The 144,179-nt window shown below is 40.3% G+C and overlaps 8 protein-coding genes and 4 pseudogenes across 8 annotated transcripts in view; 6 read left to right on the top strand and 6 right to left on the bottom strand.

Annotated features, from left to right (window-relative positions):
* Positions 1–759, top strand: part of LOC116910400 (olfactory receptor 3A1-like) — a 960-nt gene extending 201 nt beyond the window's left edge. The window contains exon 1 of the mRNA XM_032914240.1: positions 1–759. This exon is cut by the window's left edge and continues 201 nt beyond it. Within this exon, the coding sequence (XP_032770131.1) occupies positions 1–759 (759 nt within the window).
* Positions 760–6,045: 5,286 nt separating this feature from the next.
* On the top strand, positions 6,046–6,104 carry LOC116910644 (annotated as a pseudogene).
* Positions 6,105–9,223: 3,119 nt separating this feature from the next.
* LOC116910203 (olfactory receptor 3A1) lies at positions 9,224–10,171 on the top strand. Its single transcript, XM_032914066.1, has one exon. The coding sequence runs from the start codon at positions 9,224–9,226 to the stop codon at positions 10,169–10,171; it is 948 nt and encodes a 315-aa protein (XP_032769957.1).
* A 17,303-nt stretch (positions 10,172–27,474) lies between these two features.
* LOC116910212 (olfactory receptor 1P1-like) lies at positions 27,475–28,446 on the bottom strand. The gene has a single exon (XM_032914093.1). The coding sequence runs from the start codon at positions 28,444–28,446 to the stop codon at positions 27,475–27,477; it is 972 nt and encodes a 323-aa protein (XP_032769984.1).
* Positions 28,447–44,930: 16,484 nt separating this feature from the next.
* Positions 44,931–45,872, top strand: LOC116910394 (olfactory receptor 1A1-like). Its single transcript, XM_032914233.1, has one exon. The coding sequence runs from the start codon at positions 44,931–44,933 to the stop codon at positions 45,870–45,872; it is 942 nt and encodes a 313-aa protein (XP_032770124.1).
* A 9,332-nt stretch (positions 45,873–55,204) lies between these two features.
* Positions 55,205–56,143, bottom strand: LOC116910619 (olfactory receptor 1A1-like). The gene has a single exon (XM_032914568.1). It carries the CDS (start codon positions 56,141–56,143, stop codon positions 55,205–55,207), a length of 939 nt encoding a protein of 312 aa, XP_032770459.1.
* Positions 56,144–83,564: 27,421 nt separating this feature from the next.
* LOC116910455 lies at positions 83,565–84,500 on the bottom strand (annotated as a pseudogene).
* Positions 84,501–93,871: 9,371 nt separating this feature from the next.
* LOC116908993 (olfactory receptor 3A1-like) lies at positions 93,872–94,828 on the bottom strand. The gene has a single exon (XM_032912462.1). The coding sequence runs from the start codon at positions 94,817–94,819 to the stop codon at positions 93,872–93,874; it is 948 nt and encodes a 315-aa protein (XP_032768353.1). The 5' UTR covers positions 94,820–94,828.
* Positions 94,829–100,226: 5,398 nt separating this feature from the next.
* LOC116910392 lies at positions 100,227–105,524 on the bottom strand (annotated as a pseudogene).
* Positions 105,525–108,693: 3,169 nt separating this feature from the next.
* LOC116910391 lies at positions 108,694–112,373 on the bottom strand (annotated as a pseudogene).
* Positions 112,374–116,717: 4,344 nt separating this feature from the next.
* On the top strand, positions 116,718–117,653 carry LOC116908992 (putative olfactory receptor 3A4). The gene has a single exon (XM_032912461.1). The coding sequence runs from the start codon at positions 116,718–116,720 to the stop codon at positions 117,651–117,653; it is 936 nt and encodes a 311-aa protein (XP_032768352.1).
* An 11,018-nt stretch (positions 117,654–128,671) lies between these two features.
* Positions 128,672–129,619, top strand: LOC116908991 (olfactory receptor 139). The gene has a single exon (XM_032912460.1). The coding sequence runs from the start codon at positions 128,672–128,674 to the stop codon at positions 129,617–129,619; it is 948 nt and encodes a 315-aa protein (XP_032768351.1).
* The last annotated feature ends 14,560 nt before the right edge of the window (positions 129,620–144,179 follow it).

Raw genomic sequence — 144,179 nt, 5'->3', positions numbered from 1 at the left:
TTCTTCCTTGGGAATCTGTCTATACTGGATGTTGGCTGCATCAGTGTCACTGTCCCATCAATGTTGGGTCGTCTCTTGACCCACAAGCGTATAGTTCCATATGGAGCCTGCCTCACACAACTCTTCTTCTTTCATCAGCTGGCTGGAGTTGACTGCTTCCTGTTGACAGCCATGGCTTATGACCGCTTCCTGGCCATCTGCCGGCCCCTCACCTATAGCACTCGAATGAACCATACAGTGCAGAAGATCTTGGTGGCCACATCCTGGGCTTGTGCCTTCAGCAATGCACTGACCCACACGGTGGCCATATCCACACTTAATTTCTGTGGCCCCAATGTGATCAATCACTTTTACTGTGACCTTCCGCAGCTCTTCCAGCTGTCCTGCTCCAGTACCCAGCTCAATGAGCTGCTGCTCTTTGGTTTGGGTGTCCTTATGGCTGGTGCACCCGTGATTCTCATTGTTACCTCTTACATCCATGTGGCAGCTGCAGTTTTGAGAATCCAATCTTCTGAAGGCAGGAAGAAAGCCTTCTCCACATGTAGCTCTCACCTCACTGTGGTAGGCATCTTCTATGGGACAGGGGTCTTCAGCTACATGCGGCTGGGGTCAGTGGAGGCTTCAGACAAAGACAAAGGCATTGGCATCCTCAACACTGTCATCAGTCCCATGCTGAATCCGCTTATCTACAGCCTTAGAAACCCTGATGTGCAGGGTGCCCTGAGGAGGGTACTCACAGGAAAGCGAGACATGGCTTGAGGGTGAACAGTAGGGGAGCAAACACAGTATAAACTGGGTGTGCTGGTACACACATGTAATCCCAGCACTTGGAGGTGGAAGCAAGGAGGATAAGAAATTCAATCTTTGACAGCAACTCTGAGGCCAGCCTGGGCTGCATGAGGTTCTGTCTGAAGAAAAAAAACCCACAGTACATTCATTATTAAGATTTTTCCTTAGAGATTTGTTTTATTGTTCTTCAAGTATTTCTATAAGTCACAATAAGCACAAGTCCCAAGCTGAATGAAATAAAAATTGAGACATATATATTTTCTCTTACCCTTTACAAATTTTACATTATTTTATCAATATTAAATGAAACTGTTCTCCAAATATTTGGTAACAGTGTCTGTTATAAATAAATTCTTCTAATATTTAACTGCAAATAGTTAAAAATCATCATAATATTAAAAATTATTATCTTGAGATGCAGTTTTGGAGGTTCACCTATGTATGGTTATGTCATCAAATAGTTAATTTTCATGATATGGGTCAAATCGTGATTCTTTCACAACTCATCTATAGAATCCTGGACTCTACCACCCTAAGGTTCAGGAGTTGTGTTGTAGATGTATTTATCAGGGCTGTGAACCCAAAAATAAAGGGTTCTGTATTTTGACTAGTTGTATTTTTCTGTAATAGTCTCAGTCTGCTGCAAAGAAAAGCTTCCTCAATGAGGGGTGGTTACTTTTGTTCAGAATTCCATCATAATTTTTCAGCCATGACTGAAGAGTAGGTACAGAGCAAGAGTGAGGTTGAGACCTGTCCAAATTCCCAAAAGCTCATCCAGAGACCAGCAGGAGTAGGACTGCTTCCTCCCTGCTCTGTGCTTGCATGTCTCAGCTCACATAAGCATTACAACCCCCACCTCTGCTGACTTTGAGGTAGTCACATAGCCTAGTGGACAGGTTTCAGATTAAACTTCATCTCTCCTTATTAGGATGTGTCTAGCAGCACCTGGAATCCCTTTTCATGCAAATGAAGCATTCTCAGTACCCGGGCATAGACAATAATGCACAGTCACCCAGAAAATCCCTACCTGCTGGGAGCTTCCCTGGCCTAGAGCAGGTTGAAATCAGACAAACAGAGTCAGACTCAGGTGTGGCTTTAAAGATTTATGGTCTTTAGACATTTTAGCTCTCTAACTATACCGAATGTTGATGATAACTTCTAAAAAGTCCTAAAAACTTTCTTGCTAATTCTGAGTGTCAAAACCTGCTGGTTTAGGTGATTAAAACCTGTAGTCTAACAGCAAGAGATTAAGTAATGTAGCCTTTCCTCTACAGGAATTGCAGGGCTCTAACTTTCAGCCTGCTAGTTAAAGTTGCAGGAAGCAAAAATGACACTTTGAAAAGTGAATTTAGCATTTATTTCTAAGTTGTGAGAAATTTCCCATGCAAGCTCTCTAAGAAAAAAGGGGAAAGGGACCTCTAAGAAAAAGAGGATAAGACAGATCTAAGAAAAGCAGGATAGATTAAAGAGAACTAAGAGGAGGAGATAAGGAGAATAATGGTAAGAAAAGCGAGACAAGGAGAGAATAATGCTCTCTTCTCTTTATCCTCAGCATTTGTACACCTTTTGGAATACATGATCACATGGCAAAAAGTTCATCACAAGTTTACACATAAATTCAAGTCATAAATTGAATAAGAAGTTTACAACAGAGAATGTTTATATGCATAACTATTGGGAGTAACTATTTGGCTAAACATTCATCACTTGTCACAGCTCCACAGGTCCATGGAGTGTTAAAAACCAAAACTAAGTTATTAGTGAAGTTTTGTATAGATAAAACCTTTGTATAGATAAACCTTATCTTCTGTGCTAGAACCTATAATAAATTGTTAGTTTCCTTTTATGACCTTTGGTTAATGGTTTTACAATCTTTTGGAATGTGCTCTGAGTAGTAGAATGCCTGCTTACTCTCTCAGAAGCAACTAACTTGTGACACCAAAGACTGGCAGAGTTCTCATTGCAGTATTGACTATCAGTATTGTCCTAATAGCAGTCCCATTGTAAAAGAGTGTAATAAATACTGATATAATTTTAGGAATTCTTATAGGATCACCACTAAGAATTAAGAAGTCATTTATTTGTCTAAATAACATCACTACAAGATAGTACACCTTCGTTCTGCAGAGATCTGCTCAAAAGCATGGGCTAATACCTAGTCATTGTTACACATGTTTAATAATAACAGGAAAAAAGCATATTAATAGCAGGAATCTTTCTTAAAATGAAGTTCTCCTGGGCCTTGCCTATCAGAGCAAATCCATTGTGGATTTTTAATCTAAGTTGGACTATCTAAGGAAGATCACCTGCTAGTTATTAGCTTGTCCTATGTCAGTTCCTGACACCTACCCACTCCTCAAGGTTTATATAGCCCCTGTTCCCCCAAGTAAGGAGAGATGTTCCACTGAAAACTGTCTCTAGAGAAGGGTGTTTCTCCCACACTCACACCCACCAAAATTGTGCCTAACTCATCCTCCCTAGCTAAGTTTCATTCCTTTCAGTCTAATCTGGTGCACAGGGGTGCTTGGATTCATTGAGGGCAGAGGCAGACTCAGTGCAGAAATAATAGGAAAGGCATGGAGACTGGGATAGGTCCATCTAAGACTACAGGCTCTGAAAGCATGGTTGATATCATTTTTGACAGGTACAGAAAGCTTAGGCTGGAAGTAGGATCAGTCTGCAACCCTCCAAGGCCCTCATGCTTTCCACTCAAATATCCCAAGACTCCCAAAATAACTCCATCAGGTAGGGACCAAGTGCTCAAGCATATAATTCTGTAGGGAGTATTTCATGTTCAAAGCAGAATGAGATCCAATGACCAGCATATGACAAACCAAAGTTGAAAAGTCTAGCTCAGCATTGGCTTGTCATTGTATTATGACATTCCTATAACAATGTCGCAATAGTTTCCCCCCATTTTACTCAAGGTTTATTTAGGAAAGCATATTTACTTTCACAATTAATTTTATTGATGTTTTAGTTTCTGCTGTCACTGATAATGCTCACAATAGTATTTTCAGTTTTATATTTAGGAAACAAACTACTGAACAATGAAAAGCCTCTGTATTCATATAATAAATCCTTAAGCAAGAGCTTTGCCGACTGTTGTGATTTGAGAATAACTTCCATAAGCTCATATGCTGAGTGCTCAGTCCTTAGTTGGTTGAACTGTGTGGGAAAGATTAGATGGTCTAACTTTGCTGGAGGAATTATGTCATTAGGGGGCAGGCTTTGAAGTTTCAAAAGCCCACATTATTCCTGGTTAGTTCCCTCTTTCCTTGCCTCATGCTTGTGGATCAGATGTAAACTCTCAGCTACTGCTCTAGCACTATGACTGCCTACATGCTGCTATGCTCTTGGTCTTGACAATCATGGACTCTAACCCTTCATACTTGTAAAGCCCAAATTAAATGCTTTTTAAAATAACTTGCCTTGGTCTTGGTGTTTTTCCATGGTGATAGAAAAGTAGAGCCTACTACTGCCTGATTCCTAAACCAGTAGAAGTTCCAACTGCATTCTAAATTCTCATATCCACAAATAAGTTTACCTTTCACCCCTCACCAAAGAAGCTTCTCTTTGCAACAGACAGAGAGTATCACAGAAATCTATAACTGGTCAAAATACAGAGAACACAGACTTTAGGGTGCCAGTCTTCAACTGATACATTTACAGTATAACTTCTACATCTAAGGTTTGGGGAACATCGAGGAAGAGAATCAGAAAGACTGTGAGAACTAGAGGGCCAGGCTGTTTGCTGTGAGGTAGTGTCTTCTCCTGATGGCAAGGAGTTACACAAATGGAATCTTAACAATGTGGTTGCCTAAATAAGACCTATGTAATGAGAACACCAGGTGACATTTCAATATGGCTAAAGGAATTTCACCAGGCCCTAAACCAGACAAAGAGCTTCAGGCAATTAATGGCTGCTAAGAGAGGGAGAGAAATCAGTGTTCCCCAGGGATGAGCCCCTAATTGGTTTTCTAATCCTGTGGTCAGCTGTAAACACACACATATATAAGCAACACTGAATGGACTCAGTAGGTTGTAATTATATGTACATATAACAATAAAGAAGAAGTCAAGGATTTGAGAAGGAATGGGAAGGTACAAGGTGGGTTTAAGGAGGAAGAATTAGCAGTGGGAATGATGTAAATATAGTACTAATGAATTAAATTCTCAAAAATGTTAAATAAGATAAACATAAGAGCCAGTACTGTACACTAAAAATAGAACTAAAAGTACTCACTGTGAGGTCAACGAGACTCATAAAAAAAAAAAAAAAGATATGGAGAGGGATTCTATAGCATTGGTGTTGCAACTATGTTCCTTAAAATGGTACAAATGCATATTTAAACTCTAGTCCTCAGATTCCTGCGTGGCTATAAGAAAATCGCCGAATCACATTGAAACTCAATTTATTAATCTGTAAAATGGGAGAAATATAGGCACATCACAGAATCATTGGAAAGACTGATTAGAATTTAATCAACCCAATGAAAAGTTCTTGGTAAATGAAATAGAAAACATGTGATAAATGTTATTTACTGGGCTGGAGAGATGGCTCAGCAGTTAAGAGCACCGGACTGCTCTTCCAGAGGTCCTGAGTTCAATTCCCAGCAACCACATGGTGGCTCACAACCATCTGTAATGAGATCTGATGCCCTCTTCTGGTGTGTCTGAAGACAGCTACAGTGTACTTATATATAATAAATGAATAAATCTTTTAAAAAATGTTATTTACTATTACTAAGTTACTAAAAGTATTGGCCACCCCCAACAGGGAACTCTGGGTATTGTTAAATTTAATTCTCATAGAAAATTTAAGGAAGGAAATCATGTGCCTTTCACAGAGAAGAATGTGGAGGGCCAAAAAAAGGATTTCTTAGCACTTGCTTAGAAATGGAGGATGTGTTCCTCCACCCCACAGAGCAGGCACTACCTCTGGGGTTTGGGCGGATAATCAATTATCTGACAGAGTAAAGGGTGTGAAGGTCGGATTGCACAGCTGCTTAAGTTCCTTCTTTCATACTCTATGCTAAGGCTCCTGGTCTCAAAAGTCTGCCATGAACCCACAACAGGGAGCAACTTTGCCACCCCCCAAACCTCCTGTTTTTCCCAGCACAGTGCTTCCATGGCCTCTCCTAGGATCATCACATGAATCTCAAGACACAGTCCCTCTGGCCCTCACTAACAAGGCTCTAGGTGGGAACACATTTTATCCTTGAGGATTTACTATGGTTACAATGGGCCTCTTTTGTGCTCGCTTTGGCAGCACATATACTAAAATTGGAACGATACAGAGAAGATTAGCATAGACAATGAGCCTCTTCTGATTAGTCTCCTTTCTTGGGTTTCTCCTTCATTCCCAGATCCAAAGCAGCTTCTCTCCTCATCCAAAAGCTTAGAAACCAGCCTGCCTCAGTCCCCGAATTCTATTTATGGCAGGCATGTAAAGGAGCTACACTCTCAGCTGCAAGACCCTGTTCAGTCCTGGCTCCATCTATAAATCCCTGAGTGACTCGGGGACAGCAGACAGCCTTTTATGCCCCTGTGTGTTAAACCTTGTGTCCTATCTCCTCTGTGTGTCTGTAGACAATATGAAGGTGAGAACAAAGACATAGGAAAAATTCTGAATCTGTACTATGGTGTGAAGCTCCTCTGTCGTACCAGGGTAGTTTTTATTAGGGCTTGTGTTTTAACCTGACTCTGTCTGTTCCCAGCCCTCTTTTCATTTCTTGGGACTAATTTTGAGGTCCCAAGAGGCTGACATTATTATGGAAAGTCCCCAGGACAGAGATGACTCTGAGTCTGTTTTGTTTCTCTCTCTTATATAATATATATATATAGAGAGAGCCCCCTTTCGCTTTCACTGAAGCTGAATGAATTTGTCTGTTTCTTTGTGTTTCACATCCTTTCCCACTAAGCCACACTGGTCTCTGTGCCATCACCAGGTGAGTTTTCATGGTTCTTCCTCTACCCTTAAGTCACAAAAAAGGAACTTAGGCAGTTTCTCAGAGAGAGAACCTTCCTGACTTTACAGATATGTTGATTAGTGTCTCAACAGCAAAAAGATACCTGAGGTAAAAAGTCTTCCCCAAGTGAATGCAAGAGCAGATCAGCATCAGCGGTGGTCCTCACCACTGATGGTCCTCTCAAGATCCCATCAAGCACAAACATCCTGCATTGTGCTGTTAGTTGACTGTCCATACTTAGTCTCTTGTTGGTTGAAATCAAGGCAGCAGCTACCATTTCTGTGTCATGATATGACTGGGTTTTATTTGCTTTTATCTGACTGTAAAAGTGATTTGAAAGGTGTTTGTTGGCATGTAGCTTGCTAAAGGGTTGCTAGTGGGTTCACGATCTGTCTAGAGTCATCTCAACTACAAAGAAACCTGTGTTTCTCACTCAACTGGTATCATCTTTCATTCAAAGCTCTTCAAAGTCTAGCTCTTCCCAATTCACAGTGGTCCCATTAAAATTATCTTTTCATGGGGTTGGGGATTTAGCTCACTGGTAGAGCGCTTGCCTAGGAAGCACAAGGCCCTGGGTTCGATCCCCAGCTCCGAAAAAGAGAACCAAAAAAAAAAATTATCTTTTCATAATCCTTGTTAGCCACCAATGCTTTTTGTCTGTTAACAAAAATGCAGTCCTTTATTTATTTGTGAGGTGGTGCACAGACACAGTGGATCCATAAGTATAGATCCCAAAGAGAAATCAGATGTGGATTTTGCTCTTGAATTATACTGGAGCGATTACATCAACACTTAAATGATTTCTATAAGATAAGTGCCATGTAAAATATAACCAAAGTGCATAAGAAATATTGAAGACATAAGTATCACTTTGGAATGGGGAGGAACTTGTCAGGGTAGTGCTCTGGAAGCAGCATCATTCGTACCAAGTTGTGAAGATGTGGTCAGGAGACACTATAAGTGCATTCTATGCAGAGAAACTAATAGAAGCAATGATGAGGATACAGGAAATTAAGAAAGGCAGCTCTGGCTGTGACCCATTAGGGAGGTCATTGAACTTGAAGTACTTGCCTGCAACACAAGACATTGGAGTCCACATAGGTTCAACCATAAGGATTATGGGTGAATTTTGAGTCATGGAGTGGTTCAGAGAGTTTCAAGGAGAAGTTAAGAACGGCAAGGCCTCGAACCCTTGAGATTCTGGGATTAACTGCAGTGTTAGTAGTTAGGAGCAGGGACTCTGGAGGGTGAAACCTGCCTGTGCCTCTTCCTGATGTATGCTCATGTTTTTCTTGATGAGAAGCAAAGATTAAAATAGTAATTCCATGCTGATGTGAAGGAATTATTATCTTCTGCATGTGAAGTCCTTAGAGTAGTGGCTAGCCCAAGCAAGGTCCCCAGCTTGAGTGTTGTCAGAGAATGCCCCAAGAAATCTGTCCACATCCAAGGCCTTGGCTGTTGCAGAGAAAGAGAACACAGTTTCTCCTTCGGTCAGTTCATTGTGCTGTGGGACTCAGTAGGTTTCCATGGTCATCTCCAGATGCTAGCACCAAAGAGCATTTAAAAACGGTGTCAACTGTAGACAATGTGGAAAACTGAAACAAGCAAGGGAATAAACGCCACCTTTGTTAAAGCCACTGGCAAGATTGGAATCCCCCCACCCCTGTCTCTCTCTCCCTCTCTCTCACCCTCCCTCCCTTCATGCTTTCCTTCTCTCTCTCTCTCTCTCTCTCTCTCTCTCTCTCTCTCTCTCTCTCTGTGTGTGTGTGTATCATTCTCTTAATATTATACCATGAGTGTTTCACTTCCTTAGGAAAACAAAATAGTGAATTATTTTTCATTGTTTCCTGTTTATGTACACTGGTGGCATATAAGTAAATAAGGACTTCTTAAATCTTAACTCCTATTGCCTTGACAGCACTTTTTCTTCCAGGTAAACCATTTTTTTCCCCATTATACAACCTTTTCTTTATTTCTCAAGATTTACACTGTTAATGCTACAAAATTTATTTAAAAATTAAATATAAGGGTGACACCTACTCTGTTGTCATTCTCCAAGGATAATCAGAGGTTGTCTTCTAGAAAATCTTACTATGTCACAGTAGCCAAATACTGGGTGTTTTTCTTTAGCATGAAGAGTTGGATTGGCTTGTGAATTGTGTGAACATTAGATAATTGATCTGATACACCTTACAAACACATTAGTCACTCAATCACCCCCAGTTTCTTTAAGAGCTAAACTCAACATCAACAACATTATACTTTTGAAATGGTTTTTCTTATTTTTTGAGGTCATTACATAATTACATCATTTGGAGGGAGAGAAGGGAATGGATGGAGTGATATAAGTTTCCCTTTTAAGTATTCTAATTGTACATTTTACAGTAACTATGATTCAAATTTCCCCATCTCACTGAGAGGTCTGCTTGTTTTTCTCCTTGCATGCTTCTTTAAAGGAACCCATGCAGCAAGTTCCTAAAGCCAATGGAACCACTGTGGCTGAGTTCATCCTGCTGGGTTTGGTGGAGACACCAGAGCTGTGGCCAGTTGTCTTCATACTCTTCCTCTTGGCTTACATGACCACTGTTGGGGGCAACCTGAGCATCCTGGCAGCTGTCTTGGTGGAACCCAAACTGCACACGCCCATGTACTTCTTCCTGGGGAATCTGTCAGTGATGGATGTGGGGTGCATCAGTGTCACTATTCCCTCCATGTTGGTTCGGCTCTTGGCCCACAAGCTTACAGTTCCATATGGAGACTGCCTCACACAGCTCTTCTTTTTCCATCTGCTGGCTGGGGTTGACTGCTTCCTATTGACAGCCATGGCTTATGACCGCTTCCTGGCCATCTGCCGGCCCCTTACCTATAGCACCCGAATGAACCATTCAGTCCAGAGGATTTTGGTGGCCTCATCCTGGGCTTGTGCCTTCAGCAATGCACTGACTCACACTGTAGCCATATCCACACTTCACTTCTGTGGCCCCAATGTAATCAATCACTTCTACTGTGACCTTCCCCAGCTCTTCCAGCTCTCCTGCTCCAGTACCCAGATCAATGAACTGCTTCTTTTTGGAGTGGGTTTCATAATGGCAGGAACCCCCATGGCACTCATTTTCACCTCCTACATCCATGTGGCAGCTGCTGTTCTGCGAATTCGCTCTGCTGAAGGCAGGAAGAAAGCTTTCTCTACATGCAGCTCTCACCTCACTGTGGTGGCCATATTCTATGGCACAGGCATGTTTAACTACATGAGACTTGGTTCCACCAAACTTTCAGATAAGGATAAAGCTATTGGGATTTTCAACACTGTCATCAACCCTATGCTGAACCCACTTATCTACAGTCTCAGGAACCCTGATGTTCAGGCTGCCCTCTGGAGGGTACTCACAGGGAGATGGCCAGCAGCTTGAAGAGGCTGCAAGGTTTCACTCTACCTATTTCCTTTAAAACTAAAGCTGAGCATGGGATGCCGTGTATTGTCAAACAGTAGAACCATTTGTTCAGAACTCTTTCCATTTCAGAGCTTTATTTAAGGGATGATAATTATTGTTGCCCAAAGAGGGTATACATTGGTATAGATGATGGTGTGTGCCTAGGTTCTCCCAAGTCTGCCATTTGATGACTTCTACCCTTAGCTACTATATCTTCCCTTTAGTTGGAGTTTCCAGAGTGTCTCAGAAAGCATACCTTTTGGGAGTCTTCTTTATTCCTCAAGTTCAGATAGAGTTGGTCTATCTGTGAAACCTCTCCCTTGAGGGGAATAGATCATTTCTTTTATAAAAATCTTATAAGATTCAGAGGATATGGGAAGGAAGCTGCTCTGTGGTTTTGTATTCCCAATAATTCTAGAGGAGATGTAAATGTGTGCAGCTCACAGCCTTGACTGTAAACGTGAAAACTCCACTCAGATGTAAGGAACGGTATGATGGAAAAACAGCTTCCCTCAATTATCCATCTCACATTTCTAAATTTTAAAAATGTATTTGTGATATAAACATTTAAACATTTCAACCACCCTCAATAGTATTTACTCTGTAAATTTTCTCTCTTTACCGCTAAACCTCCAAGTTACAAATCTATGTATGAATGCCCATCACACTGTGATGGCTCATCTTGTCAGGGAGAGTGTGGCACTAGTCTAAAATGTTCTCAATCCTGTTTACTGTTTTCCAGCCATCTATCAAGTCATCACTTAGGTGCACATTCCTCCTTTAATGTATTTGTAGAACTAATCACTGTTTTTGATAGTGCTACTGTCTCATTGATATGTCTTCAATCCATCTAACACTCTCATCTCATCTGAACCTATGATGTAACTTCTCCAGGATATATGATGTGAGTGGGTAGACTGGAGGGATGCATTAAGATAGAGATGGAAAGAGGACACAAAAGAAGGTACTAGGTAGAAGATTTGTGGTAAAATGCAAATAAACAATGGGGACATAAGGAGACAATGAAATTGAGGATCAAGGCATTGAGAAGAAATAACAGAAGCCTTACAGAGGCTGACGTGGATTACAGGAATAGAATAGCAGATGAGAAATAATGCTAAATAGCTAAGACACCAAGAGGATGTTAAAAGATTTTAGAGGCATAAAATTTGTATGTCAGAGATGAGTGCTTTAGGTTTTCTTATTCTCTGTGGCCCAGCAATAATTAGTTTTTGATAGCCCTGAAGCCATTATTGTAGCCAATCTTTTCTCCTAAGAAAACAGTATCTCAAGTTCTGCCGATTGTGCTGGAATGCCTACAGACACATTTGCCATTTCTCTACCCAGAGAGGCACCTATAAGGTTAGGGAGAAGGTCTGCCAGATGAGGAAATACAGCAGCGATTAGGGAATGTACTGGGTATGTATGTGTTCAACAAAGATTGTCACTAACACCTGGGTCACACTCCTGTCTTTTGATTCCTGCCTACTAATGCTCTCAAAAGACAGAGGAAAGATGGACTTTTCTTAATCCTTTTATTAACCATGAGTCAATCTTCAGGATACAATGAACTTTCTACAAGGATCTGGGAAGCTTCAACTATTCTCATGCCATATCCTCTGCTGTTCACAATGTTCTTGACCTCAAGAAAATTCTTTTTCTACCCTTTCTTGATTTCTTCTTGGCAGGAGCCACAAAGCAATTGTCAAGGCTCTCTCACTCCGAACACCTAGCTCTGTTAGTCTAAATGTCTAGAAAGAGCGTCGTTGTGTTAGTTCAGGGAATGGCAGCTTCTTCTACCACCTTTTCTCACTACCAGCATTTAACACCACAACAAAACACAGTTTGTTTGGCTCCAAGATTCTTGAGCTGCAGGCCTTTCTTCTATCTGGCCATTGATGCCATGTTTCTAGGTTGACTTGCCTAGTGATTTGCCATGACACTGTCACTACAGTGATCCAGAGCAACTGGCATCACTATCACAAAGAATCTCTTTGGACATTGAGCCCACCTCTCTGTTTACCCAGAAAGATCATGGGGTTTCTTTAACAAATCGGGTGCCTCCTTTTCTTTTGAAATCTATGTCCTGTTTATTTTTATTTCAAACTAGAAATCTTTTCACAACTTAAATTTGTCATTAATCATAAAATTCATTGTGTTGTAAAAGCTCAAATTGTGCAGAAGTCACCACTGCCTTTCTACATTGGAGCCACAATGTGCTACACACACCCACTCACATACACATTCAAAACACTATGTAACTTTGCAAGAACCTTCCTTACAGTTCTCAAACCAACATACAAATCCATCTTATTCATTTGAAAATCTATCTTTAAAATACTCCACTTTATACATCAACTGTGATCTACTTCACCAACATGTTTATATTTTTTGTAATTGTTAATGGTTCTCAGATTAATATTTATCTGTGTATCTGTACATATGCAATTATGTCCACTGGTTAAATTCATACAAGTAATGTATACATGTGGGTGTATTTGTATGTGTGCTAAAGGTTATAGAAGGACAAATATAAATTTTGGTAAGTATTCAGTCTTTCTTTTTGCCAAAAGAAAAAAAAGCCAAAAAAACCATGTGCAGCATTCTACATCTTGATTGACTGTACCTTCTGCCTTTAACAATTAAATACAACATTTTGTTCTTCTCTAATTTGAAACCTTTATAAATGTGGCTCATTATCTATAAATAGACGAATGGATAGACAGGTAGGTAGATAGACAAAAAGATAGATATCAGAATCAATCAATCTATCTATCTATCTATCTATCTATCTATCTATCTATCTATCTACCTACCTATCTTTTCCTTTCAGCAAATTGTCTATGCTGGTGTAAGTGAGGACACAGTAAAGCAGCCACCAAACTGAGTGCTCAATGTTTAGGGGGAAGGTTTTTATTGTAGGTGAGAAAGAGATAACAGTCGGAGGCATCTGGAGGGAGTCTAGACAAGAGAGAAAAAGAATCGAACTGAACATGGCCAGGGCTAGAGAAGGGGTTCATGGAAAAATCATAAGGGTTATAAGCAGAACAAGTAGCTGAAGGAAGGGAAGCCTGTGAACCAGAGCAGTCTGGGAAGCCTGTGAACTGGCTTAGCTTTGGAGTATAGGGTAGAGGAGGAGGTGAGAAGGGCCAGGCTTCTAGGGAACGTCATGTGTAGAGACTAACATGGGCTTTGATGTGTAAGGGAAATGGCCCTGATGGCAGGCAGAAACCCATTTCACAGATGCCTGAGGTATGCTTCTTTCTTTCTGTTGTTCAATTTGGAGCTGAGCCAAGACTGTCATTTTGGGGTTGTCCACTCCTTTTTTGGGGAACTGGGGTTCCCTTTGGACTTGACATCAGATAGTTTTGGGATATAGTGGTTGCCCCTTTGGTTAGTTTGTTTACCTTCTTAATTTTACTTCCTTCATTATTAATTAAATGAAATTTATCTGGTAAGTAAACATTTCACATATTCCTTTGCTAGCATGCTTTAATACATATATATATATATATTGCATAAATGTTGCAATAATTGGAAGACCCTGTTTATATTTCAAGATGGTGCATTTGCCCTGTATCTGCACTCATAATCTGCAATTTCCTATCTGTTTTTAACTTTTAGAGCCCTCGATTTCTCTGCCCAGATTAAGTTTCCCATTTTCATGAATTTTATAGTCTTTGTGTTGTGACAACCTCATAATAAAAGGACTATTCCATTTAAACATTCTATCAACGTTGTGTCCATCAGTGGTACCCTGGTTTCCCTTCAAACCATATTTTTATTTTTATGTATTTAGTACATATTTTTGTGTGTTCTAACTTTTTTCTTTGTTGAATACAACTGTTCTATCACAATAAAATATAAACTTGGTCACACATGCATAAAAGACAACATACTGTGTAAGATGAGAGCTGTCGTCCCAGAGAGACTTTTCCTCAGAGATGTTTGCCTGATAACCTACACATACTAGGAAAAACTCTGTAGGAAGTCTACAACTCAGTGGTATCAGATGGAAACATTGTTCTTATTATTCTAACATGAAGTCAAAACAAGGGGTTTAGATAGGCAAAAGAAGCCAATAGATACTTCACAAAGAAAGATATAAAATACAGGATCGATATACAACACCATCAGTCATCAGAGGAAAGTGAACTAAAGCTACAAGGCCACTAATGCTGAGCTTCTTGAAGATTCTGGCCCCTTCAGCTTTTAGCCCATTTTTTCATTACAGAAATGTCCGCTGGAGCTTCCCAGGAAACTTAAGCAATGATGCAGCCGGTCCCACATAACCACTCTGCTCCCTGAGCCTTCAGGCTCCTTCCTGAGTGCTACTCCAATGTGTCGACCATCATCTGCCAGAGCTTCCACATACATCTCAGTGGTTCATTAGAACTAACTTCAAGCATCTTTGCAAGGAGATCTAGTTCTGAGGTTGGGCAAGTTTTCCCGTATCAGGTAAATCTCTCTGTCATCCCATCTAGCCTCAATCCTTGGTCAGAACTTGTACTTTCACTCCTCCAGGAACTAGAGGAATTCTCAAGTCCAGGAAAGATGCCTAAATACTAAGTTGATTTTCTACTGCTGCTGAAACACACCTCTATACACCGAATGCCTTAAAACCACAGAGATCTATTATTTCATGTTTCCAGATTCCAGAAGACTGAAATAAGCCCAATAGATTAATGCAAAAGTGTGTGACCATAATGCCCCAGGGCTACTGAGGAAAGGTCGAGGATACCTCAAACATGAAGAAGGCAGGAGTTGGTTACCCAACCCTTCCCAACCTGGTATCATAAAGCTGGCTCCCCCTAGACCAACCCCAGAAAGAAGTTATTATCCTGACAGTTTTCAGGGTTCAATCCTTGTTTGACATGATAAGGTTTCCCTTCCTACCCTATAGGTCCTGAGTATGTACATGAAGAATCTTCTAATGTGCTTACTCTGGCCAACAGGGATCCTTGCCTTGCCCCAGAGATCCTGGCTCCCACCTCCCAGGAGGCATAAATACCTCCCCTACCACAATAAACAAAACCAGTTCTTTGAAGCTGTAACTGAAGAGTTAAATTTCAAAAAGTCGGTCACAAACAAAGTCCTGACATGCCTGAGAGAATTTGAGATAGGGCTCACCAGCCCCCAAGGACACTGGCCATCTGGAGTCACCCCCTCCCCTTCCTTCACTCCCTAAAGATGAGTCATCCCCCTGCTGAGTAAAATAAGTCACCCTACCCACATTGCTGAGATGCTAGATTACACATATTCTTTGCTGATGTAACTCCGCACCAAAAGTAACTGTGCACCATTTGAATCAGCCAATTATGTATAACCGCGCGAAGTCCCCTGGCTTTCCCTATATAAACCCCTGCCTTAAGAGGCTCGAGGTCGGCTCCTCGATCTCCTGCGTGAGATACGTGTCGGCCCAAGATCTCGTTAATAAAGCTACCTCTTGTTTTTACATCAAGATCGGCTACTCGTGTTTCCTGGGGCACGCCATCCCGAGACTGGAGCGAGAGTATCCCCAAATTTGGGGTTCTTTCATTACCTGATGTGTTCATGGCCTGAGTACTCATTGCCAACTGAGATTCTGTACTGCACTCACCCACACCCAGCTAAGCTTTCCTCTTTCAGTCTAGTTAGGTGCACAAGGGGCCTGGCTACCCCAGGAAGAAGCCAACCTCGGGTGGCATAAAGGCATGAGCAGGGACGTTCTTCCTGGAGGCTCTATGAGAGAAACTATTCCAGGTCCGGAGTTCGTTTGGCTCCTGGCATCCTTTGACTTGTTGCACATCCTTCCAACCCTCACTTAATTTGACTTCCATCACATATCCCCTTGTCTTCTACAAGAATGGCTTTGGGCTTGTCAGGACTGGTTACTGCTGGACCACAGAGAATAGGAAACACACATTTTCTATTTCTGATGTATTGATTTTATCCCTCCTTAAATCATCAGCACATTGCCTTCCTATGACCACAACCTACCACTTCCAGAGCAATCAACCACTTTCAGATTCCAAGCCACCCTCCCAGTGGTCTGCTCTGATAAGGCCCCTGGGGGGAAACTACTACATTCTTGTGGACTCATTGGGGAGCTGAGACTGAAGAAGCCTTCCTTCTACTCCTCTTCCTTCCCAGAGTCTCCACTTGTACTCAGGTTCAAGTTAAGTCTGAAAGTGGGCTCCCCTCTGCTCAAAAGCCCTGGACTGACATCTGGGAAAGAAAACATCTTCTTGAGAAGTCCTATTCCATTCCCCAACTGTACTTCTTGTGTCCAGGGAGACCAATAAGGACATAGTCACATGCTCTGGGCCACAGTGACCCTATTGTTCAGTGGGACTTTCATTACCTGCCCTCACTCCTTGTGCATTAGGATGGGTCATGAGAAAACCTCAACAGCAGAGCATGTGAGACTCTATGACTGTGCTGAGATGTTTCCTTTTACGGAGTTCTCCTAATCCTTCTGCCTTTTATAGGAGGGTCAACTTCTGAGTCTCTAGGGAAGGGCACTGCTGTGACAAACGAGATACCCTCCTGGTTTTTCTTCACTTATATTCCAGTCTAGCAGCTCCTCTCTTGCTCTCTGGTTGGATAGCAGAGTCTGTGCGGCCACTCACCCTCTTCTGTGAAGCCTCACTGGTTTAATGTCCATTCCAGATAAGTATGCTTATAGATCCTTCCTTGGTTCTCATAAAATAGAGAAATGACTTTTGCCACCATCACCTCAAACATAGCATCATACTATGGTGTAACAATGCTCCTGGAAGGGCAAATTCACTTAAGGGAAGAGCCCAGACAGTGGCTTAGGGGCTCTAGCTCCTTTTCTGGTCCCATTTCCGCTGACCTCGTCTTTCTTATGAAGCCTATTCTCTGTGGTGTTTAAGAGTATGAGTGGATTGACTAAGAATAGTTCACTGTCCAGTCTGCCTCCTCTGAATCAGACACCGTAGAAGCTTCCCTGAATGAACTTTTCATCACTGAGAATAAGAAGGGAACTTCATCATTGGGAGTTCCAAGGAGGAGCTGCCATTGCTCAGAGGAGCTTCACAGTAGGGCTCCTAGTGGGGCTCCTGTGTATATTTCTATGGATCAAATGGTTTTAGTGTTAGCATTTTGTCTAAGCACTGCCCTACAGGTTCCTGACAACAACCAGGTGTGCCTGATTCACTATAAAAGGGGCTGTTTGCCCCCTCCCCTCTCTTTTGTTTTCTTGCCTTCTTGCTCTCACTCTGTCCTCTAGACCCTTCCCCATCTCTTCCCATTTTCCTCCCCCCCTCTCTTTCCACATGCTCATGGCCAGTCTCTACTCCTCTACTTTCTCTCTCAGCCTTTTTCTGTTTCTACAGAAAAACTACCCTCTCAGCTCCCCTCCCCTTGCCCTGAATAAACTCTATTCTATACTATACCATCATGTGGTTGGTCATTCAGGGGAAAGGCATGCCTCAGCATAGGCTTTTCCCCAACCCCTGACTACACATCCACTGAACATATTTTTCTCTTCTTTATTTTTATAAAACACAATACTTAGGAACATAAAAAGGTCTCTACAACAACCTGTACCAGGAACTTACCCTTTACTTCCCTTAAATCATGTAAACCCACAGAAATCGAGCTCAAGTTTTAGTCTATTCAGAATGTCTTCCAGGTCCTGCCTTGCTCACAGTATGTCTTCTCGTTCTTTAGAATCCAGTGAATGTTTCAACCACCAGTTTGTGTGTTTAAGAATTATAATGAGCTTTGCTGTTGACAAAATGAACCAAGCACATTCCTTGCTCAGCTGAGCGAGAAGGAACAAGCTCCAGGAAGTTGTCTGTTGTGGGCATTTAGGAGAGGGAGGCAGCAGAGGTGAACTGTTCAGAGGGATTCTGCTTTGAGTCAAGTCTTAGATTGTGTGCACATGTAGAGTTAGGGAAAGCCATTGGGGTCATCAAAAACAGTATGAACAAGAAGGTGGGAAATCTGGGGTCTTGACACAATGCTAAACTGAATCTGAGAGGACAGAAGAAAGCAAAACAAAAAAGAAAAAATGAACTCAGAGGAAACCGTAGCAGTTAGTTATTCTATAATTAAACATCTGCAAAGAACTTTGCTGGTCATCAGTTGTCAATTTGAAAATCATTCATCTTCCTTCATCAATATTAAGAAGATTGGAAGACATTTGTTTGTATCTCTTCCCAACTCCTTTGTCAACGGAATTTTAAGGCTGATTTGGAGATCATTGCATCCAATTTCCTACTCATATCCCATCTCCACTGCAAGCACATGCAGTAGAGCCTTCATTGGACGGCTGGTTGCAAAGATAGCCTTTCACTGGAGATGGGTCCAGTGTGATGCAAACTACCTTTTTGAAACTTCAGGACAGGTAGTCACTGCCCTCACTGTGAATCAAGGTAGAGAGACCTTTACAAAAGCTCTAGATGTCTTGGAAAGGATGGTGGTCTTCCCATTCTTCCTTAAAGATAAGGAGATAGCAAGAAAGAAGAGGTAACTGAAAGATTCATTCAGAGGAATCCTGAGATAGCAGTGATGTGGGACCTCTGAAAAACACGAAGGTGCAGGTCTCGTCTTCCATGTCTCTTGGCAGAGTTTAAACATCAGGCTTCTATTGAAGTTCCTACGTAATTTTCCTGTGAAACCAAGCTTGTGGTTTGCTTCAGTATAATTCCTATTTGTTTCCAAGTGCTTTTTGCCCTGCTCTACAGTCCGTGTTAAAGGGTGGCTGTGACCTGCTCTCAGTTTTGCATAGAGACTGAATACTCAGCCTGTCCATGGGGGCTTCCCATTCATCTCTGCCTCCTCTGCCTTTCAGATCTCAGTTAATACAAGAGAAGTCTGCACTCCAATCTGTGAGATCATTTTCCGTTCTGATAAACAAAGATTTTAACCATGTGTTTTTACCCAATTACAATGAGAAGTCACTGGGAGTATTTCAAGCTGGGGATGGTCTGAGAATTTGGGAAATAATATTCTATGAAAACCAAGTTTGAGCCAGCAAAACTGTCTTTATTCAGAAACTGATATATTAGGGAGAATGCTCGGTCCGGAATCCAAACCATGTCAGCAGTGGGCAAGACAGAGAAACCTTTTAAAGCAAAATACCACAAATTAGGTGGGTTAGAGGCAAGGGTTGGGGCAACCAGTTGGGTATATGCATGTTATATGTTTACATCTACAGCTGTTTTTCACATCTGGCATCTTAAGTGGGTCACTACCCATCAAGTATGACAGATGGCTTTCTGGATAACTTGGCCTGGATTGAGGCTAGCCAGTAATATTCTATATAGGAGCTGTTGGGTTCCAGTCCTGACTGGGTGCTAACTAACAAGGCATGGGGTGGGATGCTGTGGTCTAAGTTCACATGGGGTCAATCCCTTGTGGTGAGTTTGGCTTAGTGTTACTTATATTCTAATGTTAATTTGGGTCCCCCAAAACTTTGCACGAGAGTTTGTAGGACCCTTAGGACCTTGTCCCCAGTCAATTCTGATTGTTAAATAAAGATGTCAGCAGCCAATAGCTGGGGAGAAGAGAACATGAGGAAGGAGCAGGGAGGAGGAGGCCGCCATGCCTTGGAAGGTGTGAAGGAGAGAACTAAAGCCGCCATGGGGTAGAGAGGCAAGGGAGAGTACCCTGGGCTCTAGACCATGAGAACATTGCTCAGACTGCTGACTAATTGGAGTTAAGAGCAGCTAAGATGAAATGTAGAAATTAGTAAGTAGTAACTTGGAGATGTTGGTAGGAGGTAGAATTTAATAGCATGGAGGGTAGGCAGTTGCCCAGCTATTGAGCTGCTTAGGGTGTATTAAAATATAAAGGCTGTGTGTGTTTCATTCAGGAACATAAATGGTCTAAGATGGGAAGGAACACCACACGGGGATTTAAAAAAAATATTTAACAACAGAAACCATTTGTGGGAACTCTGCTGTTTCTTAGAATTTAGCTTAATTCAAAGTTGAGACTATATACAAGATGGAGTCTTTGAAGCTAAAGAGTCCCCAATAGAGATAAGCAAAATCAGGACACATCTCCCACCCAAATGTCAGGAAAGCTTTGGAAAACAATGGCTCTTATCTACTCTTAGTCAAACTTTCCTTGGGTGTGTTCTTCAAGTAGTCATTGTATTTCTGTTCACCCTTTCAACCTTTTATTGTTTTGTATATAAGTTAGAATTATTCCTATTTTTATTATATTTTCTTTCAACAAATGAAAATTAAATGATGGAATTAATGCAGGATAAAATGAATGAATAAATCCAGGGAATAAGAATTGTGTGACACAGCATTTCCTGGAGAGATGCAGCAAACATATGCACTTACCCTATATCTACTGATCCCAAAGAAAGAGCCATAGTAGGTCAAAGTAGATACCAAAAAGTGCAACTTGGTGAACCAATGAGTGAGTGGGGTTGCTTACAGGAATATGGGTGAGGGATTACTTACAGGAGCAGAAATGACTCACAGAGAGCTGTAGCACCAGAGTCCACCACAGCATGAGGGACCACTCTTAAAACTTGGGAACCTGAAGTATACTGCCCAGCCTGGAAGCAGGTCAACAGGTTGGTGTCCTTTCCAGGTGACTCAGTTGGGCTAAACCTCTTCGATGCTTGGCTGTTTCTTCTAGGGAGCTTATCTGGGCTCAGAATCTTCTTAGCAGCTTGGCTTCCCTTGTCAAGAGAGTCCTTTTTGCAGCTTTTGTTGCTTACTCTGGCAGGGAGGAGCCTAGTGTATCTGGTCAGTTTCAGGAACTTTCTGAAGCTATTTTATGTTGTTTTACCTTTCTTCTTAAGGAGTTTCCTTGCATGATGGAATATCTCTATCTTGGAGGAAACTGACACAGCAAGCATCACAACTAAATACGAAGGTGAGAGCCCATCAAATGATTCTTGCCAGAGACAGAACATGGGGCTGATCAAGCTTATAGTCTGAAAGGAGAAAAGCAGCCAAGACCCAGTCTATTCTCTGTTTTAGTCATCATATCCTCTCAGACATCAAAGAGAAGTTCCTGAGAATAGATTCTGGTGTGGCTGAAATGTGGACTGTAATTTATAGGCTCATGGGTTTGAACTTGTGCTCACATCTGTTTGTAGTCTGTCCTTACTTGGAGTATGAGACACAGAGCCCCATCAGACATAGTGGGGATTCACATTGCAAGCCTAGTGGAACTATGTTATAAACTTGCACAAAGAAGAAAACATCTCTTTCTGAACTCTGGCGAAGCCAGAATGAGTTTCTGACACCATGGAGCTGCTAAGGGCACAGAGAAGGCTGAGACCTGACATCAATCAGGAGCATCCCCCAGTATCAGCAGCTGGCCTCCATGCTCTATCTATTGCCTCCCTATGAGGTTCCGGAGAATTACTGCTCCCTCCAAATCTTGGGCTCTTTAACTTGGAAGTGCAATTAATCCCTTGGGACTCTCTGTAGGCCAGCAAAGCCCACTTAGTAAGTAAATGTCTTGTAGACTGTGGTTGAAGGGCTCTAGCAAGACTGAGGATGACAAATAGAACTCTGGCAGGCCTTGCCCTTCCCCTTTCCCTCCTCCTTGCTAAATCATAAATTACATTTCTAAAGCTAGCCACCAAAGTCCATTCCCTTACTTGATCACTTTCTTCTCCTGAGGATGACTACCAAGGCCCAGCTATCAAAGTATTGAAATCCACCAACCCAAAGCCCCTATTTGGCTACCTTAACATGTCCATTCAAAAGAAACCAACTCATCCTAATGCCAGGGTTTCTCCTTTACCCTTTATAAACTGCCATTTGCCTCTAGGCCACATTTGTCTTCTCTTTATCCAGAGGAAGTTCTTTGCCCCTTTGGGACAAATATCCCTTCCTCTTCTTCCTTGTTCTCTTTCTCTTCTTCCCCATTCACTATCTCCTGTGTTTGTCTCTTTTACCCTACCCTTTGTTCCTCTGAGTTAAATAAATCTCCTTTTGCTAAGGACTTAGTCTTGGTGTGTCTTGTGCCACTAACTGTCCTTTCATTGGGTCCAAGTCTCTTGTTAATGACCAGCTGTTCCTCTGTGAACTGTCCACACTGCACATTGAGCGGCTTCAGGCATGAATTACTCAGAGTCAGACCCACCTGGGGGCAAGAAGCCAGCCACCTAATGCAGTCTCAGTATTAGTCAGTGGCTGTTCCCTTGGCTCTAGGGGCAGTGGGAAGAAGGAAGGGTCTTCAATCTGTCTGAGGAAGGAAGTAGGTAATGGAAGGTGAATATGGTCAAAATACACAAAATACTTGAGTTGACACAGTGGTCCATTTACAGCCAATACTCAGAACAGTTGAGGATAGGATGGGTACACTGGCCAGAGAAAGGTACTGACAGCACCCACTAGTAAGAGCTGAGGTGCTTATGAGTTCCCCAACAATTCACTCTTAGCTTTGTGTCCTGGGGAAACTTCACTCTTGTTCCCATAGAGAAATGTACAATAAAAATATCATTTCAATATTGTATAAAAGTGGTGAAAAACTACAAAGTATTAAGACTTTTCTCCTTTCTAATAAATATATTAGGACAAATATATTTTTCTCTATATTTAAATAATACATATTATTTACATATAACATAACCAATAAATATATATAGAAATCTAAATCTCCCTCTTGTCCATGTTGTAGCTATGTCCTGTGAGTTTTATATGCTGTATTGCTCACTTTGTTCAATTCCATGCAGGTTTTACTGCATTGGTCACATGCATATGGTTTCATATGGGAGTTGTGAAGGAAGTTCTCCAGTGATTGGAGTACTCTTCCTGATCTTACTCTTACAGATTTCTAGTTTGCTTTTATCGTGGTCAAAGGGCACACTATGCAGCCCTCTAATTGTTCTATATTTGTTGAATGCTGTTTTAGGACTTAGGATTTGGTCTACCAAGCCAATCTGTGATCACTTCACAAATACAGTTTGCTTTGCCATGGTTGAATGGAGTGGCCATTGCAATTTTCTGTGCAGTTTTCTTTCCTTCTTATCTAGTTGTTCTAGCAATTTTTTCTTTTTATTAATTAATCTACTTTACATCCCCATTGAATTTTCCCTTCTCTCCTTTTCTTTCAGTCACTTCCTCCCATCCCCCATCCTGCAGTCCTCCCTTTCTTCCCAGAAAAGGGAAGGCCTCCCATGGATATCTAAGTGCCTGGGCATATCAAGTTGCAGTAGGACTAAGCTGCATCTTCTCCTACTGTCACTAGGCAAGGCAGATCAGTAGAGGAAAGGGATCCAAAGGTGGACAACATACTCCGATACAGTCTCTGTTCCTGCTGTTAGGAGTTCTACATGAAGACAGAGATGTACAACAGTTACATATGTCCCGTGTCATGTGTGCTCACTGTTTGGTAGTTCAGTCTCTGTGGACCCCTCTGGGTTCAGATTAGTTGATTCTGTAGGGTTTTGGTGGTATCTTTGACACCACCCTCATCCAGTTTGGCTCCCCATCAGTTTTGAAGCCTCCCAGTTATACTAGGCTTCTTCTGCAAGTATAACAAAATATCTCCCCCCTTATAATGGCACGGGTCTCAAGACTCTTGCCAATGTTTGGCTGTGTTTTAAATTCTCTGTAAACACTGTGAAAAGCAAGTCCAGGCAGGCCCGCCTGGACTAACAGACCATAAAGATAAAGGAATTCCATCCTGAGTTGGACTGGGCAGAAAGGCACCTCCCCAGCTTACTCAGATGTCCTTCAAACCCTGTTATCCTAAAAATCTTGTAGGCTCCTGTCTCACTGCAAATGAATAACAGAATATCATTATCAGTGTCAGGGGCAGGCTCCCTTATAATGGCACGGGTCTCAAGACGGACCAGTCATTGGTTGGCTATTCCCTCAATTTCTGCTTTATCTTTACCCTTGTACATTTGTAGGCAGGACACATTGTGGGTCTAAGATTTTGTGGGTAAGTTTATGTCTCAGTCCTGCTATTGGAAGTCTTTTCTGATTTCAGAAGATGCCTGTTTCAATTTCATATCCCCCGATGCTAGGAGTTTAGCTAGGGTCCCACTCATAAATTCCTGGGAGTTTCCATTATTCTAGGTTTTTAGTTATTCCAGAGATGCTCCTCTGATTCCAGTTCTCTCTTCCCGTATTCCCTCCCTCCTTTCTCCCCTGAATTGATCCTTCCTGATCCCCTCTCCACCTGCTGCCCCACCCAGTTATCTCCTTCCATTCACCCCTGATATCTATTTTATTTTCCCTTCTCAGTGAGATTCATGTATCCCCTGCCTCCTTGGGCCCTCCTTTTTACTTGACTTCTTTAGGACTGTGGATTGTATCATGGGTATCCTGTACTTTATGGATAATACCTAATTTTAAGTGAGTACATATCACGTTTGTCTTTCTGGGTTTAGTTTACCTCACTCAGGATGACCTTTTTCTGGTTCCCTGCATATGCCTACAGATTTCATGATGTCTTTGTTTTAAATACCTGAGTAAAATTCCATTATAAATATATCCCATTTTCTTTATCTTTCTTGAGGGACATGAAGGTTGTTTCTAGTTTCTGGCTATTGTAGCTGTATGTTTTGGATGCTTTATGGTGTTCTTGTATCTACCACCCTTCTGCACTGTAACTCCACCCTAATCCCTTCCAACTCCCCAACACTAGGTAGGAGAGAAAGAGGGTCAGAAGAGAATGGGAGTGTAGATCTCTTTAGACTACTTCCTGCTGATTAGGGGCACTGAGTTCCTAAGGGCAAATCCAATCTTTGTCATTGAGGTATCTCCACCCAGCAACCAGAATCCAGCAATCCAGTAATTCAGCAATCCAGTAATTCAGCAACCCAGTAATTCAGCAACCCAGTAATAGCAAAAGCAGCAAACACAGTGCCATGAAGCATCAGTAGCAGGGGGGACAGCAGCTGCTGGCTCTTTCTGGCCTTTGTGTACCTTCTTAAGAGTCCCACTATCTTCAGTTGTCAGAATCATGCCCCTGCCAGAGCACATGACAAATCATAGTCAGCTGCTGTGGATAATCCAGAACAGCCCCATACTTAACACCTGGGATTAAAACAAAAGCATAATCACATAATACTTCTGTGTTTTAAAAGAAACCAAAATTCTCACTGCAGGCTATGATGAATTGAGCTGCTATGTACGTTGCGCAAGGGTCCTGGTGGTATGGTGGAACATCTTTTGGGTATATGTCCAGGAATAGTAGAGCTGGGTCTTGAGGTAGAACTAGTCACAATTTTCTGAGAAACCACCAAATTAATTTCCAAAGTGGTTGACAAGTTTGCACTCCCACCAGAAATGTAAAAGTATTTCCCTTGCTCCTCATCCTTGCCAGCATGTGCTGTTGCTTGAATTTTTGATCTTGGACATTTTGATGGGCGTAAGATGGAATCCCAGAGTCGTTTTGATTTTCATTTCCCTGATGACTAAGGATGTTGAACATTTCTTTAAGTGCTTCCTGGCCATTATAGATTCCTGTGCTGAGGATTCTGTTTAGATCTCTAACCCATTTTTAATTGGGTTATTTGGCTTGTTGATATCCAGTTTCTTGATTTCTTTATATATTTTGGATATCAGCCCTCTGTCAGATGTAGGGCTGGATGGGCTGCTGTTTTGTTCTTTTGATGGTATTTTTCCCTTACAGAAGTTTTTTGGTTTCATGAGGTCACATTTATTAAGTGTTAATCTTAGTGCTTAAACTGTTGGTGTTCTATTCAGGAAGTTGTCTCCTGTGCCAATGTGTTCAAGGCTATTCCCTATTTTATTTTCTATTAGATTTGGTGTATCCAGTTATATGGTGAGGTCTTTGATCCACTTAAACTTGAGTTTTGCACAGGGTGATAGATACGGATATGTTTTCATTCTCCTACATACAGATATCCAGTTAGTCTATCACCATTTGTTGAAGATGCCTTCTTTTTTCCATTGAATAGTTTTGGCTTTGTTGAAAACCCATAGTTATGTGACTTTACTTCTGGGTGTTCAATTTTATTCTATTGATCCACTTATTTATTCTTATGCCAATAACATACCGTTTTTATTACTACTGCTTTGTAGTATAGCTTAAAATCAGAGATGGTGATACCTCTAATAGTTCTTTTATTGTACAGAATTTTTTTAGCTATCTTATTGTTGAGTATTGTTCTTTCAAGGTCTTTGAAGAATTATGATGGAATTTTGGAAGGACAGATGTCATACAGACCCTAAGAGAACACAAATGACAGCCCAGGTACTGAATCCTGCAAAACTCTCTACTAACATAGACGTAGAAACCAAGATATTCCATGACAAAACCAAATTTACACAATATCTTTCTACAAATCCAGCCCTACAAAGGATAATAAACGGTAAAGCCCAACATAAGGAGGCAAGCTACATCCTAGGAAAAGCAAGAAATCGTCTTGGCAACAAAACAAAGAGAAGAAAAGCACACAAACATAACCTCACATCCAAATATGAATATAACAGGAAGCAATAATCACTATTCCTTAATATCTCTCAACATCAATGGTCTCAACTCCCCAATAAAAAGACATCAATGACTTTTTGATGTTTACTATTCTTGCACATTTGGTTGAAGCCTACTTGATCAGGGGTGAGTGGCTGGTGGAGCACCCTCATAGAGGAAAAGAGGAGGGGGATGGGATGAGTGTTTTTGTAGAGGGGAAACTGGGAAAGGGGGGATATCATCTGAAATGTAAATGAGAAAAATGATTAGTAAAAAGTGGAGCAATGTGTTTGTAATAACAGAAAAACACAAGGTCACAAGAAGGCAAGAATCACTTTGGAAGAGAGGATGGAAAGAAACTGTAGTAGATTGTCAACATCATAGTATTCAATCAAAACTCTTTGTGTATGTAGGTAACATGAGTTTCAGTCAGTAGGGGATATGTACATGTGGTTCATGTATAAGTGTGTATACAATAGGTGAAGAAGTCATGAATTTCAGAGTAGAATGTGGGCAATCATTGGAGAAATTGGACGGGGAAGGGTAGATATGATCAAAATGCATTGTGGATGATATTCTTCAAAATCTTCATTTTCTTTTGGACAACAAAATGAGACTTCAAATCCAGAATAATTGTCCCCATAAAAACAATTGTTTTGTACTCTACCTATCATTGACTAAATCATCATTCTGGGGCATATGATTATAAAGTAAGTGAACAAAGAAGCCATTTATAACAAATCAAAGCCTAAAGAGACATTTTCATTTTCCTCAAATCTAAGAAATTTGAGATGAGGAGTCAGGGAATGGGCTGTGACAAAGCAAATGTGAGATTCAGAAGGAGACACTTGAGGTAGAAATTTCTGAAATATTCTCAGCAGAGCAGATTAAGGATCCCTTCACCTTCTCTGCAGAAGTCCCTGGGCCCAGGAGAAGGAGACTTTGCCCTTGAGAATTCTGACCAGTGCTCCCTTCATGTCTTTGTTTCTTAGGCTATAAATGAAGGGGTTCAGCAGGGGAGTCACCACTGTATACATGACAGCAGCTGCTGTGTCCTCTACCACTGAGTTAGAGGAAGAGGATGAGGGACACAGATAAGCCCTTATTACTGTCCCAAAGAACAGGGCCACCACAGAAAGGTGTGACCCACAGGTAGAAAAGGCCTTGCGCCTCCCCTGGGCAGAAGGGACCCTGAGGATAGCTGTAACAATGCGGATATAAGACACAAGAATGAGCAAAAAGGGGATTAAGATGACTGCACCCCCCAGGAAGAGAAGCACAAGCTCATTGATATGGGTTTCAGAGCATGCGATCTTCATCAGGGGTCCCAGGTCACAGAAGAAGTCTGGAATGACCTTCTTAGAGCAGAAGGAGAGCCGGAATATGAGAAAGGTGTGTGTCATGGCAACAAGGTTTGTAAGGGTCCAACAGGTTATCACCAAGAGTGAGCAGCGCTGGAAGCTCATGATCATCGTATAGTGGAGAGGGTGGCAAATGGCCACAAAGCGGTCATAGGCCATTGTGGCCAGGAGGAAGATGTCCATGTCTCCAAAAGTCAAGAAAAAATAGAGCTGGACCAGGCATCCTGCATAGGAGATGGTCCTGCTTTGGGTGTGGATGTTCACCAGGGCCTTGGGTACTGTGGTGGAGGTGAAAAGGATGTCAACACAGGACAGGCTGGCAAGGAAGAAGTACATGGGGGCGTGGAGTCGAACATCAGTACTAATTGCCAGGACAATGAGCAGATTCCCAGCTACAATGACCAGATACATCCACAGGAAGATCAGGAAGAGAATGTATTGTTGATGTGGCTTCTCTGACAGTCCCCAGAGGAGGAATTCAAAGGTGCTGGTCTGGTTCCCTCTTGCCATGAGCACAGAAGTCAATAAGGAATGTCCTGAGTTACCTTTCTGAGCTGATTCGCTCTAGATGAGTGCTCAGCAAAAGTTTCTCTGATCTCTAGAGAAATGACAGTGTTTGTATAGTAACCATCTTGTATATTCATTGGACATTTAATATAGTCTGCTGAAGATATTTCCAGAAAGTTCTGCAAGATGCAAATGATAACCACTGAAATAATCTTGCATACTTTTCTATATTTTTTTTGGCCAAAGTGACTCTACTTGTACTATAGTTTTATTTAGCTTTGCTCTGATAATCAAGGAAGATTTGTTTAGTCACTTTGATGTGTCTTATAGCTACTGAATGCCAACTGTTCCCTGGTTCAGTGCCAAACAACTAACATGGTAATAATGCTTAACCCTAACCCCAGACAGCTTTTTCCATCTCAAGAGATGGATATGACTACCTACATTGAAATCTTACATCATTTGGATTCAGTATGCCATAACTACACAAACTACTCTTGGATCCATGGGCAGTATCTGCTCTGGTCCATCAGTGTCACGAACATAATATTCTGAAGACAATAGCTTATGTTTCTGAGCTTTTTAGAACCCATGTTTCTAGTAGGCAAGAAAACTACTTAGTGAAGACCTAGGATATCTATACTATTCTTCAAAGCTTTAGTGAAATGGGAAAAAGATCAAAATTGCTGTTGTCTAGAATTGCAAAATCAGAGGGAAGCATTTTTGATTCTAGCTCATGGGAGATGGAGGTAGAAAGTTGAGCAATTAATAGCTAGCCTCCACTACATAGTGATTTTGAGTCCAGCTTGGGCTCCATGAGAGCTCATTTGAAAATGAAAAGAAAGAAAATGATAACAGAATAAATACATATATCGTATTTCATTTATATCAATGAGCACACTTTATTGATATTTCCAATTTCCTACTTAACTTACTAATCATATACTACATAAGACTACAGAGAAATAGGTTTCCTCTGTACTCCATTTACATGACCATATCTCCATCTGCACCTCAGTAGGCCAGTGCCATCCAAGTTATTACCCAAGCTCCAAACTACTGACTGCTGTTTCCCCAGCAACCCCAAGCTTAGTTCTGCCCTGACACCTTTGCATTTCATATTCTTTTCCACACGTCTAATCACAGCCTCAGACTCCTGCAGCCATCAGAAACCACTTGATGAGACTCCTACTCAACACCCTGCCCGCCACCCTCTGGACAAACCCAGCAATGGAGAGTTTCTCCCTTCCTTCTGCACTCCATTTCTTGGCTACAACTCCACCTATATCTTGAAAGCTGTTGCAGCCCAGGACAAACAGGTCCCTGCAACTACCAGGGACTACCAGCTCTACATGCATACCCAGAGGTCTGTTCTGACCCAGGACAAGTAGCAGCCTGAAGCCATCAGAATCTACCAGCTCTGCCTGCATCCTTGGAAGCCTGATACCACCAAGGACAACCAGCACTACCTGCAATTCCAGAGGCCTGTTGATATCAGGGACTACCAGCTCTACATGCAGCCCCAGATATCTACTCTCATCAGGTTCACAAAGTACCACTACTAAAAACAAAATAACAGGAATTAATAATCATTGGTCATTAACAACTCTCAACATCAATGGTCTTAATCCCCCACTGAAAGGATACAGGCTAACAGAGTGCTTGTGCAAGCAGGATCCATCATTCTGCTGCATGAAAGAAACATACCTTAGCAACAAAGATAGACATTACCTTAGAGTAAAGGGCTGGAAAAGTTTTCCAAATAAATGGACCCAACAAGCTGGAGTAGCCATTTTATTATCTAAGAAAATAGGTTCTTAACTAAAAGTAATCAAAAGAGATGGAGAAGGACACTTTATACTGACTAAAGGAAAAAAGATCCACCAAGATGACTTCTCAAATTTGAACATCTATGCACTTATATGCAAAGGCACCATATCCATATCCATAAAAGAAACATTATTAAAGATTAAATCCACACAGTAAACCACAAACAATAATAGAGGAAGACTTCAACAGCCCACTCTTACCAATGGACAAGTTATTGAGACAGAAACTAAACAGAGGAATAATAAAACTAGCAGAGGTTATGAATCGAACGGACCTAACAGATATCTACAGGTATCACCCAAACACAAAAGATTTTACTTTCTTCTAAACACCTCATGGAATCTTCTCCAAAATTTGACTGCATACTTGGTCACAAAGCAAGCCTCAACAGGTCCAAGATGATTGAAATATCCCATTGTAGCCTATCAGACCACCATGGATTAAAGCTGATCTTGAACAACAACAGAAACAACAGAAAGCCTACATACTCCTGGAAACTGAATAACTCTCTTCTCAATGATCACTGGGTCAGGGAATAAATAAATAAATAATATGTAAATAAATACTTTCTAGAATTTAATGAAAAAGAGGGCACAACATACCCAGACTTATGGCACACAGCAAAAGCAGTGCTAAGAGGAAAGCTCATAGCACGACTGCAAAGTTAGTCTCACAATGGTAACGATTCAACTTATGACCTCCCATAAACACTCAATTAAAATTAAACATCAACAGAACTTAAAGAAGACAGTAACAAATTTAGAAGTTAAAATGCCTCATTAACCTGGAAAAATAGTTAAACGACTTTACTAGATATCCTTGATAACAAAAAGGTATTTTAGAATTCTGAATTCCATAAAATATGCAATAGGTTATTGCCAAGCAGGACCACTGACTGTGTTAGAACACTGTCACTTCCTCCTTAATAACCACACATTGGTCCCAACCTCCCCGACAGCCCTCCCAGAACTCTCCCTCCACTTTACAGAATTTTATTCTTCATAAGTTTAACTATCATAGAGTACCCATAAATGTGTGCAATTATGTGCCACTATCTAAATTATTGAATGTTTAAAAATAATAAAAATTATGTCATATATCAGACTCTATGGAATATTATCAGTACAGCAAAGATGTAATGCCCCAAACACTTTCACAAGATACAATAAAACACAACACACAGCACCAAAGCAAACCAAAGGAAAGCAGGAACAAGGAAAAACATTTAAAGTCAAAATGAAGCTCAACATTAGAAAGCTAACAAAACCTTTTCTTATGTATATCCAACAGTTTGTCTGTGTGCAAAGAAATGAATTAGAACTTCTGTCTCATATCATTTACAAGATGAATTCAGAGTGGGCAAAGGACTAAAGTATTAGAGCTAAAACTGTGAAAGTCTTAGAAGAAAATATAAGCCTAAATTTTCAAATAAATCAATGGTTTCTTAGATATGACACCAAAATATATGCCACACAACAAAATGTCGGTAAAGAAAACACCATCAAATTAAATTATAATTAAATTAAAATTAAATTAAATTAATACATATAAAGTTAATTTAAATAATTAAACCATTTGTGCTTCAAAGAATTATCTCAAGAACTTAGAATGTGGAAGGGTTAGTTTTTTGAAACAGTCACATGTAGCCCAATCTGTTCTCAAATTCTCAACTTTGCTAAGAATGACCTAGAACTATTGATCCTTCTGCCTCCACCTCCTGGGTTCTGAGATGACAGGCAGGTGCCACTGTGTCCCATTCGAGGAATAGTGTTTAAAATTTTATTTAGAATATATAAGCAACAATTATAACTTGAAAGCAAGGACATAGTTAACAATGATGTATTTAAACATTTTCTAGCATATATTTTTATAAGCAACTTTACTGAAATAATATAAGATGTAGTTTTTCTTTGAGTCTATGCAATTGTTTCCTGGAAAGTATAGCTGTCTTTTTTTAGGCATAGAAAATATTTCATATATTTTATATTCTATATAGGAAATATTATCTATGTGTACAAATACCAAGCAAAAAGCAAAGAAAAAGGAGACTGAAAGAAACAAACACACAATGAGATGCCATTTCACACCGTCTAGGATACAGAGTCAATAAATCAGTAACATAAACTATATCAAGGATGAGAAGAAGGGAGGCCCTAGGACCCTGTTGGTGAAATGTGAAACAGTATGTCTAATTTGGAAAACAGTTTGACATTTCTCTAAAGGCTAATCAAATGGTTATCTACCTGGTCACACCTAAGAAGATGGAAAAGTTGTACAAAAATGTTCTTAACATTATTTATTATGCAGAAAAGCAGAAAACAACCCCAATGCATACCAATTGAAAGGAACCCATGGTGGAACAGCAGAGCTCCCTGACTCTGGAATGCTGCATCATGAGGACTCACAGTTCCAACAAGCTCCAGGGGATGCTGATGCTGGGTAGGGAGAGCATGGTACCCTCCTCAGTCAGATGTTACACACAAAATAAGTTGCTACAGACTAAAATCTGCAACAGGAATACTAACAACCATGTGCCATTCAAGATTCTGGACTAGACTCTATTTGGACCAATGGATCAAGAAGGAAAGTCTGCAGAATAACTAGAGAAATTTGAATATGGGCCAATGATAAACCAGAATAAAGAATTATTATTAATTAAACTGGGGTAAAGATGCTTTTGAGGAAGTATGTAAGATGCTTCTTTTTGATATACAGAATGAATTTTTAGGGGTTTAATACCAAAATAACTATAGTTTGTTTTAAAGTATTTCAACATATAATATGTGAACTATTACAACCTAATATGATAGTGGTAACATTAAATGGGTGCCGTAGAAATAGGCACATATTTTGTGATATACAAACTTAAGGTGTACTCCTCAAATTCAGATGATAAAGTCAAAGAAAATAAAATAACGAGAAAAAGGCCTACAGTTATAGCAACTGAAACCCCAAGAGGAAATCCAAGAATCTGAGAAACCTTGAAGGAAGAAACTAAGCAAAATTCTGGAACCTAAAGCGATTTCTACTAAGATGGATGATCCTGCGCTAATAAATACAAACAGTTTTCTAGATTCTACACAGAGGTTTAAAGGTTAAGAAGGTCCCTATGGTTATGTATCCTGGAATGTTTAGTGTTGATGACACTCATTCATCGAGCTCTATTCACACTAGCAAGCATCTCTCCAGAACTTTCTGAGATTCTGCCTGGAGTTCTTCATCTTGTTTGCATTGTTTGACCGTTCATTTCCATTTGGAAGCTGTTACTCAGAAAGCTTCTGTCTAATGCACGCAGAACTTTCCCAGAACCCCCAAATTTCTGATTTTGGCTTGGACCATATCAAGTTGACTCTTGCTCTCATTTTTAGGCAAAGCTAAAGGGGTGTCTCCTACATGGTAGGAATTCCCTCTGTAGATGATGTTCTAGCAGTGTGACATCCTCTCATGCCAATGTGTACGGTGAGCCACATTAGGATCTATGAAGGGAGATCATTCACTAGATGATAGAGAGATTAGAGGTACACATACAACTGGTTGGCCAATTCTGATAACCACACTAGAATTTTGTAAAAATTACAGGAGCAAAATGACAAGAACAAAATAATCTATAAAACATCTAAGAATAAATACAAGTAAAGCTTAAGATATAAATAAAGAAAACTATAAAATTTTATTTTAAGAAGGTGGGTTTCTTAATTTTTAAAAAGAAGGATAAATACCCCATATTCTAGAGTGAGAAAAATTATTCTCATAAAAATTCTAACCTCCTTCACATCAAAATATGATTATAATACAATTCCAGTGAAATCAGTAGTCTTAATTCTTAAGTCTCACTTCAAATAATGAGCTAATTCCTCTGCTCATTGGTAATTTACTTGATAATTCATGATACTCTCTATATCCTAAGATCATTTTGTTTTGTCCTTCTGATGCCTTTCTAAAAACTATTTCTTTTATCTTTTGAGATTATAATATAATTACATCTTTTCCCCCTTTGCTCCAAACTCTCCTACAAACCCCTCATTGTTCTTTTTTCGATTCATGGCCTCTTCCTTCATTAATTTTTGTCTCTCTCTCTCTCTCTCTCTCTCTCTCTGTCTCTCTCTCTCTCTCTCTCTCTCTCTCTCTCTCTCTCTCTCTCTCTCTCTCTCTCACACACACACACACACACACACACACGTCGACATTAACCTGTCTATTGTTGTTGTCCTTGTTCAATTCATGGATAAGCAGTCAAGCAGTCATTCTATTTCTTGTTCACAACTATGTACTCATCCAGACTGAAAACATAATACATATGATTGTAACATGCCCTGTTTGAGAGACACACAGCATATCACTGGAACGTAGAATATGAATGCAGCTAGAATAATACAACTCATCTGTGTACAAGAGAATGTGCTCTCAGTGTCAGCAGTAACAGACAAGGGCGGAAATAACAAAGAGGGACAAGCAAGTATCTGAACAGCTAAGGAGAGACATCAGGGTGCTGGGGATCTGGGAGAACAGCTCCTTCCTTGGATTAGGACAGAATATACTTCACTGAAAACCTGACTCTGCCAGACCTGAGATTTCAGGATAAAAGAATGATCACCTTACCCTGAGGACACTTTTGGAAAACTGAGCTGTTGGCATGACCTTCCCTCACTTTGTATGAAGGTGTGTTTCTGTATTGTTGAGTGTCAGAGAGCTAAGTGCTGGCTTGATTTTGGTATTGTCATTTCTAAGGTCCATCACTAACTGTATATAAATGCTTGTTCTTCATCTGCCCAAAAGTTGATACTCTGAGATTATCATATTAAAAAGCAAGGTGCCCTGGTGAAGGTCAAACAGCTCTCAGTGCTAAATGGCAACTCAGAAGAGATGTATCGGCTGTTGTCCTGCTGCTGATTGGTTCAGACTGGAACATGGCTTTTTATATAATCAAGAGCTGACACCTGGAGCTGGGGTAGGGAGTGTGGGGGCGGGACCTCTGGACAGACAGAGATGCAGCCAGAGACACCGATTGAGACACAGGAAGAGCAGGTAAGAGACAGACACAGAGACTTTAAGGAGGCAGATGGAGCTGGAAGCAGGCAGTGACAGCCACAGGGAGAGAAGCAATGGCAGATAAATCAGAGTAAGCTAGTAGCTAGCTGAGAGAACGTACTAGCAAAAGGCTAACAGCGTTAAACTGTATAGATGCTTCCACGTCTTAGTTAAACTTCAAGCAGGATCAGTGGCCGTCTGGCAAGGCCGAGTTATGTTTTCCTGTCCTCAGCTCCCGTTGAGGTTTAAGTAGAATAGGAAGAACAGCAGACCTGAATTCAGTGGTTTCCTTTAGACCCAGATGCCCAACCTCCTGAATTTTCAATCAGAGTGACAGCTAGTTGAGCTTTCTGTAATCCTGTGCTGAGTGAGGAAGGTAAGGTCTGTGAGTTCCCTCAAAGTCACACACCAGAAAACAGCAGAACCTGGTGTGGTCTTTACTCTTTTTGATTCCAAATGACATACTGTAATGTGGTGTAGTTAAGACAGAAAAATAGCCTTTCAGAGCCCATGTCTGGACCCAGATTATTTCCTCTTGATAGTTATTGTGCGATGACAGGGTCCTTTTCTTACTGGTGGCCTAACAGACCCTGCTCTGTACCTCCTCAGTTTGTCTTTCAGGGATAGTCCAGTCTAGGTGATCTCCTAGGGACCTGCCGTTTTCTTTTTCACAATAGCCCCATCTTTGCTGTATCTGTTCTGTTAGTCAAATGCAGTAGTTTTCAATTTCTTAGCCAGGAAGATTTTCTGCCAACCCTTACCTAGACTTCATGCTGGACATTGATTCTCTTCCTTGTATATGGGGTATCTCTTCAGCAACCTCTATCCCATCCCTTCACTAAATTCCTATTAGTTCCCAAAGACTCTAAAGCTTTTCCAGAACTGGCTAGCTAGCCTGAAATTAAATTTCACTGTCTGTATTTTAACGCAACAATAATTTGCCGCAATGATTGCTGAACTCAGCTTTATAGCCACATGGAAAACCAATCCTTTCTCCACCACTGTGATTCAGCAGTGTCAGAGCTAATGCCAGGAGCAAAGTGAGGTCCAGTATGGCGGATGTCTCCTGAGCCAGGAAGGCATGCATACTGGACGTACACACCTCAGTTCCTCCATTCTGCCCTCAGAATATGGGGCACACAAAAGTGAAAGAAACAAAAATCCAGTCACCCCGACTTTATGTGGAAGAGTTTCAGGAGGGACTGCCCTCTGACCTAAGAAGCAATCAATTAAAACTTCTTTTCTGTCTGCAATTGTGTTCTATGGGCCAACTACACACTTGTCTTAATGCACACCATAGTATACAGGATGTATCCTACAGGAAGAAACTTCTCAGGCAAAGCATATGCCCTTCCCCCTCCAGAATACTGTCCTTTCTGAATGTGTGCTCTAGGATGAGCGTATGGCACTCACAGTGACTCTAAAGGACACACCCAGGATTTCCTCCATGTGAAGGATAAGGTTTCTTTCACTTGTCTGTCCTCCTGCCCATAGGGATGTCTCTCCCTGCTGTCTGTTTTCTGGACACCATCAGTAAAAATGTTTGTAGACTGCACTGACTTCCTTGGAAATCCTGCCTTTTGGCTGGAAAGACTTTGAAATGTGTATTTTCTTTCCTTCCAAGCACTGCAGTTGCCAGGACTTGGTTGTGCTTTCACTGGCCAGTGATCATAGCTTCCATCCTCTCCTTGCTCTTTGGAGCTGGAAAGCAAACCTTTTTTACATTAAGGATGGTGTCCCACCCCAGTTTGAGCTCACCACATTGCCTGTGTCTGTCCCAGCCACCACACAATGACCTGGTGCCTCTTCTTTGGTCCTCTATGTTGATCATTATAACCTGAAATTTTTCCTGAGACGCTGAGGCTGTTTCTCTTTCAAGTGGAGTCTAATAAGATGACAGCCAGGTGCTTCCTTTCATAGCCATGGAAGTCCTACACATCTCTTGTAGCAGGACTGTAGAGTGAACTCTGTTTCTCAACAGAACCCCAGGAATACTCTAGTGTTCCTGACTTGGACTACCAAAGGACTTACCTATCCATCTATTTCCCAGCAGAACCAATGTGAGACCTTATCTCTTGTGTGATACTGGAGCTTAGCAATTGTCCTAGGTCCCAAATATTCCCTTAGGAGCAATTTATTGCAAAAGAGAAGGATGTGGTCCACTAGCATTGGACTTCTTCCAAGAAAATTAATTAACTGTCTGTTTCTTGGACTGAACTAGAGAAAGCTACCCTATCTAACCAAATAAAATCTCCCTTGGCCTATGACATTATATACAACCCCCTTTAATGTAAATAATGAATTTATGTTGTAATTGTTTGTCTAGGTTTCTTAAGATTATATATATATATATGATTGTATATAGTATGTATATGTTTAAATGTTTATATAAGCAACAAATATGGCATCATTTATATAAACAGCCCAGAGTATATAGCCATGCATGTATAAAATCCAATTACAATGATTTATATAGTATTTTTTTAAATGTTTATGTATTTTTTATATTATATATGCATGTATATAAATAATCATTAATATTCGCTTTTTGGTGTGGGTTTTTCCTCAGTCTTTGAAGAAGGTCACTCCAGTAATAGCTTAGTGCTGTTAGAGGCAAGAGTACCCTCCAAGGCTCCAAGATGGGTGGGAATGGACCAAGAGACAAGCCATATTGTAGAGTTTTTATTGGCTGAGTCTTAGATGATAGAACAACAAAAGAGTGATACTATGGATCATAACTTAGTGAATAAAATAAAAGTAATTAGACCACGCATGGGAAAGCTGGTGCAGGTTCTCCAAGCTACAGGGGATGCAGGTCCATACTTAGCACACATTCTTCTGGTGCAGATACATGCCTTTGACGACCATGCCATGGAGGAGGCTGTGCTTCTGTTCGCAACTGGGACATACAAAGTGATTGAATTCAGCCTGCATAACTCAGTATCCCTGAGGCATAGTCTTGGCCTTTTAATCAGGTGGGGCTGCAGTGCACAGCATGGTGGTCCAGAAAGGTGAGAGCACATGCTAGCTGGGGTGAATTGGCACAGCACCAAGTGCTGCCTGTTAATATGAAGCTAAACTCTCATGGGAGGACACAGTGTCCCCTACCTAATGCAACCACTGCTAACACCTTCACAGCCAGTGAACAGCTCACGGTGTAATGGAACCTTCTTTTTCCTGTGAGCAGAAGGGCTGAGGCGTAGCTAACGACGACATGAGGTCTTGAGCTGAACAGCAGAGAGAGAGAGGGAGAGAGAGAGACAAAGAGAATGCAAGAAGAAATCGGAGCACAGATGAACCTTTGATCAGGCAAAAATATTCAGAATTATTCTTAAATGCTAAAGAAAAAAGGATATTGGGTATAAAAATCATAGACAGGTATAAATAATTTAAAATGAATAAAGTTAAAAAGAATAATGACTGATATTGGTTCTTATTCTTATGATATAACTTTAATAAGAGAAGTGATTTTCTAAGGTTTTTGAGAAAATCCAAACTTCCAAATGTCTTAATTGTAATAAACAAAGTCATCAAAATTAATGTAGGCAGAGCCAAGCTAATTTGAAAAGAAGTCCTGAGCACATTGGAAAATGCAGAAAATGTGGCCAAGGCCCACACTGGACTAATGAATGTGGACCAACAAGAGATAGACAGGGTAACTCCTTGTCAGGAAATACCCAGGGTGTGGCTATTTCAAGTCCTAATATCAAATTCAAATCAACCATTTTATGTCAGCAGTGGAGAAACTCATTCACAAAAGATACTGCTCTGAAAATAGACATTAATAACTCAGGTATGAAGGTCAGAGCACTTTCAATACATAAAACTAAAAACCCGAAGGGACCAAAAATAAATGTTTTTTGGCAAATTTCTAGATGATCAGAAGTCAAAACTAAAGGTATTTATAAATAATATTGAAAATGAAGGCATTGTAGATACTGGGACAGATGTCATCCTAATCTCTCCAAAATCTTGAAATCTAGGAATCACCACAATACTTCATGTGGCAGTACTGCTCTCTTCTTCTGAAGGTATGTTGTACAATCATCCTTGTTTCTAAAACTTTTTCAATGACAAGGAAAAGAGTAAAGATTGATTTTCCTAGAGACAATTATAGGTCTTCTCCTTACTTGGAGGAAAACTCCCAAGATCATTATTTCTATTTTGGGAGGAGAAAATGGTCAAGATTCTTTTTGTATTATCCAATAAAACCCATTTTCAGTGCCCATAGAAAACTGATAAATATTACAAAATTAAGGCATCATTTTTTTCTATGCCACTAAATAATTCCTTTCCTTTCATGGGCACCCAGGAGATAAAACACAGAAGAGACTTTAAGAAGGATGCCAACACCCCTAAATGTGTTTACCAAGAAAAAAGACACTAATTATAGGATACTATGATACCTATGTCTGACAGCTCATGGACCAAACTTGGGACCAAAATCTATATACCGAATAGCTATAGCAGAGCCACAAGCATGGTGCAACCTCATATACAGTGGCAGAAAAGTGTGATTCAAAATGTTTCAATATTGATTATGTATACAATTTGATTTAGGATATGGAGACTTGTCACATTACTACCAGTAAAATAGTGAATACATAGTAAATTCTATACAGGTTTATATAGAAATAATAGAAAAATAAGAGAGTTGGGACTTTGACTCTGTGTTAGACTACTTCTCTAACAAGTACAAGGCCTACAGGTCAGTCCTTACCTCTGAAAAGAATAAAAGCAATAAAAGGAGTTGATCTACCCTGTTAGTTATGTGCCATGCAGTATGCCAAGAATACATATATTTTAAAAATGCATGCTATTTTAAGAATTATATATAGTTCATTCAATCACATTAACTTCATGAGAATGTGTTTATGCTTATTACTGTTTATGTTGGCCCAAGATGGGTACAACCAATATGTATCAAAGTCAGCAACTGGTGAGCAAGCCTGGGCTCACAAGCATTCACCATCACTCTCTGTAGAAGGCAGAGAGCTCTCTGCCACAGGAGGTACTAAATCCCAGGGCAACACTCATCATTAGGGTTACTATGCAGATGACACATGCATTCAGTGCTCTAGATGTCTGTAGATTCTTTCCATATCTCAGAGTTTAGACAATCTGGAGATCTGCTCTTGGCATACTACATCAAGGACAGCCATAGTTTACAATCTAATTTTCTCTGACCAAATTCTAGTGAAAGATGCATTGTTAGTTTCTTTCTTAGAAACACTAAACAGCAGAAAGACTTGCAGAAATACCAAGATACCAGTCATATCAGGGTCCTTGCAACTCCCAAGTGGTGGTTCATAGTAGAGTTTGAACAGCAGAGGTATTGAGATCCCAACAGAGAGGATGGAATAGGTCAGCCCAGAGCTTGAGCCCTGGAGACACTCTCTCTACTGCAAATTACTGTTGGGAGCCACTGTGTCCCCTAAGGCTATAGGAAGAGACATTTTCATCAATCTCAACAGTTATTACAAGTTGAACCTGAATGACTATCTGGAGAGTGATGTTTTAGGAGACTTAAAAGCTGCTGGAAGGTTCCCAATCTTTATGTTAAGATCTATTGGGCTGCAGTTTGGGAGATCCCTCCTCCTCAGGCTCAATCCAGGACAGCACTTTTGTTACTTCTGCTCATGGACTGGAAAAGGGAAGCTCATTGTTTCAAACCATCCCATTCTTATGTCCATCCAAACATATCACCAGGATGCTTCTCTGAGCATGCCTGGGCCCAGGTCCTAGTCTAGCTGCTTGAAAAATTTCATTTATGGAACAGGAGTTAAGCCCACGGGGCCAGGGTATCTGATGACAATGTCTGCTGACTTCCAGGTAGGTCTGAGGACATTGGAGAGAGAGCACTATGACAGCATGATCTAGGCAAACAGCAGAAACAGCTATATAACAACCATGCTGTTCCTATACCCTCGTAAAATCATCACGAGGTAAGTAGAATCATCAAGTCCTTTTATCAAATCATTTACTAGGTGAAATGAGTCACCAACACTCACTCAGAGAGGTTAGATGGACACAAATCACAGTCTGACATAAGTTCTGAAAATTCAATAGATAAAAGTAGCAGATGGACAGAAATCCTGCTCTGACCACACTTTTCCTGGGACTTTTTTCATGAACACAGAGCTGGGAAAGAGCCGTTGTGATTCAGTTATCCCAGGTTAGGCGATTTTTAACCATATAAATGTGTTGCATGTTTGCTGTGTCATGGGTATGTGGTGTACAGTTATGCAGAACAGAAATGCAGGGTCTTAAGAGAGGAACTAGAAAGGTGTGTCTATTTCCAACTATTTGGGGCTTGGCAGTGTGGCAGTGAACCATTTGCAGAGTCAGTCTTAAGGAGTGGAATTACTACAGAAATCTGAAAAACATTTGAAGCATATTCTTTTTTGTCCTGTCTCTTGTACTCACATGATAAGGGCAAACAATTAGTCTCACCTGTCCTTGCAAAAATTTTCCTCAGTATCATAGCTCATGTCAAAGCCAGAACACTCTCCAGGGATATAAATATTAGTGGTGAGCTGTGTGTGAAACAGACACCTTTCAGGGAACTCAGTCACCTTCTTGCTGCTGCAGCTTCAGATCTTCTCCCCAACAGTACAAGGTTTATGTTGCTTCTTGCCTGGGTTTATACAGAAGTCATCTCTCCCTCCTGGCACCACTCTAAAATCTGGTACCCTGGACTCCATGCCTTAGCCCCTACACTAAACAACCGCCCTCCTTTTCTTCCTTGTATTTTCTGTTTCTCTGTTATACCAACCGTTTCTCCTTTTGGGATGCATATTTTCATCATATTCTTGAACTGCACACTTTTCCATATCATCCTGTAATTTTTGCAGTGGAGTATCCATCAACTTGTTGCCATACTAATTAGTCACTGAGTGTATTAAATAAAGGGCTGAGCATTTCTTTTCGGAAAGGGTTAGTGGGAGCTATCTTCAGTGTGCAAATCCATGTACATAGCAGGTTACTGAATAAACGCCTTGCATTGGCTAACAACCTTCCACAAGACAAATACACACTTCTTTTCCATGCCGATTCCGTCTTAGTCCTCAGCTTTGTCTGTATCCCTCTGCCTCGATGGGCTGATGTTACTGTCAATTGTCTGAATTTCTGTCCCCGAGGCTTTCTCCACAATAAGAAACTTGGATTAAATCTGTCAGTTAATGGTTAGAGTGATTGAGTTGGGAAAACTCTGCCATGTGTCACACCTGCATTTATAAGCATATTTTTAGTTTTATAAAGAGCAACTTCTGTAAACAAGCCTGGTTTAGGAAGGAGAATATAGTTTTAAAAAAAGAGGAATGGTTTCTGGAATGGGTTACACAGCTCACTGAAGAGGCTACAGTGTTCTTGTTAGTCTGTAGGTAGGACATATAGCTATAACACTATGGAGCCAGCAAAGAAGTTAATGGAGTGAGGTAGCTCAGAAAATAGAAGAAAAAAAAGGATGAGATCATGCCTGATACATGGATGCATTTTTCCCTTTGGAGCAAAGGGACAAACAATGTAAAGGCAAACACATGAGAATGACATGCATCAAAAACATATTAAGAAATGTTCCTTTATGAAGCAAGATATTCAATGATGAGTCCAGGATTTGGACCCATTGCTCATGTGAGTATCATGGTGAGCTGTAGGAGTAGCAGAGTTGAGGTTGGATTTCAATAGGTTATAGCAATGCTTGATGAAGAGTGTGATAGGTCTGCTTGGGATCTGGGCTCAAGAGTTCTAACCCCAGGTCTGTGATTTTTCTAGTACTCTCTGGGAGCTCTGGGAGAAGAAAGTGGAAGAATGAATGCTGTCTGAGGGTGACATATTTGAGGGACAGGACATAATTAGCCCAGTGTATAGAAGGCAGATGTAAAGGTGGAATAGCTGGATTGTTATCTGTGGTACAACAAAGCTAGAAACCACCATGAGTTATGAGTTGAAGATGAGGTTTATAGGAAATTATTAACCTGGGTGAAGAACACTAGATAATTAAATGATGTTAGCCAAAGATCATCCAAGCTCTTCTGATTCCTTTTATCTGATTCTTTCTTACACTGATCATGTCTTACTTGACATAATACAGGGCCCTTTTTACTTCTCAACAAAGAATCTTATCTCTGTTTCTTAGCTTTGATGAAATACTGTCTTGAGCCACCAGCTCCATGGCCACACTCTGAACTAAATCATCACCAACAGGTAATATCTTTATTTTTAAATTCAATGTGTTATAAAGCTGGTGTTAAAATTCAAGAACATCCAGAAAATACTATGACAAAGATCCATGTGGGTTTGGTAGCTAGAATATTATTTCATATTTGCTCCTGTTTTTCTGTTTTGTTTTCTGACAATGTATCATTGTGTACCCAAAGTGTGTTTGTGTTTGTGTGTGTGTGTGTATGTGTGTGTGTGTGTGTTGGATATATCTCTTGTATGGAGGAATTAGTGACACAGGATAATTTCATTATGTGACAGTATCATCTCTTTCACCTTCTACAACATTTCAAACTGTTAGTACTGCATTATGGTGAAAGCTTCCAACTAGAACCCATAAGTGGATTGGCTAGAACTCAGTCAGTCACATGACTGCACCTAATGAGAAAGGATATTGGGAAATGTAGTTGAAATTGTTGATCAAGAGGAGGGTAGCAAGGATATCACCAAGTAGGTAGTAGTCTCTGTTTTAATTAACATCTGAGATCAATAGATAAGGGAAATTGGAAGAGACTGGTGAATAAGTTAAGGAAATATTACAACATTTCCAGTAGAAAAACATTTTGGTCTGGCCTACTGAAGTTTATGTTATAAGGAAGCCAAGACAACAGAAATAGAGTGGAGAGTTTATTAAGTGGTGTTGGTAGTATAAGACTAGGAAGAGAAGACTTGAGAGAAAGTACAATGTTGTGTGTAGTTGAAAGGCTACCAAAGGGAAACATATGAAGGAGACAGAAAAAGTCTCTTTTATGAATGGGACACCTGGGAGGAGCAGTCCCTGGGCTTTCATTAGTAGGACTTGAATTCAGTGATCTTTATGACTTAGAATCTTCCCATTCCACAGTATACATTTTATATACTATGAGATCACTCTGTGTTTGGTCAAAGAAACAATGACAAATTCTAGGTTAGTTTTTCCTAGAGGACATTTGAATTGGAGTACATGATAGAATATTCCAAAGGCTGCCTTCCATATGATGGCTAGTGAGACAAGTGTGATTCTGGCCTCTCCCTGAAACTCTAAGGCTCTTAGAAGCAAAGACTCTGTTCCATATGTTGAACAAACAAGAAGTAATCATAATTGTCCTATGTTTGTGATTTTTCTTTGAAGTTATACTATGAATCCAGACTATGCATTGTGAACTTTAACTCTGAAATAATGAAATATAAAATAGTAGTGTTGGTAAGGAAAATGAACATTGCTTAGACTTGATAAAGGTTCTTGGATAAATGACTATCTGTACCATTGATCACCAGAGATTTCCTCCAATAATGTGACTCTGAATTTTATGGATTCAAGTGTAGAGAGAGCCAACTGTTACATGGTGTGGTGGGGGAGACTGGTAACATATAGATCATAATTGCACTAATGTTTCTGGATTCGTGTCTGATTCCATGTTGATGGAGCCATGAGAGAAGAAAACGAGTCTTCTACCACAGAGTTCACTCTCTTGGGAGTTACAAGGCAGCGGGAGCAGGAATATTTCTTCTTCATCCTCTTCCTGTTCATTTACCCCATCACGGTGTTTGGGAACACGCTCATCATCCTAGCCATTCACTCTGACATTCGCCTTCATAACCCCATGTACTTTTTCCTTGCCAACCTCTCCCTTGTTGACATCTTCTTCTCCTCTGTAACTATCCCCAAGATGTTGGCCAACCATCTCCTGGGTAGCAAGGCCATCTCCTTTGGGGGATGTATGGCACAGATGTTCTTCATGATAGGCTTGGCAAATACAGACAGTTATATACTAGCTGCAATGGCATATGACCGAGCTGTAGCCATCAGCCGCCCACTTCATTATGCAACAATTATGAGTCCACAACTTTGTGTCCTGCTGGTTGCTGGGTCCTGGGTGATTGGAAATGGCAACTCACTGCCCCACACCATACTCACAGCTAGATTGTCCTTCTGTGGCAACAGGGATGTGGCTAACTTCTACTGTGACATTACGCCTTTGCTCCAGCTGTCCTGTTCTGACATTCGCTTCAATGTGAAGATGATGTACTTTGGTGTGGGTGTTTTCTCAGTACCACTGCTATTCATCGTCATCTCCTATGTCCGGGTCTTTTCCACAGTCTTGCGGGTTCCATCCACCAAGGGCTTCCTCAAGGCCTTGTCCACCTGTGGCTCACACCTGACAGTGGTGTCTTTGTATTATGGGACAGTCATGGGCATGTATTTCAGGCCTCTGGCTAGTTACAGTCTGAAGCATGCACTGATAACTGTGATGTACACAACAGTGACCCCAATGCTGAACCCTTTCATCTACAGCCTGAGGAACCGTGACATGAAGGCGGCTTTGAAGAAACTCTTCCACTGCCCCTCTTCTTCCTCCTCCTCCAAGTGAGGCTGTGCACAGCAGACACTGTGGTCCCCAGTCAGAAGCACTAGGAAGTCCAGCTTCAATGTCACCCCTTCAAGGAACTGCTTGTCATATTTCTATCTTGAAATATCTTTCCTTGGGAGCCTTCTGATGGTTTGTGGAGGTAACTTATGGAATGCACTAATTTCAACACACATTTTTGCTCCCTTGGGCAGAGTGCAGCATATGGCTCTGGGTTCAGTACTCAGCAGCCGATTGACCAGCAGAGTGGAGCTGGGAGTCTAAGTGTTGACTTTATTATGTAGAAAATTGGACTGATATCTGTTTTATCCATGTCACAGGATGTGCTCATAGTAACACTCGCTTTAAAGATTATAGATTACTGTTTGCGTGAACATTTTATTTATTATGGTTGGTCACTCTGTTAAGCTTACAAGCATGTGTGGGCAAGACTCATGTGACTATATATTGCAGTTTCTTTACAATTTTGGACATAAAAAGTGCATCAGTAACACTTAATAAATGTGAAATAAGTGGCTGAAAATACTAGTTTGTGATTATGCTTAGAGTTAACTAGTCCAGACATTATTTACCTATCCAAATAAATCTTTGAAGAACCTCACCAGGTAAGCATTTTTTCCCCTACTTCACATTTAATATATCTCTAAGGCTCTATGACATTAATCAGGTATACTATTTTAATAATAACCATTATGTGTTTTAATTACTTTATTGGAAGTTTTGATTAATTATAACACTAAAGAAAAGTAGTATGACTAAAGACTTGGGTATCTTGTAATATGTGAGAAAGACTTATGTGGCAGCATATACTTTTGTCCCCAGCATTCCTAAGGCTAGACAAGAGCAGTGTAGTCTAAACTGATAATTTGGGTGGGGGTAGCCCAAGATATGTAGCAACATTCTGTCTTAAAAAATCAGATATGCAATCAATACAATACCAGTAAGTCAATAAAACCTTAGAACTTAGAATGTAAGGAAATATAGGGAGACCATACAGACACAACTCTGAGGCTAGCAGCAAGAACATTATTTGGGTCGAGGGTGAGTTAAAACACAGTCAGGGAGAGAGACAGAGATGAACAATTATGGACAGCTGTCCCACATCAGTTGCCTGGCAAGAGATAAGAATTTAGTTAAATATGAAGCAATCTGTAATTAGTTAGGGAATGAATTGACTTTGCTTTCCTCCCTCTGCTCAAGCTCTCCTGCAACTTTGCACTGACCATGTCCAACCAGAAGACAGAGAATATGAAAGTCTATTGTTGAATCTACATGGATAATTTTCTAGTGACATTTTTGTGTCTTCCTGACTGCTAGAACTTAGGGGTAGTGGAGATAGAAGATTGGACCCAGTCTGTTAGTTTCTTTCCTCACTGCCATGACAAAACCCCTGATATAATAAATTATGGAGGGAAAACTTTACTTTGGTTCATGGCTTCAGAATGTGTGATGGCAGGAGCGACCCCATCAGTGGCTGCAAGTATGTGGGGTAGCTCACTGGTATAGAAGAAGAAGTAGAGAAGCAGGCTGGAACAAAGAAGTGGACCAAACGTTCAGAGAAGCACCCATAACATTTGTCATCTGAGCCCCATCTCCTAAATGTCCCATAGCATTCAAAATAGCACTATTTATATTTAAAAGAAAAATTAATATTTGATCCTGGTAAATTTCTTTAAAATTAAAACTACACAGGTCCTTACTCTTTTCTATACTGTTGTATACATAAGTTCATTTGGTATGTGATAGTTACACACACTTTTAAAAACTCTACTAGTGGCTATCTAGTTCACTAGTAGAATGATCATGCTCAAACCATTATTTTCCTGATCAAAAAGATGGTTCAGTGGGTAGAGGTGTTAGCTACCAAGTTTGATGAGTTTTATCTCTTTCCAGGCCCCATGTGATTTAAGGAAAGAACTGATATTATGCAAATTCCCCAATAAATAAATGTGAGAAACCAATCCAAAGCAAAGGAAAAAAACCCAAACCACCACCATTACTACCACCACTGCCACCGCTTCTGCTGCTGCCACCGCCGCTGCCTCTGCCACCACCACCAAAACATTTACTTTTTTTTTTACTATAAAAGAAAGCATTTAATTGAATATGGCTTACAATGTCAGAGGATTAGTCCATTATCATGGAATAGGAAACATGACAGCATTCAGGTATACATGGTTCTGGAAGAGCTGACTTTCCTTTTTTTTTTTTTAACTTAATCATTAAAATCAAAGAATTATAGTGGGTAGTATTACATATACTATGATATTCTTTTTTATAGCCCCCTATCACATTCCCCTTCCCCCTTCTTCAATGAGGCTGTCGCCATTCCCCAATTACCCACCTCTTCCTACCTCCCCGACCAGATATTCCCCAACACTGGGGTGGGGTCCAGTCTTGGAAGGACCAAGGGCTTCTCCTCCCATTGGTGCGCAACAAGGCCATCCTCTGCTACGTATCCAGCTGGAGCCATGGATCTGTCCATGTGCAGTCTTTGGGTAGTGGTTTAGTCCCTGGGGGGGGGTCTGTTTTGTTGGTATTGTTGTTCTTATGGGGTTGCAAGTTCCTTCAGCTCCTTCAAACATTTCTCTAACTCCTCCAGTGGGGACATTATTCTCAGTTCAATGGTTGGCTGAGAGCATCCGCCTCTGTATTTGTTATGCTCTGGATGAGCCTCTCAGGAGACAGCTATATCAGGCTCCTGTTAGCATGCACTTCTTGGCATCAGCAGTGTTGTGTGGGTTTGGTGGCTGTATGTATATGGGCTGGATCCCCAGGTGGTGCAGGCTCTGAATGGCCATTCCTTCAGTTTCTGCTACAAACTTTGTCTCCATATCTTCTCATGAATATATTTGTTCCCCCTTTTAAGAAGGATGAGTATCTGCACTTTGGTCATCCTTCTTCTTGGGCTTCATGTGGTCTGTGGATTGTATCTTGGGTAATTTGAGCTTTTGGGCTAATATACACTTATCAGTGAGTTCATACCATGTGTGGTTTTTTGTGATTGGGTTACCTCACTCAGGATGATATTTTTTAGTTCCATCCATTTGCCTGTGAATTTCATGAAGTCATTGTTTTTAATAGCTGAGTAGTACTCCATTGTGTAGATGTACCACATTTCTGAATCCATTCCTCTGTTGAAGGGCATCTAGGTTCTTTCCAGCTTTTGGCTATTATAAATGAGGGCTGCTATGAACATAGAGAGCATATGTCCTTGTTATATGTTGGAGCATCATTTGGAAATATGCTCAGGAGTGGTATAGCTGGGTCATCAAGTAGTACTATATCCAATATTCTGAGGAACCTTCAACTGATTTCCAGAAAGGTTGTACCAGTTTGCAATCCCACCAACCATGGAGGAGTGTTCCTCTTTCTCCACATCCTCGCCAGCATCTGTTATCACCTGAGTTTTTGATCCTAGCCATTCTGACTGGTGTGAGGTGGAATCTCAGGCTTGTTTTGATTTGCATTTCCTTGATGCATCCTTAGTAGGATGTTGAACATTTCTTTAGGTATTTCTCAGCCATTTTATGTTCCTCAGCTGAGAATTCTTTGTTTGGCTCTGTACTCCATTTTAAATAGGGTTATTTGACTCTCTATAGTCTGACTTCTTGAGTTCTTTGTATATTTTGGATAGTAGCCCTCTATCAGATTTAGGATTGGTAAAGATCTTTTCCCAATCTGTTGGTTGCCATTTTGTCCTAATAACAGTGTCCTTTGTCTTATAGAAGATTTGCAGGTCCCATTTGTTGATTCTTGGTATTAGAGCATAAGTCATTGCTGTTCTATTCAGGAAATTTCCCCCAGTGCCCATGTATTCGAGGCTCTTCCCCACTTTTTCTTCTATTAGTTTGAGTTTATCTGTTTTTCTGTGGAGGTCCTTGATACACTTGGTCTTAAGCTTTGTACAAGGAGATAAGAATGGGTCCATTTGCATTCTTCTACATCCTGATCTCCAGCTGAATCAGAACCATTTGTTGAAAATGCTATCTTTTTTCCATTGAATGATTTTAGCTCCTTTGTCAAAGATCAAGTGACCATAGATGTGTGGGTTCATTTCTGTGTCTTCAATTCTGTTCCATTGATCTACCTGCCTGTCTCTGTACCAATACCATACAATTTTTACCACTATTGCTCTGTGAGGTCAGGGATGGTTATTCCCCCAGAAGTTTTTTTATTGTTGAGTATAGTTTTCACTTTGCTGGGTTTTTGTTATTCCCGATGAGTTTGCAAATTGCTCATTCTAATTCTATGAATTGAGTTGGAATTTTGATGGGGATTGCATCAAATCTGTAGATTGCTTTTGGCAAAATGGCCATTTTTACTATATTAATCCTGCCAATCCATGAGCATGGGAGATCTTTCCATATTCTGAGGTCTTCTTCAATTTCTTTCTTCAGAGACTTGAGGTTGTTGTCATTCAGATCTTTCTCTGTCTTGGTTAGAGTCACACTGTGGTATTTTATGTTATTTGTGACTATTGTATAGGTTGTCATTTCCATATTTTCTTTGTTAGCCTGTTTATTCTTTGAGTAGAGGAAGGCTACTGATTTTTCAAGTTAATTTTATACCCAGCCATTTTTTTGAAGTTGTTTATTAGGCTTAGTAGTTCTCTGGTGGAACTTTTGGGGTCACTTAAATATACTATCATATCTTCTGCAAATAGTGATATTTTGACTTTTTCCTTTCCAATTAGTATCCCTATGACTTCTTTTTGTTTTCCGATTGCTCTGGCTAGGACTTTGAGTATTATATTGAATAAGTAGGGAGAGAATGGACAGCCTAGTCTAGACCCTGATTTTAGTGGGATTGTTTCAAGTTTCTCTCTATTCAGTTTGATGTTGGCTATTGGTTTGCTGTACATTCATTTTATTATATTTAGGTATGTACCTTGTGTTCCCAATCTTTCCAATACTTTTAATAAGAATAGGTGTAGCAATTTGTGAAAGGCTTTTTCAGCATTTAATGAAATGATCGTGTACTTTTTTTGGGGAGGGGTTGTTTATATAGTGGATTACAGTGATGGATTTATGTATATTAAACCATCCCTGCATCCCTGGGATGAAGCCTACTTGATCATGGTGAATGATTGTTTTGATGTGCTCTTGGATTCGGTTTGCCAGAATTTTATTGAGTATTTTTGCGTCGATATTCATAAAGGAATTTGGTCTGAAGTTCTCTTTCTTTGTTGGGTCTTTGTGTGGTTTAGGTATAAGAGTAATTGTGGTTTCATAGAAGGAATTCGGTAGTGCTCCATCTGTTTCACTTTTGTGGAATAGTTTGAATAGTATTGGTATGAGGTCTTCTATGAAGGTCTGATAGAATTCTGCACTGAACTCGTCTGGACCTGGGCCCTTTTTGATTGGGAGACCTTTAATGACTGCTTCTATTTCGTTAGGAGTTATGGGTTGTTTAAATGGTTTATCTGTTCCTGATTTAACTTCAGTACCTGGTATCTGTCTAGGAAATTGTCCATTTCCTGCAGATTTTCAAGTTTTGTTGAATATAGGCTTTTGTAGTAGAATGTGATGATATTTTGAATTTCCTCTGATTACGTAGTTATGTCTCCCTTTTCATTTCTGATTTTGTTACTTTGGACAGACTCTCTGTGTCCTCTCATTAGTCTGGCTAAGTGTTTATCTATCTTGTTGATTTTCTCAAAGAAACCAGCTCCTGGTTTTGTTGATTCTTTGTATAGTCCTTCTTGTTTCTATTTGATGATTTCCTGCCTTCTATTCCTCTTGGGTGTATTTGCTCCTTTTTGTTCTAGAGCTTTTAGGTGTGCTGTCAAGTTGCCAATGTATGTTCTGTCCAGTTTCTTTTTGGAGGAACTCAGGGCTATGAGTTTTCCTCTTTGCACTACTTTCATTGTGTTCCATAAGTTTATATATGTTGTCCCTTCATTGTTATTAAATTCTAAAAGTCTTTAATTTCTTTCTTCATTTCTTCCTTGACCAAGTTTTCATTGAGTAGAATGTTCTTCAACTTCCATGTATATGTGGGCTTTCGGTCATTTTTGTTGTTATTGAAGACCAGCTTTAGTCTCTGGTGATCTTATTGGATGCATAGGATTATTTCAATCTTCTTGTATCTGTTGAGGCCTGTTTTGTGACTGATTATATGGTTGATTTTCGAAAAGGTACCAGGAGGTGCTGAGAAGAAGGTATATTGTTTTGTTTTAGGATGAAATGTTCTATAAATATCTGTTAATTCCATTTGTTTCATAACTTTTGTTAGTTTCAGTGTATCTCTTTTTAGTTTATGTTTCCATGATCTGTTCATTGAGTGTAGGTGCTTTTATATTTGGAGAATAAATATTCAGGATTGAGAGTTCATCTTGGTGGGTTTTTCCTTTGATGAATATGAAGTGTCCTTCCTTTCTTTTTGATAAGTTTTGGTTGAAAATTGATTTTATTCGATGTTAGAGTGGCTACTCCAGCTTGTATCTTTGGACATTTTTTTGGAAAGTTGTTTTCTAACCTTTTACTCCGAGGTAGTGTCTGTCTTTGTCTCTTTGGTGTGTTTCCTGTAGGCAGCAAAATTCTGGGTCCTCTTTACATATCCAGTCTGTTAGTCCATATCTTTTTATTGGGGAAGTGAGTCTATTGATGTTAAGAGATATTAAGGAATAGTGATTATTGCTTCCTGTTATTTTTGTTGTTAGAGTTGGAATTATGTTTGTGTGGCTCTCTTCTTTTGGTTTCATTGCAAAGAGATTACTTTCTTGCTTTTTCTAGGGTGTACTTTCCCTCCAATTCTTGGAGTTTTTCATCTGTTGTCCTTTATAGGACTGGATTTGTGGAAAAATATTGTGTAAATTTGGTTTTGTCATGGAATATCTTGGTTTCTCCATCTATGTTAATTGAGAGTTTTGCTGGATATAGTAGCCTGGGCTGGCATTTGTCTTCTCATAGTGTCTGTATGACATGTACCCAGGATCTTCTGGCTTTCACAGTCTCTGGCGAGAAGTCTGGTGTAATTCTGATAGGTCTGCCTTTATATACTACTTGAGCTTTTCCCCTTACTGCTTTTAATATTCTTTCTTTGTTTTGTGCATTTGGTCTTTTGACTATTATGTGATGGGAGGAGTTTCTTTTCTGGCCCAATCTATTTGGAATTCTGTAGGCTTCTTATATGTTTATGAACATCTCTTTCTTTAGGTTAGGGAAGTTTTCTTCTATAATTTATTTATATATAATTTATTAATATTTATAAGATATTTACTGGCCCTTTAAGTTTGGAGTGTTCGCTTTCTTCTATACCTATTATCCTTAGGTTTGACCTTCTCCTTGTGTCCTTTATTTCCTGGATGTTTTGGGCTAGGAACTTTTTGCATTTTACACTATCTTTGATGATTGTGTCCATGTTTTCTATGATATTGTCTGCTCCTGATATTCTCTCTTCTATCTCTTGTATTCTGTTGGTGATGCTTGTGTCTATGACTCCTGATTTCTTCCCTAGGTTTTCTATCTCCAAGGTTGTCTCCTTTTGTGCTTTCTTTATTGTTTCTATTTCCATTTTTAAATCCTGGATGGTTTTCTTTAATTCCCTCACCTGTTTGGTTGTATTTTCCTTTAATTCTTTAAGTGATTTTTGTGTTTCCTCTTTAAGGGCTTCTACTTGTTTACTTGCGTTGTCCTGTATTTCTTTAAGGGAGTTATTTATGTCCTTCTTCAAGTCCTCTATCAACTTTATGATATGAGAGTTTAGATCTGAGCCTTGCTTTATAGGTGTATTGGGGTATTTAGGACTTGCTGTGGTGGAAGAATTGGGTTCTGATATTGCCAAGTCAAATTGCTTATATTCTTACACTTGCCTCTTGCCATCTTGTTATCTTTGTTATCTAGCCTTCCCATCTCTGACTGGAACCCATCCTTTCAGTCAACCTGTGATCTTGTGATCCTGTATGTGTCAGAATAGCTGGGGAGTCAAGCTGCAACTGGGGTATGTGCTGTGTGGGTTCAGGTTCAGTGCTGTGGCTCTGCTCCCAGCACAGGTGGAAACTGGAGGTGTGTGTGTGTGTGTGTGTGTGTGTGTGTGTGTGTGTGTGTGTGTAATCTGTGTCACAAGTTGTAGGGGTCCTGTTACACAGGGCTTTAGGGCAGAGTTTGGGGTCTCCCTTGTGAACCTGGATGTGAACCTGGGGAGTTGAGCTGCAACTGGGTGTGAAGTGTGTAGGATTTGGCCAAGTGTTGGGACTCTGGTCCTGGCACAGGTGGGAATCCCAAGGTGCATGGGTCTCTGGCTGGGCAGGGAGTCTGCTTCCCAGGTAGCAGGGGTCCCAGTCCTGCCTGTGAAGCTGGATGTGTCAGACTACCTGGGCAGTCGAGCTGCAACTAAGGTATGGGCTGTGTGGGTTATTCTCTATATTGTTTTTTTCTCCTTCATTATATTGAACCCAAGTGTTTGTTCACTACATCTCATATTATACTGAATTAAACTAACATTTTGTTATAATAATCATGTAACAATTTTGTTCCTTAAACGATAACAATTCTATTAGTTATTATCATCTGAGCAATAGTTTGATAAGAGTGTCCTTAGAGACAGCCTATATTAATTAATATATTATTTTAATTAAGACAGCATAGAAATGTATCCCTGACAAGTTTTTAACAAACATTTAAGGATGAAGAACTTGATAAAATGGAAGAAATTTGCAATCTCATCAATTAACAGACGGGGGAAGAATAGTGGGAATTCAAAGGCAGCCTGTGTTATTTATGAGATCATGACTCAAGACACAAAGCAAAATAAAAATGACATAAAGGTAAGTAAATTGTTTGTAGTCTAGTAATCTCTGAACATTATTAGACTAAATTTTAGAAATTAAAATTTTAATTAACTCATTCCACCCCCATTCACATTTTTGGGTGCAGGTTAAATGATCAAGATTGTGAAGATACAGACAGATGTTAGGATAGGTCTTGTATATGCAGGCTAGCAGGCTAGTAGTTGTGATAAACATAGTCATTAGAAAAATCCAGCACACAGTGATCTACAGTCTTTGAAGCACACACTAATATGATCACAGCCTGTGACATAGGCAGCACAGATATTACTAGTCTGATTTTGGGACATTAACATCAAAGCCGGTCAGTAGACTGGTGAGAACTGAGCCCAGAGCCATGTGCTGGCACAGCCTTTTGTCCAAAGGAGCAGAAATATATTAATATTAGTGCATTTCATAAATTGCCTACTCAGACTGTCAAAAAATGCTCCCAAGGGATGGATTTCAAGCTGGATATATAATAAGAAGCTCCTTGCAGGGTGACATTGAAGCTGGATTTCCTAGTGCTTCTGACTGGGAACCATAGTGTCTGCTGTGCATGGTCTCACATGGGGGATAAGGAGGAGGTACGGTGGAAAAGTTTCTTCAAAGCCGCCTTCATGTCACGGTTCCTCAGGCTGTAGATGAAAGGGTTCAGCATTGGGGTCACTGCTGTGTACATCACAGTTATCAGAGCATGCTTCAGACTGTAACTGGTCAGGGGCCTGAAATACATGCCCATGACTGTCCCATAATACAAAGACACCACTGTCAGGTGTGAGCCACAGGTGGACAAGGCCTTGAGGAAGCCCTTGGTGGATGGAACCCGCAAGACTGTGGAAAAGACCCGGACATAGGAGATGACGATGAATAGCAGTGGTACTGAGAAAACACCCACACCAAAGTACATCATCTTCACATTGAAGCGAATGTCAGAACAGGACAGCTGGAGCAAAGGCGTAATGTCACAGTAGAAGTTAGCCACATCCCTGTTGCCACAGAAGGACAATCTAGCTGTGAGTATGGTGTGGGGCAGTGAGTTGCCATTTCCAATCACCCAGGACCCAGCAACCAGCAGGACACAAAGTTGTGGACTCATAATTGTTGCATAATAAAGTGGGCGGCTGATGGCTACGGCTCGGTCATATGCCATTGCAGCTAGTATATAACTGTCTGTGTTTCCCAATCCTATCATGAAGAACATCTGTGCCATACATCCCCCAAAGGAGATGGCCTTGCTACCCAGGAGATGGTTGGCCAACATCTTGGGGATAGTTACAGAGGAGAAGAAGATGTCAACAAGGGAGAGGTTGGCGAGGAAAAAGTACATGGGGTTATGAAGGCGAATGTCAGAGTGAATGGCTAGGATGATGAGCATGTTCCCAAACACCGTGATGGGGTAAATGAACAGGAAGAGGATGAAGAAGAAATATTCCTGCTCCGGCTGCCTTGTAACTCCCAGGAGAGTGAACTCTGTGGTAGAAGACTCATTTTTTTCTATCATGACTCCATCAACATGGAATCAGACATGAATCCGGAAACATTAGTGCAATTATGATCTATATGTTATCACTTCCAACAGTTTACTGAAGAGATCAGCTCTTTCCACATCCAGATCCATGAAATTTACAGTCATGTAATTGGGGCAATATCCTGTTGATCCATAGCACATGGGATCATTACTTCTGAATACACATCTAAGTAGCAAGTGACACCTCTAACCCACATTTTGCACATTAACACCTTCACACATTCATCTAAGCTTTGATCATTTCATAATTAAAATGTACATTCCATTACCTCACTTCATAGGTAAGGGGAAATGAAATATTAATTGTTCATCTTACATGTAATGCAGTTTTTCCTTTTGTGGAGAGTTCTAAATCACAAATTTAGTATACAAGTATGGACCAATAGCCTTTGGAGGTCATTAACCAATACTCCAACGCAAACAACTTTTCAGTATAAAGCTTTTCTGGAAATGTGGAGTTGTTGCACTGAATAGGCATTAAGCCACTTAGGGTCCAGGAAGTAACGGTATCTGCAATGGTCACTGGAGGGTTTTAACCATGACAGTCACTGGAATTAGTCCAGTGAATGTTCTCAGGATCCCCACTGACAAAATAGATTTTACAGGCTTTATCTTGGTGACAAATGCTCAAGTGTACACAGCCATGATGTGCCTTTCTCCAGTTTTTATCTATTCTTATTTCTTTTGAAGAGCCATAAAACTACATCATGGTTATATCTGCAGCTTAGGAAACTCTTAGTTTTATTTACAGAGGTTTCAATCTTTTTGCCACATTTCTATGTTCAAGCACCTTGGCCACATGACTGGCTAAACTTCCTTTAGCATATATTCAGGCTAAGAAGAAGTAGCCATGGTTTGGGGAGAAGGACATCATATAGTTCATTGTGTCAAGCATGTGTGCATGAAGTCTTTCACTGAGTCTGTAGCGTGTTGACTGGATTAGGATGGTGGCCAGCAAACTCCCACAATCTGCTTGTCTCTGTTCACCAGTTCTGGAGTTACAGGTACGCTCAGCTGGGTATGCAGGTGCTGGAGACTTAAAATCAGGCTTTCATATCAATGCCTCTTACCCACTGAGCCATCTCACCATCCCCATATTGTTTACTCTAACACCCAATAAATTGTTGTTCAGAGCGTACAATAATCAACTCACACTCCATGTTTGTTTAGCCGTATAGTATTTCATTTCTTGCAAGTGGTCATTTTATCTTCTCTTGAATGTACCTGTTATAGTGTTGATTATTTATATAAAAATTTATTGCCAAACTCAGCCTCTATTTTCTATCTCGATGCTTTAGTAGGTTAGACCACCATGGCTTACTACCTGAAATGTTATAATATTTTCTTAGCTGCTTTTCTAGCCTCCTCCTCTCTTCCCTATCTTGTGCTCTCAGTCATACTAATCATGATTAAGTATACTAACTGCTTAGCCAAGTGTGCCATTTTGGTTTTTTTTTTGAGACCAAATTTAAACTACATTTCCCAGTCTCTTTTGAAGGGAGGTGCAACTATGTGACCGAATTCTAGCCAATCCAATTAGGTGTTCTAGTTGTGGACTTCCTTCACACTCTATTGCTGATTAGAAATTTTGAAGAAATTGAATGGAATGATGGGGTCATGTTGTGGGATGAGCCTATGTTAAGAGCTTCCCACATACAGGAAAGATGCCCTAAACAAAAATATTCTCTTGTACATTTACCCTGTGGAAAATAGTCTTTTATTCTCAAGTCATTGATAGTTTATGATCAGTTTGCTACAGTAATTGAGACAGATGTAGTTCACTAACTTTTCTAAAATGATTTTTTTTAAAATTAATTGAATATGTGATTAATTCAATCTCCATTTTTCAGTATTTTTTATATGAATTATAGAGTGGACATGGGGATGTAGGTCTAATCATCCTTTTCATAGCTAATGACAATGTACCTTTTCATCACTGTACCAAAAGCAGCTTAGCTTGATCTTCTAAGATTCCCTTCCTCTTCTTCATGATACCTCATGTTTCAAAAGGTTCAGTTAAACACAGAGGCCTGAGACTGTGGGCAGCTCATGTGGCATGGAAGTGTAAGACTTCGGAGGGAGGCTTGGGCAACATGGTGGAGTAGGTTGATGTTGACCTGTCTCATTTCCATGAAAGCATACAGAAATTATAGACTATTGTAAAAACAAAAAGTACATTAAAATATATGACATCATTTAAAAGAAGAACAGCAGAATGAATACCTTAATGGGGTAACCAAAAGAACTCTCAGAACAAAACTTTAAGCTGTTGTCTGCGCAGTATTGGCCCCTTGGGATCACAGTCATGAGCTGGGTTGGACCAGGTGGCTGAGATGTAGGTCTTTATGTTCTTAGGTTCAAAGGACATGTCCACAGATCCACATGAAGCATAGGGATTCATTGTCTATGCCTTTAACACTTGAAATAATACCCTAATCATGACAAGAGAACAAGAATTTGTCCACATAGGCATGAGTTTAGGAATGAAATATCAAAAGGATAAAACCCACAGAAAACAATGATTGTTTACTAAGAGGGCCCAAGGGAAATTCTTGTATTGTAATATATCACGTTCAGGTTTTTTTTGTTAGTTTGTTCTAAACTAATGATTTAAAAATCTTGTTTTTATACTTGTATAAAAGTATATTGAAACATATAGTTTCAAGAAAAATTCCTCATCTAAATAGTCATGGAGAGTATTGAGGAATTGAGAAGTTATTGCAGTAAAAAGACATTTAAAACTCGCTGAAGAATTAATAACATTTAATACAGATTTAAAAAGAAAATAGGGAGATGAAGAAAGTGCAAAGCCCCATACAAAAATATTTGTTCTGTTTGGTTAGTCACTGAATTTGGTGCAATTACAATTTAAACAGTCACAGAAGGGTGTTCTGAAAATATAGAATTTAGAAATTAATACAAAACTGAGTTAGAACAATAGCAAGCAAAGGGGGAAAATATCAAGACAACTGGAGGCAGGAAGCTAGGAAGGAAGGGAGGAAAAAAAGGGAGGAATAGGGGGAGAGAGGAAGGAAGAAAGGGATGAAGGTTGTAGCAATTGTCCTATCAAGATGAAGTGACATAATACCATGATTCCTAATGTGAACCGAATAAAAAGTCACACCTGCACTCAAGGTTCTACAAGGCTGAGCGGTAATCAGAGCTTCACAGCTGTGCAGAGTTGGAATGTTACATGTCCATAGTCAACATATCTCGCACTATCTTTTGCCTCGGGCGTAGTCATCCATTGTTCACTCCTATGTCTGACATATTTTTTTAATAAAAATACCACGTTTGAAATATATTCTTAGGAGACTTATTTCCATGAATTCAAAAGCAACGATGTCATGTGAAATCTAGGGTAGGGCTTTTTATGCCTTGTTGAGACCTGCTTACCTATACTCCCCATTAGTCCACTTGGTAAATGCATTAACTTATATTTTGTGTTTTATAATTAATAAAAGTTTAAGTAGCTTGTTCTATAATGAAATATACTATTTGTGACAACCTAAAATTATGTTTCCTGACCATGGCTCTCATGTTTGACTCATAAAGAAACGATCTTGTGGACTGGAGTGATGGCTCTTCTGTGTGTGCTCTTCCAACACATTGGATGAGTATTGGCAGAGAGATGACAAGCAGAATTACCTAAGTGCCTGGAATAGCCAGAGAGAGAGAGAAGAGAGAGAGAGAGAGAGAGAGAGAGAGAGAGAGAGAGAGAGAGAGAGAGAGAGAGAAAGAGAGGGAGGCAGAGGGGGAGGGAGGGAGAGGGGAGAGAAAGACAGAGATAGACATGGTTATATGACATGCATCTAATCGCAAGAAAGTTTATTACCTAGATATTAAAAGTAAAATTTAGAGATAATCCATAAAGGATTAAGTGTGAATGGCAAAATGTGAAAAAATACAGAAAATATCTGTATGAAATTAAGGTAGGAACTTCCATCTTCAAGTAGGTCAAATTGCACATACACATACACATACACACACACAGACACAGACACACACTCACACTCACACACACACTCACACACATACTCACACACACACTCACATGCCCCCCCCAAGGAAACTTATCATAAACTTTGAGTTTTAAAACCTCTGTATGTGAAAATAAAAGGGAAAGACACACCCTGGGTTAACTCAAGGATTCCATCACACACATTTCCACAAAGTTGAATTAATAGTTGCTGGACCGTGGGATCCTAAACATTTTTAGAACAGAACCCCAAACAGAGCAGGAAATCTGGAAAAGTTGTAACTTTTCCTACCTCAGTAACTATAGACCCCAACTCTCTCCAAAGCACCTAGTCCATTCTTTTCCTTGCACACTTGTAAACCAACTAGGCCATTTACCACCACCTAATAGGTGCTTTTCATCCAATGTTTCATGTTCTGTATTGTTGTCTAGGTACACCGCAAAGAAGAAACTAGTGTGATTAATAAGTAAAATGGAAAAATGATAGTTAACTAAATGATTGTTAACTAAAGGTAGCTAAAAGTTAACTAAATGGAGTAGATATCTATGAAGTATCTAAGGAATGTGGAAACGTGATTTGTAATCATTTACAATAAAAACTAAAGTTTAAGGAGCCGGGGAGATGGCTCCCTGGTTAAGGCCACTACCTGCTCTTCCAGAGAACCAGGGTTTAATTCCCAGCATTCACATGGCAGCTCACAACTGTCTCTAACTCCAATTCCAGGGGATGGATCTGACACTTTCACACAGACATACATGTAGGTAAACATGAATGGACATGCAATAGAAACATATAAAATAAAAATAAGAAAAAAATGAGAGGCAAGGAGACACTTGACCCCATAGACAGAATCTGGAGAAGTGTTGGTGAGATGGATCAATTGGTAAATGTGTCTTCTTCTAAGCCTTGTAACCTGATTCAGATGTGGATCCACATGGTAGAAAGGGAACCGACTTCTGGAAGTTGTCCTCCATTTTCTATGGCACACATCTCCTCTCCATGATGTGTGGGGGCAGAAGTGTCTTTGTAGCTCTTCACTGAAACCATATGCTTATGTGGGTGCCTATGCACATGACATATAACATTATTACTTCCAGGAGCACAAATGCTCTACCTTGGTCCCAGGAAAAGCATGGTCAGATGGGATTCTTTCACACTGCCTTTTGTCTGTCAGGTCTTGAGAATGCAGAGTCTAGGTTGTGATGCTTATGGCCTAGGGTTCCCAAAGCCCTGAGCTCCATCCTCTCAGTACTGCATAACGTGAGGGTGCTGGCCCAGGCTGTAATCCCAGTGCTCAGGAACTGTAAAGAGAGTTTACAGTCTCCTCACTGTCTCCTCAGTACTGGGAATAAAGGTGACCATTGCCACACCTGCTTAGCTTCCTTTTCTTTAATTCCAGGAAGTGTTGTTGTTAGTTTTTGTTTTAAATTTCTTCTTCTGTTACTTTTTTGTACATTTACTTTAATTTAAAATTCTCTTTCTATGTGTATGTACCTCTCTCTGCCTGTCTCTGTCTCTGTCTCTGTCTGTCTTCTTTCTGTCTCTCTCTCCATGTGTGTGTGTGTGTGTGTGTGTGTGTGTGTGTGTGTGTGTGTGTGAGAGAGAGAGAGAGAGAGAGAGAAGAAAAGAATTGTGTCCCAGTTTTGATGTTTGTTACTCTGTGACCTCAGAACTTCAATTCACCTGATAAAAGACCTCTGATTTAAAAAATGTGACAATTTAACTTACCTTGTGGGGGGTTTGTGGGAGTAAGGAATCGATGATGGTGATGCAGTCATTGTTGCTCTGTTCCTTAAAGCCACAGTCACAGACACGATTTTCAGAGTACTCAGGTCTACCTGATCAGATATTGTAAAGTGTCTCAGCAGCTGATCCAGCACCTACTAACATTCCTTTTGGGGGAGAGGCATGATACAGAGAAGCATATTAGTGCTGTGTTTTAGATGTGTTCTAGTTTCTGGCCCATGAGCAGAAGGAACAGGAAGTGACGTCCTGGCTGGAGCCTGAGAAGGGGGGATCTCCCAAATTATAGCTGAATAGATTTTAGCAGAGAGAAGATTGGGAATTTGCCAGCAGGTTATATAGTCTCTTGAAACGTCATTCTCCCAGGTCTTCATTCAGATCCAAGTCACAGTAATTGTTGATACTCATAGAAATTCCTCCTCATGTCCCTTTAGGGAACACAGTGGCTCTCAAGAGTGATTTGGAGTTTCCTGGAGAGAATGTCTCCAAGGTTCAAGCTCTAGGCTGACCTATTCCATCCTCTCTGTTGGGATCTCCTTGCCTCTGTTGTTCAGATTCTAGTACGAACCACCATTTGGGAGTTGCAAGGGCCCTGGTATTGTGTGATATCTTGGTATTTCTGCAAGCCTATACAGAAGGCTTTCTACTGTTTGGTGTTTCTAAGAAAGAGGCTGACAATGAATCTTTTCACTAGGAGTTGACCAGAGAAGCATTATAGTGCTAGTTATGATTTCTTTAATGCATCATGCTGAGAGTAGGTCTCCAGATTTTCTAGATTCTGAGAGACAGAAAGAATCTACAGACATCAGAGCACTGTATGCATCAGCCACCTTTTGAGTATCCCTAATGATGAGTGTTGCCCTGTGATTTAGTACCTCCTGTGGCAGAGAGCTCACAGCCTTCTACAGAAAGTGGTGGTGGAATGCTCGTGAGCCCAGGCTGGCTTACCAGTTGCTGACTTTGATGTATATTGGTTGTACCTACCTTGGACCAATATTTGCTCACTTATTTTATATACCACAGAAATGGAAGCAGTAATAAGAACAAACACATCCTCATGAAGTCAAAATGATTGAACGAATTGTATGTAATTCCTAAAAGAGTTGTATTTTAAAATTATATGTATTCTTAACATAGTGCATAGCACATAGTTGACAGGATATACGAATTCATTCTACCACTCGTATTTTTATCAGAGGTCAGGACTGAACTGAAAGCCTTGCAATTGCTGGAGAAGTACTCTAACACTGGGACAAATTCCCAACTCCCTTATTATTCTATTATTTTTATATTTTATACACATCTATATAGAATTTACCATGTATTTACCTTTTATTTTACTGGCCATCATGTGACAGATGACTACATCCTTTATCAAACTGTCTATTATTTTTATACTTTTATACACATCTATATAGAATTTATCATGTATTTACCTCCTATTTTACTGATCATCATGTGACAAATGACTACATCCTTTATCAAACCGTGTATATAATCAATATTGGAACATGTTGAAGTGAATTTTTCTTGATATATATGAGAACACACCATGCTTGATAACTAGCTGTTATCTAGATTGTGATATCATGTCAGGTCCATGGACTATCAGGCACAGATATCATTGTATACTATGATTATTAGTTTTTTAAACTGGCAAATACATTTAGGGATTTTGATATTCTTCTCAGTGTCTCTTCTGTGTTTTATCTCCTGGGTATCCATGAAAAGGAAGGAGTTATTTAGTGGCATAGAAGAAAATGATGCTTTATTCTTTTAATATTTATCAATGTTTTCTGTAGGCACTGAACACAGGATTTATTGGATCATGAAAAGTAATCTTGACCATCTATCTTAGTTTGGGTTTTGTTGCTATAAAGAGATATTATAACCACAGCAATTCTTATAAAGGAAAACATTTAATTGGGGCTGGCTTACAGTCTCAGAGGTTTAGTCCATTGTCATCATGGTAGGAAACATGGCAGAGTATAGGCAGACACGCTGCTGGATAAGGAGCTGAGAGTTTTACACCTTTACCTGAAGGCAACAGAAGGAGACTGTGTACCACATTGGGTGTAGCTTGAGCATGGGAGATCTCAAAGCCCACCTCCACAGTGACACATTTCCTTCAACAAGGCACACCTACTCTAACAAGGGCATACCTCCTAACAGTGCCACTCTCTATGAGCCAAGCATTTAAACACACAAGTCTATGGAGGCCATTCCTATTCACACCACCATATTACCTTCTCCTCTCAAAACAGAAAAAAATAATCTTGGGAATCTTCCTTTAGGTGAACCAGACTGAATGTAATTGTTTCTACGAAAATCTGTCTTGGCTGTCTCCTGTTGTCACTGAATGTTTTTCAGACACAGGAATGATTATGCAATGTGTCTCCAGAGTAAAAGAGTGGCAGCGCTATGCTGAGTACCTAGAAGTATAAGAGAAACATAATTGAAGAAAGAGAGGTGAAAATATTTTGGAATCACTGTGTCATTTTTGTGAAGATGCTACAAAAGACAACATGGGAGTCAAGGTGAAGCTGAACCTTCTCTTCACCACCAGTTGTCAGAACTCATTGAAGTAGACAATGAAGGAAAGCTGTGTAAGTTCTATGAGAAGAACATGGCCACAGTAGTAGCTGCTGATGTGCTGGGTGAAGAATGGAAGCAGTTTGAATCAGTGGTGGGAATGACAAAAAAGTTTTTTTCCTTGAATAAGGGCATTCTGATCCATGGAGGAATGCACCAGCCGTTGAGTAAGGGGCATTCTTGTTATAGACCAAGGAGAACTGGAGGGAGGAAGCACAAATCTGTTCACAGATGCATTCTGTGTGCCGATCTGAGTGTTATCACCTTCTTTACTGTTTAGAAAAGGAAAGAGACTGACAGATAGTAACGTGCCTTTTTGGTTGGAAACCTAAAGGAGCTAGTGGGATCAGAACGCTCTTAAATATTTCTAAAACAGATGATGTTTACCTGTATGTTTTTAGAAAGCTCTTTAACAAAGAAGGTAAGAAGCCAGGACCAAAGGGCCCAAGAATCACTGTCCTGTTACTCCATGTGTCCTGTAACACAAATGTTAACCTATTACTTGGAAGACAAAAACATACACTAAGAAAAACAGGAGGGAGCTACAGAATATGCTCATCTTTTGGCCAAGAGAATGAAGGGAACCAGATGCCAGGAACAGGTTGAAAGAGATGGAGGCTGTCCTCCCGAGAGTTTCTATTCTAACTCTGAGTCCAGTCAAAAGTAAGTTTCCAAGAGCAACAAAGAAATGATCTGACCTTGAAAAGAAAGAATGACAACGTGATGAAGAAATATAGATGAAAACGAAATCAACCTGGAAACAGCAGACTGCATTTAATAAACATAGACATGGCTTAAATACATAATATGATTAGAGTTTGCATTCCACACAATAAATGAACACACAAGATAGACTTCAGTATTATGTCTCAAAAGAATACTAAGAAACAGAGACTCACACCAACAAAAAATGCTGAGAGGGAAAATGCAGAAAGGACCCAATAGCAAGCTGAGAGTAAAATAACATTACAGAGACTGGAAGCCTGTGCTGAGAGTTTAAAGCCTCAGTGCTCTTTATGTGTTGCTGGACTTAGTGCAAAGGTCCGTGCTTTGAAGAAATCTCATGGGCCATGCTTGACCATCTGCTCTCTGCTCCTCAGGAGCCATCCAACTTGGTTCTCTTTGAAATGTATTTTATTCTCATATAGTAACCACACAGTAATGTGTTTTAGTTTATTTTTATTGTTTTTTATTATTTTCTGATACTGTGTCTCACTCTGGCCCTGTTTCAGAATTGACATTTCTACGTATGCCTGTATACAACATGCATCTATCATGCCCACCCTCCATTACCTTCTTGTCCCCTGTCCCACTCCTGCTCATCTCCTTCCTCTTCTTGACTAGTCCCCCCTTCTACTTTCTTGTCTCCTCTTGGAGACTCAAAGAGTTTCATTAAAGTTGCTTACAGAACATGGCGTAGGGTCACTTCCAGGAGTATGGACATCTTATCAGTGGCTATACACTGAAAATGTTTCTTTCCATCTCCCAGTGATGCTAGCTGATGATAGATCCTCAGTGAGGGGTGGGGCTTCAAGTGCCGCTCTCCCCTCTGTAGCAAGGTGATGAGCTCAATGCTGTGCAGGTACTGCTAGGTATGGAGCGTTCAACAGAGGCCATGAACACAGCATTCTGCAGTGCTCCATTCCTTCTTGTAACACTTATATTCTTTTCCTCTCTCTTCCGTGATGCCTTTAAGGGACTGATGAAGATATCATATATATATTTATTTATATACATGTATATATAAATGTGTGTGTGTGTGTGTGTGTGTGTGTGTATTGATCAGTAATGAATGTCTGCAATTTTGCTGCCTACAGCAAAAAAAAAAAGCTTCTATGGCCAAGATGATAGCAATACTAATAATGTGTGAGCACAAACATGATCACTTGAAAGCAAATAGATGTAGAGATTCTGTCCATTTAGCAAAATATCAGTAGTAGCTTCCCTGTTTCAGCCTACAATCTCCCCAGCCATGGGCTTTGACCCATATACAGTACCAGATGTGAATACTCTTCAGTGGAATAGGCTTATAACCAGTCAGAAAGTTTTCCACCACTGCACCAGTGAGTGCATCTTGCCTTGCTAGTTATTAATTTCATATGCTCATCCTCTATTACCTTTTCCACCATGTTATTAGAGACAAGGTCTCTCACTGACCTGGACCTTATCACGCAGCTAAGCTTGCTGTCTGGCAAACTCCAGAATGTCTGATTACATTTGGCTTTTTAAAAATGTAGGCTTTGTGGAATGAACTCAGGACTTCATGCTTGCCAGGCCAGTACTTTATTGACTGAACTATCTCTCCACCCAGGAAAAACACATCCCATTTCTCATGTTACATGAAGAAGATTTAAGTTGTTGTTTTTTTCTTCATGTTATCAATAGCATTGTGAAGATTAAAGATAGTCTTATAGGAACAAAACTGCTCCTTTTGGGTAATGACAGCAGACAAACCCTTTATTGCATCACCATGAAGAAACAGAGCTGAGCAAGTGAAGAGTAAGACTACCCTGTCTTAGTCAGGGTTCTCCTCCTGCACAAACATCATGACCAAGAAGCAAGTTGGGGAGGAAAGGGTTTATTCAGCTTACACTTCCACATTGCTGTTCATCACCAAAGAAAATCAGGACTGGAACTCAATCAAGTCAGGAAGCAGGAGCTAATACAGAGGCCATGGAGGGATGTTACTTACTGGTTTGCTTCCTCTGGCTTGCTCAGCTTGCTTTCTAATAGAACCCAAGACTAACAGCCCAGGGACAGCACCATCCACAATGGGCTGCCCCCCCACCTGATCACTAATTGAGGAAATGCCTTACAGCTGGGTCTCATGAAGGCATTTCCACAACTGAGGCTCCTTTTATGTGATAACTCCAGCTCGTGTCAAGTCAACACACAAAACCAGTCAGTACACACGCCTTGACCAGTATTGCTAAATTACATAACCTCTTCTTTTTCTATCTCAGTTCTTCATCTTTCATTCTTTTAAACAAAGCTCACATCAGTATCCTTGAGATGAACTTGGGGGCCACTGGATCAGATTATTTGTCCTTCATCCTATACACAAATGCATTTTTCCATAATTCACATCTTTCTTGTTTGTTTTGAAATGGCTTCTTCCCTCCCTCCCTCCCTCCCTCCTTCCCTCCTTCCCTCCCTCCCTCCTTCCCTCCTTCCCTCCCTCCCTCCCTCCCTCCTTCCCTCCCTCTCCTCCCTTTCTTTCTTTCTTTCTTTCTTTCTTTCTTTCTTTCTTTCTTTCTTTCTTTCTTTCTTTCTTTCTTTCTTCCTTCCTTCCTTCCTTCCTTCCTTCCTTCCTTTTTCTTTCTTTCTTTCTTTCTTTCTTTCTTTCTTTCTTTCTTTCTTTCTTTCTTTCTTTTTTTTCTTTCTTTCTTTCTTTCTTTCCAGATTTTATTTCTTTCCCGGTCCATGCCCCTGAGAGTTCCACATCTCATACCTCCTCCCCACCCCCCAACCCCTTGCACTCTCCCTCTGTTTCCACAAGGATGTTCCTACTCCACCCACTCCACCAGATGTCTAAACTTCCTGGGACCTCCAGTCTCTTGAGGGTTAGGTGCATCTTCTCTGACTGAACCCAGACCCAGGAGTTCTCTGCTGTATATGTGTTGGAGGCTTTATCTCAGCTGGTGTATGCTGCCTGGTTGGTGATCCAGTGTCTAAGAGATTTCAGGAGTCCAGGTTAATTGAGTCTGCTGGTCGTCCTACAGGGTTGTCCTCCTCCTTAGCTTCCTCCAGCTTTTCCCTAATTCAACCAGAGTGGTCAGCAGCTTCTGTTCTTTGGTTGGGTGCACAGATCTGCATCTGACTCTTACAGCTGCTTGTTGGGTCTTTTGGAGAGCAGTCATGGTAGGTCCCTTTTTGTGAACACCCCATAGCTTCAGTAATGGTGTCAGGTCTTGGGATGCCCTTGAGCTGGATCCCACTTTAGGCCTATCGCTGAACCTTCTTTTCTTCAGGCTCTTCTCCATTTTCATTCCTGCAGTTCTTTCAGACAGGAAGATTATGGGTCAGAGCTTTGGCTGTGGGATAGCAACCCCATCCTTCACTTGATGTCCTGTCTTTCTGCTGGAGGTGGATTCAGTAAGTTTCCTTTTCCCACTGTAGGGTCTCTGTATTTTCAGTTATTAATTCTCTACTGGTAGAGCACTAAGTGCTGGCAGGATTTTTGGTATTGTCATTTCTATGGTCCATTACTGGGTTTTTATTTTGTGAATATCCTTCATTTCTCATCATCTAAAGGTAATCTAGAAATGTATCTAATGTTGTCTTGCTGCTGATTGGTTGTAATAAAATATGATGGCCAATAGTTAGGGAAGGAAGGGTTGAGGGCAAAATTTCTGGGGACGAGAGTGACCCAAGGAGAAGGAAGCAGAAGTGGAAGGCTCAGAGAGGGACACAGAAAGGAACAGACATGGATCAGAGCAGAGTAGAAAAAGGTATAGAGTTAGTCATGTGGTGGGTCATAGGCCAGATACTCAGGCTAAGTTAGATGAGCTATCTGGGAGGCTGCCTCAGCAAAAGCCCCAGGCATAACAACACGGAGCACTGAATCTAGATTTAGACAGAAATCCAAGGTTATGGTCAGAGTTCCAGACACGGGAGCTGGACAAGAGTACTCAGGCATGGAGTCATGCGTGGTGGAGACCTCCAAGAAGCCAGGAACCTGATGGCACAGGCAATGCCTCCTGGAGAGTGGTTCCTTTGAACAGCCAGCACAGTGGGTGGGTACCTGAGTCTTAGTGCACTGATGCTATAGTCTCTCTCTCTGAAAAGCTCTGTGCCTGGCTGCTGCTTCCCAAAGCTGGGGGTGGTTTTCTGGAACTTAATGTGATGCAGCCTCACACACTGCTTTAGCCAGGACTTCAGTTAAACCCCACACTCTCTATGTCATAGATCTTGGACAGCAAAAGAAAGTCAGCTTTCCCAGGACTTAGCTGATATCCCAATTTTAGAGTCCCCCAAAGATGCCATGCCCCCAGTCAGCAGGAAACAATCTAACATTTGTAGATTTAAATGTAAATAAGTAAAATATCCAGTAAAAAGAAAACAACAACCTCATTCCCAAGAGGTGGGTGGGTGGCATTTGGTCATTTGGTGAGTTATGGATGTTTGTTGTCATTTAGGGGGCTTGATTGCAAGTAGTTATTGGTCACAGTCGGTGAGAAAACAAAGGAGGCTAGAATCAGGAATCTCTCTCTCTCTCTCTCCTCTCTCTCTCCCTCCCTTCCTTCCTTCCTTCCTTCCTTCCTTCCTTCCTTCCTTCCTTCCTTCCTCTCTCTCTCTCTCTCTCTCTCTCTTTCTTTCTTTCTTTCTTTCTTCTTTCTTTCTTTCTTTCTCTCTTTCCCCTTCTCCCCTACATCTACTTCCTCTCTTATCTAGTGTTAAGGGGAAAAGAAGGGAAAGGGAAAGAAAAGACAAACAAAAGGGAGGAAAAGGATGTAAGGACAAAAGGCTAGATTATTGCATCTTCTTGACAAGGAAAAGAGGGGTATGTTATTTTAGATCTCTTTAGACTAGAAAGCAACAAGTCTCAAATCCTTTAGATTGGTATGGATTTTTGTATGGTGGTAGAAATTAGAAATTATATTTGTTATACATATATATATACATATATATATGATTCAATTCTTGTTTAAGATATATGTGCATATGCAACTCATTTAAAATATATTGTACAGCCGGGTCTTATGAAAGCTACTTTTGTAAACTGTTAAGAATAATTATGAAATGCAAGTTAGTAGTCAGCCACTTATAATAAACTTGATTATTATAAATAAACTAGTTTAATTAATTGCAGAAATAAGCTTTATTTAGCCTTCTGTATATGTTCACAAAGTTAACTAGAAACAATTTTGTCTATTTGTATATACTTTAGATAGATAGGTAGTCCTCCTATACTTCAGAGATTTACAGAATATAGCATTTAATATGTTTTAATGACAAAAGGCTTTTCTGACAGAGAGACAAGTTAGCTCCTGATAGCACCCCATTCTACTCTGAAAAAGATGATGGTTGTTGAAATAAGTAATAAATCTCACCAGTGGTTCACTACTGGCCTTAATGTTTTACATTCCTAAATGAAAGACATACAATCAGCATTTATATTTTGATATGCCTTAAAGAGCGCAATAGCTGGGTCACTGCCTAACCTCCACGTGGTTAATCCAGAGTTATTACTTACTAATTCTATGTCCTATCTTGGCTGCTCTGGACCCAGAGTGCTGCCCTACTGGGCCACTCTCTGGGCTGCACTCTCCTGGCTCCTTCACATGGTGGCCATGGCATCTCCATTTCTTCCATTCTCTCCAGGCATGGTGGATCTTCTCCTTCTCCTCCTTACTCTCAGTTCCAAGTCCAGAAAATTCCAAAGATCTGCCTCTGTCTGTCCTTCCCACTTACCAGCTGTTGGCATTTTTATTTACCAACGAGAACCAACTGGGGCCAGGTTTCCAGAAACTGCATGCAAAAAGTCCTGAAAGCAGTTTTTGGGACCCAAATTAACATTAGAATATAAGCAGCATTAGGCCAAACCCACTACAGATAGGCATTGAGCAAAAAGCTGCCCCTTACCACAACTGCTGACAACATGATGTCCAAACTGTGATCAAGTAGGACACTGGGAAGTTGATTGACACAGTTTGCCAAAACAAAACAGGACATTTCTTGAAAATTCCTGCTTCACAGAAAAGTCTGTCAGATTTTTCTGGGCCAGTGGGTCAAAGATGGATGCCCCAAAGGCAAAGAGGAACCTTTGGTGACTGTCCAGTCAGTCAACTGTCTCTGTCATGTCTATAGAGTTGGAAGCTGCTTGCTCTGCACTTCCTGTTTACTCAGGTAAAATTTATCTTCCTCAGGACTTTGATGGGGTTGAAGAATAGTTAGTTATAGTTACAGTTTTCTTATAGTTACAGCATTCTTTGTTAAAGGGTAAAAACATAAAAGCTTAAGTTGTTTAGGATATAAGAAAATATTTTAGGATCTAAGAAGATGTTTTAAGGTTAGCAAATGCAAGTTGTGAAGGTTAGCGGGTATGAGAGCTTGAATAGCGATAGAAAGTGATTTAGGTGCAGAACTTTGGACTCACCAAGATAGAACAGATAGTGGAGTACTTTCACTAAGTTTGCCAAGTACAAATGCACTAGATGTTGTGAATGTGATTCTTCCCTGATAGTTCTCATAATTCTTTTTATTGTATACAATTTATTGATGTTAGAAATAAAGCTATTTCTCAAACTAAAAGGGGAGATGTTGGGATTATCTTTCTTCCCATTGTGTGAAGTTGCGTCTCCGTATTTTCAGTTGTTCATTCTGTACTTGCAGAGAGCTAAGTTCTGGCAGGACTTTGGTGTTGCCATTTTTATGGTCCATCTCTTGGCTTTCTGTCTTGTAAATATTCATTCTTCCTCAGCTGTTGAAAGGCAATATAAAAATGTATTAGATCCTTCTCACTTCTGATTGTTTGTAATTGAAATCAGATGGCCAATAGCTAGGGCAGGAAGGAGGAAGGCAGAACTTCCATGGAGAGAGGGAGAGGGAGAAGGAGAGGGAGAGGGAGAAGGAAAGAATGGAGATTTAGAGATACATGGAAAGGAACAGACATGGATCAGAGCAGAGCAGGAAAAGGTATAGTGCTATCATTATGGCAGTTGCAGACCAGATAGTCAGGTTAAGTTAGATGAGCTAGCTGAGAGACTGTCCCAGGCAAAAGGTCTAAGCTTAAAACTATAATAGAAGGCTTCTTGTCTCATTCATACCCCTGGTGGGTCCAAGAGAGACACACTGTAAGTCTCCATCACTTTCATCGATACAAACCCCATTTAAATTATAGTTTCTACTCAAATTTACTTTTCTCAGATCTCTGAGGACCTTGGTGGCTAACTGTAGCTTTAACAACAGCAAACACAAAGCAGTCTGGTCAGTCTATTTCATTTGTAGAGATTACTTGCTGACAGGCTTCATGCTAAATTTTATTTGAGTTTCTAAGGGTTATGAGAAATATATAAGTAAGTTATGTAGATCAAGAATAAAATGAATGTAACAAGATATGGAGGTCTAAGAAAGTAATTTAAAATATATACAGGACTGCAGTTATGATGTCCAAGAAAATGTCTTAAGGTCTGGAGATATGAAAGTTTAAGTAAGTCATAAGGGTTTGAGAAAGTCATTTGTGGGCCTAAGAAATGAATTTAAGCTATATGAAAAGTTTTTTTTAGACTTCTTTCTATCTGTCTATGCTATTGTTTGAGTCTCACTCACCCCTCTCTCTCACCAGTCAGAGTACACAACCAGTCCCCCGGTCCCCTCCTGACTCCTCCCTTAAATTTCTCCTTTCAAGATTTTTTTCTTTTCCCAGTCCTTTCTTCTCATCCCCTCATGTCCTATTATCTTATTAGGAAAGCATGTCTTCTCTAAAAGTATCATAAAATTTGCCTTTTACCCAGACAGCAGCTTCCAGGATACTCCTCCATCCATCCTTCCTTTTCTCAGCCTCTATTTGTACATTCCCACCCTTCAAATCCCAAAGCCACTCTTGCCCTCTGCCCACTTCTTTAGTCAACCCCATTGTATGAGATACCACCTCTCCTCTTATTACACAGTATAAACCTCTCTTTATCAAATTCAAGTTGCTTCTGTCTACATTTCCAAACCCCAATACTCCCTACCATTAACTAGCCTCTGGTCAGACCTCAAACCCATCATTTCTATGTCTTACCTTTTTACTCCATGATACTCAGATATTAACATTCAAAAAACCTAACAAAACCTTTCACCTATTCCAAGATCTTGACTCCATTAATGCTACTGTTGTCCCTCTACTCCAGTAAGTCTCTTACCCTTAGGCTGTCCTCTCCATTATCCCCAATAACATCACTCACTTTTTAATCCTAAATCTCAAAGACACTTTGTTTTCAATATTGCTGGATGTCTGCTCCCAAGATCTTTTTGTCTTCACAGAGATGGATTTTGATACTCAACAATCATGACATCTGTGATGATTTGTATAATCTTGGCCTGGGGAATGACATGATCAGGGTAGGTGTGGCCTTATTGAGGTGGGTGTGTCACTGTGGGTTGGGCTTTAAGACCGTACTCCTAGCTGCCTGGAAGTTTGTCATCTACTAGCAGTCTTCAGATGAAGATGTAGAACTCTCAGCTTCTCCTGTACCATACTTGCCTGGATGCTGCCATGTTCCCACTTTGATGATACCGGACTGAATCTGTGAACCTGTAAGCCAGCCTCAATTAAATGTTGCTCTTCATAAGTCTTGCCTTAATAATGGTATCTGTTCACAGCAGTGAAACCCTAACTAAGGCATCTGACCTTTGTTGTCCTTCTCAAGGGATTCAGAGACAGTCCCTACCATTTTAGCCAGACATTGCTATGAACTCGGTCTTCCATCTCCTTTTTCCTCCTGCTTGCCTCAGTATATACATGACTTCCTCCTTTGAAGTAATTTCCTCTCGATAGTTGGTCTGACACTGTCTCATTCCCCAGTTTTCTCAGATCCAGATTATCAGATTTCACTTTGCAAAGCTCAACCTTAGTTTCCTCAAGTCACCTGTCTTGGATTCTGCCTCATGTCAATCTACAGACTCCTCACTTTAGAACACTTTGCCCATCTATGCTCCTTATGTCAACTCTCATGCCCAATTTCCTCTATGTATGGATCCCTAAATACTTCTGATACATTCTCTATACCAAGCTACTTCTGGACCTCCTCCTTCTTCCCATTCACAAATGTTTCCTTAAACTTAAAACATTTTGATTCCTACTCTAGCTCCCTGCCTTTGAATCTATCTGTCTAAACCCTTCCATCCATATACTTCCAAAACATCTAAACACTTTCTAGGACTGACTTTTGCCTCAATTCCTTATCTATACAAAGCTCTATATAACACCATCCATGCCATACCTCTTTGCTTATAAACTCTTGCTACAGCCTACCTGGTCACTTCTAAATCTTAAAAGAAAAATCTGTGGATCCAATTTCACAATCTATTCCCACCAATCTCTTCCTCTACTCATAACTTACAAAGAATTCCATTCCCTTCAATGTCTCAGATTCTATCCCTCCAACTTCTTTTATTGAAAACTCATTACTCATGTTTCTTACCTGGCTTCCTCTCGATTTCTCTATACTCACCCCTTTGCCACAATGTTCCCCCAATCCCCCTCCCACTCCTATTGAAAAGCTTTTAAAACCTCCATCATATCCCTCTCATACACAAGAGAATACTCTAACAACTCCTGCCTATACTGTTTATGTGGATAGCAGCTCCTTCCAGGCAGATGGCTATACCAAACTCACCCCTCCATTATCAATAAAGACAATAATTGTGCTGTCGTGATTGCCCATCAAACTGCTTTTTTCATTTCTTATGACTCACCTCACTTTTACAACTCACCCACTTCCCTCCAGACTACCCTACTGCATAACCCAGATAGCAACATACCCAACCCTCTTCAACAGGATACTCTCCGAATCCCTACTTTGTTTATTTATTCAGACTCCCCAGTTCCTATTCCCTCACCTCTCTTTTCACACTCTGGGTTTTCTTCTGACCAAATGATTGTCAAATATTCAGTGACAACTGACTCTCCTAAATTCAATAACTGTTCAAACGTCCCCAGACATCACTCAGAACAAATCCTACATCCCAATTATAAGACACGACTAAACCAAGCTATGTCTTTTCTGCCCCACACACTCTCATGGCCAAACCCTCATTTGGGTCAAGGTCATCTTTAATTTCACTGATCCCTCCTTTAGTGCTGCCCAATGCTTTGTTTGTACCTTTCTCCAATACCATCTGTTAGCCACAGTCCCTCTTGCCACTGATTAGCCTATTTTGCTAACATCCTACCCCTACTACTGATCACTTGTCCTGTTAACCATCCAGCTCCCCGTTTGGGAATCAAAGCCAAGTTCCCTCAATCTTTCTCCGCCAATCCCAACAAACCTGTTAGAGATTGTCCCTCTTATAATTTGCCAAAGGCCTTCCCAGTCATCCATATTCCTAAAATATTTCAATTTCAGAACCCACCCAAACACCCAGGAAAGACTTTTGGTATGACAGAAGCTTCTTCAATTGTATTCTTTTCAACACATCCAGACCCTGCTTTCAGATTATAGTTGTTCCTCAATTATCCTTATATAGCTAATCTAAAACTGCCTGGCTCCTCTCAGAAACTCTCAGACTCCAGACAAGTACTGCTGCTTATCAACAGGTTAAGTTTTCCTTCCCATACCCTATTCCCAGAGGTGTGATCTTTCCCCACATCCTTGGTTTTGGGACTCCTCTTCCTAACTACCAGGACCATAAACATAAACATTTCAAACGTACATCCAAGATTAAAAAAACCCTTTTTCTAAACTACCTGTGTCCTAAATCTATCTGTTCTAGTAAATTTTAAAATCAACTACAGAGTATGCCAGCAAGTCCAGCAACAACAGCTGCTGTGTTCTCGAAATCTATATCCTGGTATGGCATCACAGACACTTCAGACATTAGCTTCAGATAGTCCCCCAGAACATGGACTGACACAGCCTGCTCTTTCTGACAGTGACCAACAACCCAGTGTCCTTGGGTGCCTAAAATGATACTCAATGTCAGCAGGAAGCATGCATAAAGAACACCTACTTACCCAAACTTAGCAACCCAGTTCTAAAACAAAGTGGTGGGAATAAAGGCTTTTTAGCCAGTCTGAAAATGGCAAACATGGCTCTGGCAGGCCTCATTCCCTCAGCCTTGCTAAAAACCATTAGATTACATTTCTAAAGCTAGCCACCAATGTCTATTTTTTATTTGGCCACTTCCTTCTCTTGAGGTTGACTACCAAGGTCCAGCTGTCAAAGTATTAAAGATCATCAAGCAAAAGCACCCATTTGTTGCAGTAAATATTAAAAAAAAAACCAGAACCTTTTAACCTGAGCTAGTGCTGGTACCCATGGGGCCACATGGCACTGCGGGGTTCTTTAGTCTCAGTGGCTCTATGCTGCTCCCAAGTACTCTCAGATCCAGGTGGTCTGAGAGTCATTCCAGTGTGGTGCCTTGCCATGCCGGTCTTTAGAGTTAGTTCCAGTACCGGAGGGTCATATGGAACTAACCATAATTTATCTCTGGTTAGCATCTCTCCTGGTGGCTTTCTGTTAACTGAGAACTCTCTGGTTCCAGCTACCTGGTAAAATCAGGGCTCTAGAAGTCCAGCAGCAGCTATCCTATTGCAGCTCCCTGCCACAGATTCTGTTTTTTTTTAGTTAAACTATAAACTCCCAACTACCTGGTAAAATCAAGACTCAACAGACTGTAACTTAACAATCAGATGTATATGTTAAATTCTCAATCTACAATAATCCACTCAATAAGCTCAGAACCAGTTGATAAAGATATAAACCACGTACCTAGATAAGATAAATTGACCTGTAGAAATCCATCCCTTAAGAAATATTCATAACAACCTGTATCTATGTAGAGATGCATGGCAAGGATCATTTACATCTGCCTCCATGTTGCCTCTCTATTCTCTTCTGCTTCTTCCTCTCCTTCTAAAACCTCTGTTCCCGCCTTCCTTCCTTTTCATTCAGTGACAGGCCTCATTTTATCTTGTGTCTGCCTTCACCTGCATAATGACATCAACATATACTAATTAACATGCCCAACCAAATTAAATACCTCATCCTAATAAGGGGTTGCTCCCATTACCTTTATAAACTGTCATTTGCCTATCTTCTCTCTATCCAGAGGCAGTGTTTATCACCCCACTCTGGGAAAATATTCCTTCCCCCATCTTCCTTGTTCCATTCCACTTCTCCCTCCTTTTTTGTTTCATATTTCCTGCCTTTTCTCCCCCTGGCACAAATAAATCTCTGTGCTTGGAAGTTGGTCTTGGAGTGTCTTATGCTAATAGCAGTCCCTTCAATAAAATAAAAAGTCTCACAATGGTTTTCCTGGGAATAAATAGATAGATAAATCCTCTGGTAATCAGGGCTGGAACACTAGGGTATTATTGGGGTCCTAATGTTGAGTAACAGAACTCTATCTGCAGTTTTGCCTCGAGATGTACGTAGGGCTTTCCTGGAAACTGTAGGGTTGATTTTGTCAATAGCAAAACTCACTGCATGCTTTACACACACCAGGTATTTCATATTCCTTAAACAAAAAAGCAGGTGGTTAAAACACGCATGGGATTCTAAAGAAAGACTGGACCTGAGATACTTTCTGAACACATTGAAAAATGGGCTAGACTCTCATGGATTAGTATGGTTTGAGGGATGTTGAGGGTGAGTTCTAGGTAGAGGGTTGTTATAGGGACTGCTCTGTGTTCATGAGACTATTTGGTCTGTAGCAATCTACATGCCAAGATCCTCCATAGACTGTCTCCAGACAGATATTGGGAAGGATCACCTTACAGATGAGTATAAGAAAAGAACCAATGGCTCCTGAAGCACCACTGAGCGTTCAGCTTACCTGATGCCTGGGGGATTCTGAAATGACTTTTGATTCACCAGAGATGCTTTCAGCATCTCACAGAGTCACCTGAGTCTCACTAGGTGCCCTCCTGTGAAGCTCCTCTGAACAGTGACAGTTCCCCCTTGGAACTCCCAAAGGCGAAAGTCCCTTCTTATTCTCAGTGATGTAAAGTTCATTGAGGGAAGCTTCTAGGGTGTCTGATTCAGATGATGTAGGTAGACTGGGCAGTGAACTATGCTTAGCTAATCCAGTCATATTCTTTTGTTTTTTTTTTTCCTTTTTTCGGAGCTGGGGACCGAACCCAGGGCCTTGCACTTGCTAGGCAAGTGCTCTACCGCTGAGCTAAATCCCCAACCCCAGTCATATTATTAAATACCACAGAAAATAGGCTTCATAAGTTAGAAGAAATCAGGGAGAAAGGGACCAGAAAAGGAGTCAGGGCCTCTGAGCCACTGTCATGGTTCTTATTTTAAGTGGATTTAACATTCTAGGACTATTGTCACATTATGAATGATGCCAGGTTTGAGGTGATGATGACAAAAGTCCTTTCATGGTTTTATAAGACCCGAGAAAGGACCTGTGAGCACACCTTATTGGAACAGACATTAAAACAGAAGAGGATGAGGAGCTACACAGACTCTGCTGTCCAGCCAGAGAGCAGGAGAAGGGCTGCTTAAATGGCATATAGGTGAAGAAAAAGCATAAGGATATCTGCTATGGAGACTCAGAAGTGAGCCCTCCTATAAAAAACAGGGAGATTAGGAGAGAGCTCTAAATGGAAGCATCTCAGCCCTTAATGCAGTCAATGCAGTCACAGTGTCTCACACCAATCTTTGCAATTGTGGTTTTCTCATGACCCAGCCTAATGCAGAAGAAGCGAAAGCAGATGATGAAAGTCCCACTGAACAATAGGGTCACTGTGGCCCAGAGGATGTGACTATATCCTTATTGGTCTCCCTGGACACAAAAGTATAGTTGGGGAATGCAATGGGGCTTCTCAAGGAGATGTTTTCCTTCCCAGATGTCAGCCCAGGGCCTTTGAGCAGAGAGGAGCCCACTTTCAGACTTAACTTGAACCTGAGTACAAGTGGAGACTCTGGGAGGAAAGAGGAGTAGAAGGAAGGCTTTTTCAGTCTCAGCTCCCTAATGAGTCCACAGGAATTTAGTAGCTTTCCCCAGGGGCCTTGTCAGAGAATATCACTGGGAGGGTGGCTTGGGACCTGAAAATTGTTCTGCAAGTGGTGGGTTGCTCTGGAAGTGGTAGGTGTGTTGTTGGGAAGGCAATGTGCTGATGGTTTGGGGAGGGATGAAGGTTAATAGCCCTGGAGAAAGAATTGGGTTTCTTATTGTATGTGGTTTAGCAATAACCAGTTCTTACATCCCTAAAGACATTATTGTAGAAGACAAGGCAGCATGCTCATGAAAGTCATGGGAAATGAGGGTTGGAAGGATGTGTCAGCAAGTCAAGGAATGCCAGGAGCCAACAACTACACACATGGAACAGTTTCTTCCCTAGAACCTTCAGGAACAACTGTCTCTGACAATGCCTTTACATTAGTATTACAGGACTTATTTGGTCTTTAGAAAGAGGAAATAGTAGATTTCTGTGGTTTTAAGGCATTCAGTGTATTAGAAATTAGCAGTAGGGAGTTGGCTTGCTCTTGAGGCATCTTGTTGGGACGTGAGAATTCCTCTATTTCCTGGAGGGATTGTGAGAACTTTAAGTTATGGCAGAGGACTGAGCATGTATGTGATAACAGAGAGATTTACCTGTTGTGAGAAAACTTTATCCACTTCAGAACTGGATTTTCTTGCAAAAAAGTTTGAAGTTGGTTCTAATGAACCATTGAGATTGGTGTGGAAGCTGAGGCAGGACCATGGTCGACACATTGGATGAGCACTCAGGAAGGAGCCAAAAGGCTCAGGGAGTGGAGACCTTACAGGGGACCAGCGGGATCAATGCCTAAGTTTTTTGAGAAGCTTCAGAAGATATTCCTATAATGAAGAAATGGACTAAAGGCTGAAGGGAACAGAATCTTTGGAAGCTCAGCATTCAGGGCCTTATGGCTTTTATTTGTCTTCCTGATGGCTTGACAAAAAACAAAGATAAATTTCATGAAAATGAGAAACTCAATTTGGGCAATGAGGGCACAAACTGTTAAGGACAGATGGGGAATTGCAGATCATGTGTGTGTGTAGTACACTGCAAAATTTATACAGTGTATATAGATACTAAAGCATCCTAGGCCACAATTATGTACAGTTTTTATCTACCAGATAAGTTTTATTTAATTAGAAGGGAGTAAAAATTTAAGAGTTATATAAACTAACCAAAGGGGTAACCACTGCACTTCCCAAAACCTGATATCAGGTTTAAAGGGAACCCCATTTCTCACCAAAGTAGTGGATAACTCTAAAGTGATGGTTTTGGTTCAGCTCAAGTTAGGCAATAGAGAAAAGAGCATTCCTCAGGAGCCTATGAAAAGGGTTCTGCCTGCCAGACAGGACCATTTCCCTTACACATCAAAGCCCATGCTAGTCTCTCGATGATATACCCAGTCACTATTCACAGGTACCTGTCATGCATTTCAAAGTCTGTACTAGCATGCTGGTCCTTCTCACCTCCTCCTTTTTTCTAAACTCCCAGGCTGTTCCAGTTCACATGCTTCCCTCACTTTGGGTATTTGTCCTCCTTATAGACACATATGAGAATAAATTAATGTTATATTTAATTGTTAAAGACAAAAGATATATTATTTGTAGTGACATCAAACGTGTGTAGAAATAAACATTCTCTTACACTGCCAACCAAGATGGAAAATGCTACATATTTTTTGTAGGGGACAAAAAGAAAGAATACTTATCAAAGTTTATATTTTTCTTTGTTTTTTAAAAGTATTTTATAATTATTAATTATTTTATTTATTTATATTTCAGACATTGCTTCCCCTCCTGGAATTCTTCATCCCATTTCCTCTTTCCTTTGCCTGTGAGAGGGTGCCCCACTGGCATCCCTCTTCCCTCAGGCCTCAAGTCTCTACAGGATTAGGCTCACTCTCTCCAATTGAGGCCAAACAAGGCAGTTCTCTGCTACATATGTACTGGGGGCAACCACACGTATACATTTCTTGTAGGAATTTAACCACTGGAGATAATTGCATATGCATGGAAACACAGATAAATACTATCTTAGAATTATTAACGGGTACAAAAGGAAAACTATAAACGAGTTGGTGAAGTAGGTCACAGTTTATATACAAAGTAGAGTATTTTGTAAATTTAAAAATGGATAAGATGTTGTATGTTGATTTCGAGATCTGTATAATGTAAAAGAGGAAAGTTCTTTGTGAACCTATGTGGTGTTTTGAATGTGTATGTGAGTGGGTGTGTGTGGCTCATTGTCATGACTCTAGTGTAGAAAGGCAGTGTCAACATTCTGCACCATTGAGCTTTTACAATAAAACATATTTCATGGTTAATGACAAATTTGAATTGTGAAGAGATTTCTAGTTTGGAATAAAAGTAGACAGGACATAGATTTCAAAGGAAAAGGAAGCTTCCAAATTGTTCAAGAAAACCCAAAATCGTTTTGGATGAACAGAGAAGTGCGTTCAATGCCAGAAGTGCTTCTTTGTGATACTGATGTCTGTTGTTCCATTTCACCTCACTGATGGTGCCATGGTGAGTTACTAGGTAAGTTATGTCTTGAAACACAGCATGAATAGCAGGATGGTGAAAGGCCTGTGACGCAGTGATCTTGGAGTCAAATGGAATATGTTTTGCTGCAGTCTTAAATGCTGAGAAGTGCTGGTGGAAGGGATGGCCATTCCACACATCAATAGAATGAGAATCTTCCTAGATATGTAGGTTAACAGAACCAAAAACATTAGTGGTGAGAGAACCTTGTTCATTTTGCCAAGTACAGGTCAAGAGAGGGGAAAAACAAATTATGTGAGTTCAAGAACATTGTGAACAGCAGAGAGTACAATCTGAGAGTCTTTTCTAGATTCTTGTAGGAAGCTCATTGTGTGTATCCTGAAGTATGTCTGATTAGTGAAACATAATCAAGAAAGATCCTTCTTTCCTCTGTTTGGACAGCATTAGTAGGCTGGAATCAGAAGGCAGAAATGTGACCCAGGTAATAGTGACAGTCTTTGTTGGACAAATACCCAGTACATGCCCTATCACTGCTGTATTTCCTCATCAGGCAGTCCTTCTCCCTGACTCTCTGGGCAGAGAAATGGCAGATGAGGCCTCATGCACTCTAGCACAATCAGCAAAACTTCAGATACTGTTTTCTTAGGGCAGAGGACAGGCTATAATAATGGCTTCAGGGCAGTAAAAAAACAGTTATTGCTGGACCACACAGAATAGGAAACCCAAAGCATGAATTTCTGATATATAAATTTTATCCCTCTGAAATCTTCTAATAGCTTCTTCGTATCTAACCCATTTTTGCATTATTTATCATCTGCTGTTCTATCCCTGGAGGCTATGTCAGCCTCTCTAATGCTTCTGCTATTTCTTCTCATCCACTTGATCCTTGAATCCAATCTCTCCTTATTTCCACATTAGTTATTTGCATTTACCAATGAATCCTCTACCTACTACCTTTGTTTATGTCCTCTTTCCATCTCTCTCTTAGCCCATCCCTCCAGTCTACCCACTCACATCATACATCATGGAGAAGTTAATTCATAGATTCAGATCAGATGAGAGTGTTAGATAGATTTATAGAATAGAGCCTTATCAACGAGACAGTAGCACTGTTAAGAATTGATGATTAGTTCTAAAAAAGTGTGAAGAGGAAGATGCACTTAAGCTATGACTTGATAGAAGGCTGATAAACAGAAAACAATATTGAGAACATTCTAGACTAGAGCTACAATGTTTCACTGACAAGATGAGTCATCAGAGTGTGATCTGCATTGACACTAAAATTCACAGATTTGGGGATTAGAGGTGAAGAGTGAGAATTTACAGAGGAGTTTAATATTGAATGGTGTGGAATTTAAAGTTTTAAAATGTTTAGATTATAAATCTTTATCTTTCAAAAATTTAGAAATGTGAGGATGATAATTGAGGGAAGCTCTTTTTCTGTCTCATGTGAGTGGAATTTTGGAATATAGAGAGTCGGGTCTGTGAGCTGCACTCAGCAGTTATTAGGGAATATAAAACCAGAGAGAAAGATTTGTCTCATTCCCTCTGAGTCATATACAGTTTTATAGGAGGAATGAGTCATTTCTCCTCAAGAGTTAGGTTGCATACACAGACAAACTTTCTCCAAACTTGAGGAAGAAATAAGACTGCCTGGGGGAATATTTTCTGAGACACTCTGGGAACTCCAGATAAAGGAAAAATACACTAACTAAAGGTAGAACACATTAAAGGGCAGACCTAAGAGGACATATGTACACACAATCGTCTATACACGAATATGATCTCTTTGGGCAAGAGTAATTATCATTCCTTAAATTAAGCTATGAAATGAAAGAGCTCTGAAAATTTATTCTAGCTTTTGAAACTAGAGGAGACCTCTATATTCAGCTATAGTTTTAAGTTAAATATGTGGAAGGGGCCTTGAGACATCTTCAAGCTGCTGGTCGCCTGCCTGTGAGTACCCTCCAGAGGGCGGCCTGAACATCAGGGTTCCTGAGGCTGTAGATGAGTGGGTTCAGCATAGGGTTGATGAGTGTTGAAAATGCCAATAGCTTTATCCTTATCAGAAAGTTTGGTGGAACCAAGTCTCATGTAGTTAAACATGCCTGTGCCATAGAATATGGCCACCACAGTGAGGTGAGAGCTGCATGTAGAAAGCTTTCTTCCTGCCTTCAGCAGAGCGAATTCACCAGAACAGCAGCTGCCACATGGATGTAGGAGGTGAAAATGAGTGCCATGGGGTTCCTGCCATTATGAAACCCACTCCAAAAAGAAGAAGCAGTTCATTGATCTGGGTACTGGAGCAGGAGAGCTGGAAGAGCTGGGGAAGGTCACAGTAGGAGTGATTGATTACATTGGGGCCACAGAAGTGAAGTGTGGATATGGCCACAGTGTGAGTCAGTGCATTGCTGAAGGCACAAGCCCAGGATGAGGCCACCAAAAATCCTCTGGACTGAATGGTTCATTCAAAATAGGTAAGGGCAGAGATGGCCAGAAGCGGTCATAAGCCATGGCTGTCAACAGGAAGCAGTCAACCCCAGCCAGCAGATGGAAAAAAGAAGAGCTGTGTGAGGCAGTCTCCATATGGAATCAGCTTGTGGGCCAAGAGCCAACCAACATGGAGGAATAGTGACACTGATGCACCCCACATCCATCACTGACAGATTCCCCAGGAAGAAGTACATGGGGGTGTGCAGTTTGGCTTCCACCAAGACAGCTGCCAGGATGCTGAGGTTGCCCCCAACTGTTATCATATAAGCCAAGAGGAAGAGTATGAAGACAACTGGCCACAGCTGTGGTGTCTCCACCAATCCCAGCAGAATGAACTCAGTAACAGTGGTTCCATTGGCTCTAGGATTTGGCTGCATGAATTCCTTTAAGGAAACTTGCAAGAAGGAAAACAACAGGATCTTTCAGTGCAGTGGAGAAATTTAAATCATAGCCATTTGAACACTTAAAATTGGAACTTATGTTACCTCTCCCTTCCCTTTCTTCCATACAAATGATATAATTATATAATAATCTCAAAAATAAAAGGAATTATTTAAAAAGTGTGCACCATTATTGTTGTGGTATAGCAGTTAAAGGAACTGGTATTGCTTGACTGTCAATATGTTTTTTAACTCGTAACAGGTCAACTGTCTAATACATACACAATTCACTGATTAAAATATATGCCTATTTCTAAAGAAAACCACACCAGTGTTGTGTGTGGCATACTAATATTTGGTAGAGCACAACATCTGGTTCTGGGAAGAGGAGAACTGAGAAGGCCGGCAGCATTATTGGCACCTGTATTACTCGGCTCACTGTGTTCATGCACCACTTCCCAAATAAATGAATGGCTGAAACTCTTGACAAATCCAAATTCTACATAAAAGTAGAAATAAACAACAAAACCAAAACCCAAAAATCCTAAACCATACATAGGTGGTTAGCAAGAATCATCAAAAGATAACTTTTATCGGGCCACTATGAATTGGAAAGAGCTATGCTTTGAAGGGCTTGAAGTGCAAGTTGAGTTAAAAGCATAGGTTTCCTTGCAGTTGGGATGAATCTAGGTATAGCATGAAGGTCTAGAAACACAAATCCTCTTCAATATGAACTCTACAAATCATTTTACAATCACAGCAATTATTATTCCGTTTAAAAGTCATACCATGGCGCAGAATGATAGCTATTATTTTGTTCTCAACCAACAAGAGAATAAGCATTTGTAAAATCACCTACCAGCACTCTCCAAGATATCTGTGGTTGATGGGATCTTGAGAGGACCATCAGGGGTGGGGACCATTGTTAATGCTGAACCTGATCTCACCCTCACTTGGGGAAGATTTACTGTTTGACTGTAAGTATCTATGCTGCTTTGTCTCACTGATTAACATACGTGTACGACCAAGAAAGTCAGAGAAAGAGCTGAAGCACCATCTGGTGACTTAAGGGCAGAGGAAGGGCCATGAATACTCACCTGGTGATTGAACAGGCATCAGTTTGATTTCATAGAAGTGAGGCAACAAAGAACACACAAACTCATTCAGCTTTAGTGATGGCAATAAGGTGTTATATGTATGTATAGAGGAGAGCAAGAAAAAGAGAGGCTGAAGCATCTCTGTCCTGAGGATTTTCCATCATAATGTCAGCCTCTTGGGACCTCAAAATTAGTCCCAAGGAATGAGGGGAGATCTGGGAACTGACAAGTTCATGTCAAAGACACAAGCCCTAGTAAACACCACCATGGTAAGGCCAGTGGAGCTTCACATCACAGTGGGATCCAGAATTTTTCCCATGACTTTGTCATCACCCTCATTGTCTACAGGCACACAGAGGAGAGAGGACACGAGCTCAGTTTAAGAGATAGTGGCATAAAGGGCTGTTTGCTGTCTCAAAGGAACCAGAGGTGGAGCCAGGTCTGAACAGGGTCTTGAGGCTGAGAATATATCTCCTTTGTATGCCTGCCATAAAGAGGATTCGAGGACTGAGCCAGGCTGACTTCTACGCTTGTGGTTGAGGAGAGAAGCTGCTTTGTGTCTGGGAGTGAAGGAGAAAGAAAGGCAGGAGGCAAGTCAGAAGAGCCCCATTGTAACCACAGTAAATCCTCAAGGATAAAATGTGTTCCCACCTAGAACCTTGTTAGGGAATACCAGAGGGACTGTGTCTTGAGATTAGTGAAATGATCCTAGGAGAGGCCATGGAAGCAATGGGCTTGGCCAAACAGGGATAGGAGGGGGGCAAAGTTGTTCCCTATCTATCTATTGTGGGTTTTGGGCCACGCCCTTTGAGGTTGGTAGCCTTAGTAACAGAGATGACGAAAGAACTGGAGCAGCTGTGTAGTACAACCTTCATACTCTTTGTCTCTGTCAGTCAGCTGATTATCTATCCAAGCCCCAGGGGTAATGCCTGACTGTGAGATGGAGAGACTTGTTTTCCTTTCTTAGCAACTGCTTATTCCCTTTGGGCCTCAGATTTTTTTAATTTGTCAATGTACATGATATTCTTTCTTAGGTTTTCTGTGGGAATTAAATTCACCAATACCCACAGAGTTACTTGTAGGGGATGGCTAGTCCTTTATTAACTTAGCAACAGTAAATAATATTTGCCACATGCTTGTTATATTCATGTACCAAGAACTTTACATTGGGTTGATTGAGTTCCAATCAGTTCTTCCAATGATTCTTTCAGGTACCAGTATTTCTTACATTTTTTCAGATTAATAAATTGAGTTTTAAAATGATCCAGTACGGGGACCGGAGAATATTCTCATGGATCCAGAAGTCTTCAGCTTCAGGATGGCGACGTCGGAAAATTCCCGGATAAGGGAAGATAAGGTTCTCTGGAGGTAAGCAGAGAAGTTGAAAGCCTTGGTATAGAGGCTAAGAGGTAGTGAAGTTGAAAGCCTTGGTATAGAGGCCGAGAGGTTAGTGAAGTTGAAAGCCTTGGTATAGAGGCTGAGAGGTTAGTGAAGTTGAAAGCCTTGGTATAGAGGCCGAGAGTTTTGTGAAGTTGAAAGCCTTGGTATAGAGGCGAAAAGGTTTGGGAACTACTGCAATGTTGTTTCCAATTGATCCTTTGTGGGTAGGACTTGTAATTTTGTTTCTTTTCTTCTTTGTGTGGGATAGAGAAGCCACAGACGGCAAGCTTAAGCCCGGACCAAAACCTCTTTGGCGAATGGTCCCTGCCTGCTTGGAGGATAAACAAAGTGAGGAAGCCATTAGAACAGGTCAGAGGGTCCTTGCAGAGCAACAAGAAAGTATATCAGAGGGAGAAAAAGTCTCGAAAGAAAAAAAGAACTTGTCTCTAATAAGCGCATTTCCTATGGGTTGCATGCACAAATATACAGGAAGTACAAAAGCATGCAAAGAGTAAAATTATCAATTTTGCCTGAAAAATTTGTATATGTAACAGGCCAAATATCAGTATTTTGTAATAACCAATTAACTGTTGTTTGGAATAAGATATGTTTTACCAGGTTTCTTTTTGAAATACTTCCATGACTCTAGCCTACAATTCTCAAAATAAGCTTTAATATTTGGGGAGTAGCTGTTACACTACTCCAGAAAAGAATATTTGAAACTAATTTTAAACTTCTAAGGATATGTTAATTGGCTAAGTACCTCACCTTACCAGAGGACTTAGGTCTTTGTTTGTTATCCTCATTGGAAATAAAGCTTCAGTTGTGTTAATACAGAGTTGTAGACTAGAGTCATAGAAGTATTTTTTTAAAAAAAACCTGGTAAACAGTTAATTGGTTATTACAAAATACTGATATTTGGCCTATTACATATACAAAATTTTCAGGCAAAATTGATAATTTTACTCTTTGCATGCTTTTGTACTTCCTGTATATTTGTGCATGCAACCCATAGGAAATGCGCTTATTAGAGACAAGTTTTTTACATGAAATCAGTGAGTGATGATTTCAGTGTGAATTATCTGACAACTCACTGTCCTTTCAGTGCTCTGGCTCAGACAACTAAACAAAACCATAGACCCAGCTCTTTGAAAATGGTAATGGAGTTGATATGAAAAGAGGAAGACTCCATTTGCTTACTTTCACACCCAGCCTCACCCTGCCAGCTCAGGGATTTCTAGTAAGACTGAAATTAGACAATATTTACAAGATTTGACATTTCTAATTAATGCTTATGTTTAGGTAAATAAAGTTTGTGAGGTGCTAGAGAGATGGATTAGTGGTTAAGAACACTAAGTACTGTTCCTTTATAGGACATTTAAGAACTCAAACTGGATTGCCTGGACCCCTTAACGAGGGAGGACAATGATACTAGACAGTTTATATCTTAATAAATAAAAAGGGGGAGTTATCCCTGTATGCTAAATAATACTCCTTTTTTTAAATTTTAAAATTTGGATGCCAAAGTTTATGGCTCCCTACAACTAGGCATACATCTGCCTAGGTGAAATAGAAAGATCCACATATTGGCATGATCCTGTCCAGGTATTTTATATGGGGAAGAGGGAATGTTTGTGTTTTTTCTACAGGATGCTACAAGAGTGTGCCGGCTGCCAGAGGTGGTTGCTGAGACTTGCTGATCCTGGGAGCATGGAGATTCGGCTCTCGTGGTTCGGGTCCCTGGAGTCATTCCTGTGCCCTGGGAGGAGGATGGAAGATTCCCCCTCATCTTTTGTCATCACAGAGATTTTGGCGTTGCTGCAGTCAGTGTTACCGCTGCGTGTGTCCCACCCCACTGTGGCCTACGCTCAGACCCTCTGTGCACTGCTGCTTGCTGGAGAGGACTGGACTCCAGCCATTACTGCTCATTTTCCTGGCGACTCTTGCTGCCTTAACTGGTGTTGTCATCTTGCAGTCTGTAGCTTCACAGGAATGCCACCTGCGTGAAGCTGCTGTACTGGGGAACTCTGCCCTGGTTATGCAGATCTCAGACATGGTTCCATTGCCTGCTGGTTGTTCCAGAAAAGAATGGCTGATCCTGAACTGTCCTGGGAAAGACCTTGTTACTTTATTGCTATTGTAGCAGCCATTTTACTGCTATAGCCATTGTGTCTACAGTGTCTGGAGTTACCCTCCCCCCAATCTATTGTTAGGCAAGCACAGTGGGTGAACTTTCTGGAGTAGTTGCTAACAATTGGGAATTCTAAATTTTATTATAGGAGCTGCTTGACTATGGCCCTTGGTGGTAGCAGCTGAGGAGAACCAGATGAGGTGCCCACTACTTATCGGGAGTGGCTCTGTTTGGTGCAGCCCTATGCTGTGGATTAGTGTTCATGCTATGGTTGGTTTGCAAACTCAGATCTCAACAAAAATGTGACAAGGTCGTTATCACTCAAGCACGTGTGGCCATTGAACAAGGGGCCTCCCCTGAAATTTGGTTATCTATGCTCAAGAATTGGTCGGCATCTGAGTTCTCTGCTCTTGCACCCCATGGATCTGTGGATCCATTGCACTGGGATGAGAGAGACTCAATGATTCTTTGATCAGCCCTTGCACATCGCTGAGGTTTCCTCATTGCACGCAATAGGGTGATCATGACTTCCCCACTAATTCATTTTTTTGCTGGCCTCTTTTGTGGAGTTCGCCCTAGGCCATTTAACAGTTATTGTCACACGGTACTGCGGTATCCAGAGACGAGCAACTTTCCTCATGCACAGTCCAATCTAAGACACGGGGCCCGGTGGCGATAGGGTTACCCTATGACGGATAAGGCTGTGACATAGCAGAATGACCTAAGACACGAGCCACAGCAGATGGATGTAACTGAAGAGGCCTAGACCAGTCTCGTTCTAGTAAAACAAAAAAGGGGGAGATGTAGGGCGCCCTCCTGTGGTAAACAACGGTACTGCGCATGGGCAGGCTTTGCACCTGGCATCAGTTGGCCGGTAATATGCTAATGAGTTAATTCATGCTCCGCCAATCCCAAAAGGACAATTAGCATAGCCTCAGCCTGCTGTCTATATGAGGCGAGTGCTCTTGCTGCTTGGGTCCCCCGTATCAGCAATGAAGGTGTCCTGCAATAAAGGCTGTTGACAAGTATCCAACGGTGTTGCGTCTTCCTTGCTGGATGAGGTGGGCGCGACAGGGTAGTGGCTTAGTCCCTGGAAGCTCTGGTTGGTTGACATTGTTGTTCATATGGGGTCTCGAGCTCCTTCAAGCTCTTCCACTGACTGTTCTCTCTTATCTACAATAAAAACCTTCTCTGTAGGGTGGGAATTTAGCTCAGTGGTAGAGCGCTTGCCTAGGAAGCACAAGACCCTGGGTTCAGTCCCCAGCTCCAAAAAAAAGAATTAAAAAAAAAACCTTCTCTGTAACCATGAAGCAGTCAGTTTGGTGGTTTCTTTACTACATCCTAATTTATGTTATGCCTAGTTTGCGAGACCTCCAAGAGACCACCAGGGACCACAACTCCAGTGCAAGCACATGAGAGTCTTTATTTGAGTTCCAACTTGAGTCAAAACCCTCCCTGTACAACAGGCCACAGGTTAGAAAATTAGGGTCTAGGGGCTTAGGGTTTATATAGGGACAATTTGCAATCTGAGTTTTCAAACCTTGGGATTATATGATTGGGTAACTGGGTAAAGGGATGTTAACCTTCAAACTGACAGCATTTGTTCAGACAATTAGGAGAGACCACATATCTGAAAAGGGAGTGTCTTTGACCTAGGAATGAATAACTCATTCAGTTATCAGTGACCAGTTGTTTCTGTTGTTGCAAGCTGGCCACAGGTGTTATGTCTATTTTTGACTGCTGGGAATGCTAGGTGGTCTCTTTTCCAGAGCTCAAGGGTCCGGGCTTAGCACTTCAAGGACAGCAGTTTTATGCTTCCTCAAGGATAGGTAATAGCAGCTTTTCCCAAGGTTTCTCCAAGGACAGCTGCTTAAAATAGAGATTAGAAGACAAGATGGAACCTGTCCTGCTACTTTTTGTCTCTTCACTTATACCAGCATAGAAAGTAAAATAACATATATATGAATATCTATCTATCTATCTATCTATCTATCTATCTATCTATCTATCCATTTAGAGGTAACTACATTTATAAAAGAATTCAAATAAGAAAACAACACAATGTTACATTTAATTGTTAAAGACAAAAGACACATTTATAATACCCAGTGATATCAAAGGTGTATGGAATAAGCATTCTTTCACACTGCCAATCAAGATGCAAAATGCTGCACATATTATTTTGCAAAAAGAAAGCCAGAATACTTATGAAAGCTTAAATATGCCTTTACAACTTTTAAGCACAAATGCACATGCACCCATACTTATACATTACTTACAGCAACATAACCAGTGGAGTTAATTTGCATATGCATAGAAATATTAATCTCAGAATTGTTAACAATTACACTAACAAAAAGTATAAAAATTGGTGAAGTTGATTATAGTTAATATATAAAATGGAATTTTTGTAGATTTTAAAATGGATAAGATAGGCTTGTAGCTCCCTTTTGCCTCCCCTCCCAGCCTGCAGCAGGCAGGAGAGCTAGTCCTTGTGTCATAAGAGTGGGAGAGCTGACCCTGTCCCTCACTGGATATAGGGACACATCCTACACTGTGAGATCTGGCCCTCACTTGGGCAACACAGTATTGACGAACCCACTGGCAGAAGTGCAGGTGAGTCAGCTCCACGTGGTAGAGCTCAGAGAGCTGGTCCTGTTCCTTACAGGTTTCAGCATTGGGTAAGCTAACCAGAGCAATGCTAGAGAACTTGCTCAGGTAGTGCAGGCACAAGAGATCTTGTGGGCTGCCTCTCAGCTACCTCCCAGGCCTAGGTCTCTGTGTTGGTCCACTTCACTATTTACCACATCTGTGGTTTGCTAGAACATGTGAAAATCCTTTTGTATTACAGACCAAAAGCTGCAGGATCTCAATGACAGGGCAACAATAGGATAACCAGGAAGAGCCCCTGTGAGGATTCAGTATTGATAGTTCAGCAGAAGCTGGAGGCCTTGAATCAGAAGCATGACTTACTGCAATGAACCTTTGCAAGTAAAGTTGTATGGACAAAAGTGTATGCTGTGGGACACATTACAGCTTCTGTGCCAAGACTGTTTCTATTTAATCTTTCCTTTCTTTTGGGAAAGGAGGTTGCATGTGCAGAAGGAGGATAGAAAGGGACAGGAAGATGAGTGGGATTGGGGTGCATGATGTAAAATTCACAAAGAATCAATAGAAAGATAAAAAAGACAGGCTCTCAGGTGGATTTAGAGAACTGTATAATGTAAAAGGGGAAAGTACACCTATGTGGTGTTTTGAATGTGTGTGCATGCTTATGTGTCACATTGTGGCTCTGGTTTAGAAAGTCAATGGTGCCATTCTTCACCATTTTAGGTTTTACAACACAATGTATTTAATGGCTAATGACAAATTCAAATTGTGAAGAGATTCCTAGTTTGGAAGAAAATAAGCAGGACATAAATTTTAAAGGAAAAGGAAGCTTCCAAATTATTCAAGACTCCCCCCCCCATGATCTTTGTGAGTAAACAGAAAGGCAATGGCTTAGGGTTGCCAGAAACTGGTTATTGTAGGACCACACAGAATGGGAAGTCCAAACCATCCATCTCTGATATAAGTTTTATTTCTCTAAAATCTTTCAGCATTCCCTTGCATTCTTACCTACTTTTGTATTTGTTTCTTTCTACTTTTGAATCTATGGAGACCATGTCAATCTCTCTAGTGCTTTTCTTATTTCTTCTCAATCCCTTGATCCTCAATTCCAACATCTCCTTATGTCAACCTGGTTTATTTGCACTTCCCCACAAATCCTTTACCTATTGCCTTCTTTTTATCCTTTTTCCATCTCTATCTTAACCCACAGTTCCAGTCTACCCAGTCACATCTTATATCATGGAGAAGTTAATTCAGAGGTTTAGAGCAAATGATAGTGTTAGATAAATGACTTGGAGATGTATCAATGAGACAGTGGCACTGTCAAGAATAGGTGATTAGTCCTAAAAAATGTGTGAGAAGGAAGATGCACTTAAGTGATGACTAGATTGGTGGCCCAAATATAGGATTAAGAACACTCTAGACTAGAGCTACACTGTTTCACTGACAAGATGAGCCATCAGAGTGTGATCTGCATTGACACTAAAATTCACAGATTTGGGGACTAGAGGTGAAGAGTGAGAATTTACAGAGGAAGTTAATATTGAGTGGTGTGGAATTTAAAGTTTTTAGGTTTTAGATTATAAATCTTTATCTTTCAAAAATTTAGAAATGTGAGGATGATAATTGAGGGAAGCTCTTTTTCTGTCATAATCTCTCTCATGTGAGTGGAATTTTGGCATGTAGAGAGTCAGGTCTGTGAGCTGCACCCAGATAGCAGTTACTAGGGAATATGAAACCAGAGAGCAAGATTTGTCTCATTCCCTCTGAATCACATATAGTTTTATAGGAGGAATGAGCCATTTCTCCTCAAGAGATAGGTTGCATACACAGACGAACTTTCTCCAAACTTGAGGAAGAAATAAGACTGCCCGGGGGAATGTTTTCTGGGATACTCAGGGAACTCCAGCTAAAGGGAAAATACATTAACTGAAGATAGAACCTATCAAAGGGGAGACCTAGGAGGACCTATGTACACACCATCATCAATACACAGATATGATCTCTTTGGGCAACGTTAATTATCGTCCCTTAAATTAAGCTGTGAAATGAAAGGGTTCTGAAAAATTACTCTAGCATTTGAATACAGGAAACCTCTATATTCAGCTGTAGTTTTAAGTTAAATATGTGGAAGGGGCCTTGAGACATCTTCAAGCTGCTGGTCGCCTGCCTGTGAGTACCTTCCAGAGCGCAGCCTGAACATCAGGATTCCTGAGGCTGTAGATGAGTGGGTTCAGCATAGGGTTGATGACAGTGTTGAAAATGCCAATAGCTTTATCCTTATCTGAAAGTTTGATGGAGCCAAGTCTCATATAGTTAAACATGCCTGTGCCATAGAATATGGCCACCACAGTGAGGTGAGAGCTGCATGTAGAGAAGGCTTTCTTCCTGCCTTCAGCAGAGCGAATTCGCAGAACAGCAGCTGCCACGTGGATATAGGAGGTGAAAATGAGTGCCATGGGGGCTCCTGCCATTAAGAAACTCAATGCAAAGAGCAGCATCTCATTAACTTGGGTGCTGGAGCAGGACAGCCAAAAGAGCTGGGGAAGGTCACAGTAGAAGTTATCAATCACATTGGGGCCACAGAAGTGAAGTGTGGTTATGGCCACAGTGTGGGTCAGTGCATTGCCGAAGGAACAAACCCAGGATGAAGCCACCAAAATCCTCTGGACTGAATGGTTCATTCGGGTGCTATAGGTAAGGGGCTGACAGATGGCCAGGAAGCGGTCATAAGCCATGGCTGTCAATAGGAAGCAGTCAACCCCAGCCAGCAGATGGAAAAAGAAGAGTTGTGTGAGGCAGTCTCCATATGGAACTGTAAGCTTGTGGGCCAAGAGCCGAACCAACATGGAGGGAATAGTGACACTGATGCACCCCACATCCATCACTGACAGATTCCCCAGGAAGAAGTACATGGGCGTGTGCAGTTTGGCTTCCACCAAGACAGCTGCCAGGATGCTGAGGTTGCCCCCAACTGTTATCATATAAGCCAAGAGGAAGAGTATGAAGACAACTGGCCACAGCTGTGGTGTCTCCACCAATCCCAGCAGAATGAACTCAGTTACAGTGGTTCCATTGGATGTATGTTTTGACTGCATGAGTTCCTTTAAAGAAGCATGCAAAGGGGAAAACAACAGAAGCTCTCAGTGAGATGGGGAAATTTATAACACAGTATTTGAACACTTAAAATTGGAATTTATGTTACTCCTCCCTTCCCTATCTTCCATCCATATGATATAACTATATAATAATCTCAAAACTAGAAGAAACAATTTAAAAAGTGTGCAGTGATTTTGTTTGAGTACAGCAGTTAAAGGACTGGTAGTGCTTGACTGTCACTATGTTTGTAACTTGTAACAGGTCAATTGTCAAGTACACACAATTCACCATTGAAATACATTCTTAATTCTAAACAAAAATACCTCAGTTTTGTCTACCATGGCATAGCAATATTTTCTGATTTTCCCAGAAGGATGAGAACTGAGAAGAATGGCAGAATTATTGGGATCTATATTAATGGAGTCACTGTATCCATGTACCACTTCACAAACAAATGGATGGCTGAATTTATTGACGAATTCAAATTCTAAATAAAAATAGAAATAAACAACAAAACCAAAACCCCAAATCCCAAGCCATGCATAGGTGGTTAGCAAGAATTATCAAGGTAATTTTTATGGGGCTATTAGGAATTGGGAAGAGTCTTGAGCCAGTGTGGTGCACATTGAGTGAAAAAACACAGGCTTCCATGTAGTTGGTATCAGTCTAGGTAGAGCACAAAGCTCTATAAACACACATGCTTACAAATACTTTTCAACATAAACTCTACAAATTATTTTACAATCATAGTAATGATTTCTCATAAAAGTCATACCATGACACAGAATGAGAACTATTACCTTGATCTTAACCAACAAGAGAATAGTCATGTGTAAAGCCACCTACCTGTACCTTCCAAGATGTCTGTGGTTGATGGGATCTTGAGAGGACCATCAGGGGCAAGGACCATTGCTGATGCTGAACCTGATTGTCCTCACTTGGGAAAGACTTACCATCTGCACGCAAGTCTCTTATTTTGCTTTTGACATACTGATCAACATATCTGTAAGACCAAGAAAGTCAGAGAAACAGCTGAAGCACCATCTGGTGACTAAAGGTCAGAGGAAAGGTCATGTATACTCACCTGGTGATGGCACAGGAACCAGTGTGGTTTTGTAGAAGTGATGTGAGGGAGCAAAGAACACACAAACTCATTCAGCTTTAGTGATAGCAATAAGGTGCTATATGTATGTATAGAGGTAAACAATGCAAGCAAGCTGAAGCATCGCTGTACTGAGGATTTTTCATCATAACATCAGCCTCTTGGGACCTCAAAATTAGTTCCAAGGAATGAGGGGAGATCTGGGAACTGACACGTTCATGTCACAGACACAAGCTCTAATAAACACCACCATGGTGAGGCAAGTGGAACTTCACATCACAGTAGGGATTCATATTTTTTCCTATGTCTTTGTTCTTACCCTCATAGTGTCTACAGGCACACAGAGGAGAGAGGACACGAGCTCAGTGGTATAAAGGGCTGTTTGCTGTCTCAAAGTTACACAGGGGACTATAGATGGAGTTAGGTCTGAACAGGATCTTGAGGCTGAGAATATAACTCCTTTGTATGCCTGCCATAAAGAGGATTCGAGGACTGAGCCAGGCTGACTTCTAAGCTTGTGGTTGAGGAGAGAAGCTGCTTTGTGTCTGGGAGTGAAGGAGAAACCCAAGAAAGAAAGCAAATCAGAAGAGCCCCATTGTAACCATAGTAAATCCTCAAGGATAAAATGTGTTTCTACCTTGAACCTTGTTAGGGAGTACCAGAGGGACTGTGTCTTGAGATTAGTAAAATGATCCTAGGAGAGGCCATGGAAGCACTCTGCTTGGTAAAACAGGGATAGGAGGGGGGCAATATTGCTCCCTATTGTGTGTTTTGGGCCATTCCCCTTGAGGTTGGTAGCCTTAGCAGTAGAGATGATGAAAGAAAGAACTGGAGCAGCTGTGTAGTTCAACCTTCATACTCTTTATCTCTGTCAGTCAACTGATTATCTATTCAAACCCCAGGGGTAATGCCTGACTATGAGATGGAGAGACTTGTTTTCCTTTCTTAGCAACTGTTTATTTTCTTTGGGCCTCAGCTTTTATTTTTAATCTACGAATGTACATAGTATCCTTTTTTAAGTTTTCTGTGTGGATTATATTCAAAGATACCCACAGATCCTTGCAGGGAATTACTAGTACTTTTAGTAACAGTAACAGTAACAACAAACAGCTTTTATCATATTAGTTGTATTTGTTTACCAAGGATTTACATTGGGGTGATTGAATTCCGATCAGTCCTTTCAATGATCCTCTCATGTACCTATATTTCTCATGTTTTACAGATTAATAAATTGAATTTCAAAGTGATTCGAAAACATTCTTATAGTCATCCAGGAATCAGAGCACTAGAGTTTAAATATGCATTTGTAACATTTTAAGGAATATCTAAGTCTCATAATCTATACTTTAGGCTCCTACTCTATTTTCTCCTGTGAGACCCACTGGCCACACAGTGGACATTCAGATGTACTTTTGTGTGCAGCCCTGTTTTTTTATGTTTATCTTGTTTAATATTTATTTTTGGAGACTTTCATACATGAGTCCTGTATTTACGCTATTCCCACTGCAAATTCTTTTTTCTTAAACTTTAGTTGTGCCCTCCTAGTTTTTCTCATATTCATGACCTCTTCTTTAATTATCATTATGCATATATAAAAATGCAGCTTAGAAGGCCTGTTTAGTGTTGCTTATGTATATACGTGTTTACGCCTGGCCTCCTGTATTTGGATAACCATTTAGGTCTCATTCCTGCAGAACACTGATTTTCTCCTTCTCACAGCAGCAATTAATTGCCTGTTGCTCTTTGTCTAAGGCTAGGGCCTGATGAAATTTTCCTTAGCCCTGTTGGGATGTCAATTGGTGTTTTCATTGTGTAGGTCTTGTTAAGTCAACCATATTGTTAAAGTTTTTCAGTATACCTCCATGGCATGTATAGAAGACTGCCTCATTGAACTACCTGAGGCCCAGCCATACCTCTCTTAGGCATATACCCAAAAGATGCCCCAACATATAACAAAGACACATGCTCCACTATGTTCATAGCAGCCTTATTTATAATAGCCAGAAGCTGGCAAGAACCCAGATGCCCTTCAACAGAGGAATGGATACAGAAAATGTGGTACATCTATACAATGGAATACTACTCAGCTATCAAAAACAATGACTTTATGAAATTCATAGGCAAATGGATGGAACTGGAAAATATCATCCTGAGTGAGGTAACCCAATCACAGAAAAACACACATGGTATGCACTCATTGATAAGTGGATATTAGCCCAAATGCTCGAATTACCCTAGATGCACAAAAGACATGAAACTCAAGAAGGATGACCAAAATGCGAACACTTCACTCCTTCTTTAAAAGGGAAACAAGAATACCCTTGGCAGGGAATAGGGACGCAAAGTTTAGAACAGAGACTGAAGGAACACCCATTCAGAGCCTGCCCCACACATGGCCCACACATATACAGCCACCAAACTAGATAAGATGGATGAAGCAAAGAAGTGCAGGCTGACAGGAACCCGATATAGATCTCTCCTGAGAGACACAGCCAGAATATGTCAAATACATAGGCAAATACCAGCAGCAAACCACTGAACTGAGAATGTGACCCCCATTGAAGGAATCAGAGAAAGGACTGAAAGAGCTTGAAGGGGCTTGAGACCCCATATGAACAACAATGCCAACCAATCAGAGCTTCCAGGGACTAAGCCACTACCCAAAGACTATACATGGACTGACCCTGGGCTCCGACTACATAGGTAGCAATGAATAGCCTAGTAAGAGCACCAGTGGAAGGGGAAGCCCTTGGTCCTGCCAAGACTGAACCCCCAGTGAACGTGATTGTTGGGGGGAGGGTGGTAATGGGGGAAGGATGGGAAGGGGAACACCCATATAGAAAGGAGGGGGAGGGGTTAGGGAGTCATTGGCCTGGAAACCAGGAAAGGGAATAACAATCGAAACGTAAATAAGAAATACCCATGTTAAGAAAGATGGAGGAAAGAAAAAAAAGAAGACTGCCTCACAACAAACATCCTGGTCCTCTATATCTTACAGTCTTTCTGATTGTCTTTCTTGGTGCTCCCTGAGCTTTAAATGTTGAAGTTGTATTGTAGAGGTGTCACTAGAGATTGTCACCCTAAAGTCAGTTGTTTTCTTCAGTTTGACCAATTGTGGATTTCTGTGATATGTAAGTTGTCTTTCTGTGATGGTCTCTGTCTGCTACACAGGGAAGCTTCTTTGATGTAGGGTGAAAGCTAAACTTATTTATGGATATGGAATTAAGAACTTTAAATGCTGTTAGAAATTCTACGGGTTTAGGAATTGGGTAATAGTAGGCTTTCCTCTAGAGTTTATGATTTCACCAGTCTTGTTTCATAGTCCTTAAACATCAATTCCCCTAGTGGATGGTTTCCTCCAAGATTTCACTATTGCAATCTTGGATGTGTCTTCTCATTTCTGTTTATCGTTGGCTTTCATTGGCTTTATATCTAGGGAGTACTATTGATTGCGTCTCTTTCTTGGTAACTTGCAAAGCCCCTTTAGATACGATTAGTAGTTATGACATTTGAGATGACTATTGATGCCTATATAGGATGTACAATATTCCAGAATTAAGCCCAAGACATCCAAATCCCAGTAATAGTAACCTGTGATCTATCCTTGTAAAACTAGTTATGGAACTTTCAGTTACCTCTCCACGACCATATCTGCCTGCATGCCACTATTCTTCCTGTCATGAAGATAATAGAATAAGCCTCTGAGTAAGCCGCAATTAATCATTTCCTTTAAGAGATTTCCTATAATTGTGATATTTCTTCACAGCAATAGAAATCTTTAAGACAATTTGCAGCCTGATCTCCAAGCTATAGTCTGGCTCATAATTCTAACATACTTTCATCATGTACTTCTGGGATAACTGTCTCACTATCTTTCTGTTACATCTTCCATGGAAACCACTTAGCCCACAGCTTTCTCCTAAGCACTCAGTCCACTCTTCTTCTTCTTCTTCTTTTTAAAGAAATACCACAGTTTATTGAAGACTACAAATATTTTGTTACAAGTTGGAACTATATACCTTCCAGAAACCAAAAGCAAGGGCAAGCGTGTGCATTGATGCTTTGGATGTGCTATACCACTTGAACTCAAAATGGGTAAGACAGGGTCAGACACATGGTGGAGAGGGAAATGGGGAAGGGCAAGTTCAAAAGACCAGAAGGTATCCACAAAATCGTTTCCTCAAGCCACTCAGGCCATGGCCTCAGCTCAGCAGGCCCTCCTCAGTGGTCTGGTTTCTGAAACAAGACTTCAGTGCAAATTTATACACACACACATAAAACACAGGCTCCAGGCTTGGGCTAAATTAGCTCTCAGCCATCCAGAAATGGTTATAAGAGGGTGGACATTTTCTTCCAGTGTTGTATCCATGAGACCCATATCCACTCGACTGTTGGAAAGGGGTGGCTGAGGCATTCACACTGACATTCACATCATACTGCTTGGAAGAGGTAGGTAAGAGCCACAGGGGACACAGCAGGCCCATATTGAAAGGTGCTATGGAGGTCTGAGACCCACAAGGTGTAGTAGGGCAGGCTGGTGTAACTACAGCCAGGAGGCAGTAATGGGTTCAGGTATGTCTACTGCATGGTGTGGTGCGTCTGCATTTGGTTCTGTTGGTGTTGGGCCAAGGTTGTGGCTGGGACTGGGGAGAAGGAATACCCATGACTTGGTGAGGTTGCCAGAGTATGGGTTGATGGTCAGGTTACCATCCCTCCCAGTAAGTGGAGTGTTGGTTGTGGGAAACAGGATACTGTAGTAATCCAATGGAAATCTTGTCTGAAGCATCTGTAAATCATCATAATCATATACTTGTGGCAAGTAGGCATGTAACAGCCCCACAGCCATAATATATGGGCTAGGCAACAATGGTGAGACTCCAGGAGGAAGGTTGAGAGGAGCTTTTCCTGAAGTTGTAGCAATTGAGCTTTGAGTTGAGGCCATGACAGTGGAGTTGCTGCCCAGGCTAAGGCCAAGACTACTGCCACTATTCAGACTGGAGGAGATACTAACCAGTGGGGGAGGTGCAGAGACAGTGCTGGATGTGGTAGAGAAAGTGCTGGAGGAAGAATGTAGATTTGACTCACTCTCCACACTTATATGCAAAAGAATTGATGTCAAAGTACACCCAGAAGATGCAGATGAAGAAAGGGTATTCTGCTGTGTAGATAATGCACTGCTATGTTGTGTGGTGGTGGTATTTGGAATCTTCTCACTATGGCTCAAGACACTTAAGGAGGATGAATACTGATTGGCTGTCATCATTAAGGAAGCCGCAGGTTCTGTTGTGTTGAGAGAGGGTATACTAGAAGTGGAAGGTGATTCAGGTTTCACTGAAGAGCCTGTAGCACCTTCAACAGATTGTGTACCTATGTGGCCTGCACAGAGCTGAAACCATTCTTAGCATGAGTCAGGTCCTTTTGGGGTGATGAAGAGATGGAGCTGTGATATAGAGGGCCCTGATCATTATTTGGAGGTATATGTTGTTGACTGAATTGGGCCACTCTCATAACCAGACTACTGACTCTGATTAGATGAAACTGCAGATGAAGACTCACTGGACATGCTGGTATACAGGCTACTAGGAACCTGGCTTGAAGAGGTGCTTGTGGTGGGGGTGGACTCATAATCAGAAAAGATAGACTCTGACTCAAACTGCAATGCCCCAAACTGCAGTCTTAGCCCTGAGATAACTGCTGAGCCTGGCATCTCCACAGCCAGAGCAGAAATCTTAGATGTCAAGATTTTTCTACTTTTGCTGTTTCAGTTTTTGCTAAGCCAGCTGAGGGCTGGAGGATTGGTTGTCTGAAGACCCTGGAGACATCTGTGGAGCAGAGGTGGATTTGCTTGGCAGAGAAGAAGAGGAGGGAGGATGTGCAGCTGTTAAGATAGCCACTTCAGGTGGTTCAAGATGAGGTGAATACCTGGTGCTTTGTAAAAGGATTGTGCACTGTCAAATCATTTTCACTCTTCAAATCATACTGCACCAGTAATGGTGATTGTGTTGTTGAGCCCATATCCCAAGAGGAGGTAGTGGTGCTTCCAGATTGAGAATGTTGAGCTGCCAGTTGAGCCAGGGCCTGTGCAGTTTCAAATTGCTCCAAGAACTGGGAGCCTGTTGTACTGTCAACTTTAGCTTCCCCAACATCACCAAATCCTTTCCTCCACATGCTCATCATGCAATGATGAGAAAATGTATTCTCTGAAGCAGGCTGTGATATGGCATTCTGCTTCAAATTACTGAACACCAGAGACTGGGGCTGGGAAAGAGACTGAGATGGATCCAGATTATATGAATCGTTCGCCATTGAAAATCGTGTCTTTCCCAAGAGAAGAGCAAGGTCAATTCTCTGACCAGCAGTGATTGTCACATTCTCCATAGGCAGAGGCACTGAAGACACATTAGAGGCAGTAAAGATCTTGGTCTCAGAAAGATCTTCATTCCCATCTTCAGTTCCCCACTCTTCTGTTGCAGTCCTCCATGCACCAGGAGCAGTCTCAAATTTGGGGGGGGGATTTGACACTTCAACCCCAGTGAAATTATGTCTGGTTCCAAGTGGCCAGTGTCTTCCATGGATTGCCACTGCTATTGCCATCGTTATCATCAGTGTTGGCTGCTTCTGCATAGTCAGCTGCATTAAAGATTCCCATTCCTTGGGCAGTAAACCTTCCTCCTCACCTACCAGAACTACATCTGCCTTGGCCACGGTCTCTTCTGCCTCGTCTGTGCTTCTTCCAAGAGGCCCTCCACTCTTAGTGTTATCCAATAAATCCATTTTCTTGGCCCCAAAACTTTCGTCCACGGCTGGTACCTCTCCTCCATCTTGGTGACCTACCATGTCACTGACTATAGTCTCTGTCCTGGTCTCAATTTTCTCTTCCTTCTATATTAGATTCAGTGTATCCACCATCTTTCTGTCCTGAGACTCCTTCCATCTTCCCGACCATCTCCTGGGAATGCATGTTTGGATTTCCTTCTAGGAGAACATTGATGTCTCTGTTGACATCTCCATTGTAGTCATGCAAAGCAATCATATATTCATCCTGGTTTCTTGGCTGTGATATCAACCAATTGTTTCACTTCCTCCTCAAAATCAGCATCATTATGGTCCAAAATCATCTGTGCAAGATGACATAACAACAGAAACTGAGGAAATTAAAAATAATCATAAGATCTTACTACAAAAGCCTACAGTAAACAAAACTGGAAAATCTAGGTGAAATGGGTAATTTTCCTGACAGAAACCTTAAGTTAAATTAATATCAGGTAGACTATCTAAACAGTTCCACAATCCCTAAATTAGAAACAGAAGTAGTCATATATATCAACCACCACCACCACCACCACCACCACCACCACCACCACCACCACCACCACCACCAACAACAACAACAACAAAGTGCCCAGGGCAGGATGGTTTTGGTGCAGAATTCTACCAGACCTTCAAAGAAGATCTAATACCAACATCCCTCAAACTAGTGCACAAAATAGAAATGAAAGTAGCATTATCAAATTCATTCTGTGAAGCCACAGTTACTCTGAAACCTAAACAGCTGTCATATAGGAGACATGGAAAGAAGGAATAATAAACAAGGAGAGCTTGTTCACTTCTTATGAGTGAATTTTAGAGAAAGGAGTTATAGTGGAATGTAGCAAGAATGTGAATTGTGTTAGTTAAAATCAACAGCAGACTACTGGCTGGGGTGTGAAGGGCAAAAAAAGAAGGTTTTACATGAGAAGAAAATGACAAATGTATCTGTAGTATTTGTTTAACGCGATCAATAAGTTGGATCAAACTAATTCAATATCAGTAGAATAACAGTGGATATTCAATCTACTGTTTTAAATCAATATGATGAACTTTTATCTTTTTAGTCTCTGATATTTTAAACACCACCCTTAAAACAAAAATTGTATTTGAAATAAAGACAACATAAATTTGAGACTGATTTAATTGAAAGTATAATCATGAATCTGGTGGCTGAAACCATATTTCTGGGAGGTAAGGGACAGAGGAAGCATTCCTGTTGAAGAGGTTTATTCATAGTAGGGCTTGGATCCAGGGGCCCAACTTATGTTAAGTGAGACAGGAACAATGGAAGAAATATCTAGACGAGAAGAAGCAAAATAGCTTGGATGATCCTTTGTAACATTGTTTAATTACCAGGAGTTCCTCTCCAGGTTATTAATTTCCTATAAACCTAGTCTTCCACTCATAATTCACACTATCTACAGTTTGTCATATTTTTGTTACATTTCAGAAACAGTCGAGTTACAACACCTTTACATATCCATTTTAAACAATGATGGTTAAGACCTATTCCCCAAATATGTTACCCCAAGACAACATTCCATTTATCTACTTTCCTCTCTCACATCTATCAAGTGGAGAAACCATGAAAAGTTTGACTAGAACTCTTGATAGCTGATTACATTTGACCCTTCCAATTGTTCATGGGGGTCCACTCAAAACTTTTCCACCTCCCTCCAACTCTCTGTGACAGCCATCTGAGCACTGTTTCAGAGGCTTGGATCTTACTTCCCTGTTTGTTGAGAATTCTCAATCCATAAAACGAGCTTTCTCAACACTTTCTGGTGCATATAAGGTCCATGTGTCTACATCTGTCTTATTACTCACAAAACAGCACCTATGTGTCATGTCAGTCCTCCTATTTTGGGGTATTTTCTTAGATACTTTGCTCCATAAACTCCACAAACCTTTGTAATCTCTGCAGCTCAACAGTAGCTCTTTCCTGCTGATTGGCAAGCACAGTGCTCTTTATGCCAGCCTGGCTGTCCTGGAACTCAATATGTAGACCAGGCTGGCCTCTGACTCACAGAAATCCACCTCTATCTGCCTCCCAGGTGCTGAGATTAAAGCTGCATGCTACCCTGCTCATCCCACAATTCATATATTTAATTGGTGCCTGGATGACTGAACCTGGCTTGTTGGGGTAGTTACAGATGGAGTTTCTGTCCCTAAACTCCATTTTCAGAAACAAATGAATGTCTTAAAATGCAATGACTGTATTACGGTGTTTGGAAGTTTGTGTAACACAATGTTATGCTCCTTCCTGGAGAACTGCTTCAAGTGTAGCACCAAACACACAGTGAAAAGATCCTTACAATAGTAAGGATCATCAGAGATCCCTCAGGACAGGAGAATGCACAGAGCTGTGGTGGTTGTGGCATTTAGTAGCTGTGAAGAAAACAATGACAAGAAGGCACATTATCAGGTGGCTCTTCTTGATATTCTAGGAATTAATGCAGAGAAAAACCACACTGATAGCAGCCAATGTTGAATGGCCAGCTAGGAGCACACAAGGCAAACCGGTAGTCCCCCCAGGGCACTTGGAGGGTTATTAATTTCTCTATAGAGACATACAGCCTGTAAACCAAACAGGTTTGTGAGGATCTAAGTTTGCAACACATTTTAGTGCTTAGTCTTCCTAGTGTCATTATTAGAGAAGAGAACATGGGGTGGTGGTGATCCTGGGACTCTGTGACAAGGAATGGGACACCTAGGCAGTGGAGTGTAGAGAAGTTCCTCATCTTTGAATTGCCTCAGTTGCTCTTCAACTTCTTTACTGTATTGAGCCTCATGCTCACTTTGGGTGAAGCTGCATGCTTTGAAGAAACGTCTTCAGTCAAGTGCTCACAGGTTGTGGTGATTCCCCTTGACACCCATCCCATAGCCCTTCACTGCTTCTGACCCATTGAGATGGGAGACTTGAGGGTACTTTGGGAGGAGTGTCTGTACATACTCCAGACAAAAAAAGAACCACACTAGAAACCTCTGGTTTTTCTGAGAGTAAGCAGAAATATGTGTAGAAGTAATTTCTCCCTATGAGTTGTTAAGTCATTGTTGTTGCTGGGGAACAAGGACTGAACCTCCAAACCACATCTTGTAGACATCATTCTACAATGCATTTTATGGATTTTGTTTGTTATTTTATCACTAATTTTACCTGTGTATTTGTCCAGGAATTCACATAAGCCACCTTTTAATCCTTTGCAGTACATCAGATTTTAAGACACATGGCTTGTCCAAGTTTAGGCATATAATTTTATCTGCTTGGGAAGGACACCATATACAGAAACATGCATTGAAAGGTGCTACTTTTCTATTATCATTAATAATAGAAATAAGTAACCATAATTTAGTATGCCAGAATACTTACTAAAGCTTAAATATGCCTTTACATTTTTTAAGCACACATGCACATGCACCCATACTTACATACATTACTTGTAGGAACATAAATGTATATGCAAAGAAACACAGATAAATATTAATCTCAAAATTATTAACAATTATGGAAGCAAAATATAGAAAAGGTGAGTAACATTAATTATAGTTGATATATAAAATGGAACATTTTAATATTTAAAAATGGATAAGTTTGGCTTGTAGTTAGCTCCCTTCTGTCTCCCTTCTGGCCTGCAACAGGCAGGAGAGCTAGTCCTAAGGCCATAAAAGTGAGCAAACTAACCCTGTTTCTCACTGGATATAGGGGCACATCCTACACTGGGAGATCTGGCCCTGTTCCTCACCTGGGCAGCACAGTAGAGCTCAACCCGTTTCCAGAAGTGCTGGTGAGCCAACTCTGTGGGGTTGAGCTCAGAGAGATGGCCCTATTCCCTACTGGTTTCAGCTTGGGTAAGCTAACCAGAGCAATTCTGGAGAACTTGCCCTGGTAGTACAGGCACAGGAGAGGTGGTAAGCTGCGCAACTCAGCTACTTTTGGGCTCAGGTCTAGGGGGTCTCTGTTGGCCCACCCCAGAATTTACCACATTTGTGATTTGTTGGGATATGTGAAAATTTTTTGTATTACAGATCCAAAGCTGTAGGATCTCCATGACAAGGCAACAGTAGGATAACTAGGAAGAGACCCTGTGAGGATCCAGGATTGATAGTGTAGCAGAAGCTGGAGGCCTTGAGCCAGAGCAATGACTTATTGCAATGAACCTTTGGAAGTAGAGATGTATGGACAAAAGTGTATGCTGTGGGACACATTACAGCTTCTGTGGGAAGACTGTTTCTGTTCAATCTTTCCTTTCTTTTTGGAGAGGAGGTTGCATGTGCAGAAGGAGGATAGAAGAGGAGAGGAAGATGAGTGGGATTGGGGTGCATGATGGAAAATTCACAATCAATAGAAAGCTTAAAAAATGGGCTTGTAGGCTGATTTAGAGAACTGTATAATGTAAAAGAGTAAAGGTAACTGCAAACATATGTCATATGTGATATTTTGAGTGTGTGTGTGTGTGTGTGTGTGTGTGTGTGTTGTGTCACATTGTGGCTCTGGTTTATAGAAGCAGTGGTGACATTCTTCACCATTTTAGCTTTTGCAGCACAATGTATTTAATGGCTAATGACAAATTTAAATTGTGAAGAGACTTCTAGTTTGGAAGAAAATAAGCAGTATGGAGTCTTCTAAATTATTCAAAAAACCCCCATGATCTTTGCGAGTAAACAGAGAGGCAGGGTCACTGCTATGGCTTCAGGGCTACCAGAAACTGGTTATTGCAGGACCACACAGAATGGGAAGTCTAAATCATCCAACTCTGACACAAGTTTTATTTCTCTCTACAATCTTCAGCATTTTCTTGCATTCTTACTTATTTTTTGTATTCTTTTCTATCTTCTTTTTAAACTATGGAGCCCATGCTAGACTCTCTAATGCTTTCATTATTTCTTCTCAACTCTTTGATCCTTGATTCCAATCTCTCCTTATGTCTACATGGTTTATTTGCATTTCCCCACAAATCCTCTATCTACTACCTTCTTTTATGTTCTCTTTCTATCTCTATCCTAGCCCATACCTTCAGTCTACCCACCCGCATCATATATCATGGAGAAGTTAAATAAGAGATTCAGATCAGATGAGAGTGTTAGATAGATTAGAGATATATCAGTGAGACAGTAGCACTGTCAAGAATAGATGATTAGTTCTAAAGAAGATGTGAGGAAGAGATGCACCTAAGTGATAGCCAGACTGATGGCTGGTATACAGAAAAGGGGATTGGGAGCATTCTTGGTTAGAGACAGATCCTTTCACTGATAGTAAGAGGATCACATTGTATTGTATTCTGTATTCTCACAGAGATTTACAGCTTGGGGGTTTGCAGGTGAGGAATAAAAATTTAGAGAGGAAATAATATTGAGTGGTAGATCTGGGTTGAAATGTTTCAATGTTTAGATTATACATTCTTCTCTTTCAAAAAATTGAAACTTTCATCAAATGATAATTGCGGGAAGTTTTTTCTGTCGTAACATTTCTCTCATGTGAGTGGAGTTTTGACATGTACAGGCAGGTGTGTGAGCTTCACACAGATACAAGCTCTCTAGAATTACTAGGGAATATGAAACTACAGAACATGTTTCCTCCCATCTCCTCTGTATCCTATAGAGTTTTGTAAAAGGTATGAGCTATTTCCCCTGTAGGGTTAGGTTGCATAGACAGATCAACTCTATTCAAAATTGAAGAATAAATATGGCTCTTGGTGGAAATGTTTTCTGAGACAGTGTGGGAACTCCAGGTAAAGGGAACATACAGTGACTAAAGGCAGAACTCATCAAAGGGCAGACCTGTGAGAACCTATGTATACACCATCATCTGTACACAGATATGATCTCTTTGAGCAACAATGAATATAATTTCTTCAATAATGCTCCAAGATAGAAACAATTATGAGCAATTTGTTTCTAGTATTGAACTACAGGAAACCTTAATCTATAGCCTTAGTTTAGTTTAGAGGAAGACTTGAGTTCTCAAGGTGACAGCCATCTTCCTGTGAGTACCGTCCAGAGGACAGCCTGCACATCAGGGTTGCTAAGGCTGTAATGAGTTGGTTTAGCATAAGGTTGATGACACTATTGAAAATTCCAATAGCTTTATCCTTATCTGAAAGTTTGACGGACCCAAGTTTCATGTAGGCAAAAATACCTATGACATAGAATGTGGCAACCACAGTGAGGTGAGAGCTACATGTGGAGAAAAGCTTTCTTCCTGCCTTCAGCAAAACAGATTAACAGAACAGCAGCTGCCACATGGATGTAGGAGGTAAAAATGGTTGCCATGGGAGTTCCTGACATTATGAAACCTACTCCAAGAGCAGTAGCTTGTTGAGCTGGAGCAGGACAGTTGAAAGAGCTGGGGAAGGTCACCGTAGAAGTTATTGATCACATTAGGGCCACAGAAGTAAAGTATAGATTTGGCCATGGCGTGAGTGAGTGCATTGCTGAAGGCACAAGCCCAAGACATGGCCACCAAGACACTCTGGACTGTGTGGTTCATTTAGTTGCTGTAAGTGAGGGTCAAAAGATGGCCAGGAAGTGGTCATAAGCCATGGCTGTCAACAGGAAGCAGTCAACCCCAGCCAGCAGATGGAAAAAGAAGAGTTGTGTGAGGCAGTCTCCATATGGAACTGTAAGCTTGTGGGCCAAGAGTCGAACCAACATGGAGGGAATAGTGACACTGATGCACCCCACATCCATCACTGACAGATTCCCCAGGAAAAAGTACATGGGGGTGTGCAGTTTGGGTTCCACCAAGACAGCTGCGAGAATTCTCAGGTTGCCCCCAACTGTTATCATATAAGCCAAGAGGAAGAGTATGATGACAACTGGCCACACCTCTGGTATCTCCACCAAACCCAGCAGAATGAACTCAGCAACAGTGGTTCCATTGGCTTTAGGCTTTGGCTACAGGAGTTCATTTAAAGATACATAGATCTAAGGAGGTGAATTGAAGAAAGTTATTTCACAATTGTACAATTACAATTCTTAAAAGTGGAACTCATATCATTCCCTCCCTTCCCTTTCCTACCTTCGGATGATGTCATAAATTAACACATAGAAATATAGTGTAAAAGTGTTTGCTATTTTATAGCTTAGCTCTTCAAGAAACTAGGGATTCTTTAGTCAAATTTTTTGTAATGTGAATCAAATCAATTGTCTAATGCACAGACAGGTCATAGACCAAATTCATCCTTCATTCTAACGAAAACCACTCAGTGTTTGGTTACTGTGGCGTAGTAAGAATTTCTAGAGGACAATATCTCATTATCCTTGGAGGATGACTGCATAGTAGGGTGTCATCATTTTATTTAATTTTAAAATAACTTTTGAAGCATTATCAACATTAATCTTGAGAAACAAAAATAAAGATTTTATGTTGGAAAGAAATGGTTTATCTCCAAGAAAAATTGCCAGCAAGACAATAGGAGTTAAGATTTAAGGAGTCCTCATTTATTCATATGTAGTGAGAAATAAATCCATTATTGTTTTTCCCTAAGAAGCCGAATAGTTCTCCATGTATAATGTTTTGAGATTAAAGAAGTGTGTGTGACAGAGAGAGATAGAGATGGTTAGGTATATATACATACAGATAGATAGATATTCACTAAAAGAAATTTCAATCTTACCAGTGGCTTTAGCAAAGGGGACATTTATTCCTTTGCTTGTTTCAGGTTTTTTCATTGTCCACATTTGGCACATCTTAAAAATGCTATTTAATGCCACTATCTGGAGATGGTCATGTAAACCTACTATGTCCCACAGCACAATGAACTAACTGGCCAATACTCAAACTGAGCTACTGAGAAGCTTGCTCTGGGGTAGCTACTACTCTAAGGACTGAACATTTAGGTAGTACTCTAAGGACTTCACATGCAGTAGATAATAATTACTTCAGCATCATCATGGAATTGCTATTTTAATCCTTGCTTGCCATCATGAAAACATGAGCATGCATCAAGCAAGAGGCAGAGTCAGGCTTCATCTTCCAGAGCCCTCTCCTAACTAGTAACACTGCAGTTAATCCTAGGGCTCGAGGCCTTGCCTTTCTTAATTACTCCTTGAGGCTCTCTGAACTACACTATTATTCAAAGCCCACCCATAATACTTGTGGCTGTGCTTCTGGAACCTCAGTATCTTGTCTTGCAGGCAAGTAGTTCAAGTTTGAATGAGCTCCCTGGTGGGTAGCATCCACAGCAGCCTTTCATCTTAATTTCCTGTATCCTCACATTTGCTTCTGTTAGTTTCTCTGCATAGAATGTCCTTGTAGAATGTAGAATACCCTTGGCCACATCTTCACGACATGGTCCAAATGACAGATGATGCTACTCCCAGAGCACTACCTTTCCCATTCCAAAGTGACACTTATGTCATCAGTATTCCTTATGTACTATGACTATATTTTATATGGTATTTACTTTTTAGAAATTGTTTAGCTAATGTCCTAGTTACTCCAGTATAATTTAAGGGCAAACTCCACATCCGATTTCTCTTTGGGACCTATATCTTGGACCTACTGTGAGTGTGCACCACTTTACCAAAAATGAATGTCTGCACTTGTTGAATAAAAAGAAAAGAAAAGAGTAAAAAAAAACACTGGATAACAAGAATTTTCAAAAATTTTTTTTGGTGGGAGCAATATGAATTTGGAAAAATTTTAGACTTTAAAGAGAGGGTGGTAAGAGTTGAGCAAGAAACACATGCTTCTTTGCAGTTTCTTTCTATGATGCCAGGTAAAACATACAGTTCTAGTAAATCACATGTTCACAAATACTTTTCTTTTTTGCCTTGGGTCTTCCTTCCTTCCTTCCTTCCTTCCTTTCTTCCTTCCTTCCTTCCTTCCTTCCTCCTTCCCTCCCTCCCTCCCTCCCTCCTTCCCTCCCTCCATTTTTCTTCTATCCATCCATTTCTATATTTACCTATTATTTATTTATTCATTATTTATATTTTTTAGGGTAGACATTGCCAATAGAATTTCCTAAAAATGGTAGAGTTGGGAGGATCACAAATTTGAGGCTAGCCTTGGCTATGCAAATACTTTTAAATGTAAACTTTACAAATCATTTTTCTAGTTAGAACAATTATTCCTTATTAAAAAATCCAGGTTATACCATGGCACAGAAAAGTAGCTGCTGCTTTGACCTTAAAACTAAATGTGTAAAATTACCTAACGGCACCATCCAGATGTCTGTGGTTGATGGGATTTTGAGAGGATCTTTAGTGGTAACAACCATCTCTGACCCTAAATCAGCTCTTACGCTCCAAGATATAAGTGCCGCTGATATCTTGCACTCTTGGCTATATGTGGACATTTGGATCATTGTTGGTGTTCATAGGCTTTATGGCTATGTATTCCTATTGTATTTCTCTCTTGGTACCTTGCAGAGTATCTTTGGATGCTATTAGTATTATTGATATTTATGATAACTATTAATGCCTACATAGAATGAACAATGTTCCAGAGAAGAGCACAAGACATCCTTATCTCAACAATAATAACCCATAATCTATGCTTTAATAGCCTGGTTCTTAATGCCCAATCACACTTTCAGCTTCTACTTCTGAGATAACTTTTTCACCATTCGATTATACCCACTACTCACTCTCATCTCAAAGAGGTACAACATTCTTCTGTGGGAAGCTGACTTCTCCATATTTATGTCAGATCCTTGGCCCCTCTCTTAGTTACTTTTGTATCATCATGACAAACATCCATGACCAAGGCAATTTATAAAGAAAAACATTTAATCAAGGCCTTACAGCTATAGACCATTAGAGTCTATAACCATCAGGACAAGGAGCACAGAAGCATGAAGGCATGTATGGTGCTGGAGCAGTAGCTGAGAGCTTTACATCTAGTTCACAAGCATGAGGCAGGGAAAGAGAGAGCTAATTGGGGATAATGTGGGCTTTTGAAACATCAAAGCATGCCCCTAATGACATACATCCTCCAGCAATGTCACACTTAATACTTTCCCAAAAGTTCCACCTACTAGGAACTGAGCATTCAAATATAGGAACCTATAGGGTCCAATTTCATTTAAGCTGCCACAGTCCTCAAATGCCTCTTAAGGATGTAGTATATGAACGCAGAGGCTTTTTATTGTTCAACAATGTTCTTTTTCTAAATACAAAACCAAAAATATTATAGTGAAAATTGTCATTTGTAGAGGATTTTTAATTCAGCAACATGGCTTCTCTGACAAGGAGTCATATCCAAAGAACTTCTAAGTCTATGTGATTCTGCTGGAATTATACAGCTTTAAGCAGTTTGGATGGAATACAGACATGCCCTTAGTACACAATTTTAATCCCTAACTATGAAGGTAAGTTAGTTTGTAAAAGGAAGCAGTTATGTTTGAAAGTAACATTAATTGAGTGGCAGACAATGTGAAAATTTAGAGAAAGATTTGAGAGAATGAGTCAGAGACAAAATATGTCCAACTCTCAAAAAGGAAATGAGATTCTAGTAGGAGTTAAAAGTAGTATTTATCTATAAAATAAAATATCTTAACTAATTGTACTATAAGAGATGAATATTTATTTAATCAAGAAACATCAGCTTATAAAGCATAAAACATCATGAGTATTGACATTATTAGAAAGTGATGTGTTTTGCATAGTTTAGGTAATAAGAGTTAACCAAAACAGATCTTTGAATATCTCAAATCATTGTAAATAGAATTTAAGTTTCCTTGAATTGTTAAGTCTTTGAATATGTTATAGGGCATTTTAGAACATTAAATTTGATGTATCTTAACATTTTAAAGATCAATTGAAACATAGAAGTCCATTTGTTGAACTCAATTTTTTCAGTAAGAAAATGTTTACTTGTAGTTTTTATCAATATAAGCCATTCAAGTGTTCTCTCTCTCTCTCTCTCTCTCTCTCTCTCTCTCTCTCTCTCTCTCTCTCTCCTCCCTCCTCCTCCCCTCCCTCCTCCTGCTCCCTCTCTCTTAATAAATTATGCTCTGTAGTTTTTGAAGCTTCTGTGGGAAGTTCAACTAGAAATATATAATGATAAACTAGGTACTGGAGTCAGCATGTCACTGGTTAAAATAGAGATTAAAAGTTCATGTGCAGCATTTTAAAGTTTTTATTGCTTTTAGGTTGGTATTTCTATCTAGAGGTGGTAAACCTAGTTCAGCCACAGGGATCTATGGGCCATTTGTTATGAAGAAAAGATCTGCAATTGGTCTTTAAGAATGGAGTGTCCTTGGTTAGCAGCATGTGAGAAATGTCTTTCAAAATATATATGAAGTCTTTGTTATACCAAGAAGATAAGGTCAAAAGGGGGGCTCTAGTTGGTTTCTTAAAGGTTCTCCTCCAAGGATAGATGCTAACAGGAATTTAAAACCATCCCACCCTCTGTTGACTCTTCCTTAGCCTATGACAGCTTTAAGCCAGTAGAAAAGCTTTATTCATGAACAAGGTACAGTAAGCAATTGTGTTCGATTGTCAAAGCGGCCCTTAGAAGTTAGTAAAAGTAGGGTAGTCCTGGTGTAGAAGATGCCTTTAAACTTTCTTTGCTTTCATGGTATTGAATGCATGAATTTGGGATGCATTTGAAGTCAGGATTCTGTGACATCTAAACTGAATCCTAAATCTGAACACTGTGACTTTCTAAACTGTAAGATTTGTGAAAATATGGTACAAATGCATGCATGATGGAGTACCATTTAGTCATAAAGAAGAAAAATCTGTCACTTGTAGAAATGTGGATGAAACTAGATGACATTAAACGAGATAAACAAACTTTCTCTCACATATAAAAGTTAAAAAATATTCTTAAGGTTGAATAGTGATTACTAGAGAGTGGAAAGTGAGTGAGTATGAGTGTGCGTGTGTGTGTATAGTAAGGCAGAATCACTGGGAATATCACATCAAGCCCCATTAATTTGTTCAATTAATGCATGCTGTAAAGACTCTTTGAGAGCCATAAAAAGTGGCTCTACTACCATGTAAAATGACAGTAACAAAAGTGCTAGTTTATAAATTCATTTGTTAAATAATGGTGTGAACTTGGCTATGCTCATGAAGTTTATCCTTGAAACATGGAGATAGTCTAAAGCCTTGTCAAAGCACTGGAGATTCCTCTGTCTTGGGAAGGCAGGTATTAATCCTGCCCTGGCTCCCCCTGGAATGTTTTAATTTTAGACACCACCACAGGGAGAAAATGGGAGAAGAGCAAACCCATTGGGAAGATGATGTCAGTCAAGATGTTTGTCTCTTTGTTTCTCTGTCTTTGATAAACTCCCAACTGTGGAGATTATCTGGCTTCCTCTCTGCCCAAGAAGTGCCTGTCCCCTTCACTGGGTGAGTGTCATTTCGAGAGTTCTCACTGCATGCTCATATTTGGACTTTCATATATGTGATTTCATTCTTTGTCTTTGGAATGGCACCTCTCTCCTCCAAGATAGACCTGGAGAGGCTCAGGTATTTGACCAAGGGGGGGTAAAGTGGACATTTCCTTCAGTAGTTGATGGTGAGTGATAGGCACTTGAGCTTTAGAGATACTGAGTTAAACATAGTGGTATGATCAAACTCATGCAAAAAAAAAAAAAAGGCCAGTGCCTCTAATAGTGGTTAGCCTTCTGGGATCTGAGTATTTTGTACCTCTGCTTCATTTGTCTTTGAGAAATTCCAGCTTCAACCATTTTCTATATGAATCTGGATCCACTTGAGTAATGATAATCTTTACTTCAATGAAGCAGATCACTATGTGACCTTGTGAGGCTCAGGGTGTTCCATTTAAGTGACCATATGTGTGGGAACCACTATGGCTCTATAGTAGGCTATGGCCTTGTGATAGCATGTAGATGAGATAAAATGGGAGTGTCTGGATATATTCTTGCTCAAGACTCTAGTTGTGAGAGTGTTCATCCAATTGCATAGCTGTTCATCTCTCCCAGGTACTAAACCATGTAATTTTCACCTTATTCAAAGTTTGTCCACATTGTTCTTGCTTAGCAAAGCATGAGCACTGTGGTGCCCAATTTTCCTGAATACTATTGAGAAATGTAATATACAATATTAAGAGTCAAGAAAGCCAAGAGTGATTGTTATCAGTTCTAGAGCTGGAAATACCTTCAATGATGTGCTCTCATAGGGTGTCAGTCTGGTATGTGTCTCATGAAGTGCCACTGTTTTTCATGGAACTTTTACCTTTCTCTGAAATGTTTAGATCATGTCTTATGGCTTTACAACTCAATTTCTAATAATCTAGGTCACAGTGCAATTTTATTACTAACATCCTTTAACTGACCATCCGCCTGAAAATTCCTTATCTGTGGCTTCAGCTGTGGATAGAAAGTATGTGGAAAAATTATGTTCATTCCCATAAGTACAGGCATTTCCTCCTGTCAACATCCCGTAACAATGTAAGATAACAAAAACTCACACTGCATGGATACAGGGTAAGGTATTATGTTATTTAGAAATGAGTGTTTGGGAGAATGTACATACGCTATATGTAAATTCTGTTCCATCCTATACAAGAAACATGAGCACCCTTAGGTTTTGGTGTCTGACAAGCTGTGGAACCAAACCTCCTAAGATACTGGGGGTTGATGTAGTATGATGAGTGCAGTATAGGTTGGGGAAGAGGACTATGCCCCCACTTCTCTGGAAGTTTCTATTTCATGCTCCAGAATCTTTTGTACTTAAGCTGTCCAGGTCAACATCTAAAGACTATGGTTCCTTTTCTAGAATTTTGGCCTCTGGTAAATAATATTTCCCTCTAGCCTTCAAAATCACATTCCTTCCCCTTGCTATGTCAATGTTTGTCTCTGATTGATGCCATTGCTTTGTATTAGTAGCTGTTGGATCCATCACACTCTTATCTATTGTGTTTCAGCCTTTAACTTTTCTTTCCTTTGTGTTTTCTCTTGCATCCTGACTGCACCTGGATATTGCAATACTTGATATTAATTACCAAGATGTCACTGTCCTTGTTTCACCTTTGAACTTCATTCAGCTGTCACTGGTGGAAGAGAGTCATGGATCTGGGAACCTTGGGAAATGATTCCTGTGTGACCACATTTGTCCTGCTGGGTCTCACAGAGACTCCATCTTTGCAGCCCATTCTCTTTGTCCTTTTCCTTCTTGCTTATGTAGCTACCCTTGGTGGCAATTTCAGCATCCTGGCTGCTATCATTATAGAACCCAAACTCCACACTCCCATGTATTTCTTCTTGGGGAACTTGTCCATGCTGGATGTTGGATGCATTAGTGTCACCGTTCCTGCCATGTTGAAACATTTCCTATCCAATGACAGACACATTCCCTATGGGGCCTGCCTCACACAGCTCTTCTTCTTTCACCTCCTGGCTGGGGCAGACTGCTTCCTTCTGACTGTCATGGCCTATGACCGTTATCTGGCCATCTGCCACCCCCTCACCTACAACACCCATATGAGTTGGAATATCCAGAAGGCCTCAGTGTGCCTGTCATGTGTGTTTTCTTTTAGCAATGCACTGACCCAAACTGTTGCCTTGTCAACTCTTAAATTCTGTGGCCCCAACACCATCAACCACTTCTACTGTGACCTCCCTCAGCTATTCCAGCTCTCTTGTTCCAGCATCCAACTCAATGAGCAGCTGCTCTTTGTAGCAGCAGCTTTCATGGGCGTGGTCCCCTTGGTCCTCATCACTGTGTCATATGGCCATGTGGCAGCTGCAGTTCTTCGTATCCGGTCTGCTGAGGGCAGGAAGAAAGCCTTTTCCACATGCAGCTCTCACCTCACTGTGGTAGGCATCTTCTATGGGACAGGGGTCTTCAGCTACATGCGGCTGGGGTCAGTGGAATCCTCAGACAAGGACAAAGGCATTGGCATCCTCAACACTGTTATCAGTCCCATGTTGAACCCACTTATCTACAGTCTTAGAAACCCTGATGTGCAGGGTGCCCTACGGAAGGTGCTCACAGGGAGGTAGCCCCCAAATGACACTTTTCTTCTGGCCTTAATCATTGTCAGAGCTCTTCTCACTACTTCTAAGTGATATTGTGATTACCACAACCTGAATGTGGGTATGTTAAAATGGGTACACCCTTGATTAGGAAGGGAAGTCCCTAAAATAGTAATAACCATCACATTATCACTGCCACATACAATGTACCAAGTGACTAAGTGCCACTACTTCCGTTAATTCTCCTAATTATATAAGATGGGTGCAGTTTGCAAAGTGTAGATGAAAAAAACTTAGCTTCAGAGAGGTTGAGTAACTTCCTCCAAGTCACAGAGCTCTAGTGAATGTCAAAGCAAGGATTTGATCCTAGAGGCATGCTACACATGCAACTATTGCTTCTTAGTAGTAATACACTATTGCAAGGAGGAGGGGCACTCTAAAGTAAAGAGATGATAATAAATATTAAACAATAAACAATAAGAAAAGGAACGTCAGTGTGATAAAAACTATATTACAAGTAAGACTGAATTAAGAGATTTTCATTTCTTTATTGAATCTGATTTGTTCTAAAGAAGCTGGTGAAGATTGAGGGGTTTCAAGATATCAGTGTATGAAATGAACAAATAAAAAGACAGATTTTAAAACATAATTCATATTATTTAGAAAAATCATAGCGATAAGGCAGAATGTTTTCCCATTGGACCACCTAACAACGAAGGACAAATGATTGCGGAAGTATGCTCATTGAAGCATCCAGGAAATCAGGGTGTTTGAACCTATCTGAACTCATAAATAGACTTTTTAATTAGAAAAGAGGTTTGTCACATCTTGTCTAGTTAAAAGTCTATTAATAAGAAAATCTCATGGCTTGAAAAGAAAGTTTTGGTATCTATCACTTGAACAGGAAACAAACTGTTCCCTTCATGTCACCTTAAGGAGGAAGATGTTTCAACTGAAAACTTTAAACAGCTGTTCCTACAATGCAATAAAGTGTGTGCCTATTAAAAAGTTGGAGATGCTAGGGAGATGGCTCAGTGGATAAAGCACCTTCTATATAAGTGTGAGAACTGAAATTCAGATCCTTAGCACCCACAGAAATAGCAATAGATGTGGTGACCATCTGTAATTCAAGCTCTCAGAAGGCAAAGGCATGGTATGCTCAGAGCAAGCTCGGACAGGATTCTGATGTAGTGAGAGACTCTACTTAAGCAAATAAAATAGAAAGCGACTGATGAAAACATTAAATGTCAGTTTTGACCCCCGTATGCAAGTGCATACACATGTATACCCAGGCACATGTGAGCATGCATACATACACATACACACTCACACAAATATATGAGAAATAAACAAATACATAAGAAAATACAGAAAGAATAAAACAGGAGTCACCATTAGGCTCACCATTTACAGATAATCACATAGACAGTTAATATATAATTTTAAAAATGTTTTTGTTCATGATATATACTTGTAAAGAACATAATTGTTTTATACCTAAAATTCTATAATTTTGCCAACATAGGTGAACTCAATAATATAGGTCACTCTCTTTCCATGATGTTAAATGTAGATCATTGCCAACCTTTTTGTGATTGCATAATATTTCTTTCAGTAGATGAGGTGAAATGTATTTAATTATGTACTATTAGGTGATTACATTGAATCTGATTGTTCTAATAGTCTGGGCTGCATGGTATGCTGGGATTTGCTTCCTGTGTGTTCATCTGTGCACTCTCTTCCAATTGTTAAATACAAAAACCCATGATGAGGGTCTCTGGGTCAAAGGATATGAGCTCTACAGGAATCCATGAAACAGGACCCTGGGTCAAAGGATATGAACTCTAAGAAGACAGAAACCCATGAAGCAGGGTCTAGGGTCAAAAGGGTATGAACTCTAGAACCCTTAGCGATGAAACTCTTTGATTACTTCTGTTCCTACAAGGTCCTCTTTCTTTTGGATTGTTTGCTGAGTAGGTGTCTCACTACACACCCCTTTTTGGCCAGGAACTTGCTATGTATCCCAGACTGCTTGTGATTTCCCTGACTCTGCCTCTTGAGTTCTGAGATTACAGAAGTGTACTACACCTGGCATTCTTTGGATTTTATACAGAAGACTCTGAGGACTCCTCCCACTTAAATGTTAGATTTTTTTTATTCTGAATGTGGTAAGAGATTAAAGTGAATTCAGAACTATGAAACCATCTTAAACCATTCTGTGATTTGAATGCTTTGTTTCCTCCAGTTTCAGGATTGCAATATTTGGTCTCCACATGGTGGTGCTATTTGGGAACTTTCCAAAGTGAGATCTAGTTTGAAGGTGTAGATCATTGACATTGGGTCCTCCAGGGAATGTCATTCAAGACTTGTTCCCATTTCTCTCTCTCTACTTCCTGTCCACTAAGATATGAACTGCCCCTAGCCTTCCCTGTCATGATGGACTAAAGAACTCTGAAACTGTTAGCTATAATAAATCTTTTCTCTCTCCAAAAACAAACAAACAAATGAACAAACAGAACAAACAAACAAACAAACAACCCAACAAAACATTTGGCTAGATTGACACTCAGGAATAGTCGAACAAGCTGTTATTTCTAATTATTGATTATTCCTATCTATTTCAATGCTAAATATTATAACCCATTGCTTCATTAATTGAAATTAATCACAAACAAAACTGAATATGTTTTAAGAATAGTATTAGAAAATATTTTTATATGAAAAATATGTAAGATGCTCATCTTTAGTCTTATGAATTTGGCAGTACTTGAAACTTCTTCATAGGGAAGATGGCTACTGAGTCACATGTTAAAGGCCAATGGTCACCAATAATGCCAATGAAGTCAACTACATTTCAGGTAGCATGTGCTCTTTGAGGATTCTTGTGGGAAGGAGGTAGACACATAGGTAAGATTCAGGGAATGGAAGTCTGAAAGTGAAGATTAAAGATGAGGATGACTCTCTAATGTAGATTTTGTAATGTGGCTGCAAGGCCACAGACATTGCAAAAGGGGTTTAAAACTTTATTATTATATTTGTGTTCACATGTGCACACACAGAAAGTCAGAAGACAGCCTTATGGAGTTAGTTCTTTCCTTTCAGCTTTATTTGGGTTCCAGTGATGAAAAACTCAAGCTATCAGGCTTGTATAACAAAGGCTTTTATACCCACTGAGTCATCTTGATGGATCTATTCATCTTATTCTTGCTTGTTTTGAAACAGGATCTCACCATGCAGCCTTGGCTGGAGAGACATAGTGTTAAGAGAACCTTTAATAGTTTTAATGAAGATCAGAGAACTGTGCTGGAGTGCTACTGGGCAAACATCAGAAATAGTGGATTATGGTTAGATGCTTCAGAATGAAATAATTTCCCACAGATTAAGAACAAGACCACAAAAACCCCAGCAAAAGTAGTAAGAGAAATGCTTGATTTTCTATATAGAGATATGTGTGTAGATTTAAAAAAGCAGCCACTTTAGTGTTTACTAAGGGGAATAGTGTAAGTGCTACATATAAGCTTTGGCTCCCATCACTGTCACCACTCTGTCATTTCCCTTGCCAATAGGAGATCTTGTTAAAATGCTAATTCACTGGGTTTTTTAAAATGTCTACCCACTGTTCCTGTCCTTCAGAAACTCAAAAAGAAAATTATAATGAGGAGCAGATCTTGAATGATGGCTCTACACTCACTCCTACCACACTCAGGGATAGCCTGACTCCCAGGTGCTTTGAAACACCAAAGATCACAGGAGAAGCCACAACATCTGTCCCCAAACCTGCCCCTACACCTGGAGTAACTGGGTACCCCAGGATCCAGGGACTCAGGAATCCCCCCCAGCTAGGGGCACAGGTTCCTTTCAGTCTAAACCAGTGCCCTGAGCAGACCCTGGGCACTGGTTCCACACCCAGTCCCACAACACCAAGAGGAAGCCCAAATCTGAGGCACTCTAACTGCCCAGGATCGTAGGATCACAGGATAACAGGAAGCTCAGCTCCTTCCAGCTTGCACCTGTGCCTGGAGTAATCCCAGGACTCTGGATCCTCATCTTTTTGTGCAACACCCTGAGAAAGCTTGACTCCAAGGGGCTCTGACACACTGAGGATTTCAGGATCCCAGGATCCCAGAATCATAGAATCACAGAGGATAGCTGGACTCTGAGGAGTTCTGACACAACCAGGATTACAATAGGACAGGTTTCAGTCAAAGACAGCAAGGTCAAGTAACACTAGAGATAACCAGAGGGTGAGAAGCAAGCACAAGAACATAAGCAACAGAAAGCAAGGCTACCTGGCATCATCGGAACCCAGATCTCCCACTACAGCAAGTCACACTGGAAAAGCAAGATTTGGATTTAAAAATCACATCTGATGATGATGATGATGATAGAGGACTTTAAGAAGGGCATTAATAACTCCCTTAAAGAAATACAGGAGAACACAGGTAAGTAGGTAGAAGCCCTTAAACAGGAAACATAAACACTCTATAAAGAATTATAGGAAAACACAACCAAACAGGCAAAGGAATAGAAGAAAACCATTCAGGATCTAAAAATGGAAATAAAATCAAAGAAATCACAAAGGGAGACAACCCTGGAGACAGAAAATAAAGGAAAGCAATCAGGAGTCACAGATGCAAGCATCACCAACAGAATACCAGAGATAGAAGAATCTCAGGGGCAGAAGATACCATAGAAAACATTAACACAACAGTCAAAGAAAATGCAAAATGAAAAAAAAACCCTAAACCAAAACATTCATGAAATCCAGGACACAATGAGAACAAATCTATGGATAATAGAAGAAAGCAAAGATTCTCAACTTAAAGGGTCAGTAAATATCTTCAACAAGTTTATAGAAGAAAACTTCCCTAACCCAAAGAAAGAGATGTCCATGAACACACAAAGCCTACAGAACTCCAAATAGTCTGAACCAGAAAAGAAAATCCTTCCATCTCATAGTAATCCAAACCAAAAATGCACAAAACAAAGAAAGAATGTTAAAAGCAGTAAGGGAAAAAGATCAAGTAACATATAAAGGCAGACCTATCAGAATTAAACCAGACTTATCAACAGAGACTATGAAGGCCATAAGATTCTGGGCTGGAAAACACAAATGCCAGTTTGGGCTACTACACCTAGTAAAACTCTCAAATAACATAGATGGACAAATGAAGATATTCCATGACAAAACAGAACTTCCACAACATCTTCACACAAATCCAGTTCTACAAAGGATAATAGATACAAAACTCCAACACGAGGATGGAAAATACACCCTAGAAAAAGCAAGAAAGTAATCGTGTTTCAACAAGCCCAAAAGAAGATACCAACACAAACATAATTCTGCCTCTAACAACAAAAACAGCAGCAAGCAACAATCACTTTTCCTAAATATCTCTTAACATCAGTGGACTCGATTCCCCAACAAAAAGACACAGACTAACAGAAAGGATATGTAAAGAGGACCCAGAATTTTGCTGCATACAGGAAACACACTTCAGTGACAAAGAGAGACACTACCTCAGAGTAAAAGTCTTGGGGGGCTGGGGATTTAGCTCAGTGGTAGAGCGCTTACCTAGGAAGCGCAAGGCCCTGGGTTCGGTCCCCAGCTCCGAAAAAAAGAACCAAAAAAAAAAAGTCTTGGAAAGTTCAGGAATTCAAAGCACACACCTAAACTTAGTAAAAGCAATATAGAGCAAACCAGTAGCCAAGAGCAAACTAAATGGAGAGAAACTTGAAGCATCCCACTAAAATCGCTCTATCCCTACTTATTCAATTTAGTACTCAAAGTGCTAGCCAGAGCAAGTAGACAACAAAAGGAGGCCAAGGGATACAAATTGTAAAGGAAGAAGTCAAAATATTACTATTTGCAGATGATATGATAGTATATTTAAGTGACCCCAAAAATTCCACCAGAGAACTCCTTTTAAAAATTATTTTTCTTGGATATTTTATGTATTTACATTTCAAATGTTTTCTTTTCCCCCTCTCCCATACCCCTCCCCCTCCCTCTGCTTCTATGAGGATGCTCCCACTTCCACCCATCCACTACCAACTCAATGCCCTGGCATTCCCCTTCATTGGTGAAATGAGCCTTCACAGGACAAAGGGCTTTTCCTCCTATTGATGCGGATAGTGCCATCATCTGCTACATATGCTTCTGATGCCATGGGTCCCTCCATGTGTACTCATCGGTTGGTGGTTTAGTCCCTGGGAGCTCTGGGGTGTTTGGTTGGTTGATACTGTTCTTCCTGTGGGGTTGCAAACTTCCTTCAGTCTTTTCTCTAACTTCTCCATTGGGGTCCCCTTGTTCAGTCCAAGCTGCAACCATCCTCATCTGTAACAGTAGGGCTCTGGGAGAGCCTTTCAGGAGACAGCTAACTCAGGCTGCTGTCAGTATGTACCTTTTGGCATCCCCAGTAGTGACTGGGTTTGGTGCTGAATGTGGGATCAATTCCCATGTGTGGCAGTCTCTGGATGGTCTTTCTTTCAGTCTTTGCTCCACACTTCTTCTCTGTATTTCCCTTGTGAGTAATTTGCTCCCCCTTTTAAGAGGGACTGAAGCATCTACTTTGGACTTTCTTCTTCTTGATCTTCATGTGGTCTGTAAATTGTGTCTTGGGTTCTGAGCTTTTGGCCTAATATCCACTTATCAGTGAGTTCATATCTCTAAAACTGCAAACATCGTGGAGTAACACATGCACAAATACTAGTGGATAGAATAGCCACAATTCCAAACACGCAAGTATTAATCATTGTGAAGGATAGTTTCTTTAGTGAGGTGTGAAAGCTATATTTATCTGTAAGGATAAGATTTAGAGTGCAGTTAGGAGTCATTCTGGATTGGAAAAGAGGCAGACAATAGGCTCTCCCCTAATACCGATGACTTCATTAACTTTGGGTAGTTGGATAGGTTTCAAGCACCAGGAAAGGTTTCCTTTCTATTGATCAGGCTTTACTGCCAAGATATGAATACCACTATTGCATCTTTGGGGATATATTACCATCCTCATCATTACTGTGGTTTATATGTATTGTGGTTGTGTAAACCCATTGGTTCTTTTCTTTCCTTGGAATCTTCTGGTGCTATGAAAGTTCTTTCTTTGTGGCGAGAATTTAAAATGGCATCACAAATTTGTACAACTGGCAGGTGAGTTGTGTGTATGTGGTGTGTGTGTGTGTGTGTGTGTGTGTGTGTGTGTGTGTGTTGTTCATGTGTGCTTATGTGTGTGAGTACATATGTGGATACCAGAAGTTAATGGCTAGTATCTTCCTTGACTCTTCTCTATTTTATTGAGGCAGAGTCTCTTACTGAACCTGGAACTCCCTGACTGGTCTAGTATAGCTAGTCAAATGTACTCCGGAAGTCTCTGTTTCTGCCTCCTAAACACTGACATTTAGGCAGGCTACCATATCATTTTAACTTTTACTTGAATAGTGGGGATTCAAATTCAGGTTCTTATGCTTGCTTAGTAAGTGCTTTATCCATGGAGTCAACTTTTAAGCCTTGACAGTTAATGTTATTATAAAATACATTTATGCATGGACTCCAGTACTTACAGTTCAAGGAATTTTCCAGAGAGGATTGAAGACAGAAAACAACATAAAGAATTGCATATACATATTTACTAAAACCGATTTGTAATGGCTAAAATCTAGAAATAACCCAAATGTTCATCAATGGTAAAGAACCATACATAACATATAATAGGTAAAAAGCTGAACAAATTATTAGATCTGCATAATAGGAGAGCTTTTCAGTGAAGAATGAATTTTAGCACACTAGTATCTCTACCCATATTTGTTTTCTGCTTTTCATGTACCATGGTCTGAAAATACTACATGAAATGTTCCAGAAATGACCAATTTGTAAGTTTTAAATAATTTTTGTTGTAGCATATTGTAGTAATTATTTTATTTTATTGTTAGTTATGATAGTTAATCTCATTTATGAATTGAACTATTTCATATATGTATATGGTGAAATTGTGCTATATTTATATATGTTTGGACTGCACACAGTGGCAGGTAACCCCTGGAGTTTTTAAAATATTTTCATCATAAATAAGGTGGACAGCTGTATAACCAATTCACACAAATATCAAAAGGATTATATTTATTGAAATCATTAATTTATAATAAGCATGCCTAGAATCTAGGAAGAAGATTCAGTGGCTAAAGAGTTTGTCACACAAGCAAGAGGACTTGAAATCAAATACTCAAGAACCCACCTAAGTGCTACTGGGTCCAGTACCACTTGTTTGTAATCCTAGTGTTCCCATAACAGGAAGGAGAATGTTTGGAAGTTCATAGGCCAGCTATCCTAATGTATGGAGCTGTAAACAAGAGGGCTTGACTCAAAGGAGATAAAAGGCAAGTCTTCAAGTCTGACACTTGAAGTTGTCTTCTGATCTCCATGTGTGTACTGGGGAATACTTGCACTCACATGCATGGAAGTGTGTGCACATTGCATGAATCTATTTATGTCATCGTAAAAGTCCAAACCCTAGGGATAGAAGCTAGATAAGATATTGCCAAGGGCTATAGTACGGCAAGGATGTTAATTACAAGGAATCACTTGTGAGCCATAAGGAATCACTGAAGCATGTTCCATATCGGGGAAGTGCTAGATAGAATGTCCCTTACAGCACATTCTATCCAACTCATAAACTGTATGACTCATGCCAACAGTCAAAAATTATACCTTAAATATGTGAAAACTAAATGAGACTATTTATGGGTTTCAGTGATCATCTGAAGTCCAGGCTGAGCTCCAACCATGAATATATTTGGTGGACTCAGCAGGTCAATGAAAGCTTTTAAGATGATATTCTCCTGTTTACAACATGTTGGTATTTTCCTCCACTTTGGAATGAGTAGAAGATTGTGATGATGTCAGGAATAGAATGTTGTTTTGGTGGTGGAGAGAAACCCTTGTGGTCTGAGGTTGTTCTCTTCTGGCTCCTTTGAAATCCTTGAGGAATTATATTTTTATAGAGTCTCTTGGTGCTAGTTAGCTCCCAAAAGGAGAGAACACCAAGACATAGTCTCAGCTTTTTATGAGAGCTGTGAACATTGACAACCTTTGGTCAGCTTAGAAGTTACTCAACTCTCTGTAAGAACCAGAAACACATCAGGTGCTACAGGGAGGTAAGTGTCTTATGGTCCTCCACACCATCCCAGTGATCCTATTTTCTTTCCTTCTCAAGTAAGGATGTGGGAACGGACATCCATGAACTGTCGAGGTGTGAGAAAAGTATCAGGTAATGATAGACTTAGAAAGTGGCTGTGATGATGAGTCTTTCCACTCAGTGACTGGGAGGGAATGGAAAATCCATACATAGACATATGTATCTATATGTATGGCAGGGACCTTGAGAGTCAGCAGCAGTTGGGAGAAAAAGAGTAAAGTGTCTGTTCAGAACAAACTCTGACATGTGTGATCTTGCAAGTTTTGTGAGCTTCACCTTTCTCAAAGGTAGTCAATGATTCTTGTAGAAAAGGGCACAATGTTGGTGATGGGATTGGCGACCCATTACCATGATAAAAAAAATACTCTTTATCTGGAGTTGTGAGCTTTGAATGGTGCATCCTGTGCTGCTGGCCACATACTGGAATGATCATGTTAACTGCCTATGATGCCATAGGAGAGAAAACTCAACTGAAGACTGGGATGTGTAAGGCGAATTTCCTTGAAGACATGGATCAATAACTAAGGATTGAGTCCAAAGGGATTTTTTTTTATCTGTGGAGGGGATAGTACTTTTGACAGAAAAAAGTTACAGAGAGAAAGAGTTCCAGTATAGGCAAGGATCCAGAAGCAGAGAAACTCAAAGAAATTGCTTTGGAACTATGCTCTGTAGTCACAACCAAAGGGCTTTTGACTTCTTGTCTCTGTCCATCCACTTTGGACTTATCTTCATATGTGGTGAGTGGAAGGAAGCCAGTGAAATAACCTGTAGGACCTCAATTCTCTCTTTGCCTTCAAAAAACTCCCGTTCTTCCTTTACATAGATACACAATAATCATGTGTCCTCATAATACTTAGTATCAACTCTATTTTTTTAGTTGCTCAGCAAAGGACCTTGGGGTCATCCTTTCAAATGTATCTCACAAGTCATAACCAATCCACTAGTTCCACTGTAAGCATGGTCCTTAACATTCAACCAATAATTACTAATGAAGATAGTGGATGGGATCCTGATTTCTTAGAAGAGTTATATGGATGCTAATACGGAAAGTTTTAGAATACTACTCCTCTCTTTATTATATACAGAGCCATATAAAAAGCCTCAGTAGAACACATGCCAAAGTAATACAATGTAAACATTTGAGATTGGTGCTAGACAGTCCTTAGTTTGTGTTAGTTCTTGGAAATGTTAGGACCCAAGGGTTTGTAAAATCTTTGTAAGCACCAGTGTCCTGATTACACAGAGACACAGTAGTGCATAGAATTTAATGAAAATAAATAAAAACAATACAGTATGTCTAAATGTTATTTTTTAAAATGCCAATCATAGTTCTACTCTTTCACTTCTGCGTATTTCTGTACTTTGAATCATTTCTTGCTCTCCTCCTTTCTCAAATTCTTTATACCTTTTTGAGTTCATGAAAACTTTTTTATTACTCTTTTATCTTGTGTTGCTATGATCCCCATGGTGTGTTTTGCAGAACCTCATATACTCACCAGTCAGTGAGAGTTGCTAGTCAGTTGCTATAGACTGATACAAATGTCACAGGCATTGTAGTATTAAAATACTTGCATACTATGTAAATAGCCACTCAACCAACCCCCTTTCCCAGTATTCTCTGGTTTTCTCCTTGAACCAGGAGCTAAAAAGGTTGATTATTTGGTCAGCAGGAGCCTTCAGAAGGCTGCAGGATACCTGTAAAGTAGACAGATACCATTTTAATCGGTAGGTGTTCTGCACAGACCATACCGGCACCGTGTAGATGCTGACGACACGTTCACATGTGCCTCTTTCATTCACTATTTGTGAGATCTAACTCTTCCTCCCTTGCCCTCCAGCTCATAGCAGTGGCCTATGGAGCCAGGAGCCTGGGGAAACAGGACAGCTGTCACCGAATTCATCCTTCTTGGATTAACAGGAAATGTAAGACTGCACTCTATTCTTTTTGTTGTCTTTTTCTTTGCCTATATTGTCACAGTTGGGGGTAACTTCAGCATTTTGGCTGCCATCTTTGTGGAACCCAAGCTCCACACTCCTATGTACTACTTCTTGGGGAATCTATCTCTGTTGGACATCGGATGCATCAGTGTCACTGTTCCCCCAATGCTGGTGTGTCTCCTGGCTCACGAGTGCAGAATTCCCTACACTGCCTGTATATCACAGCTCTTTTTTTTCCACCTCCTGGCAGGTGTGGACTGTCATCTCTTGACAGCCATGGCCTATGATCGCTACCTGGCCATCTGCCAGCCCCTCACCTACAGCACCCGCATGAGCCGTGAAGTGCAGGGCACATTGGTGGGTATTTGCTGCACTGTCTCCTTCATTAATGCTCTGACTCACACAGTGGCTGTGTCTGTGCTGGACTTCTGCGGCCCTAATGTGGTCAACCACTTCTACTGTGACCTCCCACCCCTTTTCCAGCTCTCCTGCTCCAGCATCTACCTCAACGGGCAGCTGCTTTTTGTGGGAGCCACTTTCATGGGAGTAGTCCCTATGATACTGATCTCAGTGTCCTATGCCCATGTTACAGCTGCAGTACTAAAGATCCGCTCCACAGAGGGGAGGAAGAAAGCATTTTCTACATGTGGCTCCCACCTCACTGTGGTCTGTATCTTTTATGGAACTGGCTTCTTTAGTTACATGCGTCTGGGTTCCGTCTCAGCCTCAGACAAGGACAAGGGCATTGGGATCCTCAATACTATCCTCAGCCCTATGTTAAACCCACTCATCTACAGCCTCCGAAACCCGGATGTACAGGGTGCCCTGAAGAGGGTGCTGACAGGAAAGAGGCATCCAGTGTGAGAACACAGAACAAGGGTATCAAATATCCAGCCATCCTTACATATGCCCTTGGCATTCTCACACTGGAAGCTCAAGTGCACAGTTGGAGGAATTCTTCAGAAGTGGGTTAGATAGTACTGGTCAGAGCAGATTATAGTTTGGACTGGGAGAATGTTAGACAAAGACCATGTGAATTATAAATAGAAACTATATTAAGTACAGTGGAAAGAAAATTATAACATGAATAGTGAACAGATGAACTTTTTGTGTATTTTTACTGCTTAAATGACTTTTACTTAAGATGGTAATAAATAAAACAACTGTTTGGCCTCCTTATATATAATCTATGTTTGTACTAATGTATTTTTTAAATGAATCCATGTTCAAAGAAATAGGTCAAGGGTGATTGATATCTGAGAAGCAGTTAGACAATCCTGTCATCACATTTGCCAGAACAACGTTATTAGAACCCTTCTTTCCCAACCACTCTTGCTTCCTAAGTAACTCATGAACGAGACCAACACAACTGCTGGTGTATGAGAATGTGCAAAAATGACACATTTCTGTCCTATGAAAAGCAGCATTAAGAATTAGTAGTACTTATTTTTAATGGAGAAAAGGAATCTGAGGAAATTTCCCAACCAAATGGCTTTCAATCAAACTGCATCTACCACACCTTCCAAAGCCAACTATCTAATGGGTTCTGCACTTGGCTTGAATCCTTTGCACCCACACTTAAAAATATTTTTACTAAGTCTTTGAGAATTCCACACAATGTATTTTGGTCATATTCACCCCCTGTCCCAACTCTTTCCATACTTACCCTCTCTTTCCTAACTTCCCTATCCACCTAACTTTGAGTGCTCTTGTTTTATTTTCTACTCATCAAGTCCAGTTTGTGTTGCTGAACTAGACTTGGGAATGGCCCTGAAGTGTGCTGGACCTACCAGGTCAGTCCCACCAGTGATAAAACAGAGCGGATTCTCTCTCTTTCACAAACTACCAACTGCCAATAGCACCCCCTCAGCTAGTGGGGAGATTTGTGCTTACCCTACCTCCATATGCAGGCTGGAATTTTGTATAACTTGAATTTATGCAGGTCTTATTCATTGGTGCCACAATCACTGTCAGTTAATATGCACAGCTGTCCTACTGTGTATGGAAAACTGCCCACTGGTGCAATAGTGTTGCAAACCAACCAAATTCTATTGTGGGCTATATAAGTTGGTAGACATTCCTAGTGTTAAGTAGGCCAAGAACATGGTTAGATAGTACATAGAACTTAGGAGAGAACCTAATACTATTATTCTGCTAAGTGGACATAGTGCTAAGAGGTAGAGAGATGGATCAGTGGTTAAGAAGAACACTTGCTGTTCTGGAGAGGACTCAGGTTCTATTCCCAGCACCTACACAGTGGTCAATAACTATCCATAATTCCAGCTCCAGAGGACCTGAAACCCCCTTCTGTTCTCCATGGGCATTGTATGCATGTGGCACACAGATATACATGTAGGTAGAACATCTCTACAAATATAAATGAGCAAATATTTAAATAGACATAGTATTAAGTGACTTCTAATGATTTATTGCTCTAACCATCAATTATTGCACATCTTAATCCTCATTTGGAAGGCTTCTTTTTGCAGCAGACAGCAAGTAATCTGCCTTACTTTTGTATTCTTGCACATATGTGTCTTCACAGCCTGTCTTGAGCTGTCTTATCAGGGCTTTTGCAATAGCCCCTGAGACTGGTGCTACCGAACACTGGTTCACTGCTGTTACTCACTGTTAAAGAGATTAAAAAGGTTATAATAAGGACAGAAATTATAAACATATCATCTTGCTGTGCTATGTTTCCCCATCTTATTTTATTCTCCAAAGGCTATTGATTTCTTTCTGTCATCTAACATCCAGACTTTTGTGTGATGTGGAAGATCTCCTTTCTTTGATGCCACTCCACCCAATCTTCATTTCTCAACCACAATCTTCCAGAAGTGACTCTTATGATTTCCTTTGCTTGTAGGATGGCTCACATAGAAAGATACCACGTTAATAATTTCTGAATGTATTGTAGATTTTTCTCTTTCCAAGAAAATGCTGTGACTTTGAAGGTTAGAATCTAAATCTCACATCAAAGTGTGCCCTCCAAACATCCAGAAGAATGCTGGGAGATAGTTGAATTTCATGCACTTTGTAGGTTAACTGACATTGGGAAGTATGACTTAAGAAAAGAAATTTGTTTTTTTTAAACGCGGGATGTCTGTGAAACTTAAACAACTTGATGTTTTAAAAGTATCTTAATGGGCCCAATATCAGAGAAAAATAAAGGCATAAAGGGATTAAAATTTGTATTAAATTTATTTATATATATGTGTGCATGTGTCCACATGTGCCACGATTCATGTGTGGAGCTGGAAGATTCCTTGTGAACATTGGTTCTCTCCTTCTACCATGTGGGTTCCATGGATAGATGGATAGAACTTAGGTCTCTGTGTTGGAGGAAAGTGATTTTTACCAACTGAGTCATCTTTAAAAATTGTTTATTAGATTTCATCTGTGTTTACATTCCTTTCTCCCTTTCCTCCATCCAATTCCTTCTGTGTTGTCCCCTTTCTCTGTTCCCTCTTAATATTATAATTTATTTTTCTTTAACTATTATTGTTACACATACATATAAGAATAAATCCATAAATATAACATTCTGTGTCCATTTAGTTATGCTTATATGTATATTTTTAGGGTTGACCAGTTGGTACTGGATAACCAAGTAGGGATCATTTCTGGAAAAAACTGGTTCTTCCTCCCTCAGCAGGCATTAATTGCCTGTAGTTCCTCATTTAGGTTTGGGGACTTGTGAGATTTCTTTTATCTGTGCTGGTATGTCAACTGGTGAGATCAGTATGCAGGTCTTGTTTAGGTAACCATATTGCTGCAAGTTCACAGGTGCAGCTTTCTTGTCATAGAAAAGGCATAGTTTTGCAGCAGATGTGATCCAACTAGGCCTACTTGAAGGGCCCGAAAGGATTTTCTTAGAAAGAAAATGTCTACTGAAGCAATAAAAGCAACTGTGTAATTAGGCATAATAGGGACAAGATTCTTGACTTTGGACATAGATAAATTAAAAAATATTTTAATATATTATTTAAGAATTTCACACATGTATACATGTATTTTGATGATATCTACTTATAGCTCCCAGCTCTTCCTTCTGCCACATTTCACATTTGATGATAGCTACTAACTCTCCCAACTTCAGGTATTCTATCATTCAACACACACACACACACACACACACACACACACACACACACACACACAAATTAAATTAGTTCTTGTATGTTCATCGTTATAGTGGATCACGCCTTGGAAGATGGGTAATGTACTAGGGATCACAGGCTAGAAGAAACTAACCCTATCCCAGTAAGCTTCAACTACCTTAGCTAGGGATGGAGCTTCATGAGCCCCTCTGCAAACCATGCTGGACTTTTGAGTCTCTTCTCTTTATGCAGATCTTGAGTAGGCAACCAGAGATGCTGTGAGTTCATGAGTACAGTAACACTATAATGTCCAGAAGACACTATTTTTCAGTATTCTTCCCCAGCCTTAGGCTCTTACTGTCTTTCCACCTCTTCTGAGAGCTACACTAACTTATGGGTTTAAAGATCAGTGTTGAGAAGGCAATTTGATACCATGTAACAAAATACTAGTAGTAGGCTCTCCCTAACCCTGAGTTTTTTGTTAGATCTACAGTACCAGATATGAATTTCAATCTATCAAATAGGTCTTGAATAATAAATCAGAAAGTGTTTGGTGACCTCCATAACCTCTGAATTCAAAGGCCATAACTTTTTTTTATTAATGCCATACCATTCTAGGCCAGTTGTTATTGTAGCTTTCAGGGTTTATAGCTGGTTAAGAACTGTTGATGACTTTTCTCTCCAAGTACCATGTATACAGCATGCATAATAATGGGAAATGACCACACTAGTGAGGTAACATAATGGTAGTGAAGAAGCACAATAATCATAAATTATCATAAGATAGGATAGTAGTTATGAATAGTAAGGTGGGATAAGATTGATTATAATAGCAAAGTGGGATAATATTAATAAATCATTATTATAGGGAAGTGTCATAAAAATGAGTCATTATAATAGTGAGGTGTATAGTAATAAATACATGGGCTTAACAGTGTTGTAGGCCCACAATGATAAATGAATGCGAGCAATAATGAGAGGATAATGATAATGGATAATCATAAGTTAAGACAGATTATTTTTGTCTCTCCAGTTCTCATTCTAATATAAATAGTTTTGAATTTTGCTATACTAACAAGACATAGGTGTTTCAAGTAAATAATTTGAATAAAATATATATTTTGTCTAAAAAGAAGAGTTTTACACATTGACTTGAGAAGATTAAAAGGAATACTGCTAAATTCAGAAAGTGACAGAAATTTAACAAACCTACAACTGAAAAATATCCTGGGGAACACCCCTTTAAGTCCAGCATTTGCTTCTGAGTCCACCACCACTGCCTCCTTGCCTGCATCTAGTAGACCACTGAAGAACCAAAAATTAACAGTCATACTGTTGAGAGCTTCAGAGATACAAAGGCAGTGAATATGAATAGAGAAAGCTTTCAAAAAGAGACCCAAATTTCAACTCAACCTTACTTAGTTTATCCTAAAAATCTTAGGCTTATTATTTACCTACTGCATGATAAGTGCTTAGACCCACACAGGCTGCAACACAAGGAAGAAAGATAGGACTACAGGAAATTAAACATACAGAAAACGATATTAAGAACTATGTGAACCCACTAACTATTCCCATACAGTGGATCTGTGATGGGTAGAGTCTAGTTTTGGGGAATAGTCAGCTTGACAGATGTTCAGATTGGAGGAGCATATAGCGAGCCAGGCAGAGATGTGGAGGCCTGGGAGGTAGCAGCAACCGTAACAAAGAAGAGAGCTTAAGAAGGTATTGGAATGTCAGTTAGAAGCTGCCTAGCTTTGTTCTTTGACTTTATGTTTATAGGATTGGGGACTGGATAAAGCTACTGGGGTCCTTCAGACTTCAGAACTTTAGTTGGTACCTGCATATGCTCATCCATTTTAGAATATAAATGTAAGGGAAAGTCATTGTGGATATAGCTTCTTCCCTGTGGCAGGGGGTTAGCTGAGAGACTCAGGTCCCTGATGCCCTAACTCAGCACTGGATGAGGAGTTGGGAGAAGTGAGTGCTGGATGAACACTTCTTCTCACTGCTCATATGACACTGAGTAGGTTAGTTCTATGGCTTTAGTTTTCTCAACTATGAAGTAGGATTCATAATGAGTCCTTCAACTGATCATTTAGTGGATTCAATGATGAGTGGTCTACTCATTATTGAATTGATGTTTGGGGTAACATAGAGGTGAAGAAGGTTCCATTGGCTTTTGAGTTAAGAGAGTAACTCTTATTTAAAGATTCTATGATCTCTTTCTCTAATGAGGATCAGGGCAGAGATTTAACCAGGAAACTTCACTCCGCAGATCCCTCTTCAGCCATCTTAGAGAGTGCTATGGGCTTTGTACTATTCTTAACTTCATTTCATTGACTGAACCGAAGGTTTGGGTATATAGAAATTTGCCACCCATCTGACAGACACAAAGGAGGGAGAATACCAATCTCCCGAGTCTTCAGCCCTAGCATAATGTGATGTATCAGACAAGTACAGATTAATTGAAAAGTTTCACTAACTTCTGCTTCACAAGGCCTCGGGGGTATCCATCCAGCAATGGTCCCCACAGAGACAGTCAGAGTAAGGGCTGGGGGTTGAAGCCCTGAAAGTTTGCAAGCAGAGTACTCTAATTAGTTCCCAGGCGAGGGTTCCAGATACTATGGCCCAGGGGTTGAGGGAAGTTTCGATGTCTTCTGCATCTCTGCTAATAAGGCCAGAGGGAAGAAACACCCAGAAAAGATTTACTTTCTTTTTGGTTGTTAGGCTTCAGGAAACAAGTTCCTCAGAGAGTAGAGAGGCCAATTAGCCTCTGGTAGTTACAGTAGTCATTAGCAAGACTCATTAGCCACACTGTGGGTGGAGGGGAGAGGTGCCTGTTCTATGTGTGTACGGAAATGTAACGAAACCCTCTATTTTGTATTAATGTGCTAATCAAGTTTATTAAAAATATTTAAGAAATAAAGCCACCCAGGCTTAAGCCAACTTCCTTGCTGTTATAAGGCACTGTGCTTCTTCCTTTTTGGGGGGTGGAGTGGGGTGTGGTCATTGGTGTTACATCTTCCTCCTTAAGTCACATGCACAAATGTTGGTTTGCTATGTCTTCTTGTGATCACAGTCTGTATTTTCTGTATTTGTCATCCAATAGATGTATCATGATTTCCTTACACAGCCCTACCTCAACCCTTCCTGTGCTTCATAGAGTCTTGGCACAATGCTGATTTTCATGTGAGAGAGACCATGTACTGTTTTTCTTTCTGAACTTGGATTATTTTACCAAACAGATATTTTCTAGTTTATTTTTCCTCTGAAAATATTTCAATTATTTCTGAACTTGACAAATTATTAACTGGACATATTGTAGCACTCTTCTATCAACTTGGTGTGAGAAGGATGCTTTCCTATTCCTAGATAAACCTTTGAAATTGTCAGAATCTACAACACAGTATGAACCAATAATTCACTTGCTGCTTTAGTTTATACTTCTTTATAAGTAAGACTAAGAGACTATTCCTACTGTAACACAAATAGCAACACTGTATCACAGGCAATGGACATATTTTCCCCTGATCTGCTTAATGATAATGGTGCTTTAAAAATGATGTATTGTGTATTTGTGTGTGCTTGATGTGCATGTGTGTGGACATGTGTGGAGGTCAGGGGACAACTTTGTTGAATTGGTTCTCTCTTTCCATCCTTACTTTGTTCTGATGCTCAAACTCAGTTCACCAGGCTCACACAGCAAGTACCTCTATGTGCTGAGCCATCTTACCTGCCTAATAGTGTTTTTTTGTAAGGAATTTTCTACGTATCTAAGCATGGAAACATTCATGTTATGACTTATGCCTTTGCTCTCCCACTTGAAAGTATCTCCCTTATTTCAAATTTGTAAAAATAACTGATACTTTCACTCCTTTAATAACTTTTTAGTGTAATCTATGACCTGAAAGCACACCTAATAATTGGAAATGGCCCTTCATCAAATATCAAGTATGTGTGCACACATATGCCTGCTTCTGAATTCTGTGTTCTGTGACACTATCTACCAGTTTACAATAGTACCTACATTGCATCCTGGAAAGTCCCGTCATGACTCTCACCCCTCAAATGTTCTCACACTTTTTTCTCCATTTTAGCTACAACTTTTTGGCCAACTGGAATTTTCTCTCATTGCAATTTTACCTACAACTGTGCTAAATGTATAGGATAACTTTTTGGGGGGGGATTGACAGTGTAGTAGTATTGATCTTTTTAGATTAGGGACATGGGATAGTCTATCCATATATTCAAGTGTCATTTTTAGAGAAGTATTATAGTCTTTGCATTTTTTTACAATCTAATATTTTATGCAATATATTTTGACCATATTCTTTCCCCTCCTCCAACTCCTTCTAGCTCCTACCCAACACCCTACCCACACAATTCCATGTTTCTTTCTTTTTCCAAAAAAAGAATAAAAAACAACAAAACAATGAAAACCAACCAACCAAACAAACAACATAAAAACAAACGAGCTGAAAAAGAATAAAAGAAAATCAATAAGGTTAAAATGCCAAAATAAAAGCCAAGTGTACACACACACACACACACACACACACACACACACACACTTAAATAACCATTTAGTATATTTTGTGTTGACCAACTACTCCTGGGCATGGGGCCTAACTTGGAGTGTGGTTGCTAATATTCTGTGATAATCCATTGGAGAAAAACTGATTTTCCCTTTCTCATCAGGTTTTTATTGCAAATAGCTTCTTGGGGTAGGGGTTTGTCTCTACTTCCCCCTCTCAGCACTTGGATCTTGGCTGGTTTGGACCTGTGCAGGCATGTACATGCTGCCACCGTCTCTGTGAGTTCACATGTGTATTAGACCCAATGTAAATGGAAGACATACTTTCTTTGGAGCCATCCACCACTTCTTGCTCTTAAAATCTTTCTGCTTTCTCTTTCAATCTCTGAACCTTGAAGGGAAGGGTTTAATGAAGATATCTCATTTTAGAGTATTTTTAAAAATGAAATTCTTACTCTGCCTAGGGTGGCCTTTAGCTCTCAAGCCTCTTGTTCCTTCCTACTGTGTGCTGGAATTACACTGTGTGCTCCACCTCATCTTAGCGTTTTCCCAATTTTTTTTGTTATATGATCTCACTATGTAGCCCTGGGTAACCTGACACTTGCTAAGTAGACTTGTTTGGCCTTGAACACATGGAGCTCTGTGTGCCCTTGTTTCATGAGTACTGGAACTAAAGGGCTATACCAAGCAACTCTCCACTTTTAATAAACTTTATCAATGTCGATGTTACTTTGCTCTTATGAAATGGAAGTTTTAGAATGAAATATGAATATGTTAGGCTCTTTTGTGTATGTTTATTTGATTAATTCTATATGATTCATTGTTACCTAACAAACACTAGAGACCTGAAACACAGAACCACAGAACATATATATATATATATATATATATATATATATATATTTTTTTTTTTTTACTTCTTTTTTTTAATTAACTTGAGTATTTCTTATTTACATTTCGAGTGTTATTCCCATTTCCTGGCAAGCATCCCCTAATCCCTCCCCCCTTCTTAATGGGTGTTCCCTCCCATCCTCCCCCATTGCCGCCCCCCCCCAATAATCACGTTCACTGGGGGTTCAGTCTTAGCAGGACCAAGGGCTTCCCCTTCCACTGGTGCTCTTACTAGGCTATTCATTGCTACCTATGAGGTCAGAGTCCACGGTCAGTCCATGTATAGTCTTTAGGTAGTGGCTTAGTCCCTGGAAGCTCTGGTTGCTTGGCATTGTTGTTCATAAGGGGTCTCAAGCTCCTTCAAGCTCTTCCAGTTCTTTCTTTGATTCCTTCAAGGGGGGTCCCGTTCTCAGTTCAGTGGTTTGCTGCTGGCATTTGCCTCTGTATTTGCTGTATTCTGGCTGTGTCTCTCAGGGGCGATCTACATCCGGCTCCTGTCGGTCTGCACTTCTTTGCTTTATCCATCTTGTCTAATTGGGTGGTTGTATATGTATGGGCCACATGTGGGGCAGGCTCTGAATGGGTGTTCCTTCTGTGTCTGTTTTAATCTTTGCCTCTCTATTCCCTGCCAAGGGTATTCTTGTTCCCCTTTTAAAGAAGGAGTGAAGCATTCACATTTTGATCATCCGTCTTGAGTTTCATTTAGAACATATATTTTTAAATTTACATGATGAAAACTGATGAAATATGAAAGGTACCATGATAACATAAAAATGATATTCAGGGTGAATAGTTAAATCAGAATGTGGAAAACAAAATACCCCAATATTTCCAGTAGCATTACTGAGAAGAAATATATCTAGAAATAAATTAGAATAGCAGTTTCTAAGAAAACAGTAATTTAAAATTTATCATAAACAGTCAAATGCTAAGCTAATCAATCATGAATTTTTCTGTTGAAAGTAAGCTTTCTTCTCTCATGGGCCACCTTCTTTTCATGGTAGTTTACTATCCTCAGTCCCACATAGATATCAATACATAAAACATTTGAAGTTAGTATTTGCATGTGAGAGAGAATAGAGGGTGGTTATTCTCCTGAGTCTTGGCCACCTTGCTTCCTGTATTATTTTTAACTTCCATCTATTTTCTTGAAAATTTGATAGTACCACTTCTTTTTTGTGGCCTAATCAATAAGTGAAAAAAATGATAAAAGTAGGGAAGAATTAGTTAAATGTAGAAAAAATGTGAAGATTTGGTGAAATAAGAAGTATTTCCTTTGAAAAGACAAACAAAGTTGACTAATCTTTAGTCAAATTAACTGGATGAAAGACCAAAGTTAATAAAACTAGAGGTAAAAAGAAGATATAATAGACATAGAATTCAAAGGATAATTGGGGGTATTCTTTAAAAATATATATTTCAGTAGGCATACCTACAAAATTAAACCAAAGGGGGTATTTAAAATTTTTTATCACTGTAAAGATCAACATAATTGGATTACTAATATTTCTCAATTTAAAAGTCACTGCTGACTTCTACAAGACCATCAACAAACTAACAGTAATGTTCAAAAATTATTCCATAAGATAGAAGCGAAGGAGTGAGAAAACTACATTTTATGAAACTAATATAACCCCAATACAAAAGTGGATAAGAAAACCACTATGACAAAACTATAGGCCAATCTTTTTGATGAACACGAATGCAAAAATTCTCAATAAAATATTTGTGAATCAAATTTATCAGCACATCAATGATGACTACCTGGGCTTCATTCCAGTGATGGCTGGGTGATTCAACATATGCAAATCAATAAATGTAATTCATCATATTAATAGACCCAAGAGTAGAAATTATCTGATTAGGTCATCTCAATAGAGGAAAAATATTCCTTCAATTAAGTCCAACATTCCCATAATTAATAAATAGTGTTGAAGAAAACTAGGAACAGAAGGTGAACACGTTGATAAACTGAAGGCTACATACAGCAGGAGTTCTCACCAATGCTAAACTAAGTGGGAGAAAAACTCAAAGCTTTTCAATAACAGTAGAATGAGACAAGGGTATCACTTTTCCTGAGCTTATTCAATATATTCTTGGATACTTAGCTGAGGCATTAAGATAAGAAAAAGAAATGAAAGAGTAGGAAAAGAAAAGGAAGAATTGGTCCTGTTTGCAGATTATATGATCCTCTATGCATGACACCCTAAATTCTCTATCAGAAAAAATGATAATTAAATAAAGTGGGCTAACGTCAAGAGAGTGAGATGGATAGGATAAGTTGGAGGGATGGTACCTGGGAGGTTGCTGGATAAGGATGGAAAGTGATGAAATTCTATTTCTATGGAAGCGTATTTAAAAACTAAATGTCAAATAAAAATTAATAATTATAGGTACACATCCTAAGTATATTATAGTAATGTGTTAAAAACACAAGTAATACACCAAACCCCTGGAGTCAATATGAATGTCCCCCATACACAGCCAAGCCTGAATCGCTCATCCTAATCACAATGAGTTATAAAAGCAGCAGGATGGGGTTGGGGATTTAGCTCAGTGGTAGAGCGCTTGCCTAGCAAGCGCAAGGCCCTGGGTTTGGTCCCCAGCTCCGAAAAAAAAGAAAAAAAATAAAAGAAAAAAATAAAGCAGGATTCCAGCAGAAAATCTGTCCTCGGAAAGTCAGCTGGTACTTGGGAAGTTTCATACATGTAAAGCCAGGATACATCTCCAGATATATTGAAATTTAAGAAGTGTCAGCTGAAACAACACAGGATCCACATCATCTAGAGTACACATGAGCTCACAGATGAGCCTGTGCTTACTGGCCCAAAGACGCTTTATGTCCACCATGCAGAAGGTGCTGAGACAGTGAAGTTGGAAGATTTCTATTGTGTTTATACTTAGCATGGCTTTTAAGTCCTAAGAGTATTGGTATCCATAAGGCATCCATAAGGCAATTCTTAATGCTTGATGTCAGTCATATAAAAGTATGATAAAGAAAAAGCAGCAAAATTATAATAACTGTAGCCCATATTGACAGTATGCCTGCAATTTTTTTTCCTTTTTTTTTGGAGCTGGGGACCGAACCCAGGGCCTTGCGCTTGCTAGTCAAGTGCTCTATCGCTGAGCTAAATCCCCAACCCCCTACAATTTTGAGAGTCCTTGAATCCAATGATGTCTGTCTATTGACTTCACATGTTATGTTCAGTTAGAAAACTACTTCTGGCCACAAAATTATCTTTTGCTATTGACATGAATTCTTCCATTTTAAAAACCAACATTCCTATTCCCATTTTATGCACAGTTGTTGTCTGTCTATTCAAAAGGCTTGTCATGGAAGTTATTTTTGTTTTTTGTTTTGTTTTGTTTTAAGCCCATTTTAGCACTGTATGTGCTTATTGGAATTATAATCTGTACGGTTTTACCATTGATCCAGGGCATTTGGTCCACAAATCTCAGATAAAATAATAAATATGGATAATTAGCCTGGGTTTGCTGACATATATGCCATTGTGTTCTTACTTAAACCCAAACGTCATTTTTTTCATCTTGATCCTTACATGAAAATGTGTTCATCAATTCCCTGCTTAATTTCTGCTCTACAAATTCCAATAGTATCACCCATTATTCTGTAGCACATTGCTACCATTGGCCCTGAGTTGATACTCTAGGGCCACACTATATTTATACATATTTCTTTCTCATATACTCAGTTTCTTGTATAGAGAGGGCTCTGATTACATCTTGAACAATGGGAACAGAGACTTCTGACAAAATTGCTGCCTTGTCAGTATCAATGCAAAGACATTTCAACTTGAACTGATTTATCTATCTTCAAGTCTTTGGAGTTGAATGGATAGATGTTTTGAATGTATATTCTAGGCAATAAGGACCTGATTTCTACGATCTCCTTCAGTCACTGGTAATGATGTCCATGACCTAGTGGAAGAAGAGTGGTGTCCTCCTCAGGAACACTCATTCCCTGACTTTTTCAGAAAGTCCTTCTTTATGCCTATCTCTTGGAGCGTTTATAGCTTTAACAATTTTAGAGATTCTGGTTTTTCATTTAGAGCTTTGTACAGGGTGAGAAATAGGGATCAACTTTTATTTTTCATTTTGTCCTTTCTTTTATATTTTATTGGGTATTTTATTTACATTTCAAATGTTATTTCCTTTCCAGGGGTTCACTCCAGAAACCACCTATCCCATCCTAACTTCCCCTGCTTATATGAGGATGCTCTCCCTTCAAACCACCCACTCCTACCTCAATGTCCTGGAATTCCCCTATACCAGGGAAATGAGCTTTCACAGGACCAATGGCTTCTCCTCCTAATGATGCCAGACAATGCTATCCTCTGCTACATATGCAGCTGGAGCCAGGGGTCCCTCCATGTGTACTCTTTGGTTGGCGGTTTAGTTCCTGGGAGCTCTGGATGGTCTGATTGGTTGATATTGTTCCTCCTGTGAGGTTGCAAATGTCTTCAGCTCCTCCAGTCCTTTCTCTAGATCCTCCACTGGGGTCTCTGAGATCACTCTGATGGTTAGCTGCAAGCATCCTCACCTGTATCAGTCAGGCTCTAGCAGAGACTCCAAGGGGACATCCATATCTGGTTCTGGTCAGTAAGCACTTCTTGGCATCAGCAATAGTGACTGAATTTGGTGGCTGCATATGGGATGGATCCCCAGGAGGGGTAATCTCTGGATGGCCTTTCCTTCAGCCTCTGCTTTACTATTTGCTCCTATAACTCCTCCCATGAGTATTATGTTCCCCCTTCTAAGAAGGACTAAAGCATCCACATTTTGGTCTTCCCTCTTCTTGAGCTTCATATGGTCTGTGAATTGTGTCTTGGGTATTCCAAAAGTTTTGGGCTAATATCCACTTATCAGTGAGAACCCAGATGCCCTTTCAACAGAGGAATGGATACAGAAAAATGTGGTACATGTTCTTTTGTGAAATTCACTGGGTTTCCTCATTCACAGGATGATACTTTGAATTACAGTCCTATCCTTTTTGCAGACTAAAATTCAGGAAACTGGAGAACAGGGACCCCTGTTGAACAATCAGAGAAAGAACTGAAGAGCTTGAAGAGCATTGTTTTTAATAGCCTGTAAGAGCACCAGTGGAAGGGGGCCCTAAGACTGAACCCCTAGTGAACTAGACTGGGGGAGGCAGGGGGGAGGTGGAGGAACAATGGGGGGAGGTGGAGGGGTAGATGTAAACCACAAAGGGAATTTTGTATATAAGAAATACTGTATCCATTCCTCTGTTGAAGGACATCTAGGTTCTTTCTAGCTTCTGGCTATTATAAATATGACTGCTATTTTTGTTATATGTTGGAGAATTTTTTGAGTGTATACACAGGAATGGTATGGCTGGGTCCTTATGTAGTACTATGTCCAATTTTCTGAGGAACTGCCAGATTGATTTCCACAGTGGCTGTACCAGATTGCAATCCCACCAACAATGGAGGAGTGCTCCTCTTTCTCCACATCCTCACCAGCATCTACTGTCACCTGAGTTTTTTTTTTTCTTTTTTCTTTCTTTCAGAGCTGGGGACCGAACCCAGGGCCTTGCGCTTACTAGGCAAGCACTCTACCACTGAGCTAAATCCCCAACCCCGTCACCTGAGTTTTTGATCTTAGACATTCTGGCTGGTGTAAGGTGGAATGTCAAGGTTGCTTTGATTTACATTTCCTTGATGACTAAGGATGTTGAATATTTCTCTAGGTACTTCTTGGCAATTTAATATTCCTCAGCTGAGAATTTTGTTTTGCTCTATACCCCATTTTTAATAGGGTTATTTGGCTCTCTGAGTATAACTTCTTGAATTGCTTGTATATATTAGATATTAGCCCTCTATCAGATGTAGGATTGGTAAAGATCTTTTCCCAATCT

Source organism: Rattus rattus, chromosome 9, assembly GCF_011064425.1.
Source record: "Rattus rattus isolate New Zealand chromosome 9, Rrattus_CSIRO_v1, whole genome shotgun sequence".
Classification (NCBI taxonomy): Eukaryota; Metazoa; Chordata; class Mammalia; order Rodentia; family Muridae; genus Rattus; species Rattus rattus.
Note: the sequence above shows the minus strand (reverse complement) of the source record. Positions and strands in the feature narration are given on the sequence as shown.

Excerpts from the sequence above, each read along its gene's own strand:
- LOC116910203 (XM_032914066.1), top strand. The coding sequence starts at position 9,224 with ATGCAGCAAGTTCCTAAAGCCAATGGAACCACTGTGGCTGAGTTCATC.
- LOC116910212 (XM_032914093.1), bottom strand. The coding sequence starts at position 28,446 with ATGGCAAGAGGGAACCAGACCAGCACCTTTGAATTCCTCCTCTGGGGA.
- LOC116910394 (XM_032914233.1), top strand. The coding sequence starts at position 44,931 with ATGAGAGAAGAAAACGAGTCTTCTACCACAGAGTTCACTCTCTTGGGA.
- LOC116910619 (XM_032914568.1), bottom strand. The coding sequence starts at position 56,143 with ATGATAGAAAAAAATGAGTCTTCTACCACAGAGTTCACTCTCCTGGGA.
- LOC116908993 (XM_032912462.1), bottom strand. The coding sequence starts at position 94,819 with ATGCAGTCAAAACATACATCCAATGGAACCACTGTAACTGAGTTCATT.
- LOC116908992 (XM_032912461.1), top strand. The coding sequence starts at position 116,718 with ATGGATCTGGGAACCTTGGGAAATGATTCCTGTGTGACCACATTTGTC.
- LOC116908991 (XM_032912460.1), top strand. The coding sequence starts at position 128,672 with ATGGAGCCAGGAGCCTGGGGAAACAGGACAGCTGTCACCGAATTCATC.